The following is a 144179-nucleotide window of genomic DNA, read 5'->3' on the forward strand; positions in this document are numbered from 1 at the left end:
CCTTGTTTCAATATCATATTAATAGAAGCCTGTGTGGTCGTCACGCCCTCAAGTCTCAATGAGCGGTCACCCAGAGTCTGCGCCTGCAGCGGGCACTAACGGGTGGGCAAGGGCTCGACAGGGCATGTGCGGTGCAGAGGTGAGGCTCATAGCTCCATGCTGCAAGGCCTGGGGGTCCTGTTGCTCCCCTCAATGCAGAGGCTGGTCCCCTGGCTCTGGCCCTCCTCTTTGAGGCAATCCATCCAGAAGTCCTGGTGGGTGGGCGGGGCCTATCTCTTGGGGGCAGGGGGTCGTGGGGCTCCTGCGCTGTGAGAGGGCACAGGCCAGGCTGGAAGAGCCCCCACCCTTGCCTCCGAGGGCATAAATTTTGTGCATCAGGCCTCTACTGTGAAATATAAAACTGAAGTTAGCCTGGCTGGAGTGGCTTAGTTGATTGAGCATTATTATGTGCCCCAAAAGGTTACTGGTTCCATTCCTGGACAAGGCATAAACCTGGGTTGTGGGTTTTATCAAACTAGAAGCCTGGCGCATGAAATTTGTGCATGGGGGGGGGGGGGTGTCCCTCAGCCTATCCTGTACCATCTCCAATCCCCCTGGAGGGATGCCTAACTGCCTTCTCATAATCCAGGACTGCTGGCTCCCAAATGCTCATCTGCCTGCCAGCCTCATTACCCCCTAACCACTCCCCTGAAAACCTGATCAATACCTAACTGCTTCCCTGCCAGCCCAATTGCCCCTAACTGCCCTCCCCTGCCAGCCTGGTCACCCCTAACTGTCCTCCCCTGCAGGCGTGGTTGCCCCCAACTGCCCTCCCTTGCTGGCCCCAAAACCCTTAACTTTCCTTCCTTGCCAGCCTGGTCACCACTAACTACCCTCCCCTGCAGGCCCAGTCCCTCTGAACTTCCCTTCCCTGCAGACTTGGGTCCCCCCAACTGCCCTCTCCTACTGGCCTGGTTCCTCCCACCCAACTACTCTCCCCTGAAGGCCTAATCCCCCTCAGATGCCTACCCTGTAGGCTTGGTCACCCCCAACTTCCCTCCTCTGCTGGCCTGGTCACCCCTAAGTGCCCTCCCTTATAGACCTTATTGCCCCCAACTGCCCTCCCCTGAAGGCCTGGTCCCTCCCTACTGCCCTCCCCTGCTGACCTGATCACTCACATCTGCCCTCCCCTCCTGGTCATCTTGTGGTGGCCATCTTGTGTCCACATGGGGGTGGCCATCTTTGACCACATAGGAGCGGCCAGCTTGTGTGTTGGAGTGATGGCAAATTTGCATATTACCCTTTTATTAGATAGGATTTCTGTTTGTAATTATATAGTCACTTACCTGCTTCATGTTTGCAAGTTACTGAGCATGACCATGAAACACATACACACACACACACACACACACACACACACACACACACATGTTGCACAGTGGTTTTTGTCAAAGAATGTTTTTTTTTTTGCAAGTTATAGTAAGTAACTCACATTAACATAAAGAAGGAAAGAAGGAAAAAAAATAAAAGAATGGAAGGAGGGGATAGAAGAAAGGAAAATGGAATGAAGGCAAGAAGCAGGAGCAGGGGGAAGGGAGTAAGAAAGAGGACAGGAAGAAAGGGAGCAGAGCAGGTGGAGGAAGAAAGGAAGACATGACTATATTGATTTTTAACGTGTTCTCCAAAAACCAACCCACGATAACTGATTGCCTTTAGCCCTCTTTACAAATTTTCAGATAACCTTTTAAAGTTAAGGCCCTCTTACAAAATTAATTGATTTTCTCATTATAAGCATGTCTTCTGGGAGTCTACTACTATTAACAAGGAGGGAACTCAAGGATAAAGTGCCTTTTGTCTGCTACACAATTGCATGTGTCCCATCTCCCCTCCCTGCTGTAACACTCTTTAGCTCTATAGATACATTCGAGGCCCAATGCACGAAATTCATGCAAGGAGCTTGGCCCTCACAGCTGTCTGGAAGGTCATCTTGAAGGTCGTCAATTGTCTGGTCTAATTAGCATATTATGCTTTTATTATTATAGATACAGTTTTAGTTCTATAGATTTCTTTAGGTTTGAAATATTGTATAACAAAAATTAAAAGTAATGAAAACTTTCAGATGTGATCGGGCGCGTTCAGGGTGGTATGGCCATAGACTTAATGAAAATTTTCAAACACATCATTTTACCTGTATTTGACAAATCCTCAAACTATAAAGGGAAATGAAAATTTCAAATTATAAATATGTTATTAGGACCTTTTGCAAGGTAGTTTAGTATTTTCCTTTTTATGTAATTTTGTAGTTTGTAGATAGTTTCCAGGTGAGAAAATAACCATGCTTCTTTTTTTTTTTATCCTTTTTCTAAGTATGTAATAAACATTACTTTTTAAAAACTTGTATTGTTTAAGGTATTACAAATAGTAGTAGATATGTCTCTCTCTTTTTTTTTCTTCCTTCTGACCTCCCTCCAGCCTCTCAATCCCCCAACACTTGCCCTGCTGCCCCTGGTGTCTTGAGTCTGTTGGTTGTGCTTGTATGCATGCATACATGTCCTTCAGTTGATCTCTTATCCTGCTTCTTGAGGAAGAAACACACAGTCAGGCCAAGAACTCTGAAGGAATGTGTGCTCCAAAACTTACTAATTTTCAAAAATTGTATTTGATCAAATTTCACAAGAATAGAAGATGGGGACACCTTTATAAAACACAAAAACTTTCCATTAATAAAATGAATCAAACTAAATTATGCTTTTTGACCTTTATCACAATTTGGAGAGCACTAATGCTGTGGCTGGTAACAAGTCAATCATTTAGGTAATGATATCCATTAGCCCTCCAAGGTACCGAAGGCATTACTCATGTCTATTAATTCCATGCCTATTAATCAGGAGCTTTGGCGAAGCTTCGCTAATTTCATTCCCCTGTGCCACCAGCATCATTAGTAACATATTACTCCCATCACTCAGGAAGCTTCCTGATGAACCTCTGCCATTGCTTGACATGTGTTACCTCCTCGGCATTATTAAAAGGTGCTGTTTTAATATTTACATACACAACCTAATTGTTTTGCAACTGAGAGCATTAGGAAAATAAATCTGTCGTATACTAGTAATGTATGAAGTAACAAGTAACTCACAAATGTTTTACAGGAATCAATTAGCCCAATTACTCTGAAGTTAGTAAGTGACTTGATAAAGGGTTTAACAAGGTCTGTACTTCTCCCAGTTGCTGTACTGAGAGTTTTCAAGCCACTAATCCACATTAGAATTAAGTTTGATCTTCCACAACCATTCACAGAAAGAAGAGGTGGAAAGTGACTATTAACAGGTATTCAGCATATTTTCTACACTGCTTTATAACCCATGGGTGAAAGCTTAATAGGAGAAAGGAAAGAAAGTTAAATAATGGTGACCCCCATAAACATAGGGAACTGATGAAGTATTTATCTTTAATATACTTGAAAATGTATGAAACTTAAAAATATTAAAAATTAAATAGCAGAGATCTGGGACTGTACTTTATTAGCCTCTATGTGAAATTATCTCTATAAAAGTCATTATAACCTTACCACTGCCATTTGAGCATCAACCAATCAAAAGGACAGATTGCAGTAATGACAGTAAATGCAGTGCAATCTTAGTAGGCTAAATATTTACTTGCATTATTCATGTAATCTCAACAAGTCTGTTTCATGAGCTCTATTATTATCCATGTCTGTTTTTTTAAAATTAAATTGGAAGGAAAGATTCTCTTAATTCACTTTGTTTTTTTGTTTTGTTTTTTAATATATTTTATTGATTTTTTACAGAGAGGAAGGGAGAGAGATAGAGAGCTAGAAATGTCGATGAGAGAGAAACATCGACCAGCCGCCTCCTGCACACCCCCAACGTACATGCCCCTGACCGGAATCGAACCTGGGATCTTTCAGACCGCAGACCGATGCTCTACCACTGAGCCAAACCAGTTTCAGCTATCCATGTTTTATAAATGAACAAACTGAAGTTTAGAAAACCTGAAGATTATACAACTATTGATAAAGTTGGGATTTAAACCCAGATCATTCCAAATTGAGAACCAGAGAACACTGCATTATCAATCAAGTTCATATACTTTGACCTAGTAATCACAATTATGATAATATCACCCAAAAAGTAATGAAACATATTGAAATGGTTAAATAGTTGAATCAACATTTTAATAACTAAGCTATTTAAGCATTTGACAGTGTAAAAAGAGTTATTTTTTGAAAAAATATCATTTTTAAATATTAAAATAAAAATTTCATGCACACATTATCTATATTTAAGGAGATACATTTTACATTTTTTGAATCAATATTGGTCATGCAAATATATTCTAACAAGTAAAATGTGCTATGATCCATTTATTTAGTCATAGCAATAAAACATGATTTTCCCACTTATCCTATGCTCGGGGCCCAGCGCATTAATTCATGCACCTTTAAAGAAACTGAGGGCTAAGAGGCTGTGGTGGTCACCAGGAGGGGGTCTAGGCCCATCCTCTGTCCCCCCCTTCTAGCCCCTCCCACCATAGCCCCCCTGTTCCCTACTGCTAGCAGCCCCGCTTCTGCTGCTGCTTTCACAGCAGGTGTGAGCGGGGCAGCACCAGCAGTGGGGGATGCCGGCCCTGATTGCCCTGCAGGAGCAGCAGAAGTGGAGACGCACCTATGATCTGGGTCAGGGCCAGGTGCTGGCAGTGGGTGCAAGAGGTGGCTCTGGCGCCAGCAGCAGGTGCAAGTGGGCCAGCACTGGCAGCAGGTATGAGCACCAAGCAAGACTGTGGCATGCAGGAACAAAGAACTTTCAGCAATTACCAGAGGCTCACCTCAATGACAGCAACTGGCACCATGCCTTGGTCTGACACCCTTGCTCACCTGCTCCACCATCTGGCCGCAGCTGATGCCTGCCATGTTTCATGCTCTATCGCCTGCTGCCAAAACTTGCCATATTTCACCTGCACCCCATGGTGGTCAGGCATACATCATAACGACTGGTTGTTTGGTTATTTCGCCATTTGGTTTATTTGTATAGTAGGGTTTTATATATCCTATGTGATAAAAACAGTGACCAAAACAGTGGATGGACCAGAACAACCAAAGACCAGAACACCATGGCCCCTTGCCCTGGCTGGCCCCACCCCCCAGGGGGTGTTTAGGGGCAATCAGACAGGCAGACAGAGGCAGTTAGGGGTGATCATGCAAGCAGGCAAGTGGATAGGGGTGACCAGGAAGGCAGGCAAACAGGTAAGAGCCAGTAGTCCCAGATTACAAGAGTATATAGGCGAGGCTGAGGGATCCCTCCCCCACTGTGCACATATTTTGTTCACCAGGTTTCTAATATATATATAGAAATATGCTAATTAACCAGAACAGACACTGTAATGGATCAACTGGACAGGAGCTTGTGCATGCAGCATAGGGGGTGGGGTGGCAGGGGCCTCTGCATGCCTGTGCTGGAGGAGGGCCTGGTCAGCATCAGCTGGGCTGCTTCAAGGGATGGAGAGGGAGGCAGGGCCAGACCAGCGACTCGAGAGTGGGCAGTACCACACGATTTCGAATTGTGTGCTGGGCTCTGAGTATCGATAATAACAGCCTAATATGCAAATTGTTCACCTGGGAGTTTGAACTTTTGTTATGATATGCTCTGACCACCAGGAGGCAGTGTGGAACATGGAGCATGTCAGTGATGCGGCACTGGAAGTGGGCAGCAATTCAGGAGCTGTGGGCCTCGATGAGCTCCAACAAGAGTGGGACCGTGGTGGGGTGGTGGAGCAGATGAGTGGGAGGCACTAGGTTAAGGCAGGTGTGAATGAGGGCCCATTTGCCCTGCTGATCGCCCCACAGATGGCAACCAGCAGTAGTAGCGGGGGAGGGCTGCTGCTCAGCTCTCAAGCACTGAGGGAGCCTGGCAGGGGGCCAAGCCCTGATTGATCATCCCACAGGCAGGATGGTGGAGCGGTGAGGGGGCAGTGCCAGCCAAGGCAGGGTTCCAGGCAGGGCTGCAGGGCTGTGAGGCTTGGGGAAGGAGCTGGAGATGTGATTCTGGGGGCATGAGCTGGGGTCCTATCTACATAGGCCACCCCAGGGACCCCACCCATGCATGAATTCATGCACCAGGCCTCTACTATCTTAATAATTGTTATTCTCCATTAAAGATGTTACAAAGTTGGGTGTTGTTTTTTTTTTGTTTTTTTTGCAATATCTCAAAACACAAATGATCAAAACTGTTTCTAGCCCAGCCAAAAAATATTGCATACAATAACTATGCATTTTACATATTCAGCTATAGTTGAAAGAAAGTATGAAAACGTGGAGGGTGGAGATAGGGTGCATGAAAAGAAGGACCATCAATTGATTGCCATCAATCTCTAGAGTCATTTCTTGGCCTGAAGCATCAGGACATAGGATTTTAGAATCCTATCTGAAACAGTCAAGACCATCCTTGAATGAGGACATTTTGGTATACTGTGAATGAGGCTGTCATATAAAACCAGAATGTTAGGAGGACAAAAATCACATTGGGATGGATTAGAGGCACAAAATATCTTTCTGGCAGAACTTTCTAGGTGTTAAAAAAATAAATTAATGAATTAAATTTAAAAAAAAAAAGAGAGAAGAAAAGTCTAAAAAGTCTAAATCTTCACACACTGGCTTTTACCTATATGTTGGTTTACTTCAGAATATTTCCATGACCCCCAAATTCTAAATGTTGTTAAATCACACATAGAAATTGAAAACCTAAGGGGAAAGAATGTGATGGGAAAAAAAATCACAAATGTTGCAATAGATTAAAAATATCTATTCATGTACCTATACACACTCTAGATGAATTATCTTATCTTATAAAGAGGGAATATGCTAATTGACCCTCATATCCTCACAAATATGGTGGCACCCACAGCCAACAAGGAGGAAATATGCTAATTGACTGTCACACCCTCAAAGATGGCAGCATCCACAGCCACAAGATGTCAGTGACCAATCCCCTCAGCCCCACCGGGGTGGCTGGCATGCAGCACAGCTGGGCCCATTGCCAAATGGATTCGGCTGCTCTGTATGCCTGCCTCCAGAGTCCCCCAGTCCCTTCAGTCCCCTAGTCACCCAGGGCCAGCCTGAGGTGCAGGTAAGCCTTGAATGGTGGCTGCCTAGCTGCATAGGGTCTCCCGAGGCTCAGGTAACCAGGGCTGGCTGAGGCTTGCACTGCCGGCAGTGGCAGCAGCAGAGGTGTGATGGGGCATCACTTTTCCCTGAATGCCGGGTTGCCTCCCACCCTAAGGGCTCCCTGACTGTGAGAGGGGGCAGGCCAGGCTAAGGTGCATTTTCATGCACTGGGCCTCTAGTTGTTATATATGTGCTTATGTGTTTGTATTATTAGGTGGTATTAACTAATTAAAACACATTTATCTTTAAAAAAAATAATTAAGTTTAAAAACCTCTCCTTGGCAAGTGTAATCTCAGTTGTTAAAGGAGACTCTCTAGTACAAGCTTTCAAATTTATGTTTCTATTACACAGAAAGGAAAGATGATCTGTTTCTTTCTTTCTTTCTTTTTTTTTTTTTTTTTTTTTGTCTGAGAGTTTGTACATTCCAAATTTATTCATAGAATGTCACCTTCTTTCTAAAGTATTTTGGAATAAGTTCAGAAAATTATTTTCATAGAAATGAAATAAGTAGAATCTAGTCAGTTGGCATGCTTTTTAGGACCAATAACTTATTTCAATCCCAAACAGAAAAAGAAAGATCTTTTGCTAAAATAACTTTATCACAAGAAGTATTCATAAAAAGTTTTATTATACCAATAAACAAGTTAATTTCTAGAGATGAACACTTTAAAGATTTTTTTTTTTTTTTTTTTTTTGGCATGGCTAGTGTAGCTCAGTGGTTGAACATTGGCCCATGAACCAGGAAATCATGGTTTGATTCCCAGTCAGGGGATATGCCCCAGTCATAGGGAGCATGCAGGAGGTAGTCAATCAATGATTCTCTTTCATCATTGATGTTTCTATCTGTCTCTTCTTGCTCCTTCTTCTCTCTGAAATCCATAAAAAACATATTTAAAACATTTTTTGAAGTATAGCAACATATAGTACTGCACATAAATTAAACACATTTATATATTTGATTTATCTTAACAGATTTAAAGCTATTATCATAATCAGGAAAAATAACTCCAAATGTTTCTTCCTGCCACTTTGTTGCAAAAAAGGGCTTATAGCCGTAACTGGTTTGACTCAATGGATGGAGCTTTGGCCTACAGACTCAAGGGTCTCAGGTTCAATTCCAGTCAGGGGTGTGAACCTTTTTGTGGGCACCTGCTCAGTGGGGAGTGTGCAGGAGGCATCTGATCGATGTTTTTCTTTCATCAATGTATCTAACTCTCTGTCCCTCTCCATTCTTCTTTGTAAAAAATCAATAAAATATATATTTTTGAAAAGGATTTATAGTACATACCTTTAATGTATTACCATCTACATTCAAGTAAAAATATATCATCCTATATAATAAAAAGTTAATATATAAATTGACCAGCACTCCAAAACACAAGATGATCACTCCCATATGGTCAAAGATGGCCACACCCATGTGGACACAAGATGGTCACCATAAATGGCCAGCAGGGGAGGGCAGTTGTGGGTGATCAGGCCAGCAGGGGAGGGCAGTTGGGAGGAACCAGACCTGCAAGGGAAGGCAGTTAGGGGTGGTTAGGCCTTCAGGGAAGGGCAGTTAGAGGTGACCAGACCTTCAGGAGAGGGCAGTTGGGGGCAACCAAGCTGACAGGGTTGTGGTTAGGGGGTGATCAGGCTGGCAGGCAGAAGTAGTCAGGGGCAATCAGGCAGGCAAGGCAAGTGAGCGATTGTTAGCCAGCAGTCCTGAATTGGAGAAGTGCAGGCTGGGCTGAGAGACAACCCCTCCTGGTTCATGAATTTTGTGCACTGGGCCTCTAGTCCTGCTATATACTAAAAGGGTAATATGCAAATCAACCAAATGGCAGAACAACCAGTCACTATGATGAGGCTGGCAGACGCTCAATGCAGAGACTTCCCCCTGGTGGTCAGTGCACTCCCACAAGGAGAGGGCTGATTAGCCACAAGCCCTGCTGATGGCTAGCAAGTGCAGCATTGGTGGCAGGAGCCTCTCCTCCCTCTGTAGCAGTGCTAAGGACCCATGGAGAGTGGGTTCAAGCCATCAGTCAGACATAGTCCAAGGGCTTCTGGACTACTAATGGGCACAGGCTGTTCTGAGGGACTCCCCATCCTGCACATATGTCATGCACCAGGCCTCTAGTACTAAATATAAGAATCCCAAAATGGTATAACTTTCCCCTTCTGTACTTTCGTTTTATCATCATCATGTAATTTTTTTTTTAATCAATAGGGCTAGAGGTTTATAGTTTCATTGAAAAAATATGTGTATTATGTTGTTGTTGGCCAAAGTGTTGTAGAAATATCAATTAGGACAAAATGGTTTTGATTTTAGGATTGTCTTTCTGATTTTCTCTATCTAGTTTATTTTTATTGAAAAAGAGAAATTGAAATCTCCTGATATAATTTCAGATTTGTTAATTTATTTTTGCATTTCTACCAGTGGTTGTGTCACAAGAACTTAGACTATTTTTCCCCATGCAGTTTGCATACATGCATGTATTGATGAGTAGTCAGCTGACTAGTAGGGATTCACCTCCACATTTCTCCAGATTTTCTCCCTTCAAGTCTCTCCCTTGTGTTCTCCCCTGTGTAATCCAGCTTTCTTTGTCTCCCTGGGCTCAATTTGTCAGTGGGACTCTGCCTCAATTTCAACCCCCCTGCCCCCCTTTTTTTTTATGAAACCTGAGAAATCTCACAAGGATATAAGCTGTGACAATGGTAGGACTCCTCCCATTTATTTCCTACCTCTCAAGGGTCACTGTCTTCCATCGCCTTATATCCTGTGCCTTGCAACCCATTGCATTATTTATTTAGTCTGTTTTATGGTTGTTTTAGGGAGGAGAGTAAATCTAATTCCTTAAATCCATCTTGTTCAGAAGTGAAGGTCAGACACATTTATACATCTCTGGGTCTCTGTCTTCTCTATCAATTTATGTAAGTAACTGAAACACTTTATCAGTCATAAATTTTTTCCTGTTTGAGTCAAATGAGAGTTATTAGTCTTTAAAATGTCTTTGGAATGGCCAGTTTTCATCATGGCCTAGTATATAAAGATTAATTTATTAATCATTTATTTGATACATATTTATTTAACTTCTGTTCTGTGTCACATGCTGCTATTGGAGAAAAGCAGAAAAAAATTCAAATGGAACCCTCTGTGAAACTAAAGCTTATATTTAGGAAATGAAAAGGGACAGACAATACATAGAAAAATTGATAAAAGTAATATATTAGGTAAATGCATTGGTAAGAGGGAAAAATGCACAATTTTTAGGACTTTAAGTAGAGAGCTCATAATGGACTCACTGAGAGAAGTTGACATTTGAAAAAAGACCTGAAGAATGTAAGAAGGTAAACGCCTGGAAACCAGAGAGAGTTATCTTGAGAAAGGATTTATGTTCTTAAGGCACGGATATGCTGGTGTAATTGCAGATTCATTATTAGAGGTGGTCTCTAAGCCTGGTTTTCACAGCAAACCTAAATTACTCTACTCTTTACTAAATTGAAAATAGTGTTATGGCTTTTTATAGGTGTCATTTATGACTATAAGAAAACATTTCTAAACAACCAGCTAAACCTCCTATTGATAGTATTTTGTTAATGTGCAACCTAGTACTTCCTATACAAATATTTCATTTTCTTTTGATAATCACTATTATCAGATCTATGATTTCACCTCCAGTCTTCTGCCCTGAGAACTGGTGTTATTTCTGTCCCATCATGTTGTATCACATTGCTCTCTCATCCTCCTGCAACTGGGTGCCAAGATACATTTCTATACATTAAATATTCCAGCAGCTAAGGTGAATACCATTGACTAAAGAATTATATAAAGAGATGTTCATACAATGATAAGTATAAAAATGTGAACATATCACTGAAACTATTCCTGCTATTAAAACTGAATTAATAGCCTTTTAAAAAAATTGAATTCCTCCAGGATATAGAAATATGATGACTGATTACCACAGATATCATTTTTTCTCTTAAAAATATCAGACTCATTATTATATTTCCTCATATCCTTTTTTCTTTTGTGCCATTCTGCTAACGCTTATCCAAATGCAATTTGTGGTCCACCTTTTAAATGTTTACATTTGAATGGGTGAATATATTTATATTCCACAGAACTTCAATAGCTCATTAAAATTCATAGATATGTGTGTATGTGATTTTTTTAAAAAAATATAGGATATTTAATGTATATTAAAATGTTCTCGTTGCCATTATGCTTATTATTTTGAATTATAGAGAAATTTGGGTATTTTCCTTACTTCTATACAGAAATGAATCTTCCACATACCATTAGTAAAAATTAATATCAATATCACTTTATTCCACAAACTTTTATAAACATTAAGTGATACTAATTCATAGTGTAATTCAATTAAACCAAGGATTCCTTTCTTTCTTTTTTTAAATTCAATTTTGTTTCCATCATCATTAATCTCCTCTATGCCCTCTACCATACTTACATCCCCTTCCGTCCCTGCAGTTGCCACACTATTGTCTATGTCCATGAGTTCTCTCTTTTTTATTTTTTTGTTTAATCCCTCACCACCCAAAACACCCCTTTCCCCCCTCCCATCCCCCCTTCCTCTCCTCCACACCCACTTCTCCCTCTCCCCTCCCCCTTCCCTCCACACACACACAGAGCTGTCTACCTGTTCTCTATAAGTCTGTCTCTATTTTGCTTGGAGGTTCACTTTGTTTATTAAATTCTCCCTATGAGAGAAATCATATGGTATTTGTCTTTCTCTGACTGGCTTATTTCACTTAGCATAATGCTCTCTAGGTCCATCCATGCTATCTTCCTTTTTACAACTGAGTTGTATTCCATTGTGTCAATGTACCACACCTTTTTTATCCACTCGTCTACTGATGGACACTAGAGCTGTTTGCATATATTGGCTTTTATAAATAACACTGCAATGAACATAGGATTAAGTATATTCTTTCAAATTAGCATTTGGGGAGTTTTCACATTAATTCCTAGAGGAAGAATCACTGGGTTAAAGGCAGTTGCTTTTTTTTTTTTTTTTTTTTTTTTTAGGTAACTCTACTGCTTTCCACAGTGGCTGCACCAATCTGCATTCGAACCAACAGTGCACAAGTGTTTCCTTTTACCCACATGCTTGCCAACATGCTATTTGTTGATTTATTGATGATAGTCATTCTGCTAGTTGTAAGGTGATATCTCATTGTGGTTTTAATTTGCATTTTCTGATGATTAGTGATATTTAGGTCTTTTGCCCATTTTTTAAATTGGATTATTTTGTTTTTGGTGTTGAGTTTTATAATTTTTAAAATAAATTTTAGGCATTAACTCTTTTTCCAATGTATCATTAGCAAATATGTTCTCCAATTAAGTGGTTTGTCTCTCTTCATTTTGTTGATGGTTTCATTTGCTATGCAAAAACTCTTTAGTTTGACGTAGTCCCATTTGCTTATTATATTTTATGTTTCCCTTGTCTGAGGAGATAAATCAGAAAAAAAATATTGTTAAGAGAAATGCCCGAGATTTTACTGCCTAAGTTTTGTTTTAAGATTTTTATTATTTCCAGTCTAACATTTAAGTCTTTAATTCATTTTGAGTTTATTTTTGTGTGTGATATAAGAATGTGGTCTGGTTTCATTTTTTGCATGTATCTGTCCAATTTTCTCAACACCATTTATTAAATAGACTATCTTTAGTCCATTGCATACTTTTGTCTCCTTTGTCAAATATTAATTGGCTATAAAGGTGTGTATTACTTTGGGGCTCTCTATTTTATTCCACTGATCTGCAAGTCTGTTTTTATGCCAGTACCATGTTGTTTGGTTACTATGGACTTGTAGTATAGTATGATATCAGGTAGAGTTATTCCTCTAACTTTGTATCCCAGAGATTTTAGGTTGCTGTGTTCTCATTTTCATTTGTTTCAACATATTTTTTAATTCCTTCCTTGATCTCATTGTTAACCCATTCATTAGTTTTTAACCTTTTATTTAGTTTCCATGTCTTTGTGTGTTTTTCCATTTTCTTCTTGTGGTTGATTTCAAATTTCATTATGGTGAAAGAAGGTACTTGATCTGATTTCAATCTTTTTAAATTTATTGAGATGTGTTTTGTGTCCTAACATGTGATCTATGCTAGAGAATGTTTCATGTGCACTTTAAAAGAATGTATATTTTGCTGCCTGGGATGGAATTCTATGAAAATATCAATTACATCCATTTGATCTAGCATTCCATTTAAGGCTGCCATCTTCTTATTGATTTTCTGTTTGGAATACCCATTGATGTCCATTGCTGGGGTGTTTCTCAGCATCTAGAAGAGTTCAGGAACCTAGAGAAGGGGCTGCATGTAAATTAATAAATAAAAAAAACTAGAAATATAAATTTGGAAGGCATTCTGAGGGGCCAGAGGAGACTTAGCTATAGTAACCAAGTTCTCTGAATCTCTAGACCCCTAGCTTTTTATTAACACAAACTAGAGGCCTGGTGCACAAAATTCATGCATGGGGAGGGGGTGTCCCTCAGCCCAGCCTCACCCTCTCCAATCTGGGACCCCTCAAGGGATGTCTGACTGCCCATTTAGGCCCGATCCTATCAGGCCTATCAGGATTGGGCCTAAACTGGTAGTCAGACATCCCTCTCACAATCCAGGACTGCTGACTCCCAACACGCAAGGAGGCTGGGCACTGGTTTAAGGTTGCAATTTAATCCAGCATGGGTATACCATGAACGTAAACAGCCTTTTTGCTTTTCTCTTTTAAAGACTTCTTTTCCTTCTCCCTTCACTCCCAGCTTATAGAGTCAGAGACTTAAATGTAAATTTAAATCACTTCAGATAGATATTTACAAAGTAAACAGTAAATCAGAGACACTTACCATGTGATATCAATCATCCCTGGCTGTTTAAAAAATTATTTTGTTAATATCTGTAGGTTGGTGGTGAGAAGGCTTAAAAACATCACAAACTAAATGCATAAATCTGGAAAGAAGATGTAATAATTTATAATGAGAAACACAGTCAATTGGGAAAGTTGAATGACCCAGCACATCCTCTTTGTATAGATAGACTGCATGGGAAACTGAGTGGTGAGAGTTTTGCTTGGTTTATATGGACTCATAACATTATAATTAAGTGAAAGACATATTAAATGTGACTTTATAAACTCCTCTTTCATATGCATTGCTAAGCATGCCCTCCCCTCTCCCTAACATTTACACAGACAATTTGACATATAGGCTTACTTCTGGGGTATGGTGGGTTTTGTCCCAGACCACCTCAAGAAAGCAAATATTGCAATAAAGTGTTCCATAATGTTTCCACTGGTGAAGGATCTTGTCTTCAACCTGTAAAAAATGCAGCAACTATGAAGTGCAATAAGGTGAAATGAGATAAAAGGAGGCCTGCCTTTACACACTTACATACATTTAAACGTACACACATGCAACTAGATAAAATTCTTCAGGAGGTGACAGCCTCAGCTTGGAAGTTACTCAAGTTCTAGTAGGCAGCCCTAGCCGGTTTGGCTCAGTGGATAGAGTTTCCGTCTGAGCACTGAAGGGTCATGGGTTCAATTTTGATCAAGACCACATGCCTGGGGTTGTGGGCTCAATCCCCAGTAGGGGGTGTGCAGGTGATAGCCAATTTAATTCTCTCTCATTATTGATTTATCTATCTCTCTCCCCACCTTCCTCTCTGAAATCAATAAAAATACATTTTAAAAAGTTCTTGTAGACATATTTCTTACTATAGGTTGAATGTTTATGTCTTCCCCAGATTTCTTTGTTGAGGTCGTCATCCTGAATGTGAGGTTATTAGGAGGTGGGGCCTTTGGGACATGATTGGGTTGTGAGGTTGGAACCCTCATGAGTGGGATTCGTGTTCTAATAAATGAGACTCTGGCCCTCCTTCCACGCATGAGGAACAGGAAGTCTGTAACCTGGAGGGCCTCCCCCTCCCCCTGGTTTTGGAATTCCAGCCTCCATAATAAATTTCTGTCCTTGTAAGTCACGCAGTCCGTGGTATTCTGTTACAACAGCCAGCGTGGACTAAAATATTTCCCTATTTTTAACTTCAATGCACAATCATTTTTCCTTGGTTCCAAGATCACAGGAATTAGCCACCTTGTGACCGAATCCTCATGACCACAGCAGTTTGGGTTTTGTTCTTATATTCCAACTAGTGTTTCTTCCCCTCTGCCTTTCCCTTTGCTGACTTAGTTTATTTAATTTATTTATGTTGTACTTAATATAAATATTGCTAATATAAAGACATTATATTAGCACTGGTATATTAGAACTGATTGCATGACATTAGCTTAATGCAAACCATGCACATCTAAACTTTAACTCAACAATAGTCCACCTTCATAATTGTGATTGTTAGTTTATTCTAATGTTTACTATTTATTACAAGGGAATTTCATATTGTCTTTTCTTCTTTTACATTTTAAAACCTATTGAAAAAGAAATTTAATTTCCAACTTATGATTATGGGGATAAATGACTATAATCCAGCACGAGTTATTCAAGTTGAATATCTGGCAGTGGTAATGTTCTATTTCTTTTTCTGGAGGGTTCTTATGTAGAGAGTGTTTCTTTATTCTTTGTAAATACTCACCAAGCTGTATAATTAAGACTTGTACATTTTTTACAAGTAAATAATACTTTAATAAAAAAGTATTTTAAAACATTTGGGGGTGATCTTTAATTTGTACAATGAAACATTTTTTTGCAAACACTTTTAAGTTTATAAACCTCATTCTTAATGATATTTAAAATGCACATTTTTTCTGGATATTAATAGAGATAATTATATTTAGATTTATATGTTTATAGAATATTTAAAGGTAGAAAACACTGGGATAATCTCTTCCAAATTATATAAAAGAGCAAAGGGGACTTATATAAAATTATAGTGTTAATTAGTGGGAGAACTAGAATTAGAAACTGGCTCACCGGATAATAATTATTTTTTTACATATTTAAAATTAACATCTGGGTCAACTGCAATTTAGCTTGCTTGGGAGAACAATCAAAGAGACACTTCAAAGAGGATAAATAAAACCTTATATAAGAAGAAAATTCTGAAGTAGTTGGTTATCTGTAGTTGTTTAAACCTCATTTTAATTTATATTTCATGATTATTATATTCTCTATGATCTGGATTTTTTACATCATAGGCTGCCACAAAGTATTATCAGCAGTTATGAAGGTAACCACATCATGTTGTCATCAACCTCGTGATGAGAAATAACAATCTAGCTCTGGCCATTGTGGCTCAGTTGGTTGGGCATTTTCTCATGCACCCAGAGGTTTCCAGTTCAGTTCCCAGTCAGAGCACAAACCAGGGCTGCAGGTTCTATCCCTGGTAGGGAGCATACAGGAAGCAGCCGATAGATTTTTCACTATCTGATGTTTATTTCTCTCTCGCTCTCCTTTCCCCTCTCTCTAAAAACAAATGAAAAAATAATAATCTAAAAATGAGGTGACTTTACCAATTTATTAAGCTTACAGAAAAAAAAATACTTTGTGTTGAAAGTACATTTTTTAATGTGTATATTGTTTACATGTAATCTAATCTAAGTTTATTCCATTGTTAAATGTATGGATTTACTTTTCATTCTGTGGCCTCATCTTCTGTTATAAGCCATCGTGTCTATAACAGAATTAAGGAAGCTCAGGCTGACATATAAGCGGGCACTCTCATCTGGGACACTCAGAGGTTACCATGACATTGTAACCTTTTATAGAACAAGATATCATTAAACTAGAACTTTTTAAATAGAATACTATAAGAGATAAAATACCTAGTTAGTTTCCAAAATGATCAAACATTTATACAAGAATAGCATATGCTAGGCTAAAAATAAAGGCTATTAATAAAAGCCTTTATTCAGTACCTCTGTCATCAAATCCATCTGTCCCTGTGAGGACTCAGTGTGTTCGTTCTGGTGCCAGGAGAGCTGCCTTGTGTTGCAAGGACTTTGAAGGACCTGCCCCAGTGAGCACCGTCATCTCTCCGTGTTCTTTCAGTTGGATGACTGGGGCCAAACAGAAAACAACAGAGACAATAAAATCTGTCCTTTGAATTGAGGATCTTCATGCTAGTATCATTCAGTGCCAAGAGTGTGTTTTTTTGTTTTTTGTTTGTTTTGTTTTGTTTCATTGTGTGTGTGTGTGTGTGTGTGTGTGTGTGTGTGTGTGTGTGTGTATGTGCGCAAGCTCGCATGTCAGGCCATAAAAATTGTAAACAATGTAGTGCCCTGGGGGTGGGGGTGAGGTGGGGGGGAAAGTCATTATCACTGGCCCCAGGACAGATCATGGGATATGGCCTGGGGAACCCCAATACCTGGGGGCCTTTCTGTAAACCCAAGAAAGGGGGTGGAACCATATCTGCAAGACAAATACCCCAGAAGGTTATAAAGAGTGAAGCCCTCTTGTGTTTCTTCACTCTGATTTTGAAATCATTCCCGGAGTCCACTAGTGTTCATCAATGGGGTCCCTCCCTTTCTCCAGGAAGTGTGCTTGGTATTTCTTTGGTCTTCTGTAACAGCACAACATAATTATCTTGTGGTTTTAGTAATTTTGAAGACTAGACTTTTTGAGGGATAAAAAGTCTTGAGAGAATCCATTTCAAACTCCTATCTGATGAGTAAATCTCTGCTGCTTATTCATGTGTATTCATACATGGAATATTTATGGCAATTTGGACCTCATTCCCCTGTGGATGAAAAGGGGTCACATGCTAACATGACAAGCTCAGGGAAGGCTTGCATGGCGGTCTGGCAAATTCAAAGATCTAAAGCTGTGGTTGGTAAACTGCAGCTTGCGAGCCACATGAGGCTTTTTGGCCCCTTGAGTGTGGCTCTTCCACAAAATACCATGGCCTGGGCAAGTCTATTTTGAAGAAGTGGCATTAGAAGAAGTTTAAAAAATTTGGCTCTCAAAAGAAATTTCAGTCCTTGTACTGTTAATATTTGGCTGTGCTGACTAATGAGTTTGCCAACCATGGACCTAAAGTAACCACATAGGATGGTCTGAAATGAAAACTTTAACTAAAAGCAGTTATGGTGGGTAGTCCCATCCTAGGCCTATCTCTTCCCTGACAAAGGTCAATCTTTACCTTAACTGCTCCTATTGTCATTTTGCATCTACCATGACAGATAACATATTGTCAACAGTTTGGCTCAAATAAACTCATAAAAATTCTTTCCAAGTTTGAATGCTTTCTTACAGTAACACTCTAAAGTGGTCTATTTTATTATTACCGTATTTTTCGGACCATAAGACGCACTTTTTTTCCCCCAGAAGTGGGGGGAAAAAGTCCCTGCGTCTTATGGTCCAAATATAGCCTACACATATACTTTTAAAAAAAAGTTTTTTACTTGCCTGGCTCTGTGTGGTCTCTGTGTGCTTGCCCGGCTCTAAAATGGTTCTAAATGCTGCTGTTTCCTTTACAGGGTTGATTACATGTGTTTATGACTGTGATGTTGGGTTTTAATGCACATAAAATATTTTAGGACACTATTTGTTTCAGAATCTTTTTTTCTTCATTTCCCTTCTCTAAAAACTGGTGCGTCTTATGGTCCGGAGCGTCTTATGGTCCGAAAAATACGATAGCTACAATTGTTAGAAGTGTTGTCTTTTATTAAATAAAAACAATAATAAATATTTCTATTGAATGTCAGTTTAACTGCCTTAGTTTACATAGAACAAATTTTAACATTTTCAACTTAATTTAGTTCATAATGAAACAGAATTAAAAAAAAAAAACTTTATTGTTTAAAGTATTACAAACAGTAGGACATATGTCTCCTTTTTTGTTCCCCATTGACCTTCCTCCAGCCTCCCTTACGTCCTGGCACATGCCCTCATCCCAGTGTCTTGTGTCCATTGATTATGTTTATATGCACGCATACAAGTCTTTTGGTTGACCTCACCCCCCTCTCCAACACTTCCCAGCCTTCCCGCTATAATTTGACAGTCTATTTGATGCTTCTCTGTCTTTGTATCTATCTTTTTGTTCATCAGGTTATAATGTTCTTTATTATCCATAAATGAATGAGATCATGTAGTATTTTTCTTTCACTGCCTGGCTTACTTCACTTAGCATAATGCTCTTCAGTTCCATCCATGCTGCTGCAAATGGTAAGATTTGTTCTTTCTTTATAGCAGCATAGTATTCTGTTGTGTAGATGTACCATAGTTTTCTACTCAACTCATCTGCTGATGGGCTTTTAGGCTGTTTCCAAATCTTAGCTATTGTAAATTGTGCTGCTATGAACATAGGGGTGCATATATCCTTTCTAATTAGTGTTTCTGTTTTCTTAGGATACATTCCTAGAAGTGGTATTACTGGGTTGAATGGCAATTCCATTTTTACATTTTTGAGGAAACGCCATATTGTTTTCCACAGTGGCTGCACCAGTCTGCATTCCCGCCAGCAGAGAAGGAGGGTTCCTTTTACTCTGCATCCTCTCCAGCACTTGTCATTTGTTGATTTGTTGATAATAGCCATTCTGACAGGTGTGAGGTGGTACCTGATTGTTGTTTTGATTTGCATCTCTCAGATGACTTGTGACTTTGAGCATGTTTTCATGTGTCTCTTGGCTTTCTGAATGTCCTCTTTCAAAAAGTGTCTATTTAGATCCTTTGTGCATTTTTTAATTGGGTTATTTATCTTTCTTTTGTTAAATTGTATGAGTTCCCCCGCACATTTTGGAGATTACACCCTTATCTGAGATAACATTGACAAACATGTTCTCCAATGCAGTGGGCTTTCTTACATAGTAATACAGAATTTTTAACTGGAACCCAGTTTCTTTGCCAGCTGGAGTCCAAGAATGAATCCACAGCCTGAAGGTGGTATAGTAAAGGAGAAGATTTATTGAAGAACAAGTACAGATTCCCAAGGGGAGAAGGGGAAAGAGTACCACTGACTTCCTGTTTCCGCGGTTTATAAAGGCTGCAGTTCCTGTGTCCTGATATCCCCTCTGATCGGTCAATATTCCCTTTCGAATTGGTTACTATAGTGACTCCTGAGGCCCTCTTCCCTTATTGTCTTCCTATTCCTTCTGGGTTTTCTTCCTTCTTTTTAACTTTGTAAGTATAGACCTTTTTTTGGCTACTTTCAGTTCCCTTGTGTATGGTACTGCTGCTGCTTCCTTGTCTCATGGAACTATAACTGTATCTGCCTTCCTTGTGTTATGCAGATGGATCTCTTGCTGCTCCCTTACCTTATGGAAATGTACCTTTTCCCAGTCTGTAGCCCTGTGTTTTTCCCATTGTCCTTAATTCTAAAAATTCCCTGAAACCTGCCTATATTCCCCTAAAAGTCTTGTTTCAATAAGCATTTATTAAATACTAATTCAACTATCCAACTATACCTGATATAATCCCCATCCTAAATGGTCTAAGGTGAGGGACAGATAGGAACATGTCATTAAACACAAACCTCCAAAACGGGAAGGCTAGCCATTTGATTTTTTTACTTCCTGCCTGATCAGGTTGTTCTTTCATCTAAAAGTTGTTGTTTTGTTGTTTTTTTTTAATCAAGTTTGCCAGTTCAAATGATTATTTAACAACGAAAAATAATTATTTGTGGGGGAAACCAGCAAAAGAATATATTTAAGGGTTTTAGTGAAGCCCGGGAGTTGATTTTCCTTGTTTGTAATGCAAAGGTGCTACTTAAGCTCTTGGTTGCCCAGGCTTCCACTTCCAAAACAGCTATCTACAATAAACAAGTTACCAGGCACTTGAATACATAAAGAGCCACTCTCTCCCACACACACACTCTTCATCCCCAATGTTCTTTTGTTTTAGAGGCCTTGTTTGATTTCAATAATTGACCATCTAGAAACAGGAATTTTAGGACAATATAGGCAGATTAAGGGACTTTTTAGCATGCAGCTGTATTTCAGCTTTAAGGAATTATTTCCTCTAATCAACCTTTTCAGTATGTTTTTATTATATTTTTTTATTATATAGGATGATGTTCTCCCAGTATTCAAAACACTGTGACAGTTCCCATAGCTATGTTACCTGAAAAACAACTGGTAAATAAGAGTATGAATATGTGAGACTGACAAAAAGAAGGTTACAAGGCTGAGAAAAAGTCATAGAAAATCATCCATAACATAATATAATGAAGCAGGTTCTTTATGGATTTAATTTATTGTTTTGTAATAATCTATCTATATGCCTATCTTCCCTAGCAGGTTTCAAAATCCTAAATGGCAGCACCCTTATCTTAACAGTGTTCATATCTTCAATGTCTGGTAACATCACTACATAAAAATCTTTCAATAAATATTTGATAAATGAATTCATACTTAATATAGACCTTTTAGGAGTCATTTTAAAGACTATCAGTGATTACGGTTGAACACTCTAAGTCAAACAAGTTTGACACATATTTTACAAAAATATATTAAAATTAGGTATTTGGAAATCTAGAATAAAATCTGGAATAAAAAAGCATAAATTTAGCTTTTAAATATGTGGTCTCAACTATTTTGTGTGGGACTTAAGTTGTTATTTTTACATAAATGTAAAATATATAGACCTGATAAAACACTTTCCTCTTTTTAAGAACAAAAATATAGGGACAGAATGACAGTTTCAATTAGCACATTAATTATATTCTCAAGATAAACCAGAAGTAAAATGATGACTTTGAAAAAATTATTTTTTACCCTCTCTTATTTCAGATTTTTTAAAAATATATTTTTATTGATTACTGAGAGGAATGGAAAGAGGGAGAGAGAAACATCAATGATGAGAGAAAACATTGATCGGCTGCCTCTTGCGCACCCCCTACTAGAGAAAGAGCCCACAAACTGCGCATGTGCCCCTGATCCTTGATAGGAATCAAACCCAGTACCCTTCACTCCACAGGCTGATGCTCAATCCACTGAACCAAACTGGCTAGGGCTCTTATTTCAAATTTTTTAAAATCCTGTAGATTCCTAAAAGAACTAAAGAAAACTTTGACACAAACATTTTGTAGGCCCTATCTTTTGCAATTGGGTGAAGCTAAAACTTGGAGCCAAATAACTCACAAGGGCCATAAAGGTCTAGCTACTTACTCTCTTTCTCCTCAGTCTCATTTCGCAAAATTTCCCAACTGTGTCCTACTCTCCTTCCAGGGCCTAATTCCTTCTGTTCCCTGGACACGCCAGGCAATCATTCTTGCATACTGTTCTCTCTAACTTGAATATTCTTCTATTTCTCTGTTCCAAGCCAAGTCCTACTCCTGTCATCCCCTCATGCCCCACACGTGCTTTACTCTCACATTCAGATTCTTTGCCAAGTGAAATCTCTGTTCTTTCAGATTCAGTTTAAGTGAAATCTTTCTTAAAGCCCTAAAGCAGGAGTTGTTTTTCCACTCTCTGAGCCTACACTTCCTATTTAGCATGCAAGTTAAATATCACCATTCGTCAGCATCTCTTTCTCATCCATTAACCTTGGGCTTCTGGAGAATAGAGAGTGCTATGTTATTCATCAATGCGTCCCCAGGCCCAGCACACAGGACACAGTGGCCATTCAGTTAGTTGTGAATGATTATGTGAATAAGTAAATGGCAAAACAGAAAACATGGTACATACTAGAAAACCTGAAAGCTAGATTTAAACAACACTTAAGCAATTAGATATAGCATATAGAAAAAAAAAAAGTTCTCCAGAAATGGATTGAAATGAAAACATTAAGAATAACCTAACATATCATTGGACTTGCCAATTGTTCTTGCTTTAGGGAATTAGTGTGTGTGAGAGTCAAATGTGTATATATTACTCATTTAGCATATACCTTTATATACTGTCTATTATTAAATGATGTTCCAAGGCAGTGATTTTCAACCTTTTTCATCTCATGCATGAATACACTAATTACTAAAATTCTGAAGCATACCAAAAATATATATATATTTGCCAATCTGACAAAAAATAGGTATAATTTTTATTCATTCACACTGGAGGGCTATTGTTGTGTTGGCTGTTGTCATGTTTTTACTTGACAATGTAAGGAAATAGAGCTCAATGCCCCTGACTCAATAGTCAGGTATTACCTGTACTAAAAAATCCTTGGTTGGTAATTGCTTTTCTAAGGGCTTTTCTTTTTTAAAAGCATTTTGTAAACTCCTTGAAATTAGTGAATGTTTTTCATGGAGTACTACATTTCTATATTTTCTGGAATGTGACTGAACATAAGAAAAACTCCAAACTCTTGAATTTTAAATTAAAAGTGGTTCATTTTTCTAAGGAAATCACCTCACAATTTTCATGTCATAATAAGTGTTATGGATTGAATTATACTCCTCCTTCGACTCCAATTTCTATGTTGAAGTTCTAACTCCCAGTATCTCAGAACGTGACCTCATTTGGAGATAGTCTTTGTAGAGGAAATTAAGTTAAAGTGAGGCCACCAGAGTGAGCCCTAATCCAGTATGACCGATGCTGTCTAAAAAGGGAAAATGTGAACAGACAGATACGAATGGAAGGAAGACGATGGGAAGAGACATAGGGAGAAGGAAATCATCTATAACTTGAGGAGATCTGATAAAAGTGGCATCGTTATAAAAAGGGAAATTTGGACACAGAGACAGGATAGAAGTGAGTATGATGTGAAGCCATCAACAAGCCAAGGACAGAAACCTGAAACAGGTCTCTCCTCACAGTCCTCAGAAGGAACCCATCCTTTCCAACATTTCAATCTCAAGCTCCTGGCCTCGAGAGCTGAGAGACCATAAGTTTCCGTTGCCTAAGCCGGCCTTTCTGTGATATCTGCTACAGCAGCCAAGCAAACTAATACAGGCAGCAATGACTTCACTACATGAATAATATAACAAATTCCAATTCGTTGCATCTTGCCTTGTTTTGGTAATGATCTCCCTGATTTATTTTAGTCATCCAGAGTATATCTGCATTAGTTCATATTTGAAATGAACTACTTTTTTGAAATGAACTTCATATTTGAAATGAAGATACTTTTCTTTATATTTTCTCTTTTTCATTTCAACATGTAAGACTGGACTTTTGAAACTGTTTCTTATTTAGAAATATGAACAAGATGATCCCGAAATAACAATGTCTGCAACAGACTTTGTTGACGATCCTTAAGGAGAAAGGCAATAGGAGAAATCAAATGAAAGTCAGACATCTGGAGTCTTCAGGGAGATTTTCATGACTTTTGAAAGTCCAGCTATTTCTTTATAGTCTTGTTTCTCTACTTAGAAAATGATGGTATTTTCCCACTAAATTGCATCAATTATTAATTGCAATGGGATGGTATTTCAGAATTATGATATCATAAAACTCATTAAAAGCCACTTCTGTTCAGTTAATACAAGAGTTGGATTAATCATGAAATAATGACATAAGTTATATAATGGAATTTACTATATTAGCTGGTGCATAAACTTTTGACACCTAACTTTCATATTTTCCCAAGACCTGTAAAGATATCATGGCAAATATTTGTTTATATAGTAACAAAATACAGCTTGTTGAAATGGCTTTAGATAAAGCAATGTTTTTTGGTAATATCAAAAAAGTGAGGTAATAAAAGAGGTGCTTTAAAAATGTACGTTTTTAAAATCCCTTGAATTTTTAACAAAAGACACTTTTCTCAATAATATTAATTTTTAATTTAAGAGCTTTCCTGCAAAAATGAAAATTGAATATTTTATTGAAGAATACAAATCTCATTGCAAAACACCTGCTTTAATTCCAGTTATATGAAATATACATGGGCTGAGATAAACAGATGGTTGGTTTTGATTAACCTTGATAAGCTTCATTACTTTGGCTTTCCATTTTCATGAGAAAGCTTAGAATGGGCAGAGGTAATTCTCAAAATCAGTCTGGTATAATTTTCTAGGGCTGCCATAACGGAATACTACAGATTGTAATTAAGCCACAGATACTTACATCCTCACAATTCTGGAAGCTAGACATCCAGACAAGGTGTCAGCAGGTTTGGTTTCTTCTGAAGATTTGAAGATGTTAAATTCTCTCTGTGTTCTCCCATGGGTTTTCCTTGGTGTCTCTGTGTGTCTCTCTTGTTATAAAAATACCCGTCAGGTTGGATGAAGTCCTACTTTAATGGCCTTGTTTTAACTCAATCATATTTGTAAAGGTTCCATCTTCAAAAATAGTCACATTCTGAGATCTGGGAGTTTGGGCTTCAACATATGGATTTGGAGGGACACACTGCAGCCCATGGAGTGGTGAAAAGGATTCTGGATCCTGCAAATTCCCCTTCTTTTATGTAAAAGGTTAATTTCCTTCTGTGGAACTTCATGTAGCCATTTATCTGCTTAATGACTGACAAATTCATTATTAGGCAGTAATAGTCTTTAAAAAATTCTTCTTCCATTCGGTTTCAAAGCAATGTCTATTTTTTTTTTTCTATTAGTCAAATTAGGAACTATTTATCTTCCTCAATTCTATGCTTACGATATCTCCTCTCCAAAAATTTCCCCAAATAGTTCTGGTATATTGAAACAATATTCTTATAGAATTAAAATAGCTGTTTCTTATTATGATAGTTCTTAATAATGAGCTTGTAATGAATATATAGATATAATCTCTGACCCAATGAGGCACACAGTATTCTGCAATAAAAAGATAATATTTTAATCACCACACAAATAGATCATTAAAATATATTATAAATGCTATGATGTAAGCAAGCAAGGTGATAGGAGACCTCTATTAATATTCAAATGTGCTGAAATTTAAAGAATGCTATTTAGAAATAATTACATAGAGAAATCATGGAAGAAGAATATTCCAGGCCAAAATAATAATAATAATAATAAAGAATAGAGAAACAGAAGATTAAAATGGCTTAATGGGAGTCTCAAGGGGAACTTTTAGAATTTAGATTTATGAAACTAGTAGTATTTAATTACATTCATTGAGACATTGGAGTCCAGAAAAAGAGCTATTTTAAGGAGAAAGATCTGGCATGAGTAATGCTTTGAAGATGTTAAATGTCACATGTTTATTAGATATTTAAGTGTAAGGTTCAAATAGGTAGATATGTAATTCTCTTAAGGCATAAATTTGGAAATCATTGGCTTGTTTAAAAAATACATAATTAAAGGATAAGTTTTATATAAAGATATATTCAGGGTGGGACAAAAGTAGGTTAATAGCTGTTCATATGGAAAATAATACAATAATTAATAAATAATAATACAAGAATAAACTCTGTGTTTCACATAATCACATTTGTAGACCCACTTTTGCTCCACCCTGTATATATACTATCGATAGTAATATATATGCCTTTATATTATATATGTATTTTAAATAGAATAATTTTAAGTAATATATATAAACATATGTTATTTATATATATTATTTTATATATTATTTATATATATTATTTATATATGTACCTCCATGTAGATTCTTACATTACATATAGTTGCTCAGAAAATGTTTTAAAAATGTGGATTGGAACTCAACAAGAAGATGCCATTATAATGAAATCCATCAGATCAATATTTAAATAATGAAGCTAATCTCCAAAATATATGTAGCATTTCTACAATTCATCATCAGCAAGACAATCAAATTAAAAAGTGGGCAAAGTACCTGAACAGGCACTTTTCCAAAGAAGACTTACAGATGGCAAATCCTCTATAATAAAAGCCTAATTTGCAAATCGACCATATGGTGGAATGAATGGTAGGTGGGAGTTGGGACTGGCAAATGGGTGGTACAGGCCAGCTAAGGCAGATGCGAGCGTGCAGAGGGAGGGGACAGCTATCTGGGGGTGGGGCTGGCCTCTCACTGTCCAACGCCATCCTCTGATCTGCACATTGCTAAGTAGCAGGCCTAAGCCGCAGTCGGACATCACCCAAAGGCTCCCAGACTACAAGAAGACACAGGCCTGGGTGAGTGACCCTCCCCTAGTGCCCAAATTGTTGTGCACTGGGCCTCTAGTAGACACATAAAAATGTTCAAGCTCACTAGTCATCAGAGAGATGCAAATTAAAACTACAATGAGGTATCACCTTCCACCTGTCAGAATGGTTACTATCAATAGATCAACCAATAACAAGTGTTGGCAAAGATATGGAGAAAAGGAACCCTAGTGCACTGTTTGTGGGAATGCAGACTGGTGCAGCCACTATGGAATATAGTATGTAGTTTCCTCAAAAAATTAAAAATTACCTAAGTGCCTTTTGACCCAGCAATCCAACTTATGGGTGTATGTCCTAAGAATCCCAAAAGACGAGTCAGAAAGCATATGTGCACCCCTATGTTCATAGCAGTGTCATTTACAATAGCCAAGATCTGGAAATAGCCCAAGTGCCCATCAGTAGATGAATGGAGAAAAAATTGTGATACATTTACACAATGGAATACTACCAGGATATAAAAAAGATGGAACTCTTATGCTTTGTGACAGCATAGATGGAACTGGAGATAATATGCTAAATGAGATAAGCCAGTCAGAGGAAGGCAAATACTATATCACCTCACTAATCATGTGGAACCTCAATAATCATGTGGAATCTAATGCACAAAATAATCTGATGAACAAAATAGAACCAGAGGCATGGATTCAGGGAACAGCCTGACAAATATCAGAGGGGAGGGTGGTTGAGGAGCGGGGCCTGGATAAAGAAAGTGAAGGGATTAGCTAAAGAGCACATATACATAGCCCATGGGCATAGACAGTAATGAGGCGGGGAGAAGGCTGGGGGGAGGGGAACAACTGACGAGAAAATGGGGGACATCTGCAAGAAGTGTCAACAAATAAAAATTTAAATTAAAAAAATTAAACGAGTTAAGTAGATTGACAATCTTCGTTAATGGATCATTATTTATCTGAAAGCTTTTAGGTTGGCAAAGTATTTTTAGTCATGTTTTGTCTACTAGGTAATAGAAATCTGCATAGATACTGTGCCCTGCCAGATACAGTAAGTGGAAGGAGCTTAAAGGGGCAGAGTGGTACCAAACCTGAAAGCTTTGGCTTCCTATGGGCAATGTAAGTAAATAATAGATTGACATAAATAGTATCGAATAGTATATATTTACCTGTATTTATTTTTGCTTGTGACTAAATCTAGCTTGAATAAATAAAGTTGAATCAATAGGTTTAAAATGTTCCACAGCGTTGATTTAATTGCACAGGTGGGAAGGAAAGAACAATAAAAGATAGCCTTGGTTGAAAATGTTGGAAATGTGTTGCTGAACTCTTTTAGTTCGGTTTTTATGAAATTTTATAATTTCCACGGGGACTTAGAAAACTACCATTTTGTCAGGCTCTTACTAAGAAGATATTTATAGTAAAGAAAACAGTGAATTAGAATATAACAGAATATACAATAAAATTGATAGATTTATAATTATAAAATAGAGAGTGACATTTCAGAGGCATTTTGAAAGCTGTATAAATATATGGGTTAACATAAAGAGGTTCAATGTAATAGGTCAATGTCTATGTCATTGATACCTAAATTTCACCCTTCCCTGAGATATCCTCCATTTCAGGAAGGCAAAATAGCTGTGCAAAGAAATGGAAATGGGAAGCAGCGTGATGTTTTGGGTGAGGTAAGGTCAGTAAAATGTAAAATTAAGGAAGAGAGCAGTGGAAAATGAAGTTGGTAAACTGCAATGAGACCATAATTTGAAAATACTTTTCCTGTTTTTTGATAAGTACTTAATACCTGATGTCAAGTTTAGTTTCTTAAAGAAGCTGAAGATTCAAAATTGCAAATATGGTTGATTCTATGAAGTTAATCAGATAAGAGTTTGATGTAGTCACAATGGCTTTCCAAAACTAGTCATCCTTCTCCCCATCCTGCATTCCAGCACCAGATTCTTTACTGGGATGATTCAGATATTCTGTAAAACATACTCATGAAAGGTGAGCACAGCCACGGTATATCATGTTTACTATGAAGTAATCATTGTGATAACATACTTATTGTCATTGATTAATGTGATCCAGTATTGCCCTGGCTGGTGTGCTCAGTGGTTAAAGTGTCGGCCTGGGTACCAGAGAGTCAAGGGCAAGTACCTGGGTTGCAGGTTCCATCCCAGGCCTCTGTCAGGGTGCATATGGGAGGCAACCAATTGGTGTGTCTCTCTGACATGGATGCTTCTCTCCTTACTCTCTCTCTCTCTCCTCCGAACTCCCTTCCAACCTCTCTAAAAATCGGGGGGGGGGGGGGGGGGAGAATACTCCTATGAGGATTAACAAAAAAAATAATAAATAAATAAATAAATAAATAAATAAATAAATGGAACAGAAATGATTCCGTTTTTTAAGTGAAATCCAAGAGAAAGCATGCTTTTTGTTTGTGTGTGTGTGTGTGTGTGTGTGTGTGTGTGTGTGTGTTTGTTTTTTTGTAATCTCTCTCTTTCCCTCTCTCTCTCCTCTCTCTCTCTCTCTCTCTCTCTCTGTCTCTCCCTTTCTCTCTCCTTATAAAGAGGGCCAGATGCACAGGATGGGAATCCCTTTTCTTTTTTGCTTTTGGGTGTCACTGAATGAGGATATGATGTTAGGGCAGCTCCAGCCCCTAGTGACCAGGACAGAAGAGTCACTGGCGTACTGAAGTGGCAAGACAGAAAATGGAAACTGTATGGGTTCTCAATGGCATCACTGAACCCCTGAGCAACCCTTGAACATATGCTTCTAATTTACAGCACATGATATTGGAAAGGACTATTATTTAGTGATTAAGAGTTTGGCTCTGAAGACATATTCTTTGAATTTAAAACATGGCTTCAACATTACTATTATAGCTGTTTCACCATATGGAAGTTACTCAACCACTCTGTGTCCTTGAGACAAAAATAGCGCAGCAGGTCTGTTTCCCACAGGCTTCTCTGTTACCATTGTGATGGCCCTCAGTCAAAGACTGAAAGCTAAACCACCGGAATGCTCTCATAGTTACATGGTACCTATGGTTTTCTACATGCTCAGAGCAGTTGGTCAAGATGAAGCAGGTTGCCAGCATGTTTAAAGCAGAACACGAAAGTTCCTTACATGCACCTCCTGTCTAGTTTGGAGGCTTGCACCATGGATGCTCTTTGACTACAAGACTCAAGTGAACTTCCCTGGACAAAGACATCTCTCCATTCCCCTGTATTCACAGCAGAGAGGAAGATGTGTCTATGGGATCCCCACAGAGGAATCCAGGAAAGCTTCCTTTGGGATTCTCTATCCTCTGCCTATTATATGTATACACTTGCCTTGCTTTCCCTGCACTGCACTGTATTCTTTCCTGTAATAAATCTTAGCCATGAGTATAATTTTATGCTGAGTCATGGGATTCTGTGCAGTGAATCACTGAGTGAATGGACAGGTGAAGTACAGTAGATGCAGCCCTTGACTGCAATTATGTGACATAAATTAATAAGTAATGAGATAGCTATCATTACCTTAAAAAAAACTTTTTTAAAGTGAATTTTATCCTTAACTGGTTTGGCTCAGTGGATAGAGCATTGGCCTGCAGACTGAAGGGTCCTGGGTTCAATTTCTGTCAAGGGCACATGCCCAGGTTGCAGGCTCCATCCCAAGTGAGGGACATGCAGGAGGCAGCCAATCAATGATTCTCTCTCATCATTGATGTTTCTGTCTCTCTCCTTCTCCCTTCCTCTCTGAAATAAATAAAAATATATAATTCAATCTATCAATAAAGTGAATTTTAGTGGCTATTCACTTACTCAGATAGAAAATGCCCTACTACTTTAGGCTTCTTTCCTTAAAATTTTAATAAAATCTGAGCTTTCTAGATATTGGCTAGAAAAAAAAAGTCCATTGATGAGTGATGAGCACAGAAAGTCAGAGCTTTAAAGTGTGTTATAATTACTGAATTTATGTCAAATTATAATTTTTTAGATTCATTTTTGGTTGACAACAGAGAAATGGTTTCACTATAGGATATAGGATGTCTATCCATGAAGATACTTTAATGCATTAACATTGATAAATTCAGAGTTTGCCTTATAGCAGTTACACTATTAATCATTTAATTAAGGAAAACAAAATGTAGTATTCTACTCTAATGAAGCAAGTGAGTAGGTTCTTACACAGTCACAAAACTGCAACAAGAGCTGACTGAATGTATAAATATACCATCTGTGCAGAGAAGACATTTACCAGTTTGTATGATTTTCTTCTCAATAGCCCCCTTTTTCAGTGAAAGTGAATTTTATTTCAATATAATGTGTGAGTTGACTGCTGCAGAAGTCCATAACATGGGAAATAGACACATTGAAAAACCTAAGATTGATTGTCCTTGTAAAAAGCAGAAACACACCATGTGCCAGTAAATACGTTTAAAAGCACAGAACATGTACTTACATTCACCAGAGGTTCAGTCTCAGATTATATGTTCAGGGTGGTCATATCAAAACATTATTCATATTAGACAAGTTTAAAATGACATAACCTACTAACTAAATTAAAAAATAGCATTTGCTTTTAAGTTCTTTCATAAGGCATGAGCCATCAACGTAAGTTAATGTAATGGAGATTTATAATATAGTAATAGTAAGCAGTATCTGCTTGTTGTTTTGCACTGTGTTTTTATATTCTACTAAAGACCTAGTGCATGAATTTGTGCATGGGTGGGGTTCCTGGGACTGGCTGGTGATTAGGGCTGATCAGGGCTGTCCCACCCAGTCCCAATGGGGGCCAATCAGGGCTGGCTGGCTGGGGGAGGGGATTGACCTCAGGAGGTTGGCAGTCTGCAGGAGGTTGGGTTGGCTATGGGAGTGCACTGGCCACAAGGGGGCAGTTCCTTCATTGAACGTCTGCCCCCTGGTGGTCATTGAGTGTTATAGCAACTGGTCGACTAGTCCTAATGATTGCTTAGGCTTTTATATATAGAGATAGTATATTCTAAGACGATTAAAAGTATTAATATTGAGTGGGATTTTACTCCTATAGGACAGTGCACATTGCACTGTGTGCACATGATAATGATAATGATAATGATAATGATAATGATAATGATAATGATAATGATAATGATTGATAATGATAATGATAATGATCCTATATAATAAAAGCCTAATATGTTAAGTGTTCAATCAGTAGACCAGTCGTTATGATGTGCACTGACCACCAGGGGGCAGATGATCTGACCAGTAGGATTTGGATTGGGAAAAATGACCTAAACACACCCTGAAGCCCTCCTGTGATCCCTCCCTGTTCGGCAAACCTCTTTTGGTCCCTCCACAGCTAGCCAGCTTTGATTATGCACCCGTAGGGTCCCTTGGCCTGGTCTGTGCCCTCTTGAAATCTTGAACCTCTCAAGGAATGTTGGAGAGCTGGTTTTGGCCCAATCCCCTTAGGCTAGGCCAACGGACCCCACCACTGCATGAATCCATGCACCAGGCCTCTAGTAAAATAATAAAAACAGGAAGCACATACTCTACCAGATATTGAGAAACATTGAAACTCCTTTAGTTTATAAGTCTATTATTTAATACTCACAATGATCATGGAGATGAGGGAGGACCAGTCTTACCAAGTTTTCTGGGGCCCTTCTTCCATTCCAGTGATTCTCAACCTTTCTAATACCATGACCCTTTAATATAGTTCCATCCAATATGGTTAGGGGTCACCATGTTGTGGTGACCCCTAACCATAAATTATTTTCATTGCTACTTCATAACTGTAATTTTGCTACTGTTACGAATCATAATGTAAATATCTGTGTTTTCCGATGGTCTTAGGCTCTACAGCAGTGGTTCTCAACCTGTGGGTCTCATCCTGTGAGAACCGCTAGCAGGGTAGCCTAAGACCATCGGAATATTTACATTATGATTCATAACAGTATCAAAATTACAGTTATGAAGTAGCAACAAAAAGAATTTTATCATTGGGGGTCACCACAACATGAGGAACTATATTAAAGGGTCGCGGCATTAGAAAGGTTGAGAACCACTGTTCTAGACTCTATGCCAACCCCTACCTTTTCCCTGATGCTCCCTGGCTTTAGGAGGAAGAGCTGCCTCCTGGAGTTATTATATTTAAGTCCATGCTGGGATCTCATTTGCCCTCTAACATCTTAGTATTCAATTTCCTATATAAAATCCCCTCCATTAGATTCTAATGTGGTTTCCATTTTCATGTCTGCTTTGTGACGGTTGCAGTCACACATGATTGAAATCATGTATTCCTTTTCCAAATGCAATTCAATTCCATTAAAAAAAAATATTCTTTAAGCCCTTGCCGGTTTAGCTCAGTGGATAGAGCATCAGCTTGGGGACCGAAGGGTCCCAGATTCGATTCTCATCAAAGGCACATACCTACCCAGGTTGCTAGCTCGATCCCCAGTAGGGGGTGTGCAGGGGGCAGCCCATAAATGAATCTCTCTCATCATTGATGTTTCTATCTCTCCCTCTTCCTTCCTCTCTGAAATCAATAAAACAAATGTATTTTTTTAATATTATTTAAGTCATAACTATAGACAGGCACTCTTACTAAGGTACAGAAAACCCAGTCCTCAGAGTAGAGACCCTGAGAGCTTTCTCCCGGGAGAACTGCCCAGTGGGTCTGCTCTTCTGCTCTTACTTCAGGCCACGCCCCTGAGTCCTCAATACCTGCAATGATGCTTATGCCATTCTGAGAGCCTGACATGCAGCTGCTAGTTATCCCCACTCAAAGAAAATATTTTAATCCTGCTTCGTCTAACCTTATCATTTAATTTTATGCTTTGTTTTTTGAAGATATGCTTTCTATACCATCTCCTTTAGGAATAATGCTAAATCTTTTTTTAGCTGAAAGGCTACTCATCCAGAAAAGTAATAAAGCATTGAGGGAAGTTTTAACAGTCCTTAACCAGGCATAATTAGGGTGACCACATATGTAGATTTAAGCAATATTTTTGAACTATTGTTTCAACTTTAGCATTTGTTAAGATTTTTATTATCTTTATTAATACAGCATTAAAATACATTTCTCTCTTCTGCGATGGTCTGTTAGTGAAGCTATATGAAATAAAATAATTCTTATTTTAAAATATGTTCAAATCTGAAAGAGGGCCAGCGAATAGCTATCTCTTTTTTTCTGATTCTTTTAAGCACAACTTCTGATAATTACTTTTAACTTTAACATGCAGAGAACAAGCTGAAAAGTGAGTTACCTTGGATACAAATGGCCAGAGGGCACTGTTTTCAGTGTTAGGGGCGGCAGGAGGATGATTTGATATTGCATTTTTGCCTGCTCACTTGGGTCATGTCATAATTGGCCAACTAAAGCTTCCATGCAGCCGGTTGGCATTTTCAATAGGAAACATGGTAGATTATGTTAGATATATGTGAAATAATTGTAGGAAATAAATGGAGAGTTCTAGGAAAGTTCTTGCCATAATAATTGTGTGGCTTTTATGTAGAGTAAGTCCACTAATTATGTTATTAATTTGGAAACACTTCTTTTTTGCAATGTGCCTTTTTGTGGCAATTACCTCATAAGCAAGAAAGTCATGTTAAATGTAGATTTAAATACCAAATTCAAACACTCTAACAATCTGAGGATGGACATATAACTTTCCCTTATTTACATTTACCATTCATTATGGGCACACATGATATCATTTATTCATGAAAACAAGATGTCAAAAAATCTTTCTAAAAGAGGTTTACTTTATAAGTTCACAGTTTCAGAAGGTTCAATTATATATCATTCTATGAAGCATTATTTTTCAGATCAAATGGCTATTCTTCTAAATCAATTTCACTGCTGAATCTACATTTCTTAATATATGTAGCTGTAAATTTTTTGGTTTCATTAGCTGATAATCTTATATAAAGTTGAATGACTAGATATTTTTAAGAAAGAAATAATTTATTTTTAATGTTTTTCCTTGCTGTGGTATAGACTAGATGGCAGAAAAGTCTCTGAAGTGGAATGAGGGGTAGGAAGATTCAAAGATTGACTAAGTTAGTATTTCAATATATACCTCTCCACATTAAGAAATCTTTACTTTCTCTATCTCTCCTCTTCCCTTCCAATGCCCTGGGATCTTATGAACTGCTAGATCCTTTCAATATTAACTCCTTTTCAACAGTCATCACTTATAATTTTTACTACCTTAAATAGTTGCTATTATGTTACCCAAATATTAACTGACTATAAATAAAGTGGACCTAATGGCAAATAAACATCAAGTCAATGCTTAGAACTGTGCCCCACTCATAATAGCTGTTGAATAAATATTTGTGAATGAATAAAAGGGAAAAAGCAATGTTGCAGAAAATTAGACTTAAGAAGGATGTACAATAGAAACACTTTAGAAAGCACAGTATCAGAATCATTTACTTTAGAGCTGAAAGAGATTGTAATTCAATGGAGGAAAATTTTGATTTACATAAATTTTGTATACATATAACATTTTAGAGTCATCATAATTACAAATAATATTTTTATGAAACAGTATAAAGATGGGGTCTCATTTACAAATAATAAAACTCCATCACTCATTTAAATAGTTACTTGCTTCCTGTGTATACATTTGCCCATAGCTATTGGTATAGTTCACTTACATATATTATTCACTTGCTCATTCTCCCTCTGTTGATGGAGAGTGCTCTCACTAAGCTAAGAGATAGTTTCCTGACCCAGATCCTAAAGTTTTGATAATCCTCTACCAAATACTAAATCTTGCCTCTTACATTTCATGTTCTAATTAGCAAATCATTATTACTACATATGGCTTTTCATTCCAATGGCCATGCATTTTCTGTATTTTTGTTGTGGAAGACCAAAGAAACCCAAGCGATGCTCAGAGAAATGGAGTTACACAGCTTTATTTCGCCAGCAGTCTCACTGGAGTTGCCTCTAGAGTCTGAGCAAACCAATATGGTGGAAGCCCTCCTTTTACCCCTTTTGGTTTCTTTGTCCCCCAAATATGGATGGGGACTTCCAGACCTTTCGTGGGCTTTGCAAAAAGCCCCATGGGTTGGGATGGGGGTCTTGAGATCATATCTAAGGGCCTGGCCTGGCACCAGCATTGATAAAACCCTCTGGAGCTTATGTATTGTGCATGGATTATGGCCTCTGTAAAATGTGAGCATATATTTTTATACTTTATATTCAAAATATTTTATGTATGTGTATTTATTAGTCACTACTGGTACATAATTTTTAACTTAACTGACCAATTTCCAATAACTACAAATCAGAGTCCGACTCTGCTCAAAATTTCTAACTGTAGTATAGTTGAAAGACTATTAAACATAATTCTGCTTTAATTAATATAAATAGCACGAGAAAGCCTGGTGCCTTTACACTATTTTTATTCTTTGGTAACAATGTAATCTTTCTCCTTTTTTCCTCTTCTCCCACTTCTATCAAGAAAATTTTGAAATACTACTTCCCTATAAGTCTATATGTATTGAAAATCTGCAGGCCTTTTGCATGCTTTCTTTTGCTAAGGCTTTGTTCCGGAGTCTTTTGATGGCACAGCATTTTTATTCTGCTTGAATGTGCTCAGCTCTCTCTAGCTATCCAGGCTCAGTTCTGAGCAAAGAAGGAAAATTGGCTTCTAGTTCCACACATCGTGGCTTATGGGGAAAGAAAAAAATATCACTAGTCACACTGTATTTGCACCTCCTGTTTTTTTTCAATAAGTGTTATATTCTAAAGAGAAAAATTTCTGCTGCCCCCTATTAAATATTGATAGATAAAATTAAGAGAGCATAAAATATAGAGAGCATTATGGACTGCTCTCTATAACTCAGATATTTTGACCTAAATCATTTCTAATGCATTTAAAATATAAAATGTGATTTTCATTGATAAATTGTAAGTCATCTTAAAAGATAAAATTATATTTTTCTAAGGTGGTGATGTCCCCTCAGTTGTGCAACACTTAGTGAAATGGTTTAAAAGAACATTTAAAAATGTTGAAAAATGTTGTTGTATGAATTTTTTTTTTTAATATGTTTCTTTTATTGATTTCAGAGAGAAGAGGAAAGATGGAGAGAGGACTGGAAACGTCAATGATGAGAGAGAATCATTGATTGGCTGCCTCCTGCACGCCCCCTTATTGGGGACTGAGCCTGCACCTGGGTATGTGTCCTGACCAGAAATCAAATCAGGACCTCCTGGTTCACAGGCTGATGCTCAACTACTGAGCCACACCAGCCAAGCTGTATGCATTTCTGCTCTTATTTCTTTCATCTTTCATAAATTACTCAACACAGGCCTGATGATAAAAATATATGCCAATAAAAATATAGCATTCAAGTTTTCATCTAAATAGTTTAGCAAAAAATAACTTTCAACTGACATTTCCAGATACCTTAATTGATGCAAGCATTTTTAATTTTCTGTTTCAATTTTCAATTGTCTGGACTACTGCATAATCCACTTTTATTTTGAACATTCAGACCCAACAAATGTTTGTATACATACCTACAGGTGCCACTTTGGGACTCGCGTTTCACACTGTTTTCATCATTTTATCTTTACAACAATCCCATTTTCCCCCCTGTTTTAAAATTAAGGAAAGTAATTCTCACCTTACCTTGCTACTGATAAAGATAACTTTTGGACTTAGGGCTTTGTTGTTAATTAGTGAGTACTTCTTTATTTTCCCTCTTTTGTAAACTGTAAGAAATTATTAAAATCTAAGGAGATTTTAGGTCGGCTTGTTTTTAAATAAAATAAAATTTTGAGCTATGAGTTGCAGGTTTATTGTAGAAGAGTGGTTGCAAAATAATGGAATACTGAGACATGTAACACAATGGAATACTTGAAATGCAATATCGTAAACTTAGTTTGCCTTTCTAATTCTTATTTGTATCTTGCAATAGACTAGTACCGTGGTCAGCAAACTGCGGCTCCCGAGCCACATGTGGCTCTTTGGACCCTTGAGTGTGGCTCTTCCACAAAATATCATGGCCTGGGCGAGACTATTTTGAAGAAGTGGCATTAGAAGAAATTTAAGTTTAAAAAATTTGGCTCTCAAAAAAAATTGCAATCATTGTACTGTTGATATTTGGCTCTGTTGACTAATGACTTTGCTGACCACTGGACTAGTACAATGAAATTCAAACGGGTTATCTCAGGAAGACAGCAGTTCTATGGTCAACTAAACTTTATGTAAATACTTTAGAATATATTGTATTCAACTTTAAAACACAAGTCATTTTTGGTGGGATGAGAAAATTTCTTATAAGGGAAATCTTTATTTAAAAAAGGGAAATAAAATTTTTTCCCCCAGCAATTCCACTTTTAGGAATGTATCCTATGGAAATATATGTGACACATAAGTATTTGTGAACAAAAAAATGTATTACAAACTATCTGTGGCCTTCATTATTATTTAAATATTATTCTACTTTTACATTTTTTTCATTTTCATAAATGCATATCTTGAGACATATTCTCTTATTTCATTCTACTTTCTGCTCCCAAATTATTTCTCCTAAATAACTGTCTACTTTAGAGTCCTGATTTAATTGTTAAATAGTGACTCCAGTTGGGTTGAATCATGTCACCCCAAAAAGTATGTTGAAATACTAATGCCAGGTGTATTTGGAAATCAACTCTTAAAAGATATAACCAAGTTAAAATGAGGCCTTACTAAATGAGGCCATGGGTCCAGGAACAGGTGCTTTATTAAGAGAGGGAGTTTGAAGACACATGAACACTCGCCAAGGAGAGACAGTTTTGTAAAGACAAAAGCACACCGTAGACTGATGCAGCTATAAGTCACAACATGCCAAGGATGGCCAGCAACCACCAGAGGCTGCGAGATGCAAGGAGTCTCCCGTAGGGAAGCTGAAGGAAGCATGGCCATCAGCCTTTGGATGTAGGATTTCCAGCCTCCAGAGCAGTGAGAAAAAATTTGCGTTGTTTTTCACCCGCCTAGCATGTGGTATTTCGTTATAGCAACCTTAGGAAACTAATATGATGACTAATAACTTGCTCTCTCCTGCAATCAGATTTTCATATGCACAACCCAAGAATCTCTGTTTTTTCCACCCTAACCACTATTCCCTTTCTGTCCAATCAGAACAATTCTAGCTAAAAACAGCCATCGCTAAATAACTGATACATTGAACTCAGATGAACCAAGAAAACAAGAAGTTACATTTTCATACAACTTTTCCTTGGAATTTACAGACCTTATTTCTACTGCCCGCATTAACTCTTTTAACAGCTTCATTACAGTAGATTTAATATATAAAAATCTGCCTCTATTAATGTGTGAAATTTGATGAGTTTGGATATATGCAAACATCCATAATACCATCACCACCATGATCAAGGTAAAAAACCTATCCAACAACTCCCAGTTTCCTTATGTCCATTGTTGTTTTTTATTTTATTTTATTTTCAACAGATAACACTCTCATTTTGAATTCACCCTAAGACTCTCTCAATGTACTAAAGGCCCCCCAGAGTCCACAATTGCCATCACAGAGCCAGGGCCTCTCAAACCCTGTGAGCCTCATTATAGCATGACCTTGCCTTCCTCTGTACGTGTCAGACTGGAAAGTATTGACCCTGAAATCAAAGCATCCCTCCAGCTCAGTGCTTTTTGACCATCCTGAACACCCAATGCTAGTGAAAAGCATTTTATTTTTTCCTCCTTTCATAGTGTGAACATAGAATACAAAATAAATCATTCCTAATTAGTAATTGTGTTTTTAAAAATGTCCAAATATTGTTTTAAAAAGTTCTATATGTTGAAGGAGAAAATACAAAAGTTTGTCTACTAAAGCAAAGCTAAAATTTATAGCACAGAGAAATATGAAATCGAATTAAGTTGACACTATTACAAAGAGAGTATCTGGGCACTATTTGTCAGTTTCTAAATTATCTTTGCCTTGTGCATTCCTTCAAACCCTGGACAATAGCAAGTGGGTATAATTTATGACATACCCAGCGGGGGTTATTTTCTACTAAATTAACCACAGCAAATGGAAACAATAGCAAATATTCTTCCGACATGAGTTCAGGTATAGAATTAATTTCATTGACATACAAGATATAACAAATAGACAAAATGATAGTATGAATAGTCTTTTCTATGGGGAATTATTACTAGAATTGTATTTGTGAAACCACTTAGAATATGTTATGTACAGGGTAAGACTATTGCTGAGTATAATTAAAAGTATTTATGTTTATATCATTCAACTTAGAATCCCACCAGCACTTTATATGTTCCTATTTGTTTCTTTATAATATTTTAGGCCTTTATTGTCTTGCATCTGTGTCAGTGAATTTGGATTTCAAATGCATCACACACAAAAAGACAGAAACCATCATTTTAAAGAAAGCTATCAAATACCATAATACTTTGCAAAATAATCAAAGTAAAGCCATGATCAGAAGCAGGATACATGCTAAATAGAACCACTTTGCACATGAATGTTTTCAGGTTGGTTTCAATACTCACCCCTTGATTACTAATACCAACATTAATTCAAGACAGTCTGTCTTTCTGGCCTTGTTTCTTACAATTTCAATACATTAGTGCCCCACATACCCTCATAAGGAATGTAATAATGTATTGAAATATCTTCAATGCCAAATACATCTGGTGATGATGAGTCTTTTATATATTCAGCTGCACAACTAGCTCCATCTTCCTGAAAATTCATGAATCAATTACTTTCCCAAATGCCTTAGCATATCATTCTATTTTAGAAGAGTTTATATTTTTATTTTGTATGTAAGTGAGGTAAGGGGGAGAGAGAAAGTATTTGAATTAATAACAGCTTTGATTTATTATTTAGGGAAAGTAAATTATTTTTCACTTAATAAACATAGCAATAGATTAAATACTAATTAGGTAAGGCTATGTAGAGGTCTGCTTGGATCTACATGAATAAAAACTACTTTTATTTAAAGCATTTTTATGCACATAATAATAAAGAAAAGCTGAAGCATTTCACCTCTAATATATATTTTATGCACTTTTTTTTCCTTTTCTTCTTAGAGTTACATAAATAAGTTTAGCTTGGCCTTAGTAGAATATTTTTCATAACCATGGTTATGTGCATCATCACTGAGACTAAATTTTGGATAAACACCAGTGAGAATATATAGAATATTTAATAAATGAAGCATTAAATTCTTATAGGTTAGCAAATTTATCAAACTTATAGTAGAAATTAACTAGATTTAAATTTTGGACAAATCTTTAAGGAACAAATAACAACATTAAATTGTTTATATGTCAGAAAATTCATATAAATATACGATAACTCTTTTTAAAAATATATTTTTATTGATTTTTTTTTTTTGAGAGAGAGAGAGAGAGAGAGAGAGAGAGAGAGAGAGAGAGAGAGAGAGAGGGGAAAGGAGGAGAGAGAAAGAAGCATAGATGTAAGAGGCAAGCATCAATTGGTTGCCACAACCTGGGCATGTGCCCTGACTGGGAATCAAAACAGCATACTTTTAGTGCTTGGAACAATGCCCAACCAACTGAGCCACACTGGCCAGAGCAGATATGTGATGACTCTTTAAGTCAATTATGGAAAAAATGTTTACAGCCTTTTATTTTTCTCAACCAAGTTCACAAGTGCATAACATTATATCTCAGTTTGAATTGTTTAACTTCTCTAAACAGTTTAAACTGGCTGGGTTGGAAATTTTTAAAAAGGTGATGGCAGTTCCGCTGAGGCAGAGAAATTGGCATGCAGGAAGTAAATGGGGGGAAAAAAGACAGAAGGAAATCATTTAGTATCTTCTCAGTCATTTGAGATGGGTATATAGTAGAATAAAAGGTTGATGCTTTTAAGAAATGAGCCCAGATCCTATAAGATCCTAATTGCCAAAAAAAATTAAAATGTTATCAACAATGTATGAAGAAACTCAAAAGAGTTCAATCAGAGAAGTAACAGAATCACATTTGCATTTTTTAAACATCATTATAAAGACTTTACTAAGAATGGATTTGAGAGGAATTGCTGTAGGGAGAGGTGGTTTGTAAATCTAGGTAGGGCAAAGCACTTTTTCTTGAATAATTTTTCCTCTAATAAATTTGAATCTTGAATAGTATCCTCAAATGATTATACCCATATCACAAGTTTTTATGGATTAATTGGACATTTAGAAGTCTGCATTCCAGCCCCAGAAGTTTGAAAAAAGATATGAAGAAATATTCTGGACCCAGGTTTATCCTAATGTTGGTAATAGAACCAGGAAATTTGGAAGCAAGCAGGACACCATTGTTATCTGTGATGCAAACAATCTACAGTAATAAAAGAGAAACATGCAAATTACCATCACTTGGCTACGCTATGAGCCAATCAGAGTCAGTATGCAAATTAACCTGAAAACATGGTGGCAGCCCCTACCCCTCTGGGCCTGTGGGGGTTGGAGAAGTCGGGCACCAGTGCCTGAGTCTGGCTGCAGCCCAGGAGATGAAGAAACCACCTGCCCCTTGATCCCAGGCCATAGCCAGCAGCAGAAGCCTCATGTCCGCCTGCCCCACATCCGCCTGCTCCGTGTCCACCTGCCCTACGTCCTGGGGGAGACAGAGAAACTGGCTCCAGTGCTTGAGGCTGGGTGGGGCCCAGGAGACGAAGAAGCAACAAAAGCAGCAAACAAAGGTGCTCTCTGGAAGACAAGTAATAAGCTGTTTATGATTTTCAGTTTCCTAAGTATACCTTTGATTAGTAATTATTCTATATAATAAAAGCTTAATATGCAAATTGACCAAACGACAGAACAACTGGTTGCTATGATGCACACTGACCACCAGGGGCCAGGTGATCAGCACAGGAACTTCCCCCTGGTGGTCAGTGTGCACAGCCAGAAGCCAGGCTCATGGCTGGTGAGCACAGTGGTGGTGGTGGAGCACATCCCTCTCTCACTTCCACTGCAGGTGGGTGGTAAGGAGCAAGGGGTTCCAGACTGTGAAAGTCCAGACTGTGAGAGGGATGTCTGACTGCCAGCTTAGGCACAATCCCTGGAGGGGTCCCAGAATGTGAGAGGACACAGGCTGGGCTGAGAGACCCCACCCAGAGCACGAATCTCATGCACTGGGCCTCTAGTTAGTATTTAATAACTGATTATGAGAGAAGGATATGCACAAGACAAATGTCAGGCTGTTGCTAGATCTAATGATAGACAACTCACAAATATGTGAAAACTCTTTTGAAATTAATACCAAGGAGTGAAACTATCATTCTTTAAGAAATGAGAAAAACACTTCCTAATTTCTCCATGAAAGAGAGCAGGGTGTCAAGAGGCCAGGTGTGACATATTGCATTTCTCCTTCCTTATGTCAAGGATCTGTGCTGTGTCATGGCATGGCATGTGGAGGAAGGTTCAGGCAAGGCTGGAGTGAGGAATATGGCAGCTTGCATGAGCAGCAGCAGAAAATGCTCAGTGGAAGATCATGTAGGTTAAATGTTAATTAGTCCTATTCCAGTCAAGAGCATGTACCTTGGTTGGAGGCACATCCCCCGTAGCGGGTGTGCAGGAGGCAGCTGATCGATGTTTCTCTCTCATTGATGTTTCTAATTCTCTAACCTTCTCCATTCCTCTCTGTAAAAAATCAATAAAATGTATTTTTAAAAATTTTTAATTATCCTCCTCATTTTTCTTTCCTTTAATAAGAAAAAGAAAATAATAGGTATCATCTGCCATCAGGCAGGATGCTAGAAAATATGATTCTTCAAGCTTTTCAAGCCTGCACCCAGCAGAGGTTGGGTGAATCCTAACTCAATAAAACAGATGTGCTTATAAAAATGGAAAATTGGAATCTCAGAGACTGGGCAGAGGAAAGACAAGATGGAGAAGCTTAGTCCCTTCTATTAATTTTCTCCTTTGTTACCCTTTCCCTAGGAGATGTATCAACAAACAATTTGCTGCAAGATATGTCTGAATTTTGCTTTCTATAGTTTCTTCCAGGATTTTTATGGTTTCACAACTTACTTTTAAGTCTCTTATCCATTTTGAGTTTATTCTTGTGTGTAGTGTAAGTTGATGGTCTAGATTCCTTTTTTTTTTTTTTTTTTTTTTTTTGCAAGTATCTGTCCAACTTTCCTTCTCTTCATTTCTTGAAGAGACCATCTTGACTCCATTGTATGCTCTTGCCTCCTTTGTCAACTATTAATTGATCATACTGGTTTGGGTCAATTTCGGTGCTCTCTGCTCAGTTTGATTGATCTGTATGCCTGTTCTTATGTCAGTACCAGGCTGTTTTAAGTACAGAGGCTTTGTAGTATAATTTGATATCCAGTATTGTGATCCCTCCTAATTTATTTTTCTTTCCAAGATTGCCTTGGCTTAAAAGCTTCCTGCAGAGCAAAAGAAACTATCAACAAACAAAAATGAAAAGGGAGCCCACTGTATGGGAGAATGTATTTGCCAATGATTACATCTGACTAGGAGTTAATTTCCAAAATATATAAAGAACTCATACAACTTAACAAAGGAAGACAGACAATGCAATGAAAAAATTGGTAAAGGGCCCTGGCTAGTGAAGTTCATTCAGTGGATAGAGTGAGGGCCCATGCCCCAAAGGGTTGAGAGCTTGATTTCTGGTCAGGGCACAAGAGTTGCAGGTTTGATCCCTGGTCCAGGTCAGGTGGCAACCAATTGATGTGTCTCTCACATCAATGTTTCTCTCTATCTCCCTCCTCTTACCTTCCCTTCCATTCTCTCTAAAAAAGCAATGGGGAAAAAAAATCCTCAAATGAGGATCAACAAACAAAACAGACACACAAAGAAACAAAAATTTGGCAAATGACCTAAATAGACATCTCTCCAAAGAGGACATACAGATGGCCTAGAGTTATATGAAAAAATGTTCAAAGTCACTAATGATCAGAGAAATACAAATCAAAACAATAATGAGGTACCATCTCACACCTGTCAGAATGGCTAGCATCAACAAATCAACAAATGACAAGTGCTGGCCAGGATGTAGAGGAAAGGGCACCCTAGTGCACTGCTGGTGGGAAAGCAGACTGGTGCAGCCAGTTTGTCATACAGAAAACAGTATGGAGGTTCCTCAAAAAATTAAAAATGGAACTGCCATTTGACCCAGTGATTCCACTCCTAGGAATACATCCTAAGAATCCTAAAACACTAATCAGAAAGACTATATGTACCCTTATGTTCATAGCAGTGCTATTTACAATGGCTAAGATCTGGAAACAGCCCAAGTGCCCATCAGTAGATGAATAGATAAAAAAAAGCCATGGTGCTTTTACACAATGGAATACTGTCTATAATAATGAAAGCATAATATGCTAACTAGACCCAACGTCTTTCTAGACGTCCTTCCAGATGATCTTCCAGACAAAGCCGGGGCTGTGAGAAAAGCCCGGGTCCCAGGAGACAGAGGGAAGCCAGTGCTGTCAGTCGGGGAAAGGAAGGCCTACTCTTGCATGAATTTCATGCATCGGGCCTCTAGTGCAGTTATAAAGAGGAAGGATCTCTTTCCCTTTGAGATAACAGGGACGGAGCTGGAGAGTATAATGCTTGCAAAATAAGCCAGTCATAGACAAGTGTCGCATGATCTCACTCATATGTGGAATCTCTAAAAAACAAAATAAACTGATGAACAAAAAAGATCCGGAGACATAGAAGCATGGGACAGAGTGACAAATATCTGAGGGAATGGGGGAGGTGCAGGGAAGCAAAAGATTAACCAAAGAACACATGGACACAGACAATAGTGTAGTGAAGACCTTGGTGGTGTGTAATTTAAATCTTATGAATTGTTTATTTCTGGAATTTTTCATTTAATATGTTTGGAATGCAGTTTACCATGGATAACTAAAACCAAGAAACACAAAACTGGAGACAAGGTGGACTACTGTATAAGCAAGTAGTCATATACTCAAATATTTAGTTCATTAGTAGTTAAATTTACATATTTGTAAGCTGGGACAAAGGAGAGGAAATTTAAGCTTATTAGCTCAAATCAGGGCCTTTTTTTCTTAATTTGAAATGTACCAGAGAAGCAACTGACCATAAGCCTAATCAAAAGAAACAAAACGTTTGAGAATAATTGTAAGTTTTAAACTTGGAATAACAGAATCGCCTTTCAGAACAAGGAGAGCAGAAAGCAGAGGGAGAAATTCTTACCTTATTAGCCAGCAGGTTGTGCATGATTATATTTCATAAATTCTTTTGCTTTTTGTTTATTGTTGTAATTATTGCGTCTTTTTACTTTTGCTTCATTTAAACCTATTTTATGTTTTATATATTGTCAATGATCTCATTGTTTAATGGAATTTCTGTGTAAATAATTTAGATATATCTGTGTTTTTCAAGTATAAGAGTTTTATTCCAACCAATCTGACACATTATTAGGTGCCTACTATGTATCAGGAAATATTGTTGGAAATTGGAACACATCCAGTTAAAAAAAAGACCAATATCTCTTTCTAAAAAAATAGGAAAATGTTATCGGCCGTCAATAGGTCTCTGGCCTGAGATAACCTCTGTCCAGAAACCGTGCTCTGTGCTTGTAAGAATGAATTTAAACGAGACAACAAACGACAGCAAAAGCAGGTAAGGATTACTTGTAGGGAAGAAATACACTCAGATAGGACCTAAGTGGCTAGTCAGCTGCCCAAAATTCAAATGAGTGCCGCCAATAAGTCTCTCCCTCTCTTATTCTAAAATAGAATAATAATTATTATAATAATTAATACAATGTATATTAAGTTATAAGGCTCCTTCATCCAGTTAGATCACATCTCAGAGGGCTCTGCTCACAAAGCGGCCTGCAATCTCTGCTGTCTATTCTCAGTTTGTCACATCTCACACTTACTTTCTCTATGCCCCAGCTGCCTCTCCCAGCCTCTCTGAGCTCATATATTTCTATCTGCCTACTCTAACAAAAAGAATTATGCACTGTTAGAGACTGAATAGAAAAGGGAAACATGTACTTATTCCTTCTCACTGCAGAGTTTTTAATGCCCTGACAAAATTTATGGCTACTATAAATTCATAGTTTAAAATGCAAATCCACATGGAAACGGGGACCTGCATGCTGGGGTTGCAGAGAGCTGGGCTGTATCGGGCACGAAGGCCTTGCCAGTGATGGATGGTGACAACATTGTTTCATCTAATGAAGTGGCTGTTGAAGCTTAAAAGGGCAAAGATGACAAGGGGGGATGGGGTGCTTTGTCTTTGGAAGAAAGAAAAAACTTCACAGGATTTTACCAAGAAGACACAAACTCACTACTCCTTTTTGAACTTCATTAATCTTTCCGATGGAAATGTATCTCGTTGTCAAGCAGCTTGATAGCCACTTTGGGGAAATGCTTTGCTTCTTTGTAATAGAACCAACGCCTTCATTGCCCCAAAGCTCCAGGGATGTTCAACTTTCTCGAGAAACTAAGAACAACAGTGCTCTGGAGAAGCCAATGTGAAGATGCCAGGATTGTGTGGTTGGGGCAGGTGAAACTTTTGCCTGTGGGGCAGTTTTTATTCCATTAATTTGTTTCTGAGAACAGCAGCATATGGCAGAGAAAAAGTGTTATGAGAATTTTTATGCAGAGATGCAATTCCTGAGTCAAAGAGAGAGAAGCTTTGAAAATTGTTCTAGTGAATCATCTCTGTAGACTGATTTTAAGGTTTAATAGCTCAGACTTTTTGTGAAGTCAAAAGGCTAAATGAATGGTCGCAACAAAAAAAAATGCATCATGAAAACCCATACTCTTAAAAGCAGCCAAATCGTTTTACATCCTCAATCCCCAAAGCTTTGCACAGTCCCAATTATTATCTATTTTTATACAAAGCAAGCAGAAAAACAACACAGGTGAATTTCTCAAGACAACTTCCTTTGGAAAATGTTCAAAATCCGGCACTACTGAGAGGGGCCAAAATGGAATCCTGGGGAACGTGCTAGAATGGTAAGAACGATTAATCGTGCTCTGTTAACCGTGATCGTTTTATTCTGATTAAAGAAGGCACATTCTAATCTGGCTGGCAGGGGCATGCAGGACTTGGGAGCTCACGGGAAAGGCACCTCTTCCTCCCCATTTGGAGCTGCTATTATCATAGAGAGATGAGCAACTTTGCTGCAGAATCCAGAGCCAAAAACAAGAATGGCCAGCCCTGTGAAGACCCCCCCCCCCCACTTTGCAAATCACCAGCCCTTTGAGGACCCCTGCCCTTTTGAACATTTCTAAGCCCTTTGAAGATCTCCAGCCCCCATTAGTTGTAAATTGCCCACTTGGCATACCCTTTGGCTACTTCCCATGTAATGCTTGTCCTTTGATATAAGCAGTTGGCTTGTGGTGGGGTGCAGAGCAGATTTGTGTGGATGACCTGCCGCTCTCCCATACTGTCCGCAGTATCAGAATAAAGGCTCATAATGATTCAACCCTGTCTCTGCTGAACTGGCTAAAGTAGTGACAGGCAGCCTGGACCTACCACCCTCTTTTAATTTTAAAATATGGGCTTTGGTAAGCACAAACTCATTTTTGTTTTAATTCAAACATTTGAACAATAATGAAATATTTTTTTAAATACTGTATGATTAATCATTGTTTTTCTTTTGGTTGTGATGTGCAGCCAATCAAATCGTTTTGGTATTCTAGCATAAGCACTTGTATCACACTTTGGTTTCACAAGGTCTTGATATTTTTTTAAAAAAATGTATTTTTATTGACTTTAGAGAGGAAGGGAGAGAGAGAGAGAGAGAGATGGAAACATCAATGTTGAGAGAGAATCATTGATAAGCTGCCTCCCACACATCCCACACTAGGGATCAAGCCAATAACCCAGGCATATGCCCTTGGCCAGAATTAAACCTAGGACCCTTCAATTCATAAGTTGAAGCTCTAGCCAATGAGCCAAACTGGCTAGGGCACAAGGTCTTGATATTTCTTGTATTTAAATGACTATGTTGCCTTTGAAATCACAGGTACTTGTTTCCAACCCTATTTCCCCCCTTAGATTTCCTGCATCTGTTTGGTGGGTGGAACTGGCTTTACATCAGTTCCAACCCTTTAATGACAGGGATCGCAGATTACAAAACACAGCCCAGAATGCCAAAGGCGGTGTGGGGGAGGCAGCAAATGAGGATAAAGCCTGCTGCTGGCCTACTCCTTTATCTTAAAAATGTAGCATGGTGTTCCGGGGGTTAGGATTATTCTAGAGTTCAAAAGAGAAGTTAAAAAACCTGAGTTACCAGTTGTAGTTTATTATCTTGATTAAGCTCATACAAATAGACCAGAATAGAAATGCTACTCAGATCTGATTATAAATGTGATCATTCTGAGTAAACTAGTGAAGTAGAATGTTAAAAATGAGAAAATACATGGACAAAAAGTATGTACTTTTACATTTTAACTATATTGTTTCTTAAATGTTTCCTGAAATGTAATTGTCAGAAAGATTAATCCGTGACACATAGTTCTCTGACTATCTTTGTCAGGGAGAATATAAATTAACTACAGGTCCGGTGCACGAAATTCATGCACAAGGCACGAAGGGGGTGGTCCCCTCAGCCCAGCCTGCACCCTCTCCAATAAGGGACTCTTCAGGGGATGTCTGATTGCCAGTTTAGGCCCGATTCCATAGGGACATCCTTCTCACAATCTGGGACCACTGGCTCCTAACTGCTCACCAACCTGCCTGCCTGATCACCCCTAACTGCCCTTCCCCCCCCCCCCCGCCAGCCTAGTTGCCCCCAATTGCCCACCCCCTGCCAACCTAGTCACTCCTTACTGCCCCCCTGCCAGCCTGGTCGCTCCACTCAGGCTGCTGTTCAGTTGTTTGGTTGCCCTTCACTAACTCCCCTGCTAGCCTGGTGGCCCCAAGCAGTCTGTTCACTCATTCCTTCAGTTGCAATTGTTGCTTAGGCATCTATCTATCTATCTATCTATCTATCTATCTATCTATCTATCATCTATCATCTATCTATTGCCAAATTTTATTTGCAAAGACATTTGAAACCAATTTTTCTTTTGCTCTCATAGTTTCATTAAATCTGCATGCAAATACAAGTAATCACACTATTGTCATGTAGAACAGGGGATTTAAAATTTAGTAGATCTAAGATGGAAATTAGACAAATGTAATTTATAAATGTTTCCTCTTTTATATAACCTTTTTTCCTTAAAATATTACTATTAACAAACTTTAAAAACTATTGTGTGTCCCCCCTCCCCCACTCCAATTTTTAGCTCTTGAATGTGAAGAAATTTGAAGTTTTCACTCCTCTCCTTATAACAAAATAAAGCTGGACAAACTCCTCTTGAGCCAGTCAGAGAAAGAAGTTTCCATGGGCAAATATAGAAAGCCACAGGGTGTGTTTCTGGAGTCAAAGCTCCTGTAGTTGGAACTGAAGCAGAATTTTTGGACTGGAACTTGCGGTATTCCCCTGGGCCAGATTTCCCAGATTCTTTGTCTTCCGGAGTCACAGAATGAATCCATAGTCAGAAGGTGCTATTGTTACCGAGACCGGTTTGGCTCAATGGATAGAGCGTCGGCTTGGGGACTGAGGGGTCCTGGGTTCCATTCCGGTCAAGGGCATGTACCTTGGTTACAGGCATATCCCCAGTAGGGGGTGTGCAAAAGGCAGCTATGTTTCTAACTCTCTATCTCTCTCCCTTCCTCTCTGTACAAAATCAATAAAATATATTTTTTAAAAAAAGTGATATTGTTGCAGAAGACCAGAGAAAAACTAAGCAACACTTTAGAGAAAACGAGTTACACTATTTATTACACCCGCAGACTCAGCAGAATAACTTCCCAAGTCTAAGCAAAGTAACATGCAGGGAGCTTCTCTTTTGTATCTTTCTGGTGTCTTTGTCCCTCAAACATGGGTTATGCTTCCAGTCCTTTTTGCAGGCCCTGTAAAAAGGCCACATGTGCTGGGGTCTGCAGGCCATATCTAATGGTCTGGCCTGGCAACAGCACTAATAAATACCCCCGCTCCCCCCCCCCCCTCGTCCGGGGTAGTGCACTGTTTGTTCATAGTTTATGGCCACTGTGAAATGTGAGCATTTAGGTACCAGGTTCTGCAAGACCAGTTTCTGGGAAAGAGGCAGTGACTTAATTATAGGTTATCAAGAATGTACACTGTGCTTGCTGACACAGATTCAGATTGCTAGCCCCCCAAATATCAGAGTTACATTGGAAATAGCTTTGTTAGCCTTCTCAACATAGCATTGTATTTGTATTTCTATAAAAGCACTTGCAATATGTTTGGTATTTAGACATATGTCTATCTAGCATTCGTTTATGCATTTTTTAAAATTTTACATTCTGTATTTTGCTTTGACAAAATTTTGTAGCAGTGTCCTTACTGTCTTACAGAAAAAAATGCCCTGTGCTTCTGCAAAAGTTTCAGGGTGTTGAAAATACTTTTTTTCCTTATAGCAGAGACATGAGAAAACCAACATTTAGTTTTTACATGTGTGTTGTATTTGTTAGAATAATTTTATAGAGAAGTAATATTTTGACATATTGAAACTGATGTTTCCAAAATCATTTTGTACCCCTACCTCTTCTTCCACCTTTTAGGAAGAATTTGTAATTTTCTATATTCACTGTTTTGATAGGCAGAACATCCATACTGCCACATCAAAAAAAGAAATAAATGAACCTTGAGATAATTGTCTTGGAGACAAGAGTCATTTTTAACTTTTGAGATATATGTTTAAAGTGTTTCCAAAATCTAAATTTCTGTTTACAATGTTAAATGCTAAAACATAATAAAGCAGAAACTACAGTTTTTAAAAATAAAAATAGAGTAGGTAATGCAAAGTGTTAAGAGTCAGCTTCTGATCTCCCAAAGGAATCTAAATTACCTTTTAGAGAGGAGAGTAAAGGGGAAAAAAATTGGGGTAAAGGAACCTGGAAATGTAAAACAAGTATGGCCTTTATTCAGGTGAAGATGTTTTCACCAGATAAAGAAGTCCCCTGAATTTAAGGGATTTTGAGAAGGTATAAAGAGATGTCCCAATATCTGGAAAAAATGATGCAATGTTGATTTTGTTCTATGTTGTGACTTAGCAAAATTCTTTATGCAAATTGCTACCAAAATTCTTCAAATTATAGACAAGTTCTCCCCCTTTTTCCCTTCAAGAATGCAAATTCAAAAATTAAGAACATAGTGAATGATGTAAAATGGACTGGAAATACATTGGAAAATTTAAATCTTGGTCTATTTTTCAGTACTAATTATGAGAGAATCTTAAAAGCAGCAAAGAAAAGCAGTTAGTTACCTACAAGGACCACCCATATGACTATCAGCTGATTTCTCAACAGAAACTTTGCAGGCCAGAAGGGAATGGCAAGAAATATTCAAAGTGATGAAAAGCAAGAACCTACAGCCAAGATTACTCTACCTAACAATTCTATCATTTAGAATTGAAGGTCAGATAGAGCTTCACAGACAAGAAAAAGCTAAAGGAATTATTTAATCACTACCAAACCAATATTACCTGAAATGATGAATGTTGAAGGGTATTGTTTAAGAAGAGGAAGGAGAAGAAGAAGAAGAAGAAGAAGAAGAAGAACAACAACAACAACAACAACAACATGAACTATACACTATACATATATATATATAATTAAACACCTAAAAATAAGTAATCTAATGAACAAAATAAACTGATAAATAAAATAGAACCAGAGGTATGGAAACATGGGACAGACAGAGGAAAGGTGGGAGGGGACTAGGAAGATATTAACCAATAAACTTATATGCATTACCTATGGACACAGACAATAGAATGGTGAGGGCTTGAGGTGAGGTGGGAAACTGGTGGAGGAGGGCAATGGGAAGGAAAAAAGGGGAGACATTTGTAATACTTTCAAAAATAAAGGTTAAAAAACTAACCATGACATGCTTGGCACTTAAAATTCTGAGTGCATAGAATTACAATTCTCAGAAATACACAGAACATTTTGAACAGTCTTAAGACATTAAGAAAAACAAGATTTTGATCAATTTGGTAAATCTATTATTTGACAAGTTAGGAAAAAGCTGAATGGTCTCTGTGATGAATTTGTGTTCAGTGTAATAATTAGGCTGATGGGGGCTTCAGGGAATCGTTATTGAACGGTCTACTTTCATTTTCAGCATACTGACCTGACTTTAATTAATGGCAGTGGGTATAATGTTACAGACTTTACATTAATAGTAGTCTCTTTCTGGTTATTGTGAAATTGAATCTCATTCTTATTTTAATATAAATTTGTGTAATTATTAGCTAAGTTCAGTGGCTTAATGTTCTCATTGCTTTTTGATATTTTCCTGGTTCTTGGTATGATAACTGATTTTCAAGTGAAATGTAGACAATTTGACTATTTCACTATGAGATGCTTGATGTTATTTAAACACTAGAGGCCTGGTGCATGATTTTGGTGCATGGAGGGGGTCCCTCAGCCTGGCCTACACCCTCTCATAATCCAGGAACCCTCAGGGGATGTCCTACTGCTATGGTACAGCAGTGGGACTTTCCTTTTACAATCTGGGACTGCTGGCTCCTAACCCCTCACCTATCACCTGCCAGATCACCCCTAACCACTTTGCCTGCCTGCTGGATTGCCCTAACCACTCACCTGCCTTCCTGATCATTCCTAATTGCTCACCTGCCTCCTGATAACCCCTACCTGCCTCTGCCTCAGCCCCTGCCACCACTATTTTGTTGGGAAGGACGTTGGGAATGAGATTCAGAAGGTCATTTGGCTGTCCCGACTAATTAGCAGATTACCCGGTTTGTTTTATCATCACTTTGGCAGGAAAGAGAGGAGAATGTGGTCTATTTACCACTGAATGGTGTAGAAACTCAGTACCTGTGGGTCTCCATTGACACAGGAGAGGGAAGAGCACCTCATTACTGAGTGGCAGGGGAAGTCTTGGGTTCTTTGAGGGCTCCACGATATCATTGGGGAGGCCACCTTGTTACCACAGGGAGGTGATGACAATCCCAGCTCTTCACGAGGCTTCCTCCGGCTCCCACCCCAGAGGGAGGAGGAGAGGTGCTGCATTGCTGCCAGGTTGGGGGAGAGGTGCAGTCTCTCCTTGTGGTCTGCTCTGATACTTTCCTGAATTCATGTACATGTTGACATCTACTTTGTGAAGGTCTCTGCATATACAGGCATATCTCCGATGTATTGTGGGTTCCGCTCCAGACCACCGTAATAAAGCAAGTATAATGATAAAGCCAGTAGTAATATTTGGGCTGGTGGTGGGTCTTTGCCTTCAATTTGTGAAAAGCAAAACAAAACAACAACAACAAAACACACTGCAACATCTGTGAAGTGCAATATATTGAAATGCAGTAAAACGAGGTAAGCCTGTTTGTTACACGTCAGTAAAATATGCCGTGCTAACCACCTGGTGGGGTGAGAGTCCATGCTCCTTGCTCAGCCTCTTTGACATCACCTCAGAGAGTGGATTGCATCTGGTTACAGCCCATGTTGGAGCAGAAGTCTAGGCATCAGTGATGGTTACCTTTATGTCCATTTGGCTGGGTCACCATACCCAGCAACTGGGTTAAACATTATTCTGGATGCTTCTGTAAAGGTGTTTTTCATTTGTGTGGGATGAGGCTGACATTCAAAAAGGCAGGCTTTGGGTACAGGGAGCTGCTCTCTGCAGGGTAGGAGGCCTCAGCCCACAGGTGAAGCCTTGCTGGAACAAAGACTGACCTCACTTAGCAAGCTGCAACTCGCCCGCAGACGTCTTTGGACTGCAACTCTTCCCCTGTCTCCGGCCGGCCAGCTTTCTCCATCAGATTTGGGGTTCGCCATGCTGCCGCCACAATCACATGAGCCAATGCTGAAATTAAATCTCTTTCTTTCTTTATCTGTGTCTATAAGCATTCTGTTGGTTTATTTTGAGAACCCTACAGAGTCCTCCCTGCCTTTGATGGAATGGGTAAAGGTGGGGATTTATTTTTCCTGTGGTGTTTGGGTAGAGTAGAGTAGTTACTCTCTAAAAGTTTTTGTTTTGCTAAGTTGACGCTATAATGATCCTTTGGCTAGAGAGAACACACATTTTGAGTGGGGGTGCCCTGCAGGTAAAGAAATACAACCTACCTGTGAGGTTTCTGGGTCACTCACCCTAAAAAGTCTGGAAACAAGAGGCAGCGAGAAACTCCACAGAACTGACCACCATGTGGCTTCTCAGTGCCTGTAGCCTATGTTTTGTATGTTTGTCTATCTCCTATAATGATTATGCTTTTTACCTTTTATATTTTCTTTACTGCTTATTTCTTCTATCTTTTGATTTCTTTTCTTTGTTGTTTTATTTTTCTTTGCAATATTTCTTATTATCTGAGTTGAATTTAATCTCCCTGGCACAAATTGTCACTTAATCTTAACTACTGACATGAGTGTTTTAGTATTTTTATATTCTTTACTTGGTTCAGTCAACACTTTCATAATTTTTCTCTTGTTTAGTATCCATTTATACACTGAGTAAAATTTATGCTTTAATATCTTTCTTAATGTCATTCAATACGTGTTTAAGAATACTTAATTATCTTGAAGTTTTCTGTTAGTTTTCTCTATTTATAATTTGAGGGGATTTTTTTTATCAACTTGAATACTTTATTATTTTCTATTTTCTTCTTCTAGCACTTTATGATACTGTCTATTATTTTTTTCTTATATTGAAATTTATAATATTTTTCTGCAACATCAATAAAATATATTTTTATATAAGCAGTATTGAAGAATGTTACATTTTTAAAATCAATGTTATGATTTTCTACTGGTACAAGAGCAATTTTTTTAATGGATGACATTTTTTTGAGAAAGAAAATATTGCATTTTCTTTTTTTTAATATGGGAATATTTTAATATTTAAGTGCTCATTCTGATTAAAAAAAGGAATTTCAGAAATAAAGTGATTTAAATTGTACTTTATAATAGTCATTTAGGGTGTTTTCAAAGGCTTTCTAAAAGCCTAAATAAATGCCTTCTCGCCCTCTCAAAAACTAAACAACCAGTAAGACAATGTCTTAATATTTTCAATACTTATTAGGCACAACAAATTTTTTAAAAATAAAGGTAAATGTCATGGATTCTTTTTATTCCTTAGTTCCTTACACCAGCGTCACACTTAAGTATTCAGTCTACTTTCCTTGTAGTTGATTCTGCCCATATGTTTTCTCATGGTTTTTATTAGTATTCTATTACCACCATAATTAACCTCCACATATTAAAAAGTTTAACATAGCTTAGGTTTCAGATCTCAGAGTTCTGTAGGCACCAGATTGGAAGCTAGTTTCTCTGCTTTGGGTTTCAAAGGGCCAGAATCATTTTTGCCAGCTTGGCCATTATTTGGGAGCGGGTAGGGGGAGTGGGGGGGGATCTGAGAAGAATGTTTCCAAGTTCACTCAGAATTTACAAAGTCCAATTCTGTGATGGGTTTAATTCTGAGCTCCTCGTCCTTTAGCTAGGTAATAGCTGAGTACTGCACTCAGTCCCTCAAGGCCCTTTTTTTTTTTTTTTTTTTTTTTTTTTTTTTGTCATTAAACCTAGAACCCTGAATTTCAGAAGAGCAAGCATGCAATGAATCCTTCTCAGGTTTGGAACTTCCTGGTTTCTTCTTCAGCTCTCTTCTGCTTCCAGCTTGAGACAATTCTCGGCTTTTAAGGATCATATGTAGGATTGGGTCCACCTGGATAATCCAGGCTAGCCTCCCTGCTTTAAGGTCTGTAACGTCAAATATACCTGCAGATTTCCTATTCCTTGCAGCATAACATTCTCAGGTCCCAGGAGTTATCTTTGGAAACCATTCTGCCTGCCACATAACTACTTTACTTTAAGCAGCTCATTTAGATAAACATCTCTCCAATTTCATCATTGAAATCCTTCAATATCCTCCAGTGAATGTCACTTGCTTTACTGAATATTGCCCAATAAATGTATATTACACTCATCAAACACATAAATGCATATGGAAAACCCATTCAAAATTCTTTTTTCCATAGTCTTAAATGTCCTTCAGTAGAAGAGGTCCAATCCCAGGAGTGCCATGCCCTAATTTGTTAATCCAGAAAACCAATCGGGGAGCCAGAGGGCAAGGACATAGCCTTTAGCACTTACTGATGGTGGCCAGGCAGGGAAGTTTTGGCATTTGGCCAGGGTCAGGCAGGGGCTTATCCAGCAGAGGAGAGGGGGAGGGTGCCATGCTTAGAACAGCTTGCTTGTAGGTCAAGGACAAACACAGAGTCTGGTGAGGCTTGTTGGCTATCAAGGACATGGGAAGACACCTGGGGATGTGCTGCTCTGCTCCTTGTGGCTGCTGGCCAGGCAGACACTTTTCAACTAACTGGGAGGGGTAATTATTGTAGAATGTATCCTCACATGCCCCACACTCCACCCGGGTATCGCCTATTCCACCTCACAGTCCATGCACCAGGCTTCTGGTAGGGGACCTGAGTGGTTAGGGCGTTAGCATCCAAATCCCACACGTGGAGAATAGGCTGCAAGTAGAGCAATAGCAGCAGGAGGAGGAGACTCACAACCACTAAAATGGTGTAGCACCTCCAGGAGGTAAGAGAGTTCCATCAGGAGGTGAGAGGATCAGTGCCCAGGGTAGAGGTGGTATGGTTCTCCGTTCTCAAGGCCTGCTGGGCTAAGCTGACACTGTGTTCTGAATCAGGTGTGTAGGCACAGCACTCGGACCAGTGAGAGCGCAGCTCCCTCCTTGTGCTGCAGTCAGCAAATCAAGTGCCTATGCTCATCTGTGCGGTTCAAGGCCTCAGCCATGTGGTATGATAAAAACTGGATCTCATGTTATGTCCACATGTTCCCTCCTTTGGGGGAGAAGATGGCAAGTGGTAGAACTGCCAGGGTCCCAACATACATGGTCCCGTGCCAGACCGTGTAGGCATCCCAGTTAGGGGAGACAGTTGGCAGAGTGGTTACCATCCATCCAGGGATGTAGGGGCTTCCCCAAGTGCAGCACTAGATCCAAGTACAGGGGAGCTATGGCCATCCACACATCCCAAGATCCAGAGGGTCCCCCAAGGAACAGAAAATGCACCCACCCCTCAGCTGTTTTCCCAAGAGGTCTTGGTCAGAGGATGAATGTGTTCCACCATTGTTCCTTAAGTGTGGTGTTTGGCTGAAACCAGTTTGGCTCAGTGGTAGAGTGTCAGTCTGCAGATTGAAAGGTCCCAGGTTCGATTCCGGTCAAGGGCATGTACATTGGTTACAGGCACATCCCCGGTAGGGGCTGTGCAAGAGGCAGCTGGTAGATGTTTTTCTCTCATCAACGTTTCTAGCTCTCTATCCCTCTCTCCTCCTCTCTAAAAAATCAATTATATATGTGTGTGTGTGTATATATATATATATATATATATATATATATATATATATATATATATATATTTTTTTTTTGTGGTGTTTGTTGTGGAATTATTCTGGCTCTTTATATCTTAGAGGGTTTGATCCCACAATTCTACCTGCACCACAGTCAACCACCCTCGTCCATCTCACCCTTATCCATCTCAACCCCTAGCAGGGTTGAGCGAGATTGATCTGTTTGCAGACAAGGTGGAAGACCTCATTGCACATGCTATTAAAGTCAAGGACAGGGTCATCGCACAGGCACAAGCGGCTCCATTCTGTCTCATTGTTGGGGTTGGTGCACGAGGGGAGGACAAATGCTGCTGAAAGAGGAAACTTGGAGCATATCCATCAGTCTGAACGGTTGGCCATCCTGGCCAGGGTACACGCCGGTTAGTGGAACAGGTTCCCTGTGGTCAGACGAGGGTGGAAAGAAAGATGTTTTAATGGGATTAGCAAAGGCAGATCTCTCCCATCTGGTAATACACATGTAAGGATGTGATCTTGGGTTAGTATGGTCACTGTTGCTGGGGGTGAGGCTGGCTTGTATACCAGGCCCATGTGGGTCACTCACTGCGGGTGGTTGTGGGAGTCGAAACCAAGGGAGCCAGGCAAACCTGCCATTGAAAGGCTATGTATGTTCCCCTTGGCACAGTATGCATGGTGGGATTATGGCATACTAAGGTAAGGGGCCATGCCATAGATACTCCTGGGATCAGGGTCAAATCCTCCTCTAAATCCCCACCTAAAAGGCTACCAGGGAGCACCATAGCAGATCATAGCCATCTAAGAACCTTTCATCCAGGGGGAATGTCACAAGGTGCCAGCAAAAGGCCCTGGTCTCAGGGCCTCCTCTGCTATAGCTATCTGGAGGCATAGCAGGCGAAGTCTGGGGCCATGTTAGTATGTTGACTAGGGACCGTTGGGCGGCCAGAGGTCTCTCATTCAGTGACCTCAAGGTGTCATGCAAGCAGGTAGTCTGTAGACACTGGTTGCCTACCTGCAAGGCATCTTTGGGAAGGCCTTGTTCCCCTTGGTGAGCCTTGCTCCCTTGGTGTTGTACGGGTGGTGGGAGCACCCATCAATGTTATAATCTGTGACCCATTTTTGGACTCAGTGTCCCGTGGAATGGTGCCTTGGTCACTCATGGTGGTCTCCGGGGTACCTACTGCAAGTGGCACACAGCACTTACTAGTACACAGGGGAAGACCTGATGGTGGCCAGGCAGGGAAGTTTTGACATTTGGGTGGGTGCATTTTCTGTCCCTTGGAGGACCCTCTGGATCTTGGGACGTGTGGATGGCCATAGCTGAAAGGTCGCAGGCCTGAATCGAACCTGGGACCTTTCAGTCTGCAGACTGACGCTCTACCACTGAGCCAAACCGGTTTCGACCAAACACCACACTTAAGGAACAATGGTGGAACACATTTATCCTCTGACCAAGACCTCTTGGGTGAGTGCATTTTCTGTCCCTTGAGGGACCCTCTGGATCTGGGACGTGTGGATGGCCATAGCTCCCCTGAAGTTGCTTGAGAGCCCAGATGGTGGTTATCGTGATGCCTTTGCATCTGGGCACATAGGAGCAGACCTGTAGCAGTGTCCACACAGGTCATAGGGTACCAAGCTCCCTCTGCCTGGGCAGTGGCCCTATGTAGTCCACTTGTCAATGCACCAGGGATTGGTTGCCCTTGTGCATGTGCCCTCCCTCAACTGGCAGAAGGCTAGGGTGCCTTCTTGCATGGGAAAGGCACACTTGGCCAGAAGACACTATATCCATCCCCAGGCCTTCACCACGGCCAGACCATTGGCAGGCCCACACGTTTCATCTTCTGGTGGAGACAGGCTACCATCTCTTCAGCGTGGGCCTCCTCTAGCCAGCAGATGCATGCTAGGTCTCCGGTTTCATCATTCCTTGGGCATCACAAAGGGGCATACCCAGTCTCATGATAGAGGATGATGGCCTTTTGAGCACAAAGTAGCTAGTAGGTCCTCCTGAGGTCTGATCCCCAGAGGGGCTTTCGAGCCTCTTTCTAGCCATGAATCAGCTTCTCATCTAGGGAGCCAGAGAGTCAAGACTCAAACAACACCCAGCTGTCTGGATAGATCACCTGTGACCCTGGCTCATTGACAGTCACCAACCACACCACCCAGGACCCATCCCATTGATTGCTGTGTCCTTCCTCATCTTTCATCCAGATATTGTCTGTCTGTGGGTGGTGCCCCACCACCCTCCAATGGAGCTGCTGTCCTTTACAGGACCCGTCTGTATACCAGGTGGACTCTGGTGTGAGCAGTGTGCCTCTGTCACGGGGATGGTGGAGGCTGTCAGCAAGGGGGTCTTTAGTGGTCACATAGGTGACGGGGCCAAGGAGTTCTTGCATGTCTGTGCTTAGGAGCTCATGGAGAGAGGCCTTCTCTGGGTCAGGCACATGCTCCACATGGTCAAGGCGGCAGAATGGGTGATCTGGCTCCAGGGCTGCCTCCTGACAGGGTAGATCCAACCCAAGATGGGGAGGGTAGTCCCCATGGGGACAGGTGCTGATCCACTATTGCTCCCACGGTGATGAGAGCTTTGTAGCCACAGGGCCTGGTTCAATGGGACTGCAGTGGCTCTCAGCCCCTTTCCATAGTGGGGACCAGAAGTCTATGGGGACCTATGTTTTGCTGTGCTTTATCCAGAGCCCACCATACCCATTAACTAATAAACTTACATGCATTGGCCATGGATAGACAATAGTGTGCGGAAGGCCTGGGGAAGGGGACAGGAGTGGGATGGAGAGGAAATGGGGGGAGAAAGGGGAACATCTGTAATACTTGTAACAAAAAAGATATATTTTAAAAATAATAATAAAATAAAATTCAGATGATATAAACTGCTTGAGTTGATGTGCTGTTGTTTTGTAATCTACTTCACTGTAATTTGGATGCTCGCTTCCTATAGTTAATTGTTGATTTTATATTTAGATTTAACTCTACCATTGTACTAGTTGCTTTTCAATTTCTCACTGTCTCTCCCTACTCCCCACTCCCCTTTTCAGTTTCCTGTCTTCTTTGAAGTTTATTAAGCTTTTTTAGAGTTCTATTTGGTTTCCCTGATGGTCTCCTTAGTTACACTTGTTTTTATTACTTTTAGTTGTTTAAGACCTAATTCTATGTAACCTTACCTTCTCAGAATCTGTTTTTGATCAAGTCTTCAAAACGTACACTTCATATCTGACATTTCACCCTTCTCAATTTACACCACACTCTTCCTATTTTCCACTTGCAGTTTTCATTTCCTGCTCTCTGTTTACCACTTTACAGATGTAATAACCTTTACACTCCATGCTTCTATTTACATTTCCCATATCCTTTATGTGACTATTATGCATGTTTTTAACTTCTACATATATTTTTAATACCACATGTTAGATTATTATTTTTGCTTCAAATAGTTGACTTTTTCCCAAGAAAATTATAAGATGAAATTATATTCTTTGTAATTGCCCATATGCTTATTATTTCTAGTGTTCTTCATTTTTTTTTTACAGGTGAAATTTTCCATATCCTATCTAATAATGAGGGAATATGCTAATTGACCCTCACACCATCACAAAAATGGTGGTGGCGTCCATTGCCAATAAGGAGGCAATATGCTAATTGACTGCCCCACCCTTAACTATGGAGGCACTCACAGCCAATAAAGAGAGAATGTTAATTGACTGGTACGCCCTCAAATATGGTGGTGCTCACAGCCACAAGATGGCAGTACCCAGCTCTCTAAGCCCCTGAGGACTCCAAGACTGTGAGGGGGCAGGCCAGGCTGAGGGACACCCCTTCAGTGCATGAATTTTCATGCACTGGGCCTCTAGTGGTGTCATATTCCTTTAACCTGAAAGGTACCCTTTAGGTTCTATTATTTGTGCTTGCAATGCATATTCTTGCTAATTGGATATCTGTTACAGTATTATTTTTTTAAAGTTTAATATTGATATAGAATTACAATTATTTTTCTTTCAGCTTTTTAAAAGATTTTATTCTATTGCTTTTTCATGGGAAGTCAACTGTCATTGTTATCTTTATTTCCCAGTGGATCATGTATCTTTTATCTCTGACTGCTTTAAGTTGTGTGTTTTTTTTTCCTTTAAATCTGGTATCCTATTATATGGCTCCTATGAGTTCACAAATGATTCTGTTTATAATTTGCCCTCTGGATATATGATAACTATACAATTCTGTGATAGGTCATTATATCTTAAAATTATTTTCTAACTTAATTCTCATTTTGACCCACCAATTATAGGTAGAATAGACAATTTGATTTGTCCCATATTTTACAGATACTTTTAACTGTTTTTTCTTCTCATTTGTAGTTTTGATTATTGATATGTCTCCAAGGTTTATTTTATTTTATGTTACCATGTCCAATCTTATAATAAGGTAATTCTAATTTTTTTATTTCAGATATAAAATTTCCTGTTGATATTTTTATAATTTTTATTATTTTGCAAAGGTTCTTTATTGATTTAGTCATTAAGGACATATTCTTGTTTATTTTCACATATTTCAGTTTATTCTTTAGTATTTTAAATTCTTTATCTGCTATATCCAGTATCTTCTGGTTCTTCTTGGATTCACTTTCTATTGTCTTTTTCCTATTTTCTTAATTATAAATCATAGTGTTTTTTTTCTTCATAAGTCTATTAATTTTTTATATAACATTGGCCATTTGGGACAATATATTGTAGAACGTCTGAGTTTTATCATTTTCCTCTGAAGAATCTTTTGATTTTTAGTATAGCAGGCGATTGAAATAGCAGATGATCACTTTGAACTTGTGTCCCTGTTTTTCTGAGCTCACTCTACCTTTGATGGGCTCAACTCCCTTGTCAACTTTGTCAGGGCTTACTTAGAACTTGTTAAAGCAAGCATGAGGTATGATGCTTATTCCTAAGTTTTCTGTAAAATATTAATAGGATTTAAAGATACAGGTTTGCTATGACACCAAATTCTGATTTTTCATCTTCAGCTCAGCAGGATAACTGTGCTCTGCTTGGATTTTTCCTCTCTGTGCCACATTGAGTGATTATCACAGGTCATAGAATTATGATTGAGGGTTCATTGGTGTCTCTTCTTTTTCTGTGTGCGTGTGTATGTGTGTGTGTGTGTGTGTGTCTTCTTTCACACATCACAGTCCTGTACCTTATTGTCCATTTTCTAAAAACCCTCATAAATTTAAAAAGTATTATAATTATTTATACTGCACAAACCAGTTTTTTGTTGCTGTTTTTTTTTTTTTTTTTTTGACTGAAAGCAAATTTCTTATTCATCTTTTACACTTTTTTTTTCAGAGCTCATGAATAATATTTGTTGCAGCAATGAAAGTAATATTGACATAAATAAAATTTTTAAATTACTATTATTATCAATTCTATGCCATAGCACATAAGGAATTACAGTGAAATAGGAAGACTTTTAAGAGTCCTGATAAGGGCATGGTTTCTCTAAAAATTAAAAACCTGCTCCCGTGACTATCCCAGACATTAGCTCAGAGAGATCAAATTGGATTAAATGGCAATTAATTGGCAGTAACTACTGGGACGCTGAAGAAATGCTAGTATTATGAGATGAGTTCATGACTCATTTGTATGCACGCCCAAGGAGGGTGTTAGTACATCACACATTATCATAATTCTCGCATTGCTTATCTACATAAATTCTAGAGACAAAAGTCTCAACCATGCCAAATACATTTTGGACATGCTTTTTGCAGGGAAATGCACAATTCTATTACTGGGTTTATGATCCAGTTATAGGGTGCATAATTCTGTCCATAATTGCAGAACATCAACCTTTAAAGACCAAGGAAATAATTCTTCTGAGAAATAAAAACACGTCTCAATCAGTGTTAAATACAGGCTAATTCCCAGACTTTGGGGTTTTGACAAAAAGTTGCTTCTTTCCAACAGGGCCCATAATCCTCGTTGCCTCTTTTTATGAATTCTGGTAATTGGTAGCATGTTGGCATTTGTTCATTGCTTAGCATATGGACTAATTTTTTTAATATGGTCAACTATCAGGGGTTTGAGAAAATGATACTAAGATCAGGAAACACTTCAGTAGTTTTGCTCGTTGCCTGTGAGAGTCAGTTTAAAAGTAAGCATAATCATGAACAAAAGAATATCTTATTTTGTCCAGCTCTGTCATTTAAAATGTACTGTTACATCCTAATATATTTGACTTCGCATTAACCCGGAGGGTAAGATGGTCAAGAAAGATGATTCCCTTTTTAGAACCGAGAAAAGAGGTGGAGTAATTTGTGTCAGTCCTCACAGCTGGCAGAGTTTAGTTAAGGTTTCTGCATCCTAATGAAATGCTCTTTCCTTTCTACTACACTGTCCTTTACTCTAGCAAATATTCCCTTGGAGAGACAGAAAACAATCCCTCTGCAGCACAGGTTTTCATGCTATTTAACTTTACTTTAGCTACCAGTCCTTTCTGTTTATTCAAATTTCTACTTGAAGGGCGCGCTGATGATCCTATTACAGAGAGCTTTACCTGTATGGGACATAACCTGCAAAGATTGCTCTGGCTATAAAGTTCAATATAAATGCAAAATATCATTAGCATTATTATTGTGCAAGTAGTCAATGGTTAATAAAAAGCATTCTTTCTCCCTCATGAAGCAGCTATTATTCGTAGCCTATCTGATACTGAAAGAACAGCCATTCTCCCCAATTTCATATCGCAGCAGAAACCCTTTTTCTCCCAATAATTGTGGTCTTTTTGGAAACTAGACACTGGTGTGGGGGACAGGAAAGAAAAATGGGATTTCCATTCATTCTTGCTCAGTAGTTGGAATTCTGGGATGATGTGATCTTAAGGTTGATATAATGTGTGCTATTTCATTACTTTAAATTTTTAAAGAAAGATTTGTAAATAGAATATCGCGCGCACACACACACACACACACAAAAAAAAAACCTTCCTCCAAAGGTGTACACTTTGGAGTATTTAGAAACCACAATATGAAATGTGTCATTTTAATTAAATTACAAAATGTTCAATTAAAAGCATTTTATTATTGTGGTGAAAGCTAACTTGCAAGTCATAAAATTGCATTTCCTTAAAAAAAAAACAAAAAACAGACTATCACATAGCAGATCTATTAATACAGTATCTCAGTAGTAAACTTCTATAGTGCTTCCCTTAGCATTCACAACATAGTGTAACTCTCAGGGAGAATATAGCCAATCCTTTGTCACAGGGAAATTAGAAAGTGTTGGGGACATAGATAACTGTTAAAATCCCAGCTTTGCCACTTACTATCAGTGTGACTTGAGACAAGTTACTGAACCTCTCTAAACTTCAGTTTCCTAAATTTTTAAATATATTTTTTTATTGTTGATAGTATTACAGATATCTCCCATCCCCACCCCACCTCCATCCCTCCCTCCATCACCCCTTTTCCTAGCCCCTATCCATCCCTCCAGGTCTTCACAACCCTATTGCCCATGTCCACGGGCTATGCCTATGAGTATGTAAGTTCTTTGGTTTATCTCTTCTCATCCTCCCAAATCCACATTGAGGTATGTCTGTCTGTTCCAAAGCCTCCATGCTTTGGATAGTTTCCTAATTTTTATTGAAGAAAAGTAAGATTAGCATTTAAGGGGTTAAATGTATATTAAAATATATAATATAAGAAAGGTGCTTCTTTTAAAAAAGATAAAAATCAACAGTAGACATTATAATGCTTACCACTCTGACTATTTATGTGACTTATGAGAAACAAAAAACAAAGTTATATTTTCTGTTTCAATATTCCCAAAAAGTTAATAACAGTTAAAATACCACCTCTTTTCTACCTTGAAAGAATGAAAAGATTAAACAATGGTTTCTGGCTTGATGCCCAAACCCTTCACTTTAGCTCACATGGGAATTAATCTTGACATGAAAAGAAAAGAAAAACTGTTTTTTACTCTTTGATAGAAGGGTGCTCTAATAAAATGAATATAACATTGTATCCTATAACCTACCTGCTATCCTTTATCCATAAAAACTTTACTCTGGAGGATTTATAATATACAAATATAACACATGCATGTGCACTAAGGTATTCTGTATGTTACTTTTCTTGACTTTTCAAAATAACTACTCATGGGAAAATTATTTGATGAATATAGAAGTATTTTTTTATATTTATTAACAACAACAATAGAAAGTTTTCTGCTAGCTGAAAGTTAATAGAAGCCAAGGCTGATTTGGGAATTCATGTAAAATGCCTACAGTCAGGTGTATTATAAATATTATCACATATTTTTGTATGTTGCCTCATGTTCCTAAGCAATATTGTGCTATCCAGAAGACAGAAAGAAAAAGTAAAGTTCCAGGATGCATTCTAGAGTTATGACACATATAAGAAATTTATGTTTATAATCATTTACTCTTTTTTTAAAATGATAGTTTATGTAAAATGCTTTCCTCTTTGTCTTCCCCAACATTCAACTGTCTTTTTCTAGCTTTACTGGGTCATAATTGGCAAATAAAAAATGTTTATATATAGGGTATGCATTGTAATATTATAATACATGTATATTTTTAAATGACCCCCTCGTAAGGTTATTTTACTCATATACCATATCATGTAGTTACCTATTAGTTTACTTTATTTTTGTGGTGAAAAACTTAAGTTCTCTCTTAGCCAAATATACAATATAGTATTACTAACTCGTAAACAGACTGTACATTAGATCCCCACAATTTATTCATCTTATAACTGAAAGCTTGTACTCTTTGACAAACATCTCACATTTCCCTCACTTTCCATACCCTAGTATCTATCATTCTTTTCACTGATTCTATGAGCTCGAGTATTTTATATTCCACATGCAAATGAGATCTTACGGTATTTGTTTCTGCGTCTGGCTTATTTCACTTAGCATTGCATCCTCCAGGTTCATTCATGTGTTAGCATATTTATCCATTGACGGACACTTAGGTTTCTTCCATGCCTTGGCTATTGTAAATAATACTGCAATTAATGTAGGCATGTAGATATCTTTTCTAGCTGGTATTTTCATTTCCTTTGGACAGATTTCCAGAAGAGTAATTGCTAGGTCATATGGAAGTTCTACTTTTAACTTTTTGAGGAGCCTTCATGCTGCTCTTTTCAGTGGCTGCACTGATTTATATTCCCACCAACGGTGCATAAGGTTATTTTACACTTTTCTCCGCAACCTCACCAACACTTGTTATGTCTTGTTGTTAAAAAAAAAATACCTTTATCATTGAAAGTATTACAGATGTCTCCTATTTTTCTCTCATTGACCCCCATGCACCCTGCACCCACCCCTCCCAGGCCTTCACCGCACTCTTGTCTGTGTCCATAGGCTATTGATAACAGTCATCTGAGATATTACCTGTGTGAGGTAATATCTTATTATGATTTTGATTTACCTTTTCCTGATGACTAGTGACATTGAGGACCTTTTAAATACATGTTACCCATCTGCATGCCATCTTTGAAAAAATGTCTAATCAGGTCCTATCCCCATTTTTAAAGTGAATTATTTGTTTGCTTGTTTGCTATTGAGTTGTATCAGTTCTTTCTTTTTGGATATTGGCCCCTTATTAGATACATGGTTTTCAAATATTTTCACCCATTTGTTAGGTTGTGTTTTATTTATTTATTATTTATTTATTTATTTATTGTTACATAGGTTGTCTTTTATTTTGCTGATGGTTTTCGTTTCTTTTTTTAAAATATGTCTTATTGATTTTTTACAGAGAGGAAGGGAAAGCGATAGTTAGGAACATTGATGAAAGAGAAACACCAATCAGCTGCCTCCTGCACATCTCCTACTGGGGATGTGCCCCCAATCAAGGTACATGCCCCTGACCCGAATCGAACCCGGGACTCTTCAGTCCGCAGGCCGACGCTCTGTCCACTGAGCCAAACCAGTTTCGGCACTGATGGTTTTCTTTGCTGTCAGAAACTATTTAGTTGGATGCAGTCCAACTTTTTTGTTTTTGCTTTTGGTGTCTAATCTAAAAAAATAATCAATGTCAAAGAGCTTAAATATTAAATGATATACAAATATTAATCCTTAAACTGAACACAAATTCATAGCAAGCGGTAATGAAATAATGAAGTCATTTATTCTGAGGTGAGCATGTTGGTGTTATAGTAACCTCATGTTTTTAAAAACTGCTGAACTATCAAAAATATAATCACATTTTATAATAAATTTTTATAAGTATGAATCATTTTTTAAATTTCTAAGTGCCTATAGAGTGAATATTTTTGCATATATTATAATATTTCATTACGATGACTCATTATAAAGAGGAACTGATTGACCTAGAAATGTATCATAAGTAAACAAGCCCATGTTATTTTAGAGCTGGGATTATGCATTGCATATATTTCTGATAATGAGCCAAAAATCTGGATGTTGATTCTATGAACATGTTTTACTTTCAGGAAACTTACTTGAATGAAACTCAAGAAATGAGTCTCAACCATGCAGCAAATGTTAATATTGGGGCCAAAATTTTAATTCCCTTCTCTGATTCCTTCACACAGCAAGACTAGTGTGTGAAAATGCTGTGTTTAATTGTTTTACTCAAATTGATAGTAATCTTACTCTTAGAGCCCTTACATGGAGCACTTACTTAATTATTAAAGATTTATTTTCATTATGCTAACATTGATATTTTGTTACTTAGCATTTATTACACCAGTCATTTAGGAAAAAAATGTAGATGATCCACATTTGGTAGATCATGTAATAAATAAATTAATAGATCTGAATCTCCTTTGTAGAATACCTCTCTTTCATTTTACTCTTATAAATTTGACACTTAAAATTTGAAGCGAATCAGCCAAACATGTGTAGTAATATGGGTAGAATTATGACTGTTAATGTATTGTTTATTATGCACATCCAATAGCAGGGAATGACCTGAATTCACCCTTGATTGTATATGCAAAGAGAAAGTTTAGCTTTATAGTAATTTAGACCCTTACAAGAATTAAGCATTTCAATAAGATTATGTCTAATAAAATATGTTAAATAAAAATACATAACGTTTAAATCAAAACTACAGGGCACATATGTTTTATTGAAGAGACAGGAGAAGACAAGTCCATGGGGAGAGGAAGTAAAACTGGGGAACCTAACCTACCTGGGAGAGTTGCTAAGGCAACCCAGCGGGCAGCTGGCTGGGGAAAGAAGGGCGAGCTGAGCGTGGGAGACATGAGCTTTAAAATGTATGGATATTGCTAAGACAGACAATTTGCATATAATCAATCACAAGGCAGTGAGTCCTATACCAATCCCAAAATGTTACTAGGGCAGAATTATTTGAAAGAACCAATCAGAAGCTAGCAAGAGTATATCTACCCATTAAACAAAGAAGCACCACTCTCCCTCCTTCTCTCTGTGGCTCACTGGGTTCCTGGCACCCTATGCAGGAGACATGCTCCCCTGCGCCCACGTGGCTTATGGCCATATGGGATTCCACACACGGACTAATGGCTTTTAGTTAGCTGGTATGCAGACCTACACCTGGCTGCAACATGGAACAGAAGCTCTAGACACTGGCTGGCCTGCTTTTGGACCCCAGCTGTTGCTTTGCCAGAACTGAATTCTCTCAGTAAACTTTGCTTCTCCCAACCGTTTTTTGTCTGTGAATTCATTCTTTTATTTTGCCAGACAACAAACTCGGACTTGACCGCCACATTGGGATTTTAATATGTGACATAGGGTGGAGAGGGAGTACTATTGAAATATATCTAAGGGAAAACGGTAAAACTTGGCTTAAAAATTTTATTTTACCATTATAAAATGTGAACAACCTAGGGATTTTTTTTTTTTTCATCCAGAACAACAAAAAAGAAGCTCAACATTCAGAGAACGAAATTAATTTCTTTAAGTTTAGTCACACTTACATTATAGAAAGAACTGAATCCTCATTGAACATATTCATAGATATTAAAATAAGTATGAAGATCTATCAGAAAACCTTTGAAGGTCTTCGTGTTCCCTATGGAGTCAACTCATTTTTGCCCATAGCATGGGCCCTGTTTCTATGAGTACTAAAGAAGATATACTACCTCTATGAATACAGTTTGTTTTTTTAACCGATCATAGGTAGAGAAATCGATCATAGCTAGGGAGAAGAAAGATTTTAAAAAATGCATGAACTGTATGTAGTCTAATTTAAGGCATACAGATCATTTGTTCTCATATGATTGAAAAGTATTGGTATTCTATAGGTTTATGGCTACATCTTTCAAGGATACAATTATTTTTTTTATTCTTTGCGTATACCAAAAGTGGGCCATCATTTATTTTGAACATAGTTTATTGTTATGTAAGTATATTATAAGAAAATAAATAATAACTAACATTATGAGCTTTTAATATGTACTATACCTAGTGTTCAATATTTGATATATATCACCACTTTCAATGCCTCCAACAAACCTGTGGGGCAAACACTATAGCCAGCATCAATTTAAAAATTGACGAAGTAGGGCTTCAAAGGTTTTAGTAACTTGTTTAAAGCTAGAAAGCTAGTAGATGCTGGAATCAGGACTTAAACTCACACAGACTGAATCAAAAAGTCAACCTGTAAATGCTTATGCTATGGTGCTTTTGAGCATATGCTCAAAAAACATAGCATATGTTAAAAAATGTGAATATATTGATCATTCAGTTGAACAATTTTCATGAATCAATGATAACTCCATGCAAAACATCTAACTAATAAATAAACTACATATATCAGTAAGAATTAGGTTTGGATAAATTTACAAGAGTAAGCTTAAATAAGTAGTGAGTAAAACAATTTTCCCTCTTGAGCAAATCCATACGTAAGCATTGCAGGGACAGGGTGTTGCCTCTGGAATGGCCAGAATCCAGTGCATTCACACTTTTTCTTCATGATTTCTATATTATGATGTTTCTCCTCATTTTCCATGTAATGAGAATTTTTAAGGTTTAAACTTTTAGGAGCTTTCAAATAACACAGTACAGTATTATAAACTACAGTCATCATGCTGTACATTACATCTCCATGACTTATTTCTATTATAACTGCAAATTTTTTCCTTAGATGCTGATTACCCATTTCACCCACTCCCTGTCTCTGGCAACTACCAATTTGTTCCCTGTACCTATAAACTTTTTTTGTTTGTTTGTTTTGTTTTGTTTTGTTTTTTGGGGGGAGGGTTAGATGCTATGTATAAATGAGATCATATAATATTTGTTCTTCTCTGTCTGACTTATTCCATTTAACATAATGCCCTCAAAGTCCATCCATGTTGTCACAAATGACAATAATTTCTTCTTTTTATGGCTAAATAATATTCCATTGTGTGTATGTGTGTATACAGCATACACAATGCAATATTAAATTTCCCCAAAATGCATACACACAATGTATTTTAATAAACACTTCCTCTATAGTTATACAAACTGTGTATAATTATTTATATATTATATACATATACATATATATAGTACATATATATATATATATATATATATATATATATGTGCACCCATTGATGGACACTTAAACTGTTTTTATGCCTTGGTTATTGTAAATAGTGCTGAAATGAAAATGAGGGTGCAGATATCTTTTTTAATTAGTGTTTTAATTTTTTTGCTATAAATGCTCAGAATTGGAATTGCTATATCATGTGGTAGTTCTATTATTAGTTTCCATACACTTTCCCATAGTGGTTGTACCAACTTACAATCCTATTAACAGCATGTAAGTGTTCCCTTTTCTCCACATTCTTACCAACACTTGGTCCTTCTTATCTATATATATAAAAGCCTAAGTGACCAAATGACCTAATGACCTGTTCACTGGTCGCTATGACATGTCCTGACCACCAGGGGCAGATGCTCAAAACAGGAGCTGTCCCCTGGTGGTCAGTGTGCTCTCACCAATGGGCACCAGATACAAGACTCACAGCTGGCTGCTGCAGCCCAGAGACCACACCAGAGAAACAGGGAGCCTACTGAGCATCAGTGGTAGGTGCAGCAGGGCCAGAATGAGCAGGAGCCACCAGCAGGAGCCACAGGCAGTGCTGGACTGCTTGTTTTGGCCCAATCCATGCAGGCCATGTTGAGGGACCCCACCTACTGGTGCACGAATCTGTACACCAGGCCTCCAGTCTTTTTTATAGTAGCCATTCTCACATGTGTGAAGTGATATCACATTATGATTTCAGTTTTCATTTCCCTGGTCGTTAGTAATGTTGAGCAACTTTTAATGTACCTGTTAGTTTTTGTATGTCTTCTTTAAAAAAAAAAAAAAAAAAAAAAAAAAAAAAAAAAAAGGTCTATTTAGTTGCTCTAGCTATTTAGGGTATTTTGTGGTTCCATACAAATTTAAAATTATTTGTTCTATTTCTAAAATACTGCCATTGAATTTCTGACAGGGATTGTGTTGAATCTGTAGATGGCTTTTTTGTAGTATTGACATTTTAACATTAATTCTTCTAATTCATAACAAATTATCTTTCCATTTATTTGTGTCTTCTTTAATTTCTTTCATCAATATCTTAGTAGTTCTCAGTATACAGATATTTCCTCTCCCCTCCTTTGTTAAATGTATCCTAGGTGTTTTATTCTTTTTTATATGATAGTTAATGGCATTGTTTTTTTCATTTCTCTTTCTCATAGTTTGTTAGCATTTAAGCCAAGTCCTATCTTATCCAAGAATCAAATAATATTATAAAGACAATCAGTGCAATTCTTAACAAACAAGATAGTGTACACAGTTCAGCCAATCAATGACTACATTCAAGTCAGGAAATGTTCTGAGAGAAAGGAAATGGACATTGATATAGCATATGTTCAAAAAGCACAATGCATCCACTGCACAGCACATAATCCAAGTTGAAATCCAGGACAGTACATTTAACATTTTCTTGGAAACATTATCAAAAGTGGGGGGTGTAAAGTTAATGGCTAATATGATAAATTAAATCTGGATGGGGAACTGGTGTGAGCCTATGAAAAGAGCCATTTCAACTGCTAGCTGAGTTCAGAAAACCAAGAGTAAGAAGTGTTTCCCTCATTTACATTCCTTCCATTTACGTTATGTATACCATTCACTAGTCAATTCACCCTGTGCTGTTTTGTGAGTACTGTCTTTAGATGCCATTTACAACATGTATTGTTCATTTAAAAAGGTATTTTTATTGATTTTTAGGGAGAGAGGAAAGGATAAGGAGAGAAAGACGCATCCAATATGAGATGAAACATTGATAGGCTGCTTCCTCCATACCCTCTACTGGGATTGAGTCTTCAACCTGGGTGTGTGCCCTGATTGGGAATCAAACTGGCAATCTTTTGGTGCTGAGGGCAATGTACAACCAACTGATCTACACTGGCAAGGGCTGTCCACCGATTTTTATTCTGCTTTTCCTAAATAAATTTAGTCATTTCTAAATAGAAATACACTATATTATGTAATATAGAACCTCGTGATGTATTAGAAACAATTTAGTATTGAAAGTTAGTATTTTTCTACATTCAGTTACTGGTTTCACTGCTTAATAGCTCTGGTCAGAAGTCTTTAGTCATGTTAACAGACTGCGTAGCCCAAACTGGATACGTAAACAAAAATGTGTTGTTGTTTTTTCATAGTCTCAACATAGAAAAGTAGTAATTATTTATCTCATCCCAATATTTATCAACAAAGAAACTAGCTGTCTGTTTTACAAACATAACCAGATAGCTCTTATGTTTAAATATTCATCAATATGCAACATTGGGTTTTTTAATGTGTGTTTTTACTACTGACTTGGATATCCTTGGGAAAGTCACTTAAATTCTCTGTCTTCCTTTTGCATTTGAAAATGACAAAAACAATATTTTAATAAATTTTAATCACATACCTCCGAATGTATTCCTCAGAAGAAAAGAAAACTGATTGCTATCTTTACTTTCAGGATGAAAAACAAAGGCATTCAAGGTTATGTAACTTGCCTATAATGAGTGAGGAAAATGGGATTTAAATTTAAGCAAAATCTTAAATATCTTTAGTTTCTAACTGAAATTTTTCTAATGAGTTAAATCATTCAGAGGTTTAAACAAAACAGAGATTGGAAAATAAGTGAAATAAGATAATCAGAAAAATAAATGATTGGGAGTTAAGAAAAAAGCAGTAGCATGAATATTTCTATGTTCCCAAATCTTGAACTATGAGGTAATTACAATTGTTATCCAACTTGAATTTCTATATTGGAGAATTGCTGATACTTAAATAGAGAATAAAAACAGAGCTCATGACTTCTATTAAGTTCAATTAAGTTCTATTAAGATCAATATTTTTACATGTGTCTTTGATTTTTTTTAAAAAAAATAACTGTAAAAAAATCTAGACTACATTCCACTAATTTTAAAAGTCAAATATATAAACTAATTATTTAGCATAGCTAACATCTGCATATATGATTGTGCATAATTTGCATGCAAATCACTAAAGGATGGTTCATCTTTGCCATAAAGTGTGAGCTAGTTTTGGTAGGGTTTCCACCTTACTTTGCAAAGTGGAAAACATGTTCTTCTTAGGAAAAGTGATAAACATGTTTATTTAAAGCTTGATTTGAACGTGTTGTTTTTGTAAAATTTATGAAGTGGAAAATCTTTTTTTTTTTTTTAACCTGGAAAGTGTGTAATGTAAAGATGTTTGCAATGGAAAGAAAGCATGGGGACACCGTAATAAGGATCTAAGTGAAATGTGTTTTTAGGAGTAAAATAGGCAGGTTTAAGGAGTTTTAGAACTAAAAGAGTCCACGGGAGAGGACTGCAAAGCTGGGGGCTGGGAGATGCCAAAAGGCATGCATTCACAGAGAAAAGAGATGCCACAGGATAGAGGGGAGAGGAAGATACACCACTTACAGAAGACAGGGGAGAGCCACAGGGAGTAGAAAAACAAGAGGGAGAAAGAGGAAAACAGATTTTCACAGGGGATAGACAATTCTCCCACAGCAGAAAATGAGGGGTCCCATGTGGTTTTGAGCTCTGAAGCTGCTATAGTGACCAATCAGAGGGGATATCAGCACACAAAGAACTGCAGCCTTTATAAACCTTAGGAAAGAGGGACTTGGTGTGCTACCCCTTTGGGACCCCCTCCCCATGTGGGAGTCTGTGCTTCTGTCCCAATAAATATCCACCTTTCGTCTGTGGCTTCCTTCTTCAAATCCATCTGGACAAGGACCCGGGAAAGAAACCACCTTTGCATCCTGCCCAGAGGAAAACCACGTGTTTCAGTTTGATTTCCTCATTTCGTAAGCTAGGATGCCTGGCTCTTATAACTCCCCATTCCCTCAGTAAAAGTTTCAGCATTATGGCCTGCCCAGTCACACTGTCATTGAGCTTTGAGCACAAAAAATTCATCTCCCCGAGCCTCTCATGGAGAATTAGATATTCTGCAGATGGAAAAATGCTAACTGTGACACAATTCCAACGTCCTTGTCAGGAGAGAAAAATGAAAATCTCGCTAGTAGAGTTGTGACTCAAAGGCAGCTGTGACCCAGACAATGAGAGGTTGACCATCTGATAAAGTAGTGTGTCCCCAATACCCTCTCGCCTTCTTTGTTCACCACCTCAGCTAGCTGAATAAAAATAATTGTAAATAATATGCTAAAGAAGAGTGTGCTTGTCGTCAGTGACATCTCTCCATATTATCTGTTATTTTGTGTCCTAAATTTAAACTTAGAAACCCTATGCAGTTTTGAGAGATACAAAAGGCAGAAAATTTAGCTAAACTGTAAAAGTGTAACTGTCTAATAGATGATAACCTATATTGTTTATATTGTATATATAGATTTTCTACCTGGGATAAAGAATGATGATGATGATGATGATGATGATGATGATGCTGATGATGATGGGTCTCTGGAAGCTAGAACAATGCTTTTAAGTAAAATTTCTAAAGCAGAAAAAACATCAAAAATAGAAGTCACAGAAACTAGAGCATACATTAGGCAGACCTACAAAATGTGAGGAAGGGATTCTTCTGAGAGTTAGGAAAATCAGAAGCTCCGTGGCTCCAACACATATGTAATACTTGCAATAGTAAAGATTAAAAGACAAAAAGAAAAAGACGTTTGTTTTCTAGCAGATCAAGAAATAAAGCTAGAGATGGCAGGATAATTTAAAAATTAAAAGCAGCCCAGCCAGTGTGTGGTCAAACATCAACCTGTATACCTGAAGGTCATAGTTTGATTCCCAGTCAGAGCACATTCTCTTGGTTGTGGGCTCGATCCCCAGGGGGCAGGGAAGAGGGGAGTGGGAGGAAGGCATGTAGGAGGAAGCATATAAATGACTGTCTTTCAACCCTCCTTCCCTCTCCTTGAAATTAATAAAAATAATAAATATTAAAAGAAATAGTTATGCATAAAAATATTACTAAGTCTCTCCTGAGATGGGTGTTCAAAGGATGTATCATTGATGGCCTGAGCCTAATAAAGCCATCAAAAATTGTAACTGCAGTCATTGAATTAGTAACATTATTGTAAAAATTATAAAAATATACTAATCACAACCATAAAGGTATAGAGGACTAAACTCTGTATATGGAAGGGATAGAACAAATAAAAAACATACTGTTATTTGTACCACCACCACCACTACCACCACCAACAACAAAAAACACACACCAAAATACTAAATTATGACACATGATAGCTGATATAGGAAAAAAAGAGGGATAGATGCCTTGAAAACGACTGAGAAAATGCATAGTATAAGTATTTTGCTTTAAAAATAAAATATAAAATTATGCTTTGAAATTAAATATAAAATGAAATGCTACATACATGTGTATTTATGTGCATGTGTGTTCAGTCATTATATATGAAGAAACATAGAGAAAAATATCATGAAATTCATAATAAATAGAAATATTATCACTCATGACAAAATGTGTCTATTATGTATAAATAGCTTGAAAGAATATTTGGAAATAATAGAAAGTGGAAATTCAGTCCATGACAGGGAGAATGAAAACAACAAAGTATCCTAACTGAAAACATGTCATATGAGCAATACATAAACACTGATATAATCCGAACAATCAGAAAAACAATGAAAGCCCTGGCAGGAAAACCAAGTCTTGCATTACAACTATACAGATATTATATTTTTATTTATTTATTTTTATTTATTTGGGTGATATGGTTAATATAATTATGTAGGCATCAGGTATACAAATCTATGATTGATCATCATATAATGTACTGTGTATTCACTACCCCAAATCAAGTCTTCCATCACCATTTACCCCCCTAGACACACTTCTACCTCCATCCACCCCCATTTCCCTCTGGAAACCATTATGATGTTGTTTGTGTCTATGAAGTTAGTCATTGGGAGTAAAAGGAAAAAGTAACAATAAGGTTTTTAGAAGAGCAATATTCAAAATACCATAAATGGGATAATGGAGACAGTTTTCAGGATGGCCCTTAAAAAATATAAAGTTGTAAAAGCACCAATTTGTGAATATTTAATAAAGATAGATACTATTTGGGGGAGGAAAACTCAGGAAAAAATGTGATAACAAATAATATTTAATAGCACATAAAATAGATAAAACTAAATGCAATCTTTATGTACCTACATCAGACCAAACTATAAATATCCATCAATATAATATCAGGGGAGGATTTGAAGATACCATAAAATATTACAATATCTTTTAGAAAGATTTCTGGTTAATCAAATAATATGTGGCTAGTAATGTTACTAAAATAAAGTCCTGTGGCCAGTGCTTAGAAAAACCAAAATGTCAGAGTTGGATTAAGGAAAAGTTTATTGATTGAGAAGGTTCAACTGAGAAGGTGGGAGACAAACTGGTTCCTCAAATCTATCTTACCAAAGTACAGAACTCAGGCTCCTTTATGTCAAGGGAAAGGGAAATAGAAGGGCAAGAGGTCCCAGGAAGACTGTGCTCGTTTATGTGAATCTCATCAGGAGGTTCCTGCAAACCTTTAATAAGTAATCATTATTTTTGTGCATATTTCTGTTTTATCTTTGGAAGGTCAGAATTCCACTAATGATTAGTATGTCTGTATGCAAGACTAAGCAGAAGCTATTAAGCCTGAAGGCCATGGGAGCAAAGCAGCCTTAAACAAGAAGGGGTCAGAAAGACTGAGTATTTCACTCTGTTACAATGATAAAGAACATTATAAACTGAAGAACCAAAAGATAAATATAGAGACAGTAAAGCAACAAGCAGACTGTCAAATTACAGCGAGGAGGTTGGGGAGATCAGGGGGAGATAAGAGATCAACCAAAGGACTTGTATACATGCATATAAGTACAACCAATGTACACAAAACTCTGGGGAGGGAGGGTATGTATGGGGGGGGGCATTGGTATATGTACAAAAATAATAATTTAATTAAAAATGTATTTAAAAAAAAAAAGAAACCCTTCAGGAAATAGAGGGAGAGGGATGTTGACCAAAACAATCACATGAAGGGGAAGAAGCTCAGAAAAGTACTGGAAATTTCATGGTTCAATTGGAGAGAAAGGAAAGTAGGAGATTTATATTGACTTTGAGAATTAAATAGAAAATGTCACTGAAATAGCAGGCTCATTTCACAACAAAAGATAATCATTAGATGAGATTTCTAAGGAGCTCCTAACAATGAATGTCAATCATACATTTGGGCAATATAGATTTTGCAATACCAGTAGCATAAGAAAATTATATCCATTTTGCCTTCACAGAAATAGGGACATTATATACAATTACTAGATTAGCATGAGAATATAAATTGTTAATATATATATATATATATATATATATATATATATATATATTGTTAATATATATATATAGTTGATATATATATATATATTCAAATTGTCTGCAAATAATCTATATAGAGAGAATTTAAATTGCATTTAAAAGGAAAGTGTACTCTGTAATACAAATCCATCTTAATAGGAGAAAAACAAACAGCAGTTTGATAATATGTGTACCTGCTATACAAGGGAGAAACCCAGGAGAATTAAGTAACTCTTTGAAATGGCCCAAATGCTACCTTCATATATATGTATACTGTTTTTTATAGATTTCAGAGAGGAAGGAAGGAGGGGGACAGAGAGATAGAAACATCAATGATGAGAAAGAAACATTAATTGGTTGCTTCCTGCATGCCTCCCTTGGGGATCAGTCCCAAACTCCAGCATGCCCTGACTGGGAATCAAACCGTGACCTCCTGGTTCATAGGTTGATGCTCAACCACTGAGCCATGCCAACTGGGCCCAAGCCAACTTCTTAAATACCATCTCCAACTACTGACTAAAGAAGACTTTAGAGGAGCCAGTTCTGGGAGGCTATCAGAAAAAAACTCAGCAAATAAGAGTATGGTTGTTATTCAGATTTAGGTCTTTGCCTTCTCCACTGATAAGGGTTTCTAGAGATTTAGTCATCCTTCTCTTTCTGATACAAGGAAGAAGACACCCTTACAGCAGGAGGTTTTCTTTATAAATAGAAATGTCTCTTACAAAAAGGTAACTTCTATTGGATTTTCAGATCTTTCCCTATGCCTGCTGTTTCTTAGAAATAATCAGCTTAAATTAATTCTTATTCCAAAGAGGCACATCTGGGGTAGAAAATTCTCCTCTCTTCAAAGGATTAATAGCAGACTATTTTATTGACTAGAGGCCCAGTACACAAAATTTGTGCATGGAGAGGGAGGAAGGGGTTGTGTCCCTCAGCCCAGTCTGTATCCTCTCCAATCTGGAACCTCTAGAGGGGTGTCTGACTGCACATTTAGGCCCGAATCAGGTAGGATTGGACCTAAATGGGCAGTCAGACATTCCTCTCATAATTCAGGACTGCTGGCTCCCAACTGCTCACCTGCCTGCCTTCCTGATTGCCCCTAACCACTTCGGCCTGCCAGCCTGATCACTCCTTAACCACTTGCTTGACAGCTTGATTGATGCCTACTTGTTCCCCTGCCAGCCTGATTGCTCCTAACTGCCCTCCCCTACAGGCTTGGTCACCCCTAACTATTCTCCCCTGCAGGCCTGGTCCCCCTCAACTGTCCTTCCCTGCGGGCCCCGTTGCTCCCAACTTCTCTCTTCTGCTAGCCTGATCACCCCCAATTGCCCTCCCTTGCAGGCCTGGCCCCTCCCAACTGCCCTTTCCTTCTGGCCGGATCACCCACAACTGGCCTCCCCTGCAGATCTTGTCCCTCCCAACTGCCCTCCCCTGCAGGCCATCTTGTGGCAGCCATCATGTGTCCAAATGGGAGCAGCCATCTTTGACCACATGGGAGCAGCCATCTTGTGTGTTGGAGTGATTATTAATTTGCATATTATTCTTTTATTAGATAGGACAGAGGTGCAAGGGTGGGGGCTGGCTGGTTTGCCCTGAAGGGTGTCCAATATCAGAGTGGGGGTTCCCTTGGGGCATGGAGCAGCCTGGTTGAGGGGTCTGTGGTGGTTTTCAGGTGGCAATGCCCCCTAGTGACACAAGCAAAGGCCCTGGTATCTGGGATTTATTTAACTTCTATAATTGAAACTTTGTAGCCTTAAGCAGGCCAGGGCAGGCAGAAAGCTTGGTTTTCTCCATATCCAGGGAAACGCAGTTCTCTCCGTGACTGCAGCCATCTTGGTTGGGTTAATTTGCATACTTGCTCCTGATTGGCCGTTGGGCCTGGATTGTGGGTGTAGTAGAATAATATGGTCAATTGGCATATTACTCTGTTATTAGATAAGATGATATCATGATCAAGAGGAGAAAATAAGTAATGGGTAATTGAGAAATATTGTAGATACTAATTGCCTGGCTACAAAATAGAAGATACTAATTATTGAATAGTACCAGTGTAGGTAAAAGTGGTGTTGTAGAAGACAAAGAAAAACCAAGCGATGCTTTAGAGAAAAGGAGTGACACTGTTTAATTACACTGCCGGACTCAGGAAATAACTTTCCAAATCTGAGTAAAGTACCAGGCAGGGGGCTTCTCTTTTATATCTTCCTTGGGTCCCTGTTTCGCAAACATGGATTTTGCTTCTGATCTTTTTCACAGCTTTGCAAGTAGGCCCCAGGTATATCTGATGGTCTGGCCTGGCTCCAGCGTTAATGACCCTCCCTCCAGGGCAGTGCACTGTTCACAGTTTTATGGCCCCTGTAACAGGTTCTGCAAGACCAGTTTCTGGGAAGAGGGTAGTGACTTAATTATAATCAAGAATGTACACTGAGCTTGCTGGCATGGATTCAGATTGCTAGCCCCCCAAATATCAGGGTTACATTGGAATTAGCCCATTTTAGCCTTTTCAGTGGCCCAAAATATAATTAAAGTGTGAATATCAAGCCTTGGCAAGCTGACTTACAACTGCTTAGATAGAGAATTTGGAATTTACTTAGTTGTACATGTTTCCATTTTAAAGGAAAATGAGGGCAGAACTTAGAAGGTATCTATTCCTAGGTCTTAAAGACTGGATATATCCAGGTTTGTTTTGTCCTTAGAGAGATGTATTTATTTATATTCTCAAAGGTTAGAGTGAGGATGCTACCCCTATTGTCTCCAAAGAGCAAAGATTTTTTTTCTTCTCTCTTTTTAGGAGGTGCCCAGGAAGCAGCTACCTTTTTCTCTTGCCACACAAAGAGAAAACACCCTTTCCTCTGCTTATTTCCTCTACTTGATGCTTTAGTGAAATATTTGACTGGGTTTTTATAAATAAATTAAAAAAATTTTTTTATTGATTTTAGAGAGGACGGGAGAGGATTTTATTGATTTTAGAGAGAGGTAGAAACATCAATGATGAGAAAGAATCATTGATCGGCTGCCTCCTGCACAACCCCTACTGGCGATCAAGCCCACAACCCCGGATGTGTCCTTGACTGGAATCAAACCTGAGACCCTTCAGTCCACAGGCCCACGCTCTATCCACTGAGTCAAACCAGCTAGAACTTGACTGCGTTTTTATTATGTCACCCAAGGGGTTAAAATAAAGATATAGTGAAATGCATTGTTGTTACCAAACTTTGGGAGTTAGAGGTCTGTATGTTCAGAGAAGCCAATGTGTGAGGCAACAGGGTTTTGCAGAGAAAATATTTATTTGTTCAGCTTAAAATAAGGAGGGTGTGGTTTTTTTGTTTGTTTTTTAAGTTTTTCCAAATAAAGACAGAGCACATTTAAATGGTAAAATTTAGGACAAACTATATCTATATGTATATTTGTTAATTCTAATTCAGGAGTCCTGATTGGACAATCTGATCATGTCATCTAAGGTAAGGAAAAGGAAAGATGAGGGAAAATATAATGGAACTTCAAGTTGGCATGGACTGATTGGGAGAGACCTAGGTGCCCAGCTAAGCACAAATTGCTAAGGTACCCCTTATTTCTGAATACAGTGCTGTCTTTGAGGACTGGGCCTGGGCACAGAGGTTCCTGCTAAAGGAGAACTTTAGTTTCTACCATTCTAAGGGTTAGTTGGAGTTCCTTTCTGATGTTTCTATACCTGCACAAGCCTCTGGGCCCAGTGTGTCTGGTGACATCAGGTGATCTCAGAGGCACTGGGAAGAGATCTGGCTGTCGTTATTTCCCAAAAGGCAAAATAAACTAGGAAAGAGAGAAAAGTATTGGGTCTGGGGATCTGGTTTCAGTGTTAGGACTATGTTTCATCACCATATGGAACTTGTTCCTAATCTCTAATCCCAAAGCAAATAATAGAGAAGCAGAATGGACTGTTAAAAGTCAATATAAAGGAAAAAAGATATCTTCAAAGAAATTAATGTAAAATTAATAGAAGTACTGCCAGATTTCAACAGGTTAAAAACCATAAAGACATATTATCTTCTCTAATATAGATACTTATTTCCCACAGCTTGCTATAATAAGTCCACCTACAGAGGTAGAATTATGTCTGTTAATAGAGGGAGGGGTCCTGGCCTCTCCCAGTTGCTGGTGGGGATGGTGGGGGGGAGGGGTGGTGGATTTCTTGCATTATCTTGCGTAAAAGAATTTTCTGAGAGTGGTGCAGGAGGATGCAATATTGTGGAAAGCTTTATTTCTGGGGAATCAAACCCCTGAGTTTCCAAGGTTTCTTTTCCTCAGTCCTGCCAAGGGGGAAGTCCCGTTTTGCCTTTATCCGGGCTAAAATCAGAGCCAGGACCCAGACTTTCCTTTCAGGCTTGCTTAATTTGTGTTTCCTGCTGCAGTCCAGCATTGCATATGGGGTCCACGGGTCCATGTGGCTATAGAGGAAACACAGGTGGGTTCAAGAAAGCCAAGAGCGAGCCAAGAGTATAAGAGAGAAGACTTATTTGGTTAGGATATCATGTTTTTCCAAGTTTTCATGCTCTTGCCCTGGCCACCCCCATCCTGACAATGATCTTTCTTCCCATGTGGGACTGACAGGCAAGTAGCTTTCCAGTATCAACCCAACTTTATTGGGCATGCATTTGTTTTCCCTTTGTTGGATCCCTCCCCACACTGTTGTCTTGGGCTTAGGCTGGTGGCTCCTGGAGTACAGACTACAGCTTCCTGGTGAAGCTGGGGAAAAGATATTCCTATAATGCCTGCCCCCTTGATCCTTTCCTATTAATAACTGGCTAATTGCAATGGCATTAGTTCTACTACTTATAGAGAAATTGCAAATTAATGGACAAAATCTACATGTGACTTCTAGATGAATGATAGCCTAAAACAGTCCCTCTGTACAAGCAGGATAATGGTGGAAATATGTAATTCCTATGAGAAAATATTTGACATGATTTTCTGGACAGGTTTTCTTTGGGGGGAGAGTGTTCATATTTAGAATTTTATGATAGTAGTTACAATAAAAAAGAGTGCTGATCTTCAGTTCAGAACAGTTTGAAAAAATGTAAGTGATGTATTTAATATGTATAATTTCTAATTTCTGTTTATTATTCTAAAAATGCTTATTAATCACAGAGGAATACAATATACTTGTTTTATTAGAATGAATTATTTTTTCAAACAATTTTTGAAATATGGTTATAGTTATAGATCAATACGTAAGCAATTATAAGATTTATTAATCTACTGACAATCCTTTAGCATCAACTCATTTATATGTGATGAAGCTTGCTAATGTTTTGGAACAATCACACTGACAGTCATATTACTTAAAGGAAATAACTTGTTTATTACCAAACAGACTTCACTGTATCAGTAATTCTTAGTCATTTGTAGCAATGACTTTATTTTTAGTCTCTAAGTAATGTTTTACATTATTTTAGGTACTATAATATATAGAAGTAATGGCACTCTCCATGTATTAATTTCTGAAATACTGCCATCTTGTGGTGTTCTTCATAGAACCTCTAAGAGTCATTTATTGTAGACTTTTAGTGAAATCAAAATTGTCCTCTAATGACATAAATAGACTCAACTGAATACCTTAAAACCTAGAGAGTAAAATTGACCTTATCTTATTAATTATGAATTATGTCTTTAGTATCATCTAAGTGGAGAGTCATAATGTAATATTTCAGAGCAGAAGAGATAGTATATCTTACTTATTTGCCTATATATTCTTTTTATTAATAAATCTATTTTTACTGATTTCAGAGAGGAAGGGAAAGGGAGAGAGAGATAGAAACATCAATGATGATAAAGAATCATTGAGCCAAAACCAGTTTTGCTCAGTGGATAGAGTGTCAGTCTGCAGACTAAAAGGTCCCAAGTTTGATTCTGGTCAAGGGCATGTACATTGGTTGTGGGCACATACATGGTAGGGGGTGTGCAGGAGGCAGCTGGTCGATGTTTCTCTCTCATTGATGTTTCTAGCTCTCTATCCCTCTCCCTTCCTCTCTCACATTAATTTCTACAGCAGAAAATAAGTGTCCTGAAAACAAAGGTAAAGTTGCTGCATAAGGAGTTTTCCTAAAAAAATCAATAAAATGTATTTATTTAAAAAAAAAAAAAAGAATCATTGATAGGCTGCTTCCTACACACCCCCTACTGCGGATGGAGCCCACAACACAGGCATGTGCCCTTTACTGAAATAAAACCTGGGATGGACCCTTCAATCCACAGGCTGACGCTCTATCCACTGAGCCAAACCAGATGGGCTCTAAATACTTTTAAGATCAGCTTAGACTTCCTCTGGTATCTGAAGCAAAAGGAAGCATTTTCAACGTGATGCCAGGGTAAAATACCCTTAAGCTTTGAGTGTTGAAATAGTTTTCACACAATAAAAGGAAAACTCCTTATGCAGCAACTTTGCCTTTGTTTTCAGGACACTTGTTTTCTGCTGTAGAAATTAATGTGAGTACTATCAATGAACTCAACCTTGTAATAAGCTCCACTTATATCTGTGCCAAGTGTTTTGTGTGTTTCAACATCCAGTTCTAAAAAAATTCAAGTGCTTTTACTTTTCACTATGAACCTGTAGAGAAACCTCAGTTTTTTCCTCCAGGATTGAACACTGACCCTGATACATAATCAAGAATATTGTTATTCTTCCTTTTTATGTCTTCAAATGCTCAATTTCAAAGTAGTAAGTTTCTTAATATTTTTTAAAGTATTACAGATGTCCTGTGTTTTTTTTCCCCTCATTGACTACCTCCATCCCATATCTACCTTCCAATTGAAGTAACTAGTTTTAATAGGAGGAAAAAAACATAATAGTTTTGAACAAGTACCAAGGCAATATTGTGAGACCAAAATAATCTGTTTACATGTGAATGATACACCCTTTATTGTTAATATTTTAGTTCAAAATAACATTTGAATATAATCTATAATTTTATAAATAATAATCCAAGCATGATTAGAAATAACAAAATGAATAAGAATCTTGGCAAAATGCCACTTACAAGAACATATTATTTTTCAATTAAAATAATACCAATATGTCATGATATTAAATATATAACTCATGTACATGACATTAAATACATACACAGAAGACTTTTTACATACTCTAGATTTATGTAATATAAATGCATATTATACCTGAAAAACTATCTATATTATTTGCATTAATCTTAAAATATTAAAGATTGTGTTAGTAATCAACATTTCTAGAAAATATGATGATTTAAAATAATTTAAATTTTTTTAGTACAAGAGTTTTTCATACACTGATGAGCAAAAATAAATCCAGAGATATAGAAGCATCTAATAGACTGTCAAATCACAGAGGGAAGGCAGGGGTGTGTGAGTGGAAAGAGATCAACAATGAATTTGTATGTATATATGCATAACCCATTGACACAGACAATAGAATGGTGAAGGCCTGGACTGGAGGGCAGGGGTGGGCTGGGTGAGGTCAATGGTGGAAAAGGGGGACATATGTAATAGTGTCAAAAGTAAAGATTTTTAAAAATTGAAATAAATATATCTATAATATTTAGATATTTGTACACATGTATTGCCATAATTTCTTTAAAAAGACATATATTCATATATTTTAACAAGTATGCTTTATGGAAGAAAAGTGATTCTAAACATAAAATCAAGAAGATGCTTAAAAACCATTAAATGCATAATGCGTAGCACATGGACACAGATATAATGTGCTGAAGGCTTGGGAAGGGCAAGTGCAAGTGGAGTGGATCAATGAGCAAAAAAACGATAAAAGATACATCTGTAATATTTTTAACAATAAATATAAATTTTAAAAAAATGTTTATTTGATTAATGCCCAAGCAGAAACTTATGCGTTCTAATAAAAGGTAAAGTGGATCTGCCTTGAGTCTCACACCTTGATTGTCCCTGTTCTGAGGTGTGTTCCCTTCCCCTTGGAGTTGGTCCTGCAGGTGTCAGTTGCAGGTACTTGGAGTTCTGCTGGCTTTTGCCTCCCTGCACCATCTGGGACCTTCTCTGTGGCAGGGACCCAAATGCTATTTTTGACTAATTAGATCAGGCAAAGACTCAAAGCCTCCAGAGACTGGCCTCTGCCTTCAGATTGATTGGATTCAGTCTGAGTAGCCTCAGGCAATCATCCATAGGTGGGATGTCACCTTTTCAAATAGGGTGGAGAAATTGCTTCTCCCTGGAGTTTAGTTATTATTTTCAGTCTCTTAACGAGGCCTCAGAAACTCCATGGGGTTAGACAAGGGGTTTTCCAATAGGGTAGGTCAATTCTCACCTTCAGGCAAAAACTACCTGTATAGAAAAGGTCTGCCTGAGAAAGAAGACCTCTGCATTGTGAGGGAATGACTCATCAGAGTCATCCTTGGTTATCAGAGTTCTCTCCAGCTAGTCTTCAGTTAATTAGTCAGGATGGGTGTTTTTTGTTTTTGTTTTTGTTTTTTTTGTTTGTTTGTTTGTTTTGTATTATAGTTGTAATTCTAATTTGGTCCTGGGAGGATGTCTGTGTAGTACCCACTTACTCTGACATCATTTATAGTCTATCTATTGAAATCCGAGTCACCACTTGTAAACAATGTTCAGCAAATGATTTGCACATGATCACATCACACCACACACAGTAATTGGTTCTTTTCTCGTGTGGTAGAACTTTCTGGTGCAGGTTTAATGACTCCCTGGAGCAATTTTAATGACCCTCCCCCCTGATGCTGGTGTTCCCACAAGCACTAAGCCCTGCCCCAACCACATGTATTTGTTTATTCATAGTGACTTGTGAATGCAAGCACTTATTAGATCTATTCAGTATAAACTTAATATTGCAGTAATACATATAGAAAACTTTTCTGTAAAATTAAACTTTTCAGACATACTTAGTTTTAATTACACCAACATGTCTACATAAGTAAACACAAGTAAACTAATTTGTGAATTTATTAACCTACACATTCAGAAAACCTACTTTATTATATAATGGACTTTTGGCTTTAACAGACACCTCTTCACCTGAATGAGTCTGTTATTTCGAGGTTTTACTGTACTTACAAAGCCTTAAAATACTAATAATTATTTGTGAGCAAATTGGCATAGAAAATAGTTTATTCTTTCTAAATAATTAGAACTTATCAATCTAAAGTAAAATTATTTTAGATTATATAATTATAAAGACAGTATTTATAGTACAAATATAGATTTATTCATCTATGTCATGTAACAATGAAGAAAACATTTGAAACCTAAAGGAATTAAACTTTGAAACTAGAATACCATTTGTTGAAATTGTCTGGATGCGGGGATGCTACTGAAATAACTTTGTAGTAAACAACTTTCCAAAATAATATTTATCTTTCTGAATGTGAATTTCAAAAGCATAAGAATTTTTGATGTGTTGAGAAATTAGGTCAGATTTTGTGGAATCGGCCAACTACTTTAGCAACTCCTGTACACATTTTCAAAGTGCGAGACTATAGCCTCCTAAAGGGGTGTGTGGACTTCAAACTGTTATTCAGTGTATAGACTTCAAAACACATTGGCAAGCTGCACACTGTAAGGGGCAAATAAACCGAATGAACTGAATTCTGGGAATGAAAAGAAATGTGGAGTATTTTCTCTGCTTGCACAGTTACTAAGTAAGAAATGGGAATTAAGGTCCTTAAAAAGCAAGACGGAGTGGTGAATTTGGCATTGATTTGTTCAGTCATTGTACTTTTGCATAGTGCCTGCTATGTGCCAGGTGCCAAGCATTCAAAGCAATGTGTCTAGAAGTTAGACTGAGTAGCATTTGAATTCTCATCAGGGTGCTCGTTTTTGTCTTTTTCTTTCTATGTCAAAGTTGAAAACACTACATCCAGATGCTTAACAATAGCATAATCTTTTTTTTTCTTCTGTAAACAACAATGAACTTCTGAAATCGGGGAGGGGGGGGGGGATGATTTTATTACCTTTAGTTAATTGTTTATGTTTGGATTCAGAAAGTCTAGCTACAAATATCTACTGTGAAGAAACACAAATGTTTCCCTGAAATAAAGCAGTAACAGACCCCTTTTCTTATCACACTTGTTTATCATGCTGAACAGAGTATGGTGTTGGATATTTATGGAAATGAAATTAATTAGAAAACCAAGCATTTTTCTAAAATCCTCTGTACTTCCCCTAGATCTTTGGTGATTTATACTGTTACTATTTATGCTGCTATTTTCAAATCTTTTTTTATAGGGTCTCAGAATTAAATAAAATGTGTGGATAGAAATAAGAGTTTTTCATGTATATATTTTCACTGTTTCCTGTGCTAAGGTTACTTTAAAGAAAAATGAATTTATGTACTTGGAAAAATGTCAGCTTTCTAGATATCATCTCTTTACATAACTTCATGCTTGTCTCATAATAAAAAGGGATATATTATTACTAATTAAAAAATCAAAACTACATGATTTTTTTCCTAAGAACTGTTAAATGTAACTATCATTTTTCTAAAGTCTATATCGTATGGTTTTAATAACTTGTCTTATAAGAATAAAGTTTTATTTTCTAATGCTCATTTAACCTGTTAAACTTTATTTCATTTAATTCAAAAAACATATTTAAAATAACTTAATTACTTCCATTATTTTATATATTAATAATCCCATCTCTTAGCTCTTTCTTCTTCAAATACTTCCATGAAATATAGCAGGAGCACATGGAAGGAGAAAACATGTTGGAAGGCCAGGTATGACTGTTTATGAGATAAAACTTTGGATCACTAAGTTATGTTCCTGACTTTGTTGTTTTAACTTTCTCTGTTGAGGTAGTTTTAGATGTAAAATTCCATACTTTTAATCTTTTCCCACCATCTGATCTTTACCTAAAACAGCATTTTCCAAATATAGTACTTCTATTCATTTATACATCTTTTTAATACAGTTAATTTTGAGCATTTTTATATTCAAAAAATATTAGTTTTCATATTATTCAATTCAGAATCATGTTATATTATTTCAAATTACAAGTATTTTATCAAATAAATTATTGGACATGAAATATTAATAGAGTATATATTTCTATCATTATGACAAATTCTAGATTTTATTGTGGTTTTCTATAAGTAAGGAAAATAGTTTTCACATGATCTGATTATAAAAATGACTATTATATTGATATATATTAATATAGTTTGAAATGTAAATATAAATATTTGTATAATAATAAATTGAAAATGATATAAATTAATTTACTTCTGAGCCTAGAAAAATTACCAGTAAAAGTTGATCAATATATAGCACATAAATAATATAGCTATGATTGGGTATCTGATAAATTATTTTTTATTAATACCCTTTATTGCTTTTTATAGCTTAACAAATATCACAACCTATTAACTTTTGAATTTTTAAATACTTAAACTGAACATAATCATTTTTTACCCATTTCTCTAATTTAAAGATTTTTTTTTCTCCTTCAGCCTGGACAATGGATTAGAATTCAATAACATTACAATAATTTTATATGAATATTATAAAATATGCATTTTTATTTTTCATCTGCTCTAGCAAGAATGACTTGTATGTGTGTTTGTTTTGTAGGTTTCTGTTTAGAAGGCATCTGAATGAGTTGAAATTGGCTACTAGCATTGTTATTATAATAAAGTTTTATAAAACAAAATATAGGAAATGTTAGAAACATATGACAAAAGACTTTTAAGTGAATTGCAATATACCAAAAAATTAAGACCATTCTTAAAATCTTCAGAAGCAAATTAAAAGTAAGATTATAAAACAAGGTAGGATATTAATATGAAAAACAGAAACAGAAACAAAGATATGATAAAAATAGATATATGAGATGATAGGTTTAGGTTTGAAATTAATCAATGCTTTTAAATAATAGAAGATTTTGCAGCTGAGAATTGTGATGTTTAAGTCAAAGTGGGGAAAAAAAATTCCTGGAATGAAAAAGCAAAGCAAAATAAGAAAAAAAACAGAACCTAATATATGAGAGTAACAAGTATGATGAATAATTTAAACTATAGAATACACAACTATATTTTTTGCCCCTTCAAATAAGTTCCCTTGCATACCCATTTTGTGTCTTTTATTGACATTTGAAGATTAGTCTACAGCTGTTCTTGTTCTAAAATATATATGTTCACTAATAGGAACAATATAAATACAGTAATTAATACTCACTCTGTAATTAAAATGATTGAAATGAGTTTATTGTAGTCTAAATCCTCGCTTCAATTATATACTCAACTCCGTGTTTTGTCCCTCACTTTATCAGAGACTTGGTAAGTGGCCAATATACCAGCAAGAGGAAAGAGGCCTAGTTTGCTTTTTCTTTCACTCCTTATTTTTCACTTCCCTTGTCCCACCCTCTATCGCCTTGTTTTATTCATCTGCTAAAATAAATAAATAAAGTAACAGGAGATTAAAGAGATTGAATTTTTTTTTTCTTTTTGCTACTTAACGGAAAACAGCTATATTATTTTTGCTACTTCATGGAAAACAGCTTATGTTATTTTTTTCTAGAGACTCTGTAGTAACTTCCCCATTGAAGCATTTCTTGATATGAAAGCTCCCCCTAGTTTTTTTGTTTGTTTGTTTGCTTGTTTGTTTTTATATTTTTATTGATTTTTTACAGAGAGGAAGAGAGAGGGATAGAGAGTTAGAAACATCGATGAAAAAAAATCATCGATCAGCTGCCTCTAGCACACCCCCCACTGGGGATGTGCCCGCAACCAAGGAACATGCCTTTGACCGGAATTGAACCTGGGACCTTTCAGTCCATAGGCTGACGCTCTATCCACTGAGCCAAACCAGTTTCCACAGCTCCCTCTAGTTTTGATTGCTTACTGTGCACAACCTCCAGATTTCACTATCTATAGTATACGCCACAGCCTCTGTCTACAGGGGACACTTTGCCTGGTGACAGCCATTTAGGATGGAGCATTAGCAAGAGAGGTCAAGCTCAGCTGCTTTTTGTGACATCCACCCAATCCAAGGTGTAATCATATCCACTGGCTATTCCATAGGGAGGCTAGTGGCTTCATATCTGGTCCCCTCTTTTCCCTGTATGCTATCCAGTTTCCCAGGAGCATATGTTAGGCTCTCTGAAGAAATCTCTTAGCTCAGTCCCCATGATAGCTTCACAGTAGCCTCATGGACTAGAATGAGATGCCTAACATTTGTGTGTATCCTCAACATCCATGAATAATTTTTGTGAACTTATCTTCATGAGGTAACTTGGGAAGGAAAGACAAATTCCTTCATTTAAAGTGAGGTGTTGGGAAGGGAAAGGAAAAACAAAGTTTTTTTTTTTTAAATAGGAAGGAAGAATAATATAGTACTCAATGTTAATTAATATTCCTATTTCTGTATATGCATGATTTTTTTATATAACTTTACTAATAGCCCAGTGCACAGATTTGTGCACAATGAAAGGAAATTAATTAGAAGGTGGCCAGTGGATCAATACTGGGAGAGACAGGCCAGACATGCCCTGGAGCCAACCTCCGGTGGTCCTTCCCAGGTGTCTGCAGAGTGAACAGGGTCCCTCTGGCAGGGTCTCAGAGTGCAAGAGAGCACTCTGCAAAGTTGTTGTCATACAGGGTGTGGAATGCAAACGCAAGTGGGCAGTAAACCAGATTCAGGGCCGACAGTGCCCCAGCAACAACATAACCCATGGCCAAAGGTTGACTCACATGGCCCTGAAAGGAATCTAGCTCCATCCTCTCTGGTTTTGGAGTGCATCTCCCAAGAACTGCCACTGCCAAGTCACTGCAGCTCAGCAGCTCTTGCATTGAGTGTCTGCTCCCTGGTGGTCAGTGTGCATTATAGCGACCTGTCGGTTAGGCGGAGGGAAATTTAGCATATTAGCCCTTTATATATATGGATTGTTGAGAGCATAACATATGTCTCCTCATTTCCCCCAACTTCCCTCTTCCACTTGGATCCTGCCCCATCACAGGCCTTCACCATCTATTGTCTGTGTCCATGGGTAATGCATGTATGCATGTAAGTTCTTTGATTAATCTTTTCATCTTCCCTCCCCCCTTCCCTTTGAGATTCTCAGTCTGTTCTATGTTTCCATGCCTCTGGTTCTATTTTATTCTTCAGTTTATTTTGTTCATTAGATTCTTTGTTCATTTATTTTTTAATTTTAGATTCAATTGTTGATAGCTATGTATTTATTACCATTTTATTGTTCTTATTTTTAATATTTCTTTTCTTCTTCTTAAAGAATACACTTTAACATTTCTTGTAATGCTTTTTCTTGTCTTAAAACTCTTTATCTGATCTTCAATTCTAAATAAAAACTTTGCTGAGTATGGTAATCTTGATTGGAGGTCCTTGTTATTCATCACTTTGAATATTTCTTGCCACTCCCTTTTGGCCAGAAAAGTTTTTGTTGAGAAATCATCTGACAGTCATATGGGCACTCCCTAGTGGGCAACTAACTGCTTTTCTCTTGTTCCAATTAAGATCTTCTCTTTGTCTTTAACCTTCCACATTTTAATTATGATGTGCCTTGGTGTGGGCCTTTTTGGGTTCCTTTTGTTTGGGATTGTCTGTGCTTCCTTGAACTTAGTGAGGATATCAAGGAAATTAGTGAGAATATCAAATACATGAAAAAGACCATTCAGAAATGAAGGATACACTAACTGAAATGAAGAGTAATTTATAGGGAATCAACAGCAGAGTAGAGGAAATTGAGAATCAAATCAGTGATTTGGAAGATGATAAAGGAAAAAAAACACACACACCCAATCTGAAGAGCAAAACAAAAGAGAATCCAAAAACATGGAATAGTGTAAGGAACTCTGGGACAAGTTCAAATGTATCAACATTTGCATCATGGAAGTACCTGGAGAAGAGAGGGAGCAAGAAATTGAAAACCTATTTGAAGAAATCATGACAAAAAATTTCCCCTACCTGGTGAAATAAATAAACATACAAGTCTAGAATCTTATTAATACAAAAAATGTTCTGAGGGCTTACTATACCTATTTCTTATTGTCTAGTACAGCATTTTGCTCCACTTTAGCACCTCACATTTACATGATATTTTCAGTGTATAAAGTGTGCTCACTCTCATATTGTCATGCAAGCTTCACAGAAAATTCTAAGAAAGACAGGGAAGACATTTTAATTCCAGATTTACAAGTAAGGAAACTGAAATCAGAGAAGTTAAGTGATTTGCTATGGCTAAAAAGCTATATAAGTCAGAAGGAAAGTTTTCTTAAGTCATGTATGCTATCATTTACAATTTTCACTCAGACCAAATTTATTATGATTAATATAAATATAAAGCAATTAGTTATTTTGGTTTAATTTGAATATTGAAGTTTCATAATGCTAAAATAAGTATTGCAATATTTGTGCCATAGGTTAATATATCATTTTAAAGGCACAAAAAGGAAAACAGAAATAATACATAACCATGACTGTCAAAGCTTCCTGATAAAGCTCCATTTAAGTAGATGCACATGACTAAAACATTTCTAGCAAGTAGCTAACTCATATTCCACTTTGCTTATCTTGTTTACACATGTATGTATGTATTTGTTTGTATAATTAATACATGTTAAAAGTCATTTTCATTACATGGAAAACATTTGTAAATATTTATTTTATATTAATTTAAAAATATGTTTTTTCAAACAACAAATTAAAACCCCCCAATATGTCATTTAATACTAGGATCCAGTTCTTATGGATGCACTAAGTTCATTCCATCCTATCTAATAAGGAGGGAATATGCAAATTGACCATTATACCATCACAAAGTTGACAGTGCCAATACACACAAGATGGCGATGTGCAGTCCTCTCATCCCTGCCAGAGTTCCCCAGTCCTATCAGCTCAGCCAGAGGGATGGCAGGTGCACAGTGTGGTATGACCCCTCCCTCAGACCCTCAGCAACCCAGGGCCAGACCGAGGCACAGACAAGTCTTGGGTGTTGGCTTCTCAGCCTCCCAGGGCTGCCTGAGGCTCAGGCAACCAGGGCCAGCCTAGACTTGTGCTGCTGGCAGTGGTAACAGCAGAGGTGTGAAGGGGCTGTCATCTTCCCCTAATTGCCGAGTTGCCTCTCACCCCTGAGGGCTCCCAAACTGTGAGAGGGGGCAGGCCATCCTGAAGGACCCTCCCTCTAGTAGGGGTGTCGAACTCAATCAGAGAAGGGGCCAAAATCTAAAACCCAGCCTAAATCGCAGGCCGAATTGTTTACTGAACAGTCATAAACTGTCATTGTGATGGAAACGCAGCGGAGTGCAGTGATGACAGCGCGGTGAGGGCCACATTGCAAGGCCTGGCGGGACGGATTTGGCCCGCGGGCCTTGTGTTTGACACATGTGCTCTAGTGCATGAAATTTTCATGCACCAGGCCTCTAGTTTAATTATATTTAAGCAAATCAAAGGTATAATTTACTAACTTTATGTTACAAATAGAAATTCCACTACATTTTTTCAAATTCTCAAATCATGAAAAATTTTATTTAAAGCAAAGCAGAAGCTCAGTTGTGTGCATGTGTGTGTGTGTGTATGCGTGCGTGTGTGTTTTAATAATTTCTAATTACCCTGTTTCCCCGAAAATAAGATAGTGTCTTATATTAATTTTTTCTCCCAAAGTTACGCTAGGTCTTATTTTCAGGGGATGTTTTATCTTTCCATGCGCTAGGTCTTATTTTTGGAGGATGTCTTATTTTTGGGAAACATGGTAGTATTACCCAGAATGTGTATAACTGTCATATTTTTTTGTAGATTTTTCTCAACATGAAGTTTTATTTAACTGTCTGCATATGTCTAATTTTACTAGTTTTCTATTAGATAGAAATATAGAATCTATTAGATATTAAATAATAATATCTAATCAAAGATATTAAATTAATTAAATATCTTAATTAATTAAAATATCTTAATTTAACTAATTAATTTAAATTAATTAACTAATTAAATTAATTAAATATCTTAATTTAATTAATTAATTATCTAATTAAATATATTAAAAAAGAATATCTACTCTGCAGTAAAAAAAAAAAATCAAATATATTCTGTTTTCTTTGGCAATCTATGTGTCATTCCCCCCTTAAAGTTAAAGAACGACCACAACCTAATAGCATACAAATATTTGTCATTAGTTAAATAAGTCTATTTGTGTACTTTATACTTTGGTACAAATGTCCTCAAATAGTAGATGATAATAATCATCTTGGTCTCCTGCCTGATGAGTTTCTGAATTAATAGAACTCTTACTTTTCCCTCATACTTACCACTTACTTCCCCACCAGATTTTCCAATTGAAATAAAAACCACGCCCTTAGTTCCTAAACAGTGTGATATTTAAGGTTAAATGAAATAAAATAAGGTGTTCACAGTACATCATGAAGAGACTAGTTTTAGTGAAACTGGTAGCCATCGAAGTGATAAATTATTATAAAATTGTGTATAGGTATGTGTGTGATTGCATGTCCAATAGAAGTGCTCAAAAAACAAAATTTGAATTTTCATTCTTCCAGCTTTCCCAAAAAATGCATTTGAAATGAGCAAGCCATTTAAATTCTTAGACTCTTTCAGTCTAGAATTTGATATTCTTTCAAGCCATTTCTTATTTATTTATACTCCCAGGGGCTATCAAACTGCCCAAATATAATATTTCTGGTGCATGGACCTACGATAATCCCCAAATTATAGAATGTATTCTAAATAGTTTTTTATAAACATGAAGACATTGAAACTACATTCATTGTAAAGCAAACCAAAATTCAGTGAATTTGAAGGTAAGAGTTGGAGATTCAGCTGTAGCCATCAGAGGGTTGAAGAGGACTCAGTTATAATAAACATGTCTGAAATAGTTGATTTTTATTTTTCCTATTTTTTTTTGTCATTCAACAGCTGCTATTCAAAAGAACCCTCTGTTCTAGTGTAAAATATAATCATTTGAATATATTAAATATTCAAATAGGCATTTTATTATCATAAGTCCTCTGTGAAAGTTAATATATATATATATATATATATATATATATATATAATATATATATATATATATAGTTTTCCTTCACTGAGTATTTATTCTACATAATAACAGGAGAGCAAAACATCTTTGTGACTTTTACAATGCCATTGAGAATTAATATGTTAATTAAATATTTTTAAGAACCATGGTATATGGTTGTTCACTGTTGGAGTGATGGATGAGACCACAGGAAAATGAGGATATTTCTAGTTTATTGTACTAAACTGTTCTTTAGAAGTCCCAGTGACTAAAAAGATTAATCGCCAACATAGCAAATTAACTTAACGTACCAAATTATTTATCTTGGTGTGTGTTTTTTTAAATCCCTCTAGTTCCTAGTATTAGGGTATTCAGATCGCATCAGCTAGATCAATAATAGAATTCATTTCCTTTCTTACCTAAGAAATTTAGAGGTAGCACTGGTTCAAATACAGCTAAGTTTTTGGTGCAAATAATACTTGATGACGATTTTCCTGATTCTTCCACATTTCTGTTCAACTTGTTTAACTCTCAGATTCTAAAAGATAGTCTCCTTTTTTATTTATTATTTGTTTGTTTGTTTGTTTGTTTGTTTTGTTAATCCTCACCCAAGGATAATTTTCCATTGATTTTTTAGGGAGAGTGGAAGAAAGAGGGAAATACTGAGAGAAATATCAATGTGAGAGAAACACATTTATTGGTTGCCTCCTACACAAGCCCCAACCAAAGCTAAGGACAGGGAGGAGCCTGCAGCCAAGGTATATGCCTTTGACCAGAATTTAAGCCAGAACCCTTTGATCCACAGGCTGATGCTTTATCCATGGAGCCAAACCAGCTAGGGCTAGCCTTCATTTTTATAACCTTCAATGCAGCCAACAAAGAGCACTTTAAGAACAGAAACAAAGAACTACTTAGTGCTCATACTTGATTGACTACATTCACACACACACACACACACACACACACACACAGGTGTGTGTGTGTGTGTGTGTGTGTGTGTGTGTGTCTTATACAGTAGCAGCCCAAAGTAAGTTTATAGGTATTTATAAAGAAAAAAAGTATAATATATAAGAAATTGTTTTGTGTATTCACAACTGTAAACCTACTTTTACCCATCCCTGTATTGGTTCTAAAGGACTGATCATAGTCTCATTTAATCATAACATTGAGATTCAAAACCAGAATTTGGGGGGGTGATGTTAAGCATATATGTAAGTCATATGCATCTGATTGTAGTTAAATTTTACTTCTTTTCAGACACAAAATAAAATCCACATAGCACCATTCATACATAGCACATTATCCTAAAATATAGAAAAGAAAGAAAACCTTAAACTAACAAAATTAAATTTTGTGGGGTTTTTTTTTTTTTTTGCTTTTGTTATTGTTTTGTATTTTTACATAATCCATATGCCCTATTTGTTCTTACCCATCTTGAACATACCTGAGATAAACATGCAGATGGTCTTCTATTTTGCAAGGTGTAATTCTCAGTGGCAATATTTTATAAGCATGGTTCAGATGGGCAGGCAAATTTGGTCTAACTGCTTGGTAAGAAAAGATGTTTTGTAGAACAGGTTAAAAATACCATTTCCTTAATTTTTTTATAAAAATATAACTTTTTTTTTTGGTTTCTTTTTATCAGCTTCTTAGTTTATTTGTTTTGATTGAAATCCAAAGTCTATTAGGCAATGCTAGCAATCATGCCCAATTATACTCCTTGGACTCAATTTTTTGTCGAGAAATTTCTATCTCTGATCAATAGGCTTCTGTGCTCTGTTTATCCGATTAGGATTCAGGTTATGGTTTCCATTTGGAAACCATGAATTTTAATCTCTGTCCTATGCAATTCAGAAGATGGCCTGGTGGGTTAGGAGGCACAGGCTGCCTGCCTCCTGCAGGGTTAGGCAGAGAGTCCATGAGAGAAGTTGTATTAAATAAGTCCAGGAAAATAGATCTGTTTCTATGTTGAATTAAGAAATCTTGGATTGCAAGACACAAGAATAAAATGCTCTCTTTTAAAAACAACAACACATTCTGTACAGTTCAGAAAGGTTATTTTCTTACCTTTGGTCCTCTAGGAAACAAACTGGAGACAGGAATTTAGGTGACAATATCTTATTAAAGGGTGCAACTCCAAAAATGTGAGAAAGTGAGACTAAGGGAAGACCTACTGACTCTCCACTCTACTTTGCTACTTCCTTATGTATACACTATTGTTTATTCTTCAACAAGAATCTTTAAAAAACAAAAATCTTCTAAGATGATCTTTTAGAAGATTAATTTTTTTACTATACAGTTTATTTAGTTTAATTACTTTATTATAAGTCTATCTTTAAAATCTTTATCTAATGCATCACTTTGTTTTTAATGAATGGTTGTAATGACAAGAAAGTATAGTCCATTTCCAGAAAAAAAATCTTACCTAATAATAAACAAACATGTAAATTGATCATACCTCTGCTAAGCCCACCAGCCAATATGCAAATTAACCCAACAAAGATGGTGGTTAATTTGCATACACAGGGCTACTAGCTCCCTGGTCCCTTAGGGCCTCTGGGCAATGTGGAAAGGCAGGGCCAGAATGGAAAGAGGTGGATCGGGCCTGAGCAGAAAGAGGTAGCTCTGGGGCTGGGCCAGGGGGGAAAGTTGGTGCCTGCAGCCAGGGAAAGGAAGGCCCATTCTAGCACGAATCTTCATGTATCAGGCCTCTAGTGGTGAAATAAAGCTAAAATATAAAGTCCAGAATATGACAAAAAAGTGATCATTTATTTCATTCTCAGTTTGCTTTTACAATCAGTACTATCTTAGATGTTTTTCTTCTTCTCTATTGTGCTGCCTTACAATGTTTTAGAACTTCTAGCTCTCCATCTCCCATAAAAAGGAGAGTTGCAAAAATTTGTGTGTGTTTTTTTAAAAATCTACCATAGTCTCAAAGTAAAATGTACTCTAAGACAAACATGTACAGTGGGAGTATTATCTGACTCCTAAAGCTTACTCTGTGTTCTGTTATGCTTAAGTCATTACTTTATTTCACTTTTCAAGACTCTCATGATTATTCTTTTATATCATTTCAGATTTTTTGCAAGGCTTTCATAATTTATGTTTGAATATTTTTATTGGAGTAGTATCGACAGAAAGAAATTAAAAGATTTAATACTTATTTGGAGTTAAAAATTCATATGATTACATAATAAAGTAGGTGAGAGGAATAAAGGAATTGTTAGCTTAAGTATCAATAGAGACTTTTTTTTTTTTTTTTTTTTTTTGTAATTTCCTGTGGTACAATCTAATTCAGACACGCACAGGTCTGTTCCATTATTTCAACTTTTGATCCTAATTTGTTCAGGTTTTGTTAATATAGTCTTAAGTATTTCGTATCCATTAATTAGTCCCTAGCATTGCTCAATCTCCATGTGGAAATATAGTTTGGTCAATGTCTTAAAATTATTTAACACACCAGATTCTGCATCTTAAGGTGCCAGAATCATAGAGCAATTTAAATGGAAGCCTGAACCATTTGGGGCCATACATTTATTTTAGATTACGTGTAGGGAACAACAAATATATATATATGGAGTTAAGTAGAGGATATAAACCATCCAAGTGTGGTAATTTAAGTGGTGAAGAGGAGTTATGTTTATAGACTCACTGATATATTTTAAGATGTGTTGAAGGAACACAGTTTGGCTGAAGGGATTGAAAGACTAACAAGACAGCAAAAATTCTTGCCTATGAGGACCTGCAAAGCTAGTGGTTGTTTTTTGACAAAGCCCAACAATCAGAAGCAAATAATACAGAACTTCATATAATAATAGTGGAACTTTTGAATAGAACAAGAGAAATTTTTGGTGATTTGGCACAGGAATATTAGCTTCAACATTTATAAAAATCATTAGGACTCATTAAAATCATTAGTCACAAAATATGCTACATTTTTATGGACAAGGTTCTTTCAATGTGGGAAATGGCCTCGATAGAAAAAAGATAGGATTGGTTTTATGTTTAAGAGTATCATTTTTGTTATTTAAATAATAAAGGCACATTGCATTAAGCAACTTAATGCCTTCCCTCTGAAATTCATTAGGCTGTTCCATGTCTCTGTGTCTCTGGATCTGTTTTGTTCAGCAGTTTATTTTGGGGGGTTTTGTTGTTATTTTGTTTTATTTTGTTAATCTTCACTTAAGGATATTTTTTACATAGATTTTTAGAGAGTGGCAGGACCCTGGCTGGTTTGGCTCAGTGGATAGAGTGTCAGCTTGCAGACTGAGGAGTCCTGGGTTCAATTATTATTATTTAAAAATGACATTTTTATTATTTAAAAATGACATGATTAATAGATTGATAATGACATTTCTCCACAAAACATGAAGGAATTTGAAAAAGGGATTGAGGAAATCCTTATATTATTTAATTTCATAGAGGTGAAGATATTCTTGTTTTAACAAACCTATGTCAAGCTTATTTTTATTTTATAGTGATAAAAATATTTTGTTTCTTTTTATTTCAAGGAAATACTTAAAAACACACCTCACAGCTGCTGATGGTTTCTTGTTCAAGGTGAAAGAGTACCAGTAACTTTTGAAGATAAAAGAAAAAGTCAAAGAAGAAGGATGAACATTTTTTGACATTTGAAAAAAAGTCCTAAGAGAGGAAACCAACTTAAGTGTAATATAATTATAATTGAGACATTATACTAAACACACACAAAACTTTAATATCATAGAACAGATAAAATTTTCTCTCAGAGTTTATTTCTGTTTCACAAAGTGACAGTTTATCTGTTTACATGTTCCTCCCACAAAGTGGCAGGGCCAAGTTTTGTGGGAGATTTAACTTTGTCAGTATGGGAAACAGCTTTAATTTTTTTTGATATTTTTATTGAATTTTTCAGAGAGGAAGGGAGAGATAGATAGCTAGAAACGTCCATGAGAGAGAAACACCGACCAGCTGCCTCCTGCACACCCCCTACTGGGGATGTGCCCGCAACCAACGTACATGCCCTGACGAGAATCGAACCTGGGACCTTTCAGTCCGCAGATCGACGCTCTACCACTGAGCCAAACTGGTTTCGGCGAGACAGCTTTAATTTTAAAAATACAAAATTGCTTTTTAAATTTATATGTGGCAAATGATATCTATTTAGACAGAGGAAACACTGAATGATATTTAAAAACAACACCAAGTGATATTAAAATAAAAACACATTTAGATATTTTATTCAAACAAGCTATGCAAACTAAAAAAAAAAAAAAACTGAACTATGTCCTATCAGTGAGCTGTAGATAAGTGTTAAGCGCCTTAATATTTGTATAAATCCCAGAAAGAGAAATTTGGGAATGAAAGCAGCAGAAAAAAAAAGAACTAATCCCTCATAATTTTCAAAAATTGATAAAATTTCTAAACTCAGAAGCAAGAATTTCAGTAAATATCATGTTCATGAAACAAGAAGAAACTGCACTGAGGCACATTGCATTAAGCAACTTAATGCCTTCCCTCTGAGATTCATCAGGCTATTCCAGGTCTCTATGACTCTGGATCTGTTTTGTTTAGCAGTTTATTTATTTATTTTTTTTTTGGTGTTTTTTTTTTGTTGTTTTATTTGTTAATCTTCACTCAAGTGTATTTTTTACATAGATTTTTAGAGAGTGGCAGAACCCTGGCTGGTTTGGCTCAGTGTGATAGAGTGTCAGCTTGCAGACTGAGGAGTCCTGGGTTCAATTCCAGTTAAGGGCATATGCTGGGGTTGTGGGCTCAATCACCAGTAGGGAGCATGCAGGAGGCAGCAAATCAATGATTCATTCTCATCATTGATGTTTCTATCTCTCTCTCCCTCTCCCTTCCTCTCTGAAGTCAATTAAAAAAAATGAGAGAATGGAAGAGACAGATTGAGAGAAACATCAATGGGAGAGAGACACATCAATTGGTCCCCTCCAGTACACACCCCAACTGGGGCCATGGATCAAGCCTGAAACCCAGATACATGTTCTTGACTGAAATGGAATCAGAAACCCTTCAGCCCTCGGTACATTGCTCTAACCACTGAGGAAAACTGACCAGGGCTTATTTTATTCTTTATTTTATAATATGAGTGAGATCATGTGATACTTGTATTTTTCTGACTTATTTCACTTAGCATAATGATGAATCTCAGGGGCAAGGAAGGGGTGGGTGGGAAGAGATTAATTAAAGAACTTGTATGCATATATGCATAATCCGTGGACATGGACAGTTGTGTGATGAAGGCCTGTAGGGGCAGGGGGAGCAGAAGGGGTCAATGGGGGGAAAAGGGTACATCTGTATTACTTTCAACAATAAGGATAAAAACAACAGCTATTTAACACTGGTGATGAACAATCTTTAAAGCAACTGAGAAAAATGACACATTGTCCAGAAGAGAGGGACATGTGTAGGAGAATAACGTATGATGATAGAATTCCTTTTGAAATGAGGTAAGCCATGATGTTGTGAAGCAACATTTTTATGCTTCTGAAAGAAACTTTATATTAAGGAAGTCCTTCAGGAAGAATTATGATAATACTAGATGGAAATCTAGATCTATAGGAGAATGATAATTACTGCAAATGATAGATATATGGTAAAATAAAATATACTTTTCCTACTTAAAATGTTTTTTTAAGTTTCAAAATTTAAAGCAAAATTTATTTTGACAATAATGTGGCCTTATTAGACATGCAGAATAACATGTATGACAATGACAACCTTATGTTAGGAGAAACTGAATTATGCTGTGGTATACTTACACTATACATAAAATGACATAATATTATTTGAACATTGACTATGAAACCGCTTATACTGCAAACCCTAAAATGATGACTAAAAAGTCAGAAAGATATGGATTTTAAAAAAAGCTAATAAAATAGAATAATACAAATAATTCATCAAAAATAAAATAATGAAAGACAGAAAAATAGATGGAAAAATAAAAAAAATTACTAAAATATTATATCTGACCCAAATATATCAATATCACACTTTGTAAAAATAAATTTTAAGTAGATTTAATCTATAAATATTAGATATAAACAAATAACACATTTTCAGAAAAAACAATGAATATGTCTTCATGATCTAAGATAGTAATAGATTTCTTAAACAAGATACAGGTAGTACTAACCATAAAAGAAAAAAAAAAATGTGTTGAAACAAATTGAAAATTTCTGTTCATCAAATAATATTGATAGTGAAATAACAGCAGTTATTTCAAATGTGAGAGAAGATATTTTTAAATACTTTATTGATTTTAGAGAGAGAGAAAGAAAGAGAGAGAGCAGAGAAATCTTGATCAGCTGCCGCCTGCATGCCCCACACTGAATCCAACCATGACCTCCAGGTTCATAGATCCTAACTCAACCACTGAAACATGCTGGCTGGGCTGAGAGAAGATATCTTCATAATATAACAGACAACTAGTAACTATAATATATTTTAGAAACTCTCATAAATCCGTCAGAGAAAAGACACAATAGAAATATGGGCAAAAGCCGGGACCGGTTTGGCTCAGTGGATAGAGCATCGGCCTGTGGACTGAAAGGTCCTGGGTTCGATTCCGGTCAAGGGCATGTATCTTGGTTGCGGGCACATCCCCGGTAGGGGATGTGCAAGAGGCAGCTGGTTGATGTTTCTCTCTCATCGACATTTCTAACTCTCTGTCCCTCTCAATTCCTCTCTGTGTAAAATCAATAAAATATATTTAAAAACAAAAAAGAAATATGGGCAAAGTATACAATTTTTATAAAGTTTTCATGCTAAAGAATATTCCAAGCAGACAAATATCATGCAAAGATGCTCCACTTAATATAGTCCTGGAAGAAATTAAAACTTTGTGATAATATCATTAAATACCCACCACGACAGTGAAATTTAAAAATAGACAGTAAAGTACAAATGTTGCTGATGATAAACAATCCAAATTCTCAAATACTGCTAATGAGAGTATAAAATTCTTTATGTAATTTTTGGTCAATATTTGATAGAGTTGAACTCCATATACTCACACTCCATAGCCTAAAATTTTTACCTAGATATATATGAAAAGGACATGCCAAAATAAAAATAGAATAATATGATAAAATATCAGAATCTTTATAGCAACACTACTTATAATAATCAAAAAGGCTATCAACAATAAAATGGAAAATTAAATCCTAGCATATCCACATAATGGAATGATATATGGCAAACAGAATAAAAGATCCATTATGTGTAGCAATAGAACTGAATCTCATAAACATAATGTTGATTGAAAGAATCCAGGCACAGTTCAATATCTTCTGATTTCATTTATAGGAAAGGCAAAACCAGGTAAAACTAATCTGTGCTGTTAGAGGTCGGCATAGTGGTTATCCTTGTGCGTGGTAGTGAGTGAAGGAGGCACTGGAGGCTTTTCTTGAGTAACAGAAATGTTCTTTTTATTCCTGTAGGGAATGATTACATGGATGTTTAGTTGTGAAAATTCATGTCCTCTTTTTTTCTCTTTCTCCTCCTTCAACCTCTTCTGTCTACTAAAATGTAATGTATCACATTATAGAAAAACACAATTTATATTTCTAATAGAGAATTAGCCACATTATCTGGAGAAGCTGATTAGTTGGGCTGTAGTGGACTCTGAAGTGATTGTTCAGGGTATCAGCTGTGACTGTCTTATGTAATTTGGTTTACCTTCAGAGCACTTGTTTCATGAGTAGCTCAACATTCAAAAATGGATATTTGAGGGAGAGAAATCATTTTAAATTTTTTAGAAATGATTTTTAGAAAGAGAGAGGGAAAGAGAGAGAAAGAAACATCAATGTGAAAGTGGAACATTGATCTTCTGCCTCCCTCACACCCCTACTAGGGATTGAGCCCCACAACCCAGGCATGTGCCCTGACCGGGGATCAAACCAGCAACCTTTGGGTGCACAGGATGACATCCACCCAATTGAGCCACACCAGCCTGGGCCAGAGGAACCTCAATTACTAACTCTCAATTACTAACAGCATTGCTCAGCCATCTAAGATTATGTCTTTTGTTGTTGTTTTACCATGTATTTCTTCCATGTGGTTAATGGAAAACAAGTGGCATCGTAAACAATCTTGACCAAATGAAATATGAATATAAAATCTTGACCAAATGAAATATGAATATGAAATTTAAATAGGTACAGTCCAGGTACCTATTATAATTATATTTTTAAATTGTTGAACTTTTGAACAAAATACTATCCTAAGTAATTAAGAAATTATGCAGTCCAGATAAGCAGGATTAAAATAAAAAGCAACCTGTGGTTTATATTCTATGGGAAACTCTCCTGATAGTCTATTTATATTAGGTTTGCCTTGATGTACACATATTTGTATCATCATGTATTATACTTTTATTTATTTTTACTTGTAAATATATTTTCATTGAATTCAGAGAGAAAGGGAGAGGGAGAAAGAGATAGAAACATCAATGATGATAGAGAATTATTAATTAGCTACCTCCTAGATGCCTCCTACAACCCACAACCCAGGCATGTGCCCTTGATCAGAATCAAACCTGGGACTCTTCAGTCTACAGGCTGACACTCTAGCCACTGAGCCAAACTGACTAGGGCTCTTATTATTCCTTTAAATGCCAGAGACATTGATGAGTTTTGAGCATTCAACAAATTGATAAATAAAAATAGGGATATGCTGCTATGGTAAAGAAATTTCTTATCTTTATACCCATTAGTTTGAGTTATGGAGTGATGGACTTTTAGTTGGGTTCAAAGGCAAATCAATGTCATGTTGAATAGAGTAATGAAATTGTGCCCCCAAAAGCTCTTCTTGAATATCAACCAAATCATGGAATATTTGGCAGAATGCCCAGAGCTTTCTTATAGAATATAACTTTAACATTATAACTTCAGAATTTCTTAAAATGATCAGGAAAAACAACTTAATGTACATGTTGCCAGTAAACTAGGAAACTGTAATAACTTTATTATTCTGACACTAAAGGCCCAGTGCACAAATTTGTGCACAGGTGAGGTCCCTTGGCCTGGCTTGGCAATCAGGGCGGGTCAGGGCCATCTCACCCAGTCCCGATCAGGGCTGATGGGGGCTGGATAGCTGGGGAAAGACAACAGGAGGACTCCAGGGCGTGTAGGGGCCTCTCACCCAGTTCTGATTGGCCAGACCCCAGCAGCAAGCTAACCTACCGGTTGGAGCATCTGCCCCCCAGTGGTCAGTGTACATCATAGCATCTGATCAAGTGGTCTACCAAAGGTCAACCGATGGGTCAGATACTTAGCATATTATGCTTTGGATTATATAGGATTCAGAAGGCAGTTGTTATAGGTTCCAGTAGTTCAGACAATAAGTTGAATCTCATAGAAAACGAAATTATCCACATCAAGAGAATGCACTAACCACAATATAGTTCCTATTGTATGGTTTGAGAAGATTTAATGAAATGTGAGGGTTACCCAAGCTGTTAGTAGCCAAAACTAAAAGGCGACAAATTGAAATTGAATGGATTGAGGTTAATCTAAACAAGTGGATCAAACTGGAATGTGGTGATTATTTAGAGCTTGAATCCTAACTTCATAAATATTTGCGGCAGAAAAATGCATAGAAGGCAAGGATATTCAACAAAAATCTTTATAAAGAATTTCGGAGAGCCGGCACCAGTTTGGCTCAGTGGATAGAGCGTCGGCCTGCGGACTGAAAGGTCCCAGGTTCGATTCCGGTCAAGGGCATGTACCTTGGTTGCGGGCACATCTCCAGTAGGGGGTGTGCAAGAAGCAGCTGGTCGATGATTCTCTCTCATTGATGTTTCTAACTCTCTATCCCTCTCTCTTCCTCTCTGTGAAAAAATCAATAAAATATATTAAAAAAAAAAAAAAGAATTTCGGAGAGGACTGTAAGGTATTACATTGCTGGGCTTAGAAGCCCGACAGAAGTATCTCTCAGAGTAAATAGTGGGTTTGAAAAATGAAGTCAGACAGAGCAAACAAATTTCCATGTTTGGAATTTAGAATATTTTAATTCTATCCAGTTTAAAATTTATAATGGCACATCTAGATGTTGTATCTTCATTCATTTATCTGGCTTGGTGCCTGGTTGACCCTGATTTCTTTTTTCTTTTCGTATTCTGCTAATATTGATTTTTTTTCTTTTCTGAATTAAAAAAATATGTTCCTGGAGGTTCTCTTAGAAAATATTTTAGAACTTTTGTATCTTCATGTCCCTTGAACTTTTTTCTTCCTTATTTATATCTATTGCCTTCATGCTATGTATTAGTTAGAATATGTCCGCTGCAAATAATTCGCTCAAACTGCCTCAGTCTAAAAAGCAATTCATAAATCCATCTAAGTGGAATGTCAAGAGTACTGATGATGACTCAGATGGACCTGATGCCCTTTCAAAGCACCAGAACTTGGTTCTTCATATCCCTTAGCTAAGCTTTTCTGAGAGTGTCTTCCTTAGCAGAAAATATTCCTCCTTGTGGGCTCAAGAGGGCAGCAGCAGTAGCTTTAGCTACCTTAGGACTGTACAGAGACACTGAGAGAAAGAAAGGAGGATTTTCCAAAGAAAAATAAAATGTGACCACCATCAGTAGAGGGTATGAGTGCTGGTTTGAAAACAAAAACAAAAGAAAACACCAATAGTCAAAGAAGAATGTACACTAATTTGAACGAAGCCTTGGACTCACTAATGTTTCTTTGCAGTATTTGTTGTTCTGTGATGTGTCTCATATTGTTGGGCCCCTATGACAGACAGTGAGTATTCTCTGGCTGAGACACTTCTCCATTCACCTGTCCTCCTCAGCCTTTCAGGAGCTCTGTCTCTCATTCTCTGAATCTCACACTCACTAATTCTGCTTTTGAGAATCAGTATCTCATCCCCCCTCCTTGGTATTTTTAATGTTGATTAGCTTAGTGAATTTAGGCAACACTCCAAATGTTGATACCAATGTTGGCTCAGGGATAACTCTGGCCAATCACATCCATTATCTTTCCCATTAGTCTGCTCCTGTCCATTTGGACTGAGATTTCTTTTTTTTATTCAAATCCATAGGTCTTCTCCTATAAGCCTAGCTTTTCTATTTCACAACCTTCAGTTATTTATAGGGGTATGGGCCAAGATGAGTTAGATATAGCTCTGTCTATTAATCAATTTTCACCTTTTGTATTTATTCATAGCAAGAAGATATACACCATATTCCACCTACTTCTCCCATATTCTAGATACCTTATTCTTTCCAAAAAAATGTTATGGGGTTTTATTTATTGAGATGAAAATTCTGTTTTCAAACACTTACTGGTAAGTTTTTATGCTACTTATTATAAACATTAATTTTTTATAACATTCAACTTATTGCCTTTTCTTTGCATATTTATTTCCTCTTTTACATGTATGTGCTTTACTTTTGAATATGGTTTTCATTTATATAGAGCACTCAATTTATTTCTCCAGGACATAATAAATTATGATAAATGTCAAGAAATGTTAGATTTCAATTTATATGCTTGTGAGATTTCAGGGAGTTAGGCATTTTTACAAGGAAAATATATTAGTTTTATAAATATTGTATAATTAATTGAATTTTTATTATTCTCCTTAATTATTATTTAAAATATGTATGTATTAATATTCATAGATGTCTCTGAATGATTGCATTTAAGCTATTTTGGGGGAAGGGGAGATGTGCTTTCTTGTTCTTTTTTAGCTGATGTTCTATATTCTTTCTGAGTTTGTTCATCGTTGGAATTCCAGAACAGTTTTCATATCTAGTATTGTCCTCCACAGTAGGTGGGGGTTCAGCTGAGGTAGATTTGTACAGCATTTAAAGCTCAGTCAGTATAATTTACAGTGTTCCACAGTGCTATTTCTCTTCCTATGTGTATAGGATAGCATACTTAATAACCACATACATTTTTAAAAGCATGAGAGCTAACAATTCCACTATAAGAAATTACCAAATTATCACACACCAACTAATCCATTTCTGGCAAAGCATTAAAGACCCCAAAATAAATAAATAAATACTGAGTGGAGGTTCTATTGCACTATTTGTCATGCAGGTAGTAGAAAATCTGCAAGGATATTATATTAATGACATGTATAATCACAACAACAACAACAACAACAAAATATATATATATATATATATATATATATATATATATATATATATATATATATATATATATATATATAAAAGCCTACACAGTCAGCCAACCTGCCAACAGGCTGACCAACAGGTAGCTATGACACACACTGACCATCATGGGACAGACACTCAACTCAGGAGTGGAAACCACAGGCAAGGAAACATGGAACAGACTGATGAATCTCAGAGAGAAGGGGTGAGGGGGAGGGCGGGAAGAGATTAACCAAAGATCTTATATGCATACCAGAGGCCCAGTGAATGGATTTGTGCACTAGTGTGGGGTCTCTCAGCCTGACCTGTGGGGATCAGACCAAAAACAGCTTTTGGATATCTTTTGAGGGGTCCTGGATTGTGGGCAGGCCAGGCTGAGGGACCCCACTAGTATAATTAAAAAATCCTTTCATATTATTAAAACATTGGATATACTATTGACCATTTTATGTAATAAAGATAGTAGTTAATTTAAAATTTGAAAAATATTTTCAGCAAATGCAGGACAGAAAATAGAGATTTAATGAACTCAAATTTCTATCCAGTGTTCAAATAACAGAAAATTTAAAAGCAGAGTATTGCCTAGGGTTTGTCTGCAGAACCTATTTGCTCATTATAGCAGGTATAGAATCATGTCAAGTTTGCCCTTTCATAAATCAAATAATCACTATTTTCTGATTTTGCAAGGAGTAAGTGTGTCCACCATCACAGTACATCTAGGGTTGGACACATACATTGTTCTGCTATGAAAGACTTGACAATCCTAAGTGTTTCTTTTTATTAAAAAATGATCTTTATTGTGAAAAGTAGTACAGATGGCTCCCTTTTTTCTCATTGACCCCCTCCACCCCTCATCTGCTCTTCCGTGGAATTCTCCACACTATTGTCTGTTTCTATGGGCATGCATCTATGAATAAAAGTTCCCTGGTTAATATCTCCCCACCCATCCATCCCTGACTTCTTTCTGAGATTCATCAGTTTGTTCTATGCTTCTGTGTCTCTGGAACTATTTTATTCATCAATTTATTTTGTTCATTACATACCACATATGAATAAGATCCTGTGATACTTGTTTTTCTCTAACTGGCTTATTTCTCTTAACATAATCCTATCCAGGTCCCTCCAAACCATCTCAAATAGTAAGAAATCCTGCTTTTTTACAGCTACCTAGTATTCCATGTATAAATGTACCACAGGATTTTTTTTATCCACTCATCTGCTGATGGGCACTTGGGCTGTTTCCAAATCTTAGCTATGGTAAATAACACTGCTGTGAACATCAGGGCCCATATATTCTTTCTGTGGTTCTTAGGATATATTCTTAGAAGTGGGATCACTGGGTCAAATGACAGTTCAATATTTAATTTTTTGAGGAAACTCCATGCTGTTTTCCACAGTGGCTGTACCAGTCTGCATTCTTACCTGCAGTGTATAAGGGTTCCCTTTTCTCCACATCCTCCCTCGCCAGCACTTGTCATTTGTTGATTTGTTGATGGTAGTCATTCTGAAAGGAATGAGGTAGTACCTCATTGTCCTTTTAGTTTACATCTCTCTCATGATTAGTGACTTTTAGCCTTTTTGCATGTTTCTTGACCATCTATATGTCCACTTTTGAAGTCTCTATTTAGGTCCTTTCCCCTTTTTGTCTTCTTAAACAGTCTGGTGCTGGCATAAGAACAGGCATATAGATCAATAGAACATAACAAAGATCCCAGAAATCAGCCCTCCCTCAATTAATATTTGACAAAGCCATTACCCTCAATTAATATTTGAAAAAAGAGGCAAGAGCATACAATGGAGAAAAGACAGTCTCTTCAATAAATGGTGTTAGGAAAAGTGGGCAGATATATCAAAAAAATGAAACTAGACCAATTTACACCATACACAAGAAGAAACTCAGATTGGATAAAAGACTTAAGTGTAAGTGGTAAAACCATAAAAATCCTAGAAGAAAACATAGGCAACAAAATCTCAGACATTTCTCATAACAATATGTTCGCTGATACATCTCCTAGGGCAAGGGAAACAAAGGAAAAAATAAACAAATGGAACTACATCAGCATAAGCGATTCTTAATTGTCTTCCAAAATTATACTATTTAGGCACTTAGTTAATAAAAATATAAAATTTTATGAGTGATTTTTGAGAGCCTATTGGCACCAGATCCCCATCTGCCTAATTGAGACCACCAGACTTTTATTAAGCTTGAACAGCAAGTTTGAAAAAGCCCAGCAGGGTGCTCACTTAAGATGAGAATAGCACTTTTTTATGCTGCTCTGTGAATAGTGTAGTATCAAAACTAAGTAGGAAAACAAGTGAATTAGACTATGATAAAATAAAGTAACCATGTCAATTTTGCCTTTGTCGTGCCCTATACAGTATATAGTCAATATAAAGTGTAAAATGTCTGATCAGATCATTGTTTTGATGCATGAGAGGAAACAACTTGTTTCAATCTCTTTAATTTTCTTATTAAATTAACTTGGCGATTTTATAAAATACAATCTAAAAAGGGCAGCATGTTGGCTTAAAAATACATTTTCCAAACAGAACAGTTAAATGGGAGTCAAGGAAATTGTATACATAGCTGAAGAAAAATAGATTTTTGTGAGCCCCAATGGGAAAAGATGTCTGAGCCGTAGAAGGAAATATTAGTAAAATATCATGCAAATACTAACTAATTTATTTTTCTTGATGCCTATCTTAGAACAAGGATGAAAATGTCTAAGGTTCTAAGTCCTTTTGTGTAAAAACAGTGTTATTCCCATAGAAACCAGCAGAGTTACTATTAAATACCACTTTGTGAAGGAAGACTGAGGATTCCTTTCCAGGATATTTCCAGAACTTTAATGGAAAAGAGATGAAAGACATGCTAATCTAAAACCAATTAGACCCCATTACTGGTTAAAGAAAGGAATTCAGAGTTGATTGGACTATGAATGGTACCCCTGGCAGAATTTCTGAAATGTCTGTCAACACTTCAGTGTGAACTCCTCCCAATAAACCATCTGCATATAAGTTACTTGAATTGCATTAACAGCAACTTGTACAAAATCCGTGCAGCAAGCAGGAAGATTTATGTGATCTGCCTACTGAGATATTGTATCTCATATTTCTTAAACAAAATACCTCTTAATAGTCACATACCTTGTTTTATTAATGATGTAGCTGTGCCTTTTTAAGCTAGAAAATAAATAATAGCACAACACCATGAAATCATGATTTGCCAAATCATGTAAAAGTGTACATTTTTTCCTCCTTTCACTGTATTTTCCTCCCCCCAACAAAAATTTTTTTAAAAAATTTAAAAAATTAAAAAAATTTGAGCTTTGTCACAAGCCCATTTTGAACTACAAGGTTAATCCCTCTACATGTTTCCTTAAAAAAAAACAAATCACTTTTCTATAGCTTATTTGCTATATTCAAATGTAGCAAATCACTGGGCAATGACCTAATCATCTGATGTTGATTTTTGAACTCTCAAGATATTATTTTGGTAACAGCTATACTTTGAGTTAATTCCTACAATGAAAACTGTTTCCCTTCAGGCCATTTTAGCCACAGGAGTCACATTACTCATACCATAGGAACTGAGCACAGGGGGACTGATGGCCATTATGGACAAGGATTTGAAGTTGGTAGTGCTTGGATCATAAGGATGGAATGGGCAGCATAGGTGAGATGGAAAGCATTATGTTTTGCCTCCACAATAATACTTGATTGTTACAGAGTGATTCATGCTCCTGAATAAACAATTATAAAAATAAGCATTTGAAAGAGATCTTAAAAATTCTGTTGGCTGCAGATGCTTACATGTGCTTTAATTATATTGTGTGCAGAGGGTTTTCTTTGTTTTTGTTAGGTTTTATTTATTCATTCACTCATTCATTCATTTAAGAAAAGGGATTCTTGGACCCTCACCCCTAGAGATCTAAGATTCTGGACTATATATATCTGTGGTAGGATCTGAATATCTGAGCTGTTAAATCTCCTCATCGGATCCTTATGACTAGGTTTGGAACCATATTTTAAAATTAACTCATAACTAGTTACCTGATACTTCAGTTCATTCAAATATGTGTTTGATATTTAGCATATGCTACATTTCTTTTCTAGTTTGACAGAAATTGTCCTGCAGCATGAGCTTATAAACCGTATGATAACATGAGATGAAGGATGACTGCTTGATTTAATAAAAAAACATGGAAGTACATGGGTATGTGTGCATGTGGATGTCTGTGTGTGTTTCCATTCAATCAACATCTACTTTCATCTACTTTCATAAAATTAATTTGATTTATTTGACTTCTTAAAAATTTGAAGTTTGTGACTAGAAATGGAATAAAATAAATTTGAACAAATATTAATAATACTATAATTTTTAGTATTACATTGCCTAACATTAACTATTACTTTTTCTATCAATTCATAGTCTAGCAGGTTGATTTTCCACTTTATGTAGCATTTACTATCTGCCAAGCTCTTTTTGGAGCACTTTACAAATATCAACTAATTTGATTTAAAAATAACCTTATAATTTAAGTGTTATTTTTATTCCTACTTACTAGTACTGGTGAGGAAACTGAAGCACACATGTGTTATTATTTTTTATAAACCACATAGATGATAAACATTAAATTAAATCAGGAAGATTTAATTTCAGGTACCCTGTGCCACCTGAGTTGGGTTTGAATTCTGTGCTATACAGCCAGACTTAGCTTCAAAACATAGATGGGGCAGCTTTCTAACACTGTGTAATTAATATAACTTCATTTTGAAATTTCTAAAACATTTCTCTTTTAAAATAATTGTCAACTTATATTTAACTTACAGTCTAATGGAATATAAACACATGCTATGACCCTATCAAATGATCAAAGCTATTCACATAATTTACCTGGAGGAATTCAGGGTCATAGCAAATACTGCACAGAAAGTCAGTACAGAAATGCACAGGAAATTAGTGCAGAAAGGAAAGATCTGACCTACTGCTCTCAAATCTTCAGAAATTCTAAATGAAAGGTAAGTTCTCATTCCTCAGTGGTCAGTAATAGATGTCACTAAAAGTGTTCCAATTGATATAAGTTAATGGAGGCTCCATGACCTTATTCCGGCTTCAAAAGAAAAAAGCTTTTTATCTTCTAAAATGGCATATATCCTTTTACTGTGATTCAAATATTTCTCAGAAACCTCTTACTTCTAGAATTTTTATTAGTTATATGAAGCTTATTACTTAAGAATATAATTATTTCAGTAATTAATATTTATGATTTTTAAAAATTATACTTGAAAATAGATTTTCTTTTCATCTTTCCAATTCAATTCTATACCCAAAGGTATGTATTTAGAATGTAATACATATTTTTCACCTAATAATTTATTGGAAAAACTTTCTTTGTCAGCATGTATACATTTATCTTGTTCTATGTAATTACATCCTTACATTCCATTGATAAGATGTACTATAATCCGTTGCCATAAAAATAAAGTTCATTTTTTCTAATACAGTGATGATGTATACACATAGTAATAATTTACAAATAGTCTGAAAATTTGAAATATTCGAATATTTGAAATTTCAAATATTTGAAAAAATATTTCTAAAGAATATAGAAGCCAAAATAAACCCTTCATTTTTCTCACTCACAAAGGCATACAGTGCTAAATGTTTCTGTATTAAAACCTACTAATGCTTATATCAATCATATATTTGTGTATATATGTATAAAATGTTTATATCTATCTTGAGCCTGTCTGCTAATTTATTAATTTTTAAGAATATTTGTTGTATCACCAAACATTAGAACACTTGTATCTTTTTATATGCTTATTAGAGGGCTGGTGCTTGAAATGTGTGCACTCAGGAAGGTTCCCTCAGCATGGATTGAGAGAGGGTGCAGGCCAGGCCGAAGGACCCCACCAATGCATGATCAGGGTTGGAGAGGGACATGAGAGGTTGGCCAGCCAGAGAGGGAGGAATCATGGGATGCCTCCAGGATAAGTCCAGCCTATCTCTCTCAGTCCCGATTGGCCAGAACCCAGCAGCAAGCTAACCAACCTACTGGTCGGAGAATCTGCCCCCTGATGGTCAGTGCACATCATAGCAACTGGTTGATCATTTGAGCATCTGCTCCCTGGTGATCAGTGCACATCAAAGCAAGCAGTTGAGCAGCCTTAGCATATCATTAGCATATTACGCTTTGATTGGTTGAACAGCCAACCAAATGACTGGCCATTTAGCACATTAGGCTTTTATTATGTAAGATATTAATTTCAAAGAGAGGAAGAGAGAGCAAAAGAAACCTTAATGAAAGAGAAACATCAATTGACTGCCTTCTGCACACCCTCCATTGGGGATTGAACCTGCAACATAGGCCTATGCCCTGACTGAAAATTGAACTGGTGACCTCCCATTACATGGGTTGATGCTCCACCAACTGAGCCAAACCAGCCAGGCAAAACATTTGTGTCTTAACTATAATTACCTCTTAAAAGGCGTACTTTCATAATTTGATTATTATGTTAAAACTAGAGGCCCGGTGCATGAGTTCCTCCAGGTCCATAGGCCTGGCTGGCGATTGAGGCCAATGGGGGCCTTCTCTTCTAGTGCCCATCAGGGTTAATTGGGGCTGGTCAGCTATGGGGAGGGACTGAGGAGGTTGGCCGTGGGAGCACACTGACCATCAGGGGGCAGCTCCTGCATTGAGCATCTGTCCTCTGGTAGCCAATGCACATCAAAGCATCATAGCTACCTACTGTTGATCATCCAGTCACATTCATAATGGTCACTTAGGCTTTTATATAGATAGATAGATAGACAGATAGATAGATACTATTCCTTGATTAATAAATTATAACCAGGCCTATGTCAAACATTGCTCCAGTAATTATCCACACTTTTTCCTTCATCCTCAATTTTTTTCACTTTTTGCTGTATAATTTTCATGAACACATAATCTTACTTTTCTTCATTCTGGAGAAGAAAAAAAAAAGACTGTTCTTATCCCTACTTTTCACACAAGTTACTATGTTACTTCTTTCCTCTACCTTGCAGCAAAATTCCTTTGAAGAGGATTATTCTTATTTTCTCCAGTTTCTCTTTTTTGATTCAATTTATCTTATTCATGATAATACTAAAGGTATTAGTACTCAGATTCATTACAAAGCATTTGGTCTATTTCTATGAAGTTTTTCTAATCACAAGGAACCTGTGCTTATTCACATTTTTATAGTTACTGATTTATTTGGAATCACTTGATAGGATGCATTTTTTTTTCTACAAAAGAAGTCTCTGCTTTTTAAGAGAGTATTTAATTTATTCATGTTTATTATAATTGCAGATTTATTTGAAATTACTTGAAACATAACATTCTTCTTTTGTTCTTCCTTCATTAACCTTCCTTGGCTTCTCACACTAATTGAATTTCTTTGACTTTCATTTTTCTTGCTCTATTGGTTTAGATAATATATACATCTACACAGACTGAGTTTTTCTCCCTTAAATTTTATAACAGAAATATATGTGCATATTTTCAGTTAATTAAAAGCTTGCTATAATTTTCTTTCAACTTTCTCTTTGATAAAAATCTATACTACTAATATCTAAAATTTTAATTTTGCTTTGCCTTTAAATACATTAAATTGTATTATTCTAATTACAATGTTTTAAATATATAGTTATATGGATTACTTATATACTTTATTAATTTACTTGCTTACTTATTCTCCTTGTAACCCATTTCTTTATTCTGTGGTGCTTTCTGATTTCCTTTCTGGAACGTATTCATCCTCTGAAAGTTTATGTACTCTCAGATAACTCAAAATATATCTATTTTTCTAATAAATGACAGAGTGTTTGGAGAGATTTTCTTTTCTATTCCATGAAGAATTTTCATTCTTGTTTTCAAGATGCAATATGTCTCTATCCCAATATTTAAGGATAAATTCTTCCCTTTTGACAGAAGTTGTCTTTGTTTCTGAAGTTAGCTAAAGTATTGAGAATATTTTAAGATAGTATTTAGGAAAATCTTAAGAGAAGGTAATATTGCATCTTTGCTATGAAAGAGTTAGAGGATTAGGAAACAATTCTTCAGATATTTAGTGCCCTTTCTTGAAAGAAAACTTTTCTGTCTTCATCCCCTAAAGACACAAGTTGAGGAAACAGTTAAGTCGCCTCCCCATTCCTAGTCCCATCATGAACAAGACTTCTCAGCTTGTTTTGTCTGCAAAGGTTACTCCATCAAGTCACTATGTCTTATCAACTTATCAAATGGAGGAGATTGACCTTGTTTCAATCACCTAATCACCAATTAAGACTTTTCTTTGGTCAAGGATAAGCTTGTTATTCACTGCTTTAACTTGCTTCTCTTATTTCTTATGGTATCTTCTTTTAATATACTTGTATTGAGTTCAGAGAGGAAGAGAGAGGGAGAGAGAGAAAGAGAGACATCAATAATGAAAATAATTGATCGGCTGCCTCCTGCACACCCCCTACTGGAGATCAAGCCTGCAACTGGGACATGTGCCCTGGCCAGGAATTGAACAATGACTTCCTGGTTCATAGGTTGTTGATCAACCACTGAGCAATACCGGCTGAATGTTCATATGGTATCTTCTTGATTCTCTTCATATTGGATCTCTCTATATAATTAGCATACATTGCTGAGTATATTAGTATTCTATATGATTATATATTTGAGAGGCACAGATATATAGGAAATATTATGCATATCCTAAAAGTCATAATCTTTGTTTTAACTCTCAAATTTCCTCAATTTCTTTTCTTTAATTATAAATAACCCCCTCTCAGAGAAAGCATGTAAGTAAAAATCATTCATTAACTATACATTTTTAACTTTGAGATATTCTGAATTTTAAAATTTCCTGGTTCCCTTCTCCTCTTTCTCCTTACCTCTTCATATTGTTAATTTTTTTAAAAATTATTCAAGGTATGCTTTTTCTTTCTTCTTTCAGTTCTTCAGAATTTTATATGAGAAACAAGAATGCTAATAAACATTTCAACTTCTTCCAAGCTCTATTTTTGTGGCTACAGTTATCATCACAGATAATTTTTCAATACATTTCCTGTGCCACATAACAATGCTTTTGTTAAGGATAAACTGCATCCCAAACAGATAATCTGGTAAGATTACAATGAAGCTGAAAATTCCTATTACTTAGTTATATCATAGCCATTGTATATGATATCAAAGAAAGGAAGAGAGAGCAAAAGAAAGAAATAGTAGTAGGCATTATTCGCTTATTTGTGGTGATGCTGGTATAAACAAACTAACTAGTAGTGTGCAGCCAGTCATATAAAAGTATGGTACAATTGCAGTAGCAGGCCATACCATCTAGGTTTGCATACGTACAAGCTATGATGTTCACACAATGACAAAATTGCCTAGTAATGCTTTTGTCAGAACATATCCCTGCAGCATGACAGCAATGTAAAAGGCAATAGCAATTGTCAGGGAAATAGATATTTTTCTCTACCCTTCTAGATTCCTCTGGCTGGCCTAAGAATTAGATCAACATAAAACAGATTAAGAGGAGACAATAACCAAATCTAATAAATATAATTATGTGTATATGTGTGAGGGTCCCATAAGAATATGGGGCCAAGGACAAATCGGGCAAGTAAGGTTTATATGCCATCGTTAGCTGAGGAGAAAGGGTGTTTGTGAATGGGACTTGGAAGATGAGGAAGGCAATTCACATTGAGATGGAAAAAAAATGTTTAATAAGCCAGTGTTTGCTGGTCCATGACTATACAATGGGAAACAGAGTAGACTCTAATCTAGACTCTGTGGAGGCTCCCCATCACACCTAACACAGACTCCTGTAGATGTCTCTGGTGATAGCTCTGTTCTGGGAACAAGCCCTTTATCTAAATTCTTCTAGGCAGGTAACAAGGAAAACTTCCCGAGTCTTCCGTTTCAAAAAAAATAAAAAATAAAAATCAGCCTACATTAACCCTCATGCCAAAGAGAGATTTTGAGGTGGCAAATTTTACTCCCCTATTCAACCGTATAATCCTCTATATCTGTGCAAAACTATCTTATTTTTACTTAACATAATAAAACCATGTAATGGTTGTTTTTATCTGAAGATACTGTGACAGTGTCTGAATGTTGCAGTGTTACGAAAATAAAGTATTCGTGATGAAGGAAAGATTAAACATCGAAAAGAAGCATTGTTTTAATTTTCAAGAGGAAGTATTAAGACAAGTAGAAGTATGCTTAGAGGCTTCAAGTACAGTGCTCAGAAAATAATTATTACAGTAACAACTTCATTAAAAATAAAAATGAGCTCATTTAAATGAATTACTTGTAATTACTAATCAATTAGAAACACTTCCAGAAAGGTTATGGCATTCATGGGTTTCAGGTTCGCTAACTCTCAGGGGAGAGAAGGTTCATTAACAGTTTTCTATTTAAAGATTAAATAAATTAAGACGTAGGATTGTAAAGATTTTTATAATTTCTCAGAACATTTTAATAAAATATCAAGAAAAGAAATATAAAACCTTATCTGTTCTCCAAAAATAAGAATATAAAACAAATTTCTACAGTATTCATGGTTACAATGTAGTTTATATTTAAACAATACATGGCTAGGTAATACAATTCTTTAAAAAAATTATATTATGCACAGTGGGTTTTTAAAAATCAAACTCACATCTTCCATTAATAATCCAGAATTGGTTGCAGTTTCAGAACTCTGCAGCAAATACAAGCCTTATATACTGTGGTATCATTTCAAGTACTGTTTACCAGTTGAATGACCCTGGTGAATTATTTTAACATTGCTCTTCCTGATTTATAGAATGAAGTTAATAATAGTAACTGTTTCTTGGTTATTTTGAGAAATCTACCTAATAAAAGAGCAATATGCAAATTAACCATCACTCCGCTCAAGCCACACCACAAGCCATGCCCACCAGCCAATCAGCGAGTATGCAAATTAACCCCAACCAAGATGGCTGTAGCCACAGAGAGCAGTTGAGAGAGACTTGGGTTTCCCCGGCAACAGGAGCCAAGCTTTCCAAACAGTGGCCAGCCTAGACCTCCACTCAAGGATACAAAGTTTCAATTATAGAAGATAAATCCCAAGAAAAATGGCGGCAGCCAAGGAGGGTTTCCTCAGCAATGGAGGAAGCAAAGCTTTCCACCTGCCCTGGCTGGCCTCAGCCTCCGATCAAGGCTACAAAGTTTCAATTATGGAAAATACATAAAACCAAATAGAAATGGCGGCAGCCATGGAGTGAATAGGAAGTTTGGCTCTGCTCCAGGCTACAAAGTTTCAATTGCAGAAGGTAAATAAATTCCAGATACCAGGGCCTCCACTTGGGGTACCAGGGGATATGGCCAGCCTGCAAACCACCACATGCCCCTTGTCCAGGCCACCCCATGCTCCAAGGGAACCCCCACCCTGATCCAGGACACCCTTCAGGCAAAACCAGCTGGCCCCCACCCATGCACCAGGCTTCTATCCTATCTAATGAAAGAGTATTATGCAGATTGACCATCATTCCAACACACAATAGCTGCTCCCATGTGGTCAAAGATCCTGTCCCCATGTGGACACAAGATGGCCACCACAAGATGGCCATCGGGGGAAGGAAGTTGGGAGGCACCAGGCCTGCAAGGGAGGGCAGTTGGAGGCAATCAACCCTGTAGGGGTGGCCAGGCCAGCAGAGAAGGGAAATTGAGGGCAAACAGGCTGGCAGGAGAACAGTTAGACATCAATCAGTCTGGCATGGGGTGATCAGGCTGGCAGGCAGAAGCAGTTAGGGGCAATCAAGAAGGCAGGCAGAAGAGCAGTTGGGAGTCAGCAGTCCTGGATTGTGGGAGGGATGTCTGACTGCCTGTTTAGACCCGAACCCTTGAGGGGTCCCAGATTGGAGAGGGTGCAGGCTGGGCTGAAGGACATCCCCCACCCCCTGCACAATTTTTGTGCACCGGGCTTCTAGTTAAATAATATATGTACCAAGTCCTTAAAACAGTACTTGGGATTTGAGAAATATTTAATACTTTTAGAGGTAGCTTTTGTTGATATTGTTATTATAATTATTATTATTATTATTATTATTACATTATGTAATAATTGATATTTTATAATTATAGATGATGCAAACAATATATTTACATAAATATAATTACATTATGTAATCGTATATAATAAAGAGGTAATATTCAAATTCATCCTCACACCCTCACAAAGATGCCAGCCCCCACATCTTCACAAGATGGCCTCCACAAGATGTTGTCACAAGATGGCTGAAGGGGAGGGCATTTGGGGGAGACCAGGTCTGCAGGGGAAGGCAATTGGGGGGCGATTAGGCCAGCAGGGGAGCAGTTAAGCATCAATCAGGCTGGCAGGGGAGTAGTTATGGGGCTATTAGGCTGGCAGGCAGAAGTGGTTAGGAGAAATCAGGCAGACGGGCAGGTGAACAATTGGGAGCCAGCAGTCCTGGATTGTGCCAGAGATGTCTGATTCCAGACAATCTATCCTAAACCAGCAGTTGGACATTCCCCAAGGGGTCCCAGATTGGAGAGGTAGTAAGCTAGGCTGAGGAACAACCCCTCCCCAACTAGTGCATAAATTTCATGCACTGGGCCTCTATTTACTAATAATCACTGTTATAATTTGCTTTTTGTTCACTCATATACTTTCTTTCTAGGTATTATATATAAAGGGCAATTATCACTCAGACCTCTAAGCACAATCTATAACTTTCCTCACATTTTACCTTCTATGTCTCTCCTCTAATGAGGCAGCATCCTTTTGCAACTCTACCATATTATTTGATTATCTGAACCTCTGGCATGAGGGAAACTTTCCAAAAGCATATACTATTATTGTTTTCCTCTTCTAGTCCTTCTTTCTTATGCTTTATTTGTGGGGACTATATAGTTAAGAATTTTTAAACGACATCATTAGCATTCCCCTCAACATACACACACATATATATATATACACACATTTCTCTTTTCTTCCATCTTTTTCCCCCCTCTCTCCTAAGAATTGCTCCCTTTGAATAAATGTGGGAAATGGCAGGTAACTGAAAGGTCAATACTTTGTCTGGAAGAAAAGGATCAGCAAGCAGCCAAAAATAATTTGGTTGCTCAGTTTTCATGTCAAAAAGACTGATTCATTGACTCACTGGCTAGGCTATAAGAAAACTTGTATGCATTTTCTACTCTTTCTGTGGCAGCCTCTATGTAATGAGAGATGAGAGGTGGGGAGGAGGACAAGATGGGAAAGTGAGAGAGAGAGGGAAGTAAGATAAAAAGAAACACACTATGCAATGAAGACAAGCTTGGTAAATTTTTCGCAATAAAATTGCTAAGACTTGGATGTGGTGAAACTGAGGAAATGATCCGCAGGTCTGGCTGCCCACCACCATGAAAGGCAAACTCGTGATAAAGGCACTGGCATGAAGAAACTGGTATATTCAAGATGCCAGCAACTCAAGAAGATAGGGGGAGGGGACTTCTGGCCTCAAAATCCCATCTTCACATCTCTGGTCAAGCCAGTGATTCTTATAGGGAATGAATGGAAACTCAGGAGAGGGAGAATTCCTAGGGAACATATGGACATACTATTTTTCTTGAGAAAGGTAACAGCAGGGGGCACTGAAGGGGCTGTTGTGAAAATCCTTCCCAAGCTCACACTCCTCATTCTGGTGTTATCTCTCTTCAGAAGGACGTCTGTGGATTTATGGTAGACACCTGCAGTTTTACAGCTGGCACCAGAGCTCCTTCTCCTGGAACAGGCTGCTCTCAGCTGTAATGAGAATTTGGCCAAAGGTGAGAGCAAGGGATTGATTTACACTCTTTAAGAAAAAAAAAAAAAAACAGGGTTGGTAATACACTTGGAGAAAACACAGCATGCATAAATTTGATCACTGAATTGGTTAATGTTAAAATGCTAAATCATGGTACTACTCCTGACTGTCAACTCCAGCTCCATTCCTATGGTATCTTTTAAAAAAAATCCTCAACCAAGGATATCTTTTTATTGATTTTAGAGAGAGAAAGAGAAAGAGAAAGAGAAAGAGAGGGAAAGAGAAACGTTGATTGGTTGCCTCTCATACTCACCCTTACTGGGGATTGAACCCACAATCTGCCCTAACCAGGAATTGAACCACAATGTTCTGGAGTATGGGAAGACACTCCAAACAATTGAGCCACCCATCCAGCATTATGGTGCCCATTAAGGGTTCCATTGTTTCACTTTGTTATGAAATAAGCACTTGTGGTTAAAAGCAAAACTTTTAGCTTCAAACAAAGGCATCTCTAGAGGGTTGGGCAATGTTTGTTTTTGTTTTTTTGTGTTTTTTTTCCCCCCCCCCCCCACATTTGCTAAAACAGCAGGCAGTCACTTTGAATATATTGTACAATATATCAAAAGGTTAATAAATAAGACAGTTCATCTTAGACTGTCTAGAGTTTTAGACTACCCCTTAAAGAAGGAAACCTATTTGTACTAATTCCTTTACTCATCCCTTCACCTACAGCGGTGCAATGATCTGACGTTTGTTGTAATGAGGTAGATGGTTGGTGAATCTTGGCAATACTGGTTTCTGCCTGGGAAGAGGTATTACACCATAAGGTACAACAAAAGGAGGCAATGGTCATGCAAATACCTTCCTATTTGGCTAAGATGTGATCTAATGCTATATGATTACCTAGTACTACTGTGGCTAAGAAATCTAAAGATTTCCGCAGATTGGCAATTGGACTAGCAGTTTCATTAGCTATAATTATTCATTCTTTAGAGAGATTCTGTGGCACATGTTTTGGGCTTCTATTCCCCACGAGCATATAAGCATAAATCCAAAGGAACATTAATCTCCATTCGGTAGCTTTCCTAGGAGGTCTCTCTAAATTTGTTCAAATAATTTGAGAGTGCTAGTCCAATGTTGTGTTTCATTCTGTGAGCAAACAGACAAAGGTGCAGCTAAAGTTCCAGGAAAACATTGGTGAAAGTCTTTTTTGTTCCATAGGCAGTGCTAACTAAGCCCAAGGTTTTTGGTTTTTTGTTGTGGTGGTGGTGATGTGTTTTTGTTTGTTTGTTTGTTTGTTTGTGTGTGTGGTGTGTGTGTGTGTGTGTGTGTGTGTGTGTGTGTTTTGTTTATTTTTTTGTTTGGTATGTGTGTGGGGTTTTTTGTTTGCTTATTTTTTTTTTGTAGCCACAAACAAATATATATCCTTCAGTGGTTCATTGCATTAAAGAGTTTGTTGTTGCTAGAGCAAACGTAATCTTAGACAGCCAACCTGAAGAGTATCCAGTGTTTGTTTTTTGAAAGAAAGCCCATATTTCTAAAGGTGCATTTTCACTTTCTGGAGTCTTAAGAATGGGATATACCAGTACTTTTTCTACGTGAGGTGGATGAGGTTATCTTCGGGGAAACCAAACACTTGCATTATTGCATGGGGGCAGAATTCCTTCTTCATTATGAATTATAAAAGCTATTATTCCAAACCAAGGATATCATATCTGGGATGTTCGATAATGTTTAGAGATGTGACAAAACAAGAAGGAAGTTGGGAAAGAGAGTGGCTTCTGGCTACTTGTACCCAGCAGTTAATTCGCTGGGCAAGGTAGGAGCTTTCAGATTTCACTGCCTTAAGAGTACAAGGTGGGATGGAGGGAAAATCCCAGACAGGAAAAACTAGTGGGTCACCATGGTCTAAGCCAGAACTAGGTTTAGAATGACTGATCCAATCGAGAGATAGATTAGCTGAGGAAGCCATAACTTGGGATAAGTGTACAAAGTCATTATCTGTGCAAGTGGATGTCTATAGAATTAGAGGACATTCAAGGAATAGGAAGAGTAGCACTGTTACTTAGCTTTAGCTGAACTCTGTTTCTTAAAAAGGACTTTAGCTCCCCTTCAGGAGTGCAAATCTACCTCTCTAACCTGGAACTTGAGTCCTCCTCTAGTGGGGCTTTTTTCACCAGAGTATGGTGCACCAGGATTTCATGCCTGCCTGCTTCAGAGATATATGAGGGAGAGGTGTCCAGTATGTTCCAAGGACCAACCCACTGTTCTGTTAATTCTGGACCTTGGGTCTTCCAAGTGTTGTTGTTGTTGTTTTTTTTTTTTTTTTTATAATATGTTTTTTATTGATTTTAGACAGAGGGGAAGGAAGAGGAAGAGAGAGAAACATTGATGTGAGAGTGATAACATCAATTAGTTGCCTCCTATATGCCCCCTATCCAGGAATTGAGCTCACAATCCAGGCATGTGTCCTGACTGGAAATCCAACTGGCAACCTAGGTGCATAGGACGATGGACTCTCAAACAACTGAGATACACCAGCCAGTGCAGGTCATCCAAGCTTTCAGTAGAACTCTGTCACCCAGCTGGAATGGTTGCTGTATGGCAGTGGTTCTCAACCTTTCTAATGCTGTGATCCTTTCATACAGTTCCTCACATTGTGGTGACACCCAACCATAAAATTATTTGCGTTGCTACTCCATAACTGTAATTTTGCTACTGTTATGAATCGTACTGTAAACATCTGTGTTTTCCCATGGTCTTAGGTGACCCTGCTAGTGGTTTGGGATCCAAATGTGAAAGAATCCTGTCATTCCAAGAAACCTCCACAGTTGTCTCTGGTTCTTACAGGTGTTAATGGCAGCCATGGCTTGGTTTTGGTCTGTTCTAAGACTTCTCTCCCTGGTTTCAAGTTTTCAAATAAGATAGCTCTTGTTTGCAAATTTGAGCCCCGTGGTGAGAAATATTATATCTACAGGATGCAAGATGCTTAACAACTTTGATGGTATTTTCCAAACAGGTCTTATAAGAACTACCAGTTATAATAGGTCATCAGCACACTGTAAACATTTCCAGAATCCAACTGTAGATCTCTCAAGTCCTTGGCAAGTATTGTAGTTCTCCAAAAACCACGAGGAAAGTCAAATCTTTGTGGCAACGCAACCCAACAATATTGGGTAATAGTCTTATTTGTTGGATCCTGTCATTCAAAAGCAAACAACAATTGAACCTGCTTGTCAATTGGAACACAAAGAAAGTATCTTTTAAATGTAAAACAGAGAATCAGGTGCTGCCCCTTGCATGGCTATCAGCAATGTGTAAGCATCCAGGATAGTTGAATGGATGTCCTGAGCATCTCATTAATAGCAATGGGTCATGAACAAAACAGTATTCATCCAAATTTGGCTTTCTATGCGGTAATCTTCAAAGCCCAATTAGTCCAGGATTTAGAAATTTGTGCGAGATGGGTTGAATCCTTTCTAAAGTTTCTTTTTTAGTGGGTGTTGTTTCTACCTAAGCACAATTGCCTTTTCCTTCAGCTGATTGGAAACTGGAAAAAGATTGCCCACCCCTGTGTCCCATTGGCCCATGCAGCTTTACTTATTTGCTTGTATATCTTTAGTGGGAACACTTCCTCCATGGATTGTCTGGTTTCAACAAGGAACATCTAGAACTTCAGTGTCTGTTCCGGGGGTACGTGTGCATGGACTTGCTGCTTTCCTGGGAAACAGTCACTTGAGCATGGACCTTGCAAAGCAAGTCCCAGTCCAATCGTGTAATCGGGCAGTCTGACATGTAAAGGAAGCTCTGTGTCAGGTTAAGGCCTCCCAGTTGGCACACTAATGGCCTGAGGAAAGCTTGCTGCTGTGGTTTTCCTGAGACCCCACTCACTGCAACTGAAGCAGGGCTTTGCTGCATTTGTTTGGTATTCAAACCCAAATATTTAGCTTCAATATTGACAAGAAAGTCTATGGGTTTATTCCCGACTGCCAGCTGTAACCAGGGCCCTCTATGTGGAGATAACAGAGGGCCAAGGAAAACCATGAGCCCAGTCATTCTTCATCCAAGTCCCCTCCCCATTCAACCATTACATTCCAAGGTTGTTTCCTTAGAATATTTCTGTAGCCATTTCTAGGGCATCCTCCTTCCCAGTGCAATTTCTCTTGACAATAAGCACACTGATTTGTGCCTAGAGACTTTGTTGCTTTGCTTCTTTCCATCCCATTGCTTCCCCTCCAGGTCCTTGACTTATACTCTGATTTTCCTATGTTATCTTGTCTCTCCGAAGACCATAGCTTACCTCTGCTTCTTCCTCTGTCACTATGGAGCACGTTGTAAGCAATATCAGCCAGCTGTGATGGATTCATTCCCATTGCCCCATCCAGCCTTTGAAGGTTTCTCCTAGTGTCTGAGGCACTCTGGCTAATGAAGATCATATTTTCACACATTTCCAGTGGTCTGGGGATTTATACCTAGTAGACTTTGTATTTAGTAGACTTGATAAATTCTCTCTAAAAAGGCAGAGGGATTTACTTCAAACGTTTGTTGTACTGCCTGAACCATAATGAGGTTATTTTGCTTAGCCACTGCTTTCCTTAATCCTTTTAATAGGCATCTCTTGTAATGATCCAGGTGTACTAGGCCTCCATTGTTTGGATCCCAATCAGGCTCCAGGAGAGGGTCTGTCTGCTTTGGGTTTGAAGTCATTTTGGGGTTCTCTTAATGAAGCTGATGGGCTTTCTCTGTGGCCTTATCTATTCCTAGTCTTCTTTCAGTTCCTGTTAGTAGGATGGTCAAGAGCACCAGTACATCAGCCTAATTAGGTGCTGAGTAGTGAAAATATATGTAATTAAATCAATCATTTTCTGAGGGTCCTCTCATTAGGTGGCATTAAAATTCCTCCAGTTAAGTAAGTCTGAAGTTGAAAATGGGGTATGGACCTAATAATACCCCATAAGCTGACCCTGTTAATTGATGCCTTCAATTGGGAATTGTCTCAGTGGATATTGCCCTGCTTCAGTCTGGAGATGCCCTGATCCAAATTAGGTCCTAGAAGAGGAGACTATCCCCTCAGCAGGAGGGGCTGTGGTAGCCCAATTCCCTGGTTTCCAAGATCTACTGGAGAGATGGAGTGGCATGGACAGATACCTTATACCTCCCTGCTTCAGTGCCACAAGGTTCATGGAAGCCAAAAGAGGCATTTCCTCATCATACTTTTCCCCCTGTGTCTTGCTGTCTGTAAGGGAAGGCCTCAGAGCACTTTCCTTGTGGACCATTAATTTATTGCTTTTCTTGGCTTCATTTTTATTATGGAAAGACATAAAAGCCTGAATATAAGGTATCTCATACCATTTCTCAGACCTTTGACAGAATAATTCTAACTCCAAGATAGTATAGTAATTCAGAGAACCATTCAGGAGCCATCATTCTTCTGTCACCAAAACATACATTGGTCAGACCCTATTACAATAGAATTTTTATTTATTTATTTATTTATTTATTTATTTATTTATTTATTTATTTTTTGTTCATTGGCTGGTTTCCATAGGTAGACCAACCAACTAAAATGAAGCTAAGGTGGCTGCCTTTGGGGATATACTGCACTGTTCCCATGGTTACTAGCCAAGGACAAAACCAGTAAGAATGGGGAAGGTATCATTTTTGCAGAGTAATGTTGTACTGGGGCTGGAAATACAGAAAACCAACAAAGAAAACTAACAAGATAAAACAAATAAAATAAAATAAAACCTATAAACTATATGTAATCAGAAAAGCATTCAGAACTCAGAAATTCACAAATATCTAGACCAGAATAAATACTCTTAACAAATTCCAATATAAGAGGAAGGGAGACTGGGATTTTTTGCATCACGAAGCCTTGACCTGCAGAGCTCTGCCAGTTGATTCCTATGGAATCCCAGAAGGCAAATAAACCCAGATAGCAAGGGAAGATGGCTTCTGGTCATGCATGCTATAGCCTTACCCAGTCAGCCCACCAGTAACCCTTTTCCTCCCCCAAGTCGAGCTTAGCAGGGGAACCCTCTCCAAAGGCCAAAGACTTACAGAGGAGGGGGTGCCACTTGTTCTTGGTTGACTCACTGTATTTGAAACAAGGGAAATGACCTTAAGGTTTGGCTGTCCACCACCAGCAAAGCCAAACTTTGATGAGACAGGTGTTGGCAAGAGGAAAAGTGGTTTATTCAAGTTGCCAATGCCTCAAAAAGATGGGAGGACTCCTGTACTCAAAAGCCCATTTTAACATCTCAGGTTGAGCCAGCAATTCTTATAGGGAATTGGTGGGAAAATTGCTAGGTGGAGTGAAAATGTGCTGTTTCTTTTGAGAGAGGTAAAGGGAGTGGGAAATGAAGGAGAGTCAGGCAGCTCCTTCTCAAGCTCACTCCCCTCATTCTAATCTTATCTTCCTTGAAAAGAACATCTATGGATTTATGGTGGACACCTGCAGTTTTATGGCTGGCACCAGTGATTCTTTACCCAGAATAAGCTGCTCTCAGCTGTAATGAGAACTTGGCCAGAGGTGTGAGCACAAGATTGATTTGCACTCTAAGAAAACACAGGGTTACTACAAGGTTCTGACATTCTACTTATTCTAATTTTTAGAATTTAGGGTTTTCATTATTTTATATGGGTATAAATAGGTATTTTAGGTATTTTAGTAGAGTGGTAGAAAATGTTATATTGGAGGTGTAAATAGTTATATTGGAGGTATAAATAGGTATGTATAGGTATTTTAGTAGAGTGGTGACAAGATGTTATATTGGAGGTTATTTGTTCTCAAATATTATATTAATTCACAAAATTAATAACTCTAGATTTCTGAAGTATAAGAAAATATTAAAGCTTGAAACAGATGTGCATGTGTGAGAGAGATTTTACATTGTAAGTTCTGTGTGTTCATATTTAAGAGAGAAATAGAAAAGAAGAAAAAATAAAAATAAAATAGTTAACAAAAATTTTGGTTTCTTGGCTAATCTTTGTCAGCAAACATTATCCAGGTGATGCATATATTTATTTTCTCTAATTTAAAAAATATACTTCAGATCAGGGCTTATGACAGTTGAATCAATTTTTTTTCTATAAATAAAAACAATTGTGACTTATCGCAAGCAGTCTACATGATTTTATGAACTCAAAAATACCTAAGGCAAAACAGCCTTTTCCAGAAACATTATCTTGTTAAACAATTGACACTATACAGTAATGCTTTCAGTAGCTTGTTAACAAAATCATTGTTTAAGTATCAGCTGTGTTCTCTTAGAAATAGTCCATCTTGGAAAGGATCTGATACATCTGATACCAGAGACTAATAATTAGACAAAAAAGATGCCAACATATTTTTAAAAATACCTGATAACACACAGATTTAAAATTACTGCCAATCATCTTAAAGTTGAAGAAAAGACATTTGAAGAGAACATTTGAAGGTATATGCAACCCCTGGTTTTTCTGAACTCTAAAACACTTGTGTGTGTGTGTGTGTGTGATAAATATTCTGTCGTATTGTTGAGATCTCTTGATAAATCTAATTTGTATGCCTTAAATAAGAAACATTTATTATAAATAAAAGGCAAATTTAATTCAGAAGGGGTTGGGTGAATGCATGATAAAGGCAACATCTGGTATGTTTAATATAAGAAGGACAATAATTTTTCTTTTTATTTGTTAACTTTTCAATATATTTAACATCTACATTTGCAACAGCCACACTCATCTAAAAGTAAGTATTCAATAGATACTTCATGAAAGAAATAATGTGCTTTTTTGTGTTCATATATAGATATTATGCCTTTTTTATAATTTATATCCTTTATAAATCATAGTGATGTAAGGCAGAATCAGAAGAGCAGCTGCACACAGTGTCATGAAATTATCTACAATTTCTAAAGTTGGGGCTTTGTTTAAAAAATACTTTATTATTTTTATACTAGAGGCCTGTTGCATGATATTGTGCAAGAACAGGCCTTCCTTCCCCTGGCTTCACTCCAGCTGCCCAGGAGCCCGCACATCCCAGTTCCTTGGCCACCCGAGAGCCAGCAAGCCCTTGCTTCTGTCCATAGCACCACTCCAATAGCTCCCTCCAACATCCCTGTTCCCCTCATAACAGGCTTCACACTGCTCTGTGCCTGCATTTGCAAATTAACCCCATCTTTGTTGGGTTGATTTGATTTGTATACTCATTCTGATTGGCTGTGGGCATAGCAGAGTTATGATTAATTTGCATGTTTCTCTTTTATTAGGTAAGATGTTAAATTATCTTAGCAAAGCATTTACAGAGAAATGTTTCTCCAAATCTACCACCCATCTGTACCCATCCTTAATTTTCTTTTAAATATACTTTATTGTTTAGAATAGTTTAGATTTACAGAAAAAGTTAGAAGATATAATGAGGATTTTCACATAACCTACATTCAGTTTCCCCTGTTATTAGTATGATATGTTTGTTATATTTTATGAATGAGTTTTGATACATTATTATTAACTAAAGTCTATACTTCTTGCAGGCATATTCAGCTGTTTCCTTATATCCCTTTTCTGTCCCAGGATTCAATGTTGGAGCTCACATTATAAAATTTGCCATGTCTCCTTAGGCTTTTTATTTTATTTTTTTACTGTATCCATTTCTCAGATTTCTATGTTTTTTATGATCTTCACAGTTTTAAAGTATTAGCAGTCAGATATTTTTTAGAACATCCCTTTATTAGAATCTGTTTACTGTTTTTCTCATTATTAGAATATGCTAATGTTTGAGGGGAGAAAGGTCACAGAGGTAAAGTACCATTGTCATTATTTTACATTAAGCGTACCTACTATCAATATTAATTATCACTGTTAACATTGGCCTTGATCACCTTGCTGAGGCAGTGTTTCTTCACTGTTGTGTTGCTTCTATTATCCGGTTTCTCATGACAGTCATTGCAGGAAAATCACTCTGGGTGGCAGCTATCTGAGTGGAGACTTATGTGAAACTACTTGGGTATGTAGTACAGACATGGATGACTTAGGATTCATCTGCACAGAAGATTTTCTTCTCTTCCCCATTTTCAAAATTCAGTCATTTATTTATATCAATATGCACTCATGAATATTTATTTTCTGCTTTATTTGAAATGATCATATGGTCTGTTCCTATAGTTCATAATTTAATTTTCAAATGTTGAACCAGCATTGTGCATCTTCAACAAATCCTTCTGATTTGTGATGTATAATTTTATATAATTATGAATTTATTTTGTTAACATTTTGTTAACTATTAAAAACATCATCCCTGTTGATATATTGATCAAAGGATAGAAAAATTGGTTTATAAAAATTGTTATTAAAATAGTTCAAAATCCCCATGCTATCTTTAAATTAATCATTAATCTAAAATCAGAAAATAAACTAAAGTAAAAATAAATTTTAATTAGAACATGTTCTAAGTTAAAAAACCTCCACTGAAAAACATGTTGATCTCAAAAAGATCATTCTAAGGATAAGAAAAGCAATGATGGCATACATAAGGACTGTAATCCTTAGGCAATTTTTAACCTTTAATTTTAAAAATCATCACTTGACTAAATTACTAGGAGTCTTAAATGTCATCAAAATAATCTCCTTCATTTAATACTTTTGTTGGTAATATTACTATAATATGACAATATCTTATTACATTTTCAATCTGTTAGATAACTATTTATATTAATTTTCTTTCACATAGACTTAGATAATGAGTTTTTCTCTTCCCTACTTCTTTACCTAGACCGTTTCTTAATTGATCAGATTTTAGATTTACCGAGAAGAGAGCTCTTGTGTACTGTCATCCTTGAGTTCTATTAGTTTATATCTAATACATGGAAAGATTTAAGTTGAGTATGATATTGTTGGGTCACACTTTCCATCATTCAGAGTTTTTCAGTTATCGCTGCAGTGTTTTCAAGCATGTCATGGTGTTAGAGAAAAGTTTGAGGCCATGTCAAATGATTCCTCTTTTTACAAGCTTTAGTCCCATTTGTTTACTAGAATAATTATTTCCTCAAACTTCCATGTCTATAGCATTTCTCCATAATAATGAAGAATAATAGTCTATATGATTTTATTTTCACCTTGTTGATTCTGTTTATTGCTATTTTGAATTAATTTTCTCACGTTATTTTTTGTCCATGATTTTATTATTTGTTTGCAAGCTAAATTTTCATTTCATTTCCCCTTTACATTCTGTCTTATAGATATTGTTTTATTAAATTAAAAAAAAAACAACAACATTAGGCTATTTTTATTATTTAAATCATTTGGGGGAAATTTTCTTTTTTTACAGCTTATTTAAACTATCTGCACTATGGCTAGGATGATCCTTGCTTTTAATTTACATGCATTCATTTGCATTTTTACCTTTTTATTTCTTTTAATTTTTCTCCTCCTTAGACAACTTTGTCCAGATCATTTCTTTGCTATTTGGTATATCTTGACCATGTATCTATATTGCTTGCTTTCCTTGCTTTGTTACTATGTAAGACCAAGTTAGTTTTTATTGTTTTATGCATACTTCTGTAGTCTGGAAGCATGACAAGTAAAGGGAAAAGCTTGAATGAAGCGGTATGCAATCCTTACTAGAAAAATCCAAATTCTGCTTTGGTTTCTATAATGATGTTAAATGCTGCACTCTGTGTTCTCAATGTCTGCCATAGAACGTGGCACATTATAGATGCTCAATAAGTGGTCATTGAGTGCAATAACAAATACATATCTTAGATGAGAATGTCGGTCACATGATTGGATGTTATTATTTTTCTACTACAGACTGTTTCCCCTATTAATGATATAAATTTATTTATTTATTTTTAAATATATCTTTATTGATTTCAGAGAAGAAGGGAGAGGGGAAGCAAGATAGAAACATCAATGAGAGAGAATCATTGGTTGGCTGCCTCCTGCACATCCCCTAACGGGGATCAAGCCTGAAACCCAGGCATGTGCCCTTCACCGGAATCTAACCTGGGACCCTTCAGCCCACAGGCTGAGGCTCTATCCGTTGAGCCAAACCAGCCAGAGCATTATTGATATAACTTTAAATTCACAGTTCAGTTAGAATGAGCAGACTCACGCAATGCTATACAAAACGGAAACTGGCACACGCTGCATTCACTGATATTTTAATAGCTCAAGCAATGCACCTGGCAGAGCCTGGTAGTGGGGAAGAAATATATCTGCCATCCTTGAGGAGGTACTAGAAATACTTGTGGAAAAGAGGGATATACTTCTCTTTGAGTGAAGGGTAGAAATATTCAGAAACAAAACACATTGTGCCTTAAGATCTTTCCACCACTTTAATGTAGGCAGCCCTTGTAGAAGTTACCAGTCTTAGCATGTATAAGGGCTCAGCCTCAGATCTTTACCTTATTTCTCATATTTGAGGCTAATATTAAGAATCATCTGGCCTCTGCTTGCCTATCTTAAGCCCCCTGGATTTATAGGCTTCAATAATCGTGACTGTCAATATCCTTGGCAATTTTTCCAGTTTCTAGAATCATGTGTTACTTTGCTTAGCAGACATTTTTTAAAAGTATTTTATTTTTAGTGTTCATTTATTTTACTATTTTTTAAATGATACTGGGATGCAGTTCAGTTTTGCCATTTTATATCTGGTTTGGGATCAAATTTTCTCAAAGATCTTTAAAGTAATAATGTGTACTCTGGTAATCATTCATAATATCATTTGTCAACATTACCAACTTACCCTATAAAAACATTTTATCCAATGCCTACTTTCACTTATCACTTAATATATAATACATTCTAGATGGTTAGTACAGTGTTATGCTTCTGTTTAATTATAAAAGGTCAGTGTTTGGAGCATTGGCCATGGGCATGGGAGTTGTAGACATGAACCTGGGTTGCCCATTGGACTGCCAGTCCAGGTTGGATTGCGTGTGAGAGGCAACCAATGGCTGTGTGGTTAAAAGAGAGGCTGTATGGTCACTGGACAAATTTACTCAACTTCACTAAGCTTAAATTCTCCCCCATGCATATTAGGGTTAGCAACTAAACACTCTACAGTTTGTAATAAGCTTCTGGTAAATAGTACCCAATAAAAAAAAATACAGATTTCCACAAAATAAAAATTATTGTAATCACTATTGCCACAAAGAAAGGTCTTTTCTGAAAGCAAGGGGAAAGTGCAAACGGTGTAGGTTAGGGGCAGAGTAAGAGCATAATGTGAGGGTGGGCCTGAGGAGACATGTTCCTGAGAAAAGCAAAAATAAAAAACAAGAGCCCAGCAAGGGAAGAGAGACTAAGGGACCCCATTTGATGTTTATCCAATAACTATAGGAAAAAGAATCTGGAGAAAGGTGCTGAAATGTGAAGAATCCCTTCTATTTTTAAATTCAGCATTATTTTGAAATAGCTCAGAGGGGTTTGGGTGACAATTCTCTAAAACTATTTTTAAAAATCCCTTAAAAATATTTTATTCTCTTTATAAGAATATTTATATTGAAATCTTGGAATTAATTCCATTATTGGAAACCAATCATTATGAGCCCTTATGAAGAACTTGTTATAGCTATAAAAATTAACCAAGGCATTGCTATTTAAAATCTCTTCTTGTTTCAATGCAGAAGTAAGAATGACTGTTAATGAGGAGTTTAATGCTTTCTCTTTCATAAACTAAGAGCAATCAAGGAAAGACATCTTGATTGAAGAAGTACGAGATATTTTTAAAAGCTAAAGCTTGAAAGCATTATATATGCAGAAGTCCTAATAAACTTATGAAGAGTGAATTACTATTATGTCTCCCAAAAAGTGAATACAATTTGCATACATACTTATTGTTACATTGTTTTTAATTGCAAAACTAAAATCAATATACAATTAATAACTTGTTTAATTATGATAATCCAAAGCAATAGCATATTATTTGCTAATTAAAAAGTATAAGGTAGATCTAAGTGTATAGGTATGGGGAAAACTCTAAGGTAAAATAGTAGAAGGAGTAAATTACAGATTAGTGTGTCTGTTTATGTTTGCATGTCTATATCCTATGTAATAAAAGGTTAATATGCAAATAGACCAAACAGCAGAACAACCAAACAACTGGTCACTATGACGTACTCTGACCACTAGGGGTGCAAGTAGACCATAGCAGGTGTTGGCCATGTCGGGGTGGTGGAGCAGGTGAGCAGGAGTGCCAGACCAAGGCAGGGCACTGGTCGCTGTCATCAGGGCAAGCCTCTGGTGGTTACTAAAAATTCTTTGTTCCCACACACTGTAGTCCCACCCAGTGCTCACACCCGCTGGTGGCACTGGCCCCAATCATTCCGTGTGGTCAGCAGGTGCTCTCAGCATGTGGGACTGGCAGCAGAATGGGGCTGCTGGCAGATAGGGGACCAGGGGATATGGCAGGAGAGGCCGGGTGAGAGCACAGAGGATAGACTGAGAACTCCTGTGCCCACCCCAGCCTCATGGCCCATGGTCCCTTTCAAGGTGCATGAATTCATGTACTGGGCCCTTAGTATAACTGTATCTATGTATAAGTGTGGGGGTTATATAATTATTGCATAAAAGATGTGTGTATATAAATATATGTTTATATGCACTTAATAATATTTCTATAAATATACAAGAAAATATAATAGTAGCTACTCAAAGTAATTTGAAAGGTGAGACTGAGAGAACAGAATATTTTATTTATTTATTTTTCTTTTCTAAATTTTTTATTGAAGCATATTGACAGACATTACATAAATTTCAAGAATACATCATTATCCAACCACATATACTTTACAAAGTGACCATCATGATAAATGTAGTAACCACATTTCACTGTGCTAAGTTATCACAACAAACACAATGAAATGACTATAATTAAAATGAGATACCACCCTGTCTCAGTTGGTTGGAGGTTATAGTTTGATTCCAGGTCAGGGCACATGGCCCAGTTGCAGGCTTGATCTCCAGCAGGGGATGTGCAGGAGGCAGCTGACCAATGTTTTTCTCACATTGATGTTTCTATCTTTCTCTCCCTCTCCCTTCCTTTCTCTGAAATCAATAAAAACATTTTTTAGCCCTGACAGATTTGGCTCAGTGGATAGAGCATCCACCTGCAGACTGAAGAGTCCCAGGTTCAATTCCAGTCAAGTACATGTACATTGGTTATGGTAAGTGTTCAGGAGGCAGCTAATTGTTGTTTCTCTCTCATTGATGTTTCTAATTCTCTATCCCTCTCCCTTACTTTCTGTAAAAAATCAATAAAATATGTTTTAAAAAAGAAACCATTTTTTAAATGAGATACCAAGATAGTCAAGTAATAATCCAAAATAAGAAATTAATAACAGGCATTAATATGAATAGATCAGAACCATATCTAAATGAAGAGATAAAGCCTGAACCATAAGAATATTCTGCATGGAATTTGAAAGATAAAACAGGGTATCCCACACCCTTTAAAGACCATGTTGTATTTGGATAAGTAAAGTGCATAATAATTTGATAATAAATTATATAATATAAAGTTACCTTTATTAGTTGTTACAGAATGGTATATTTTTTAGTGCTATTATGGGTTAGACTCTGTTTTAGCGATAGGTTTATGAAATAAACAAATCAGACAACAATGAGAGCTAATGGTCATTATATTCAAGTGCATAAGTAAACAAAATAAAAAGGTGCATGTCAAAATATAAATGATGATATATGAGATATGTGAAGAAAAACAAGGTAGAATAAATAGATTACCATATATGCTGCTTAAAATAGGGTGACATGAAGATGACATTTGAACATAAACTTGAATGAAGTTTGAGAGCCAGTCACACAAATTTTGGGGGGAAGAATCCTATATAATAAAAGCCTAATGTGCTAAGTGTCTGGTAGTCCAGTTGTCCATTCAACTAATCAAAGCGAAATTGCTAACAAAATGCTAAGGTCACTTAACTGCTCACTATACCGTGCACTGACCACCAGGGGGCAGACGCTCCAACTAGTAAGTTACCTTGCTGCTGCAGTCCAGCTAATCAGGACTAAGTAAGATAGGCTGGACATACCCTAGAGCCCTCCAGCAGTCCCTCCCTGGCTAACCACCTCTGACATCCCTTCCCAGCCTTGACCATGTACTGGTGGGGTCCCTAGGCCTGGCCTGTGCCTTCTCACAATCTGGGATGCCTTGGGGGATGTTGAAGAGCTGGTTTTGGCCTGACAGTAGAATGACCGGTTGCTATGACGTGCACTAACCACCAGGGGGCAGACACTCAACACAGGAGCTGCCCTCTGGTGGTCAGGGTGCTCTCACAGGAGGCAGAAACCAGGCTCATAGCTGGCGAGTGCAGCAGCAGTGGTGGGAGCCTCTCCCACATCCTCAGCAGCACTAAGGATGTCCAACTGCCAACTTAGGCCCTCTCCTCACTGGGTGCAGGCCTAAGCTGTCAGTTGGACATCCCCCAAGGGCTCCCAGACTGCAAGAGGTTGCAGGCCGGGCTGAGGGACACCCTCCCTCCTCCAGTGTTCACAGATTTTGTGCACTGGGCCTCTAGTATTCCAGATAAAAGAAATGGATCAATAATTGGCTTGTTTGATAAACAATAAGGATTCCATCACTTACTAAGCATGACAGAAACAGGAGCTGACAGAGAAGGTGTCAGGAGATGAATCATATACAGCAATTCAGGCAAAGGGAAAGTCTTTAAATTTTATTCTAAATGTGATGAAAAGCTGTGGAAGATTAGGGTTGCAAAAATGAGATAACCTGAATTTAAAAAAAAATGGTCACTATGTATCCTCTGTGAATAATAAAATCTAAAGGAGGGAGATTTATTCAGGAAGACCAATTAGGGAGTGATTATAGTAGTTTAGGTAAGAGAAGATAATGATCTTATGCCCTTAAAACGTGTGACCTGTCTTTTCAATACTCATTCCCTGTGTGCATGCTTGTTCACAAGTACTCAGCTTTTTCACTTAGAGGTAAGAGAGCCAATTGAAACAGTGGGTCTGGAAAACATACCTAACCCAAATGCAACTTGACACCTGCAGTGTCCCGAATGGTTTCCTTATCACTTGCCAAAACATTCCCCAGTTACTATTTTGCTTTTGCTTCAAAACACATTCAGCATCACCTTCTGTCATCCCTGGACCAGATGCTCTGATTGTGAAACTTCAAATTGTTTCTCTAATCACAAACCTCCCATGACTGTGTTTTAAATTTAGAAATCAAGAACAAAACACATATGAGATTCTAGATTTAACAGCTTGTGGCTTTTAATGGCATCTGCCAACTTGTCTTTGAAAAGCTATTTATCATCACAATTCCCTTATTATACTCTTGAAATGATGGCCTTTGTAACTTCTTCACCCAAACATTTTATATAAACAAATCACTAGAATGAGAATAGGAATATCATATTTGATGAAGAACTAAGTTCTATGTACTTTGGAAAAACGTAAAGGTATACGGCCTCCAGTACTTAGACAAAATTAAATATGGGATTTCCCCTTACATTTTAAAATACTAATTCCCAATTATATTAAGTTACACGACACCATATTGGCCATGTTTTCAGCTTCACACGGGCAAGGACACGTGATACAACAGAACAGAGTGGCAAGTAAGAGTAAGAGGGTTGGTTTGAATGGTTTCTTCTTTACCATCAGGCATGAACATCATGCATATGAGCTAACCTTACCTCAACTAAAAATTCCAAGTAAGTTTATTTAAGTTCCCTTTAGGTCCGAACAGTTACACATGCCTGAGCAATAAAAGTAATTTTCCAGGTTAGTTCCCCAATCTAAATGATAGCACAGATCAGTAAGAAAATAATAGATTCTTTCTTTAGATCTATTTGTTTCATGGTCAGCAAACTGCAGCTTGCGAGCCACATGCAGTTCTTTGGCCCCTTGAGTGTGACTCTTCCACAGTGACCACGGCCTGGGCAAGTCTATTTTGAAGTGATTTTAGAAGAAGTTTAAGTTTAAAAAAATTTGGCTCTCAAAAGAAATTTCAACAATTGTACTGTTGATATTTGTCTCTGTTGACTAATGAGTTTTCCAACCACTTGTACTATTTCAATGCAATTTATTATCAAGATAGATTTTTATTCTTGAAGGGTTTACAAAATTAATAACATACAATACAAAGTAATTTAGCTTATGGTAGTTGTGCAAGGTGGTTTTGTACCTTATTTTAAGAAAAATAAACCACTGTTTTTTACAAATTTTAAAAACATAGGTCTGGTAAGATTATAAGATGAATGTCAGGTTTGGGGTTTGTTTATCCTCCCACCTGTATTAATTCATAAGTTTTCCTCTCCTCTTCCTTTCAGCATCTCCCCAGTGTTGCTCTCTAAGGAGCGTCAAAGTTTGTTTGGTAGCAGTAGATTATATTCACCATGAGAATGTCATTAATTTCAAGATCTTGCCTGTCTAGAGACAGTCAGGCTTTCCTTCAGGGTCCTGCTATCTCTGTCTTCACAAATCCACTTCTACAAGCTCTTTGTCTGAAATAAATAAGGCCACTCTGTGAAATGTCACATGCTCAGAAGTCCTATTACTTACTGCTTTCCTGCCTTATTATTCAGTTTGCAGAACCTCTATAGACCACATCAGTGGAAACTATGAATAAACTCCATATCTATTCAAGGGTTGATAATTTGAGACATTTATTTGCAGACCCTTTCCCATCTACAAAAAAAATAATATTTAATTTTAGAAGGAAAGGTTTGGTGTAAGACAGAGTATGACAATGACAGTATATTTGCTGTTGCGTTGTTTTCTGCATGATCCTAACTACTGCATCAGAAGGATAAAGCAAGGTACTCTATTCATCCCAGAAGGTAGCTAACCTGGCATCTGCAGTGAGATGGCAACCAGTGTGGACATGAGCTCTAACAGAGAACTGAGTTAGCTGGTTCTACAAAGTTAGAAGTAAAGAGTGAGTTTAGTTTTTTCAAGGAAAAATCAGATCATCTGTCATAGTCATATACATGTTCAAGTCAAAATTCACTTTCTAAAGCTTCATCAGACCCCAAATAAAATGCAGAGGACCAAAAGAATATGCATGAATGCTACATGTGTTTTTACTTATTAACTAGAGGCCTAGAGCATGAATTTGTGCTTATTGAAAGGAAATTAATTAGAAGAAATACTTTAGAGGCTGGGGAGGAACAGTGGGAGGTTGGCTCCAGGGCATGTCCAGCCCATCTTGCCCAGTTCCAATCTGCTGGACCCCTGCAGCAAACTAACCTACCAATCAGAGTGTCTACCAATTGGTCAGACACTTAGCATATTAGCATATTAGCATATTAGCATATTATTTATTTATATATATATATATATATATATATATATATATATATATGCCCAATAATAAGAAGTATCACTAATGACCTCAATTATTCCTGGTTTCTTTCTTCTGATTAAATATAGCATTGCATGCTTTGTAAAAAGAGGGGTTGGAGGGGAGGGTGTTTTGTTTGATTTCTTTTCTTTGTCAGGGAAACTTTCCTATAGTCTTCATTATACTTAGACACCCTCATCACCTGAAACAAAAATATGATTAATACCTTATTAAACTAATCCAAAACATGCAGAAATATATGTGTAACTAGAGGCCCAGTGCACAAAACTTGTGTACATGGGGAAGGGTCTCTCAGCCCAGCCTGCAACCTCTCCCAATCCGGGACCACTGGCTCCTAACCATTCACCTGTCTGTCTGCCTGATCAGCCCTAACCACTCACCTGCCTGCCTGATCACCCCTAACTGCCTTTGCTTACTGACCTGATTGTCCCCTAATTGGTTCCCTGCCTACCTGGTTCCCCCTAACTGGTCCCCTGTTGGCCTGACTACCCTAACTGTACCCCTGCTGGCCTGGTCGCCCCCTAACTACACAGCCTGGTCACCACCTAACTACTCCCTACTGATCTGATCGCCCCATAACTGCCCCCCTACCAGCCTGGTCACCCCCTAACTACCCTCCTGCCAGCCTGGCCACCCCCTAACTGTCCAGAAGAAAGTCGGATGTCCAGAAGATGTCTGGTTGACCTGGTTTAATTAGCATATTACCCTTTTATTAGTATAGATGGCATAAAAGGAATATCACATTATCAGTTTCCTTGATGTATAGTCACTATATTTTTGGTGATTCCTATGTTAACTTCTGATTTTGGCTGTCAATTTTATATCACCTGTCTTCCTTGTACACATTAGTTCCATCTATTGATATTATGGCAGAGTGCCACTTATTTCTATACTATAGCTTGTTAGAATGTAGTAACCTTAAGTATGGATGAAACTAAACAAGGAAAATTCAGAAAAATCTATATAGTAAAAGGTTAATATGCAAATCAATTGAACGTTGGAACAACCAGTTGCTATGATTTGCACTGACCACCAGGGGGAAGACATTTAATGCAGGAGCTGCCCCCTGGTGATTAATGTACTCCCACAGGGGGAGTGCCGCTCAGCCAGAAGTCAGGCTCATAGATGGAAAGCTTAGTGGTGATGAAGGGGGCTTCTCCTGCCACCACAGCAGTGCTAAGGATGTCCGACTGATGGCTTAGGCCCCGCTCCCACAAGGGACATCTCTCAAGGGCTCCCAGACTGGGACAGTGTGCAGGCTGGGCTGAGGAACCCTCCCAAGTGCATGAAGTTCGTGCACCAGGCCTCTAGTAGGTTCATAAAACTCATGACTAGGTTTTTGTTTTGTTTTTTTGTTTTTAAATAGACATTATTAAAGCTAAACTTGTGTGCAGATATATCTAATTTAAAGTTATGAGAATTACCACACAGATTATAAAAGCCACTGAAATTAGTTCGTTATGTCCTATGAATTTTGGAATAGTTCAAAATAGGTAAAAAAATGCATGAACTATATCATTTTTATTTGCTATACTTGTATTTTTCAGTGTGTTTGCTTATAATTGGCTAATTTGAAACTGTTTGGTGTGTATTTACATTTTATTGATACTTGATAGAACATTATTATATTTCTTATATTATAATAATAGTTAACCAGAATTATAATTTAATTGTGTCAAATAAATATTTTTATGCATTAATTTTTATGTAGGTTATTGATACATCTATATTACTTTTTTCACATTT

Source organism: Pipistrellus kuhlii, unplaced genomic scaffold, assembly GCF_014108245.1.
Source record: "Pipistrellus kuhlii isolate mPipKuh1 unplaced genomic scaffold, mPipKuh1.p scaffold_m20_p_10, whole genome shotgun sequence".
In the NCBI taxonomy this organism is placed as follows: domain Eukaryota; kingdom Metazoa; phylum Chordata; class Mammalia; order Chiroptera; family Vespertilionidae; genus Pipistrellus; species Pipistrellus kuhlii.